The sequence below is a fragment of the Ceratotherium simum genome, chromosome 2 (assembly GCF_057802395.1).
Source record: "Ceratotherium simum simum isolate JZ-2026a chromosome 2, ASM5780239v1, whole genome shotgun sequence".
Taxonomy (NCBI): Eukaryota; Metazoa; Chordata; class Mammalia; order Perissodactyla; family Rhinocerotidae; genus Ceratotherium; species Ceratotherium simum.
In genome coordinates this window covers 66,180,464-66,324,642 of record NC_141901.1, presented here as the reverse complement: position 1 = coordinate 66,324,642, position 144,179 = coordinate 66,180,464, and the positions used below count along the sequence as shown (strand labels likewise).

At 38.6% G+C, this 144,179-nt stretch overlaps 1 protein-coding gene across 2 annotated transcripts; it reads right to left on the bottom strand.

The window, feature by feature from the left end:
* Nucleotides 1–27,294: 27,294 nt before the first annotated feature.
* Nucleotides 27,295–137,474, bottom strand: PLPPR5 (phospholipid phosphatase related 5). Of its 2 annotated transcripts, none has more exons than XM_004420794.3 (6): nt 137,186–137,474; nt 97,713–97,845; nt 94,031–94,281; nt 61,028–61,204; nt 51,995–52,129; nt 27,295–27,982 (listed from the first exon to the last, which is right to left on the bottom strand). In XM_004420794.3, exons 1-6 carry the CDS (start codon nt 137,420–137,422, stop codon nt 27,950–27,952), a joined length of 966 nt encoding a protein of 321 aa, XP_004420851.1. In that variant the 5' UTR covers nt 137,423–137,474; the 3' UTR covers nt 27,295–27,949. The 2 variants fall into 2 exon arrangements, with proteins under 2 accessions (XP_004420851.1, XP_004420852.1); XM_004420795.2 differs by having other exon boundaries at nt 52,010–52,129.
* Between the last annotated feature and the right edge of the window lie 6,705 nt (nt 137,475–144,179).

The following is a 144,179-nucleotide window of genomic DNA, read 5'->3' as shown; positions in this document are numbered from 1 at the left end:
AATCCTCCAACAAATGTATACAGAAGGTACTTAATAAAAGAAGATACAAGACTATTTTACAGCTTGTGTACACTTAAGCATTTTTTGAGCACTTGCATTGTGCACAGTTTTATGATATGTGAACTCCAAAGAAAGTAGGTTTATTTACTATTTACAGAGTGGTGAGGTAGTCAAGTGCTGATATAAATACAACTGAAGAACTTAAGCAACTCATAGTGGAACATTAAAATCAAGATAGCCTGTAACTTGGATATGCAAGACTTAACTAGAAAGATGTTGTATTGGTTTGCTAGGGCTTAAACAACTGGGTGACTTAAATAATAGAAATTTATTGTCTCACACTTCTGGAGTCTATAAATCTGAGATTAAGGTGTCAGCAGGGTTGGTTCCTTCTGAGGGTTATGAGAGAGAATCTGTTCCATGCCTCTCACCTGGCTTCTGGTGGTTGGCAGGCAATCTTTGATATTCCTTGGCTTATAGAAACATCACCTTGGTCTCTGCCTTCATCTTCACATGGTGTTGTTCCCATGATTTCCCCTTTTTATAAAGACTACAATCCTAATTCCCCCTTTTTATAAAGACTACGGTCATACTGGATTGGAGCCCACTCTAATGACCTCATTTTAACTTGATTACCATTCTAAACACCCTGTCTCCAAGTAAGGTCACATCCTAGGGTATTAGAGGTTAGGACGTCAACATATGAATTTTGGGGGGACACGATTCAAACCATAATAGGTATTTACGCATTCACTTAATGTATACATAACTGCTAAACATCTGCTGGGTGCCAGGCACTGTTTTAGGTGGTGGGGGAGTAAGCAATGAACAAAACAGATAAGGTCCCTGCTCTAACAGCATATTGTCTTTCTGCTGTCCACTGCATCCCACTGGACTCCTTATGAATTTTCTTGATAAATTATTTTAATATTTAATCCCACATTTTAAACAACTAAAAGAGTATCCATATCTCCCATTTTCCAAACCCTATACAATAAATAAACACTTCAGCTACATTTAATAAATAAATTTATTCCACCTAGTGGTAAAGTTTGGATGTTAGAAAAGCTATTGATTTTGTTTTTAGATCCTCAGCATGACCCTTAATGAATTAATTCTAGTTGTTTATTCAGTAACATAAAGTTAACACAATATTGTAAGAAAATTAATTGTTACTTGACATAACATTACTTTGCATTAGTTTTGTATTTCTTTTTATTATTATTATTTTTTTATTGAGGTAACATTGGTTTATAACATTATACAAATTTCAGGTGTACATCATTATGTTTCGACTTCTGTATAGACTACATCGCATTCACCATCAAAAGTCTAGTTGCCGTCTGTCACCGTACACATGTGCACCTTCACCCCTCTTGCCCTCCCCCCAGCCCCTTTCCACCCGGTAACCACCAATCTATTCTCTGTATCTAAGTGTTATTGTTTGTTGTTGTTTTTCTATCTTCCACAAATGAGTGAAATCATATAGTATTTGGCTTTCTCAGTCTGACTTATTTCAATTAGCATAATACCCTCAAGATCCATCCATATTGTCACAAATGGCAAGATTTCATCTTTTCCATGGCTCAGTAGTATTCCACTGTATATATATACCGTATCTTCTTTATCCATTCATCCATTGATGACCACTGTGGCTGTTACTAAGTCTTGGCTATTGTGAATAATGCTGCAATGAACATATGGGTGCATATATCTTTTCAAATTCTTGTTTTTGTGTTCTTTGGATAAATACCCAAAAGAGGAATAGCTGGATCATATGGTAGTTCTATTTTTAATTTTTTGAGGCATCTCCATACTGTTTTCCATAGTGGCTGCACCAGGTTACATTCCCACCAGCAATGTAAGAGAGTTCCCTTTTCTCCACAGCCTCTCCAACACTTGTTACTTCTTGTCTTGTTAAACGTTCCTTTTGGATGTGAGGTGATATCTCATTGTGGTTTTGACTTGCATTTCCCTAATAATTAGTAACGTTGAATGTCTTTTCCTATGCCTGTTGGCCATCTGTATATCTTCTTTGGAAAAATATCTGTTCAGAGCCTCTGCCTATTTTTCAATTGGGTTGTTTGTTTTTTTGTTGTTGAGTTGTATGTGTTCTTTATATATTTTGGATATTAACCCCTATCAGATATACAATTTGCAAATATCTTCTCCCAATTGGTAGGTAGTCTTTTTGTTTTGTTGGTTTCCTTTACTGTACAGAAGCTCTTTGGTTTTATGTAGTCCCATTTGTTAATTTTTTTTGTTGTTTTCCCTGCCTGAGGAGACATGGTATTCAAAAAGATACTGCTAAGACTGATGTCAAAGAGTGCACTTATGTTTTCTTCTAGGAGTTTTACAGTTTCAGCTTTTACATTCAAGTGTTTAATCCATTTTGAGTTAATTTTTGTGTATGGCATAAGATAGTGGTCTAATTTTATTCTTTTGAGTGTGGCTGTCCAGTTTTCCCAACACTCTTGAATGAAGAGGTTTTCTTTTTTCCATTGTATGTTCTTAGCTCCTTTGTCAAAAATTAGCTGTCCATAAATGTGTGGGTTTATTTCTGGGCTCTCGATTCTGTTCCATTGGTCTGTGAGTCTGTTTATCTCCCAGTTTCATGCTGTTTTGATTACCACAGCTTTGTAGTATACTTAGAAATCAGGGGGTGTGATGCCTCCATCTTTGTTCTTTTTTCTCAGTATTGCTTTGGCTATTTGGGATCTTTTGTTGTTCCAAATAAATGTTAGGATTCTTTGTACTATTTCCATGAAAAATTCAGTTAGGACTTTGATAGGGATTGCATTTAATATGTAGATTGCTTTAGGAAGTATGGACATTTTAACTATGTTAATTCTTCCAATCCATGAGCATGGGATATCTTTCCATTTCTTTGTATCTTTTTGATCTATTTCAACAATGTTTTATAGTTTTCAATGTACAGATCTTTCACATTCTTGGTTAAATTTGTTCCTAGATATTTTATTCTTTTTGTTGCGATTATAAATGGGATTGTATTTTTGATTTCTCTTTCTGCTATTTCTTTGTTAGTGTATAGAAACACAACTGAATTTTGTACGTTGATTTTGTACTTTGTAGATTTACTGTATTTATTATTTCTAATAGTTTTTTGGTGGATTCTTTAGGGTTTTCTATATATAAAATCGTGTCATCTGCAAATAGTGACAGTTTTACTTCTTCCTTTCCAACATGGATCCCTTTTATTTCTTTTTCTTACCTAATTGCTCTGGCTAGAACTTCCAATACCATGTTGAGTAAGAGTGGTGAAAGTTGGCCTCCTTGTCCTGTTCCTGTTCTTAGAGGGATAACTTTCAGTTTTTCACCAGAGTATGATGTTAGCTATAGGTTTGTCATATGTGGGCTTTGTTATATTGAGGTACTTTAATTCTATGGTCATTTTATTCAGAGTTTTTATCATAAATGGAATTTTGCATCTCTAAACTATTAAAATGCTTTATATACTCTAGGCCTGATACTTCTGGAGTTAAGCAATTTGCAAAATGGTACACTAAGGACCTTTTAAAATGTTCTTACCACATCTGCTCTTTTCAGTGCAGGGAAACTGGCAGGGTTCAGGGAAGGAGATTTTCACGGACAAGAGCTAATAAGAATTGATGCACAGTCTGAAGAGATAAGTGTGTTTCAGGAGTTCTTGTAGAAGGAATCAGGAAACAGTCCTTCAAGATATGAAGTACACAAATTAACGCTTTGATGATGGCAGAAAGGTCTGCCAATTTCTTGAGAAAAGCAAAAAGCATCTTTCTATTCAGATGGCCTCCTAGACCAGTAAGACTCAGCACTGTATTGTCAGCATTTGGCTAGCATCTGTTGAATAGTAGGTGTGCTACCCAGTGTGGGGGGCGGAGGCAGTTCTGCTGTGTTAAAATATTCTTGGAAACCTGTTCCCAGTCCACTTTATTTCTTCTTCCAGGAACATCTTCCCCCAACCCCCAACTCCCATTTGCAGGCTAATTTTCTCAGCTACAGTTGACAAATTTGAGTTACACTCTCCCTGATGTCCCCGATTCCACATTAGTGTCCCCTGTTCTCTGCTCCCCTGCCACAATATTTGCCCTATCACAGCCCCCACAGCTGTAAGGGTAAATGGTAACCTACCCGTTTGTCTCAGCCACTACACAGTGAACATCTTGAGGATAGGGATTGCATCTTTTTCACTGTTGCAGACCTGATGCCTGGAACACAGAGATGCTCAACATATATTTGTCAAAAGAATAAGTTAGAATGATAGACATTTCACTCCGGTTACTTTTCTAAGAACACATTTTCTTTATACTAGAAAAGTACAGTATACAATGAAGAAACATGTGTATATACAGTGTTTATAATTACATAAGGGATTTTCCATCACTGGTTTGTCATTTATAGTTGGATGCCATTTGAGAAGTCAACCTTGCTGAGACTTAGGCTCTTCATGAATAAAATAAAAATGATAGTCTCACCCACCACACAGGGGTGTGTCATGAGGATCACCTGAGACATATATACAAAGCGTTTTGTAAAAGGCTCTAAAATTTGTTACTATCACTCAAAAAATAAAAAATCAGTGCCATAAGTCAGACTGCATAAAATTCATTTACAGAAAAACCAGGTACCCCAAGATCCCAAAATTTGCTTTATTGCCAAAAACGTTCTTGGTGAATTTTGCTCTATATCATCATCACCAAATATTTATGGAGCTTCCTTGCGTCAAAAAACATTTATTTTGGGTGAAAGTGCAGGAGGTTTGGCATCGTCAAATGCACTTCTTGGATGATTAGAGTCATTTGGATCTCTTCATTTTACAGATTGCAACCTTTGGAGTGCCTTTGTTCAGAATGGAAACTTGGTGTGTTTTAACAAGGCTCAGGGAGGATTTTGTAAGACAAAGTGGTGAAATCAATCACTGTTTTTACTTCTTTTTGGTTTTTTTCCCTCTATGGAGTGCTATTAGTTTACTGTTTTAGTTCCCATTGCTGCTGTAACAAATTACCACACATTTAGTGGCTTAAAACAACACTTCATTCTCTTACAAATCTGGAGGTCAGAAGTGTTGCAATCAGGGAGTTGCTAGGGCTGTGTTTCTTCTGGAGTCTTCACTGGGGAATCAATTTCCTTGCCTTTTTCAGCTTCTAATGGCTGTCTACGTTCCTTGGACCGTGGTCTCCTCCTTGCGTCGCTTCAAACTCTTACTTCCATTGTCACATCTCCTTCATTTCATTTGATTCTCTTCCACCTCATAAGGACCCTTGTGATTACACTGGGCACACTTAGATAATCCAGGATAATCTCCCCATTTCAAGATTCTTAATTTAATCACATCTGCTCTCCTTTTTGTCATGTAAGGTAACAAATTCATAGGTTCTGGGGATTTGGACCTCTTTGTCCTAATGGACATTTTTGGGAGGCCATTATTCTGTCTACCACAATATAATCTCACAAAATGATATTATAAGTGATTAATTACAGGTTGTATGATGTATCTTGATTAGGTTGTATTAGATAGATTTAGTTGCTAAGTAACAAATAACTTTAAAATTTGTGGCTTAAAATAACAGTAAACATTTATTATCTCACACAGTTTCTGTGGGTCAAGGATTCAGTAGTGGCTTAGCTGGGGGGATTCTGGGTCAGGTTCTCTCACGAGGTTTTAGTCAAGATGTCATCTGGGCTGAAGTCATCTGAAGGTTTCACTGCGCTGCAGGATCTGCTTCCAAGATGAATCACTCACATGGGTGACAAGTTGGTGCTGGCTGTTGGAGAGAGGCTTTGGGTCTTCACCAAATGAACCTCTACACAGGCTTTTTGAGTGTTCTCATGACGTGGCAGCTGACTTCCCCTGGAGAGAGTAATCCAAGAAGGAGCAAGGTGACAACCACAACATTTTATGAACTACCCTTGGAAGTCACACACTGTAAGTTCCACAGTATCCAATTGGCCACCCAAGCCAGCCATGAATTCAGTGTGGTAGGGAACTACCCAAGGGCAGGAATACCAGGAGGGAAGAATCTTTGGTGGCCATCTTGTAGCTTGGCTACCACATAGGTGTATACAAGTGAGTGTTCTTTTGGTGTGATTGAATGTTAACCATTTATGAGATTGAAGGAGCTATTGCTGTTGAAATGATCTCTATAAAATCAGCTATATAGTCTCCTAAGATGAATCAACAAAAGGCAATTATGAGTATTTTCTCAGATATGAATAAGAGGTCAATCACATAGCAGAATCAACATTGGACCTCCAATATTCTAACTTGAAATTCAATGATCTTATCTCTAAGCCAAGCCATATTAGAAAAAATTCACTGTATGGTCCACTAAAAGTTATTTCACTTTATTTCATCAGATAAATGTTAGGAATTGATTCCTGACTGTAGTCTAATAATCTAGTAAGTTAACCTCTAAGAATAGTTTCCCTCTGCTGCTTAAACCAACTGAAAAAGAAGAAATCTGTTCAGAATTATGAGAGAGATGCGCATCTGGCCATTGATAATTTTTCTTCTTTAACACAATCTTCTGACATTTTCCCAGCTTGGAGGGTTCACCTTTCAGAACTCTCTCTGGTTGCTTTCAGGATCCACCACATCCCACTTAGTGTTACAGAGTATTGACAAATTGCACACTTCATTTTTATATTTAGTGTTTTCTGACAGTGTAGTTCTCCTGCCTTCTGCTTCTAACAGTAGCCAAAAGTGCTTTAAATTATCCCATCATCTCTTGCTTATCCTCTCCCTCCAAAAGACAGAGAGAGGGAGAAAGGGGGAGGGCAAGGGGAGGAAGAGAGAGAGAGAAAAAAACAGAGATAGAGAACCTCAGTCTCACCACATGGAAACTAATTTTGTCATCAACAGGTGTGAGACCTTCAGAGTTGTCAGCAGTTTGAAGGTTGGTTGAGACTGCCAGAGATGCAGCAGTAACACTTTCTTATGGCACCAAAGGAAGTGTCAAGATAGAGCAGACACTTCAGCAGCCAGAAAAGCAGATTTAGCAACAGCCATTCTTTCCTGGCCTATTTCTAGAGATCAAGATTGTTCTGTCATTAAGAACAAATTTGAAACCAGATTCTCCGCTGAGGATAATCGCTTTCCTGTGAGTCTCTTTTGGGGTGGCTGTCTTCCCTCCTGCGCTTGTAGTACGTCAAGTACTAGACGTGAGGCAGGAATCCTCCTTTCTCCTATTGTCCCTTCTTGACCATTCTCTTTCCTTTCTAAGATAACAGATTACACCTAGATACAGCCCATCTACCAACCCATCTGCCAACCAACATCCTCTTATTCCTTGAAGATGTTAGATCCTGCCTTACTGTGACTCTCTCCAACACTACTCCTGTCATAACAGTGGGTGATTTCAATATTCACTTAGGTTATTTTTCCAAACCCCTAAAGTCTCAGTTTCTTTAACTGCTTTCCTCCACTGACTTTTTCCAGACACTCATTCCTTCTGACAGTACCAATACTGAAATCCTTCTATCATCTCAAATCCAAGCATCCTAGTCTCTGAACAGCATCGCTTAGCCTTTCTGCTCACTCATATTATTGTTCTGACTGCTGTTTCAACTCCCTTTCAGAGCTAAAATCCATTGACATTACCAGCTTTTTATTCTTATGTCCTCCTTTCTTTCCTTAAATTCCCTCGTTAATCATTATAATCATTTCCTTGAATACACGTTTACCTTTCTTTTATTTACTTTGCAAACTCCCAATCTTGGTTAGATCTAAATCTCTGCCTACCTTATGCCTGTATGTGCTTGGGTGAAAATGTCTGGAGAAAAACAAGCAACCATGATGACTGGTCTCCCTGAAGTTCACAATCAGTTACTTTAATTGGGCTCTTAATGGTGCTCCACAGTAATACTGTATCTCCTTATCCATTCATTTCCCCATTCTCCCAAACCACTACTTCATACCTCCTCTTCTCTCCTCACACTTCTAATCTCCAACACCTTCCTCACCTTCGTGATGAAGCAATCAGAAGGGAATTTCTCAAGTTCTTGTCATTTCTATATACTCTGTATTCCCTTGTGTTACAGTAGAAGAATTGCCTATGCTCTGAGGTAAGGCCAACCTTTCTCTTTTGTGCTAGATTCCATCACCTTTTGCCCATTCAAGGATGTGTCTTCAACCAATTCTCTCCTTTTAGGTCCAAGTTGATAGTAATTTTCTCTCTATTAGATTTTCTTCATTTGGATATGAAAACTCTATCATTTCTTCCGTCTTAAAGAATCTTCTCTTGACCTCACTTCCCACTTCAGCTGCTATCCTATTTCTTTTCTTCTCTTAGAACAGCCCTACTAAAAATAGTTGTCTCTGCACACTGTTTCACTCTGTTTTCCCTTGGATTCACTATAGTCAGCCTTTCACCCCCACTATTCCGCCACTACTAGTCTTTTCCAGTTCATCAGTTGACTTACATGTCCTAAATCAAAGGTCAATTCACAGTTCTCATCTTACTTGACCTACAGGTAGAAGGTGACAGATTTGATCATTCTCTCCTCCCTGAAACTCTTTCGTGTGGCTTCCAGAGCATCATACACTTGGTTTTCCTGCCACCTTGTTGGCCACTCCTCAGTTTCCTTTGATGATGCCTTCTTTCTCATCTCCCTGGCCACTTGGTATTGGCATGCCTCAGGAATAAGTCTTACCTATTAGTGATCTCAGTATGTGAGAATATAGTATTGAATGTATTTCAGGTATAAATTATACATATACAGTGATGTGTTGCTTAACGACAGGGATACATTCTGAGAAATGTGTCATTAGGTGATTTCATCGTTGTGTGAACATCATAGAGTGTACTTATAAAATTAGACGGTATAGTCTACTACAAACCTAGGCTATAAGGTACTAATCTTATGAGACCACCCTCATATGTGCAGTCTGTCCTTGACAGAAACATCATTATGCGGTGCATGACTGTATATCCTAGTTCCAACCTCTCCCTTGAATAACAGACTCATATATCCAACTGTCTATTGGACATCTCTTAAATGGATAATAGGCATCTGAAACTACTATCTGTGATGAAAACTCAGGTCATGCTATTTCCCCTGAAAACCTGTTTCTCTTTCCATCTTCCTCATTTCAGTTAATGACAGTTCTCTCACTGGGTTGTATAAGAATTAAATATTCACCTGTAAAAGTCTGCATGAGTGTGGAACTTCTTGGCAGAAAATTTATCCTGGGGGAAGGAATAGGCAGACATGCTTCACCCAGTAACAAATGGCTCCTTCATAAGAGAGGAGAGAGGTTTCTGAGCACAGAGTGGGGGTATGCCAAATTTATTCCCGTATCCAATTCATGTCTTCCTACTGTGAAATAGGTGAAATTATGTTGGTGTTGGGCAATCGGAACAGGGTGAACTGGAAGTAAAAAGTTAAAAGTGTTATTTACTTTCACTTACAACTTTTTAAGATGTTGGAACACAAGAAAAAGTTCTTTTGGGTCCATATGAGAAAGTACAAATCTAACAGGTCTGGAGAGTCCTTAAGTGACAACACACCTGGCATGAGATGGCAATCTCCAGAGAAGAAGTAGCCAAATCGAGTGGATGAGATAGTTCTTGGTGGCTGTGGCACTCCATAGCAGAGGTTGCCGTAGTACCTGGAAAACACGTGGTGTCCAGAGGGAGTGATGGTACTCAACTGATGGCTGGTGATGCCAGAGCCACCTAAGGAGCAGTATGGTACCAAGAAGATGTGGTAGTACGTGGCAGGAGTGGCAGTCATCAGCATTACTGCCTTGATGTTGTAGCCAGACTATCTTGGCAAAAGAGGGAAGCGGCGGGGGGCGGGGAGACAGATGTGATATAGTGTGATAGATTAACTTACTGTTATCATTTCCAGAGAAACTCAGGAGTTGGACAGCAAGGAACTGGGAATCTGAACGTAGGGGTAAGAGACAGGAAAATGTGTGTGTAATGCCTAATGCTGTGCCAGACATATAATAGATGTCCATATAGAGTAGCCAGATAAAATACAAGATGCAAAGTTAACTTTGAATTTCAGATAAACAATGAATAATTTTGCTGTATCAATAAATAGTTTTTCTGTGTAAGTATGTCCAAAATATTGTATAGGGCATACATATATTAAAAATTATTCACTGTTTGTCAAATTCAAAGCTAGCTGGGCACCTGTATTTAAGTTTGCTAAATCTGGCAACCTTATGCCCATGAAACTCCATTTGTCTTTATGATGCGTTACAGCTTGAATAATTGCCCCTTCCTATTTAGAAGCCATTTTCTGTGTAGCTAACTTCCCAGCAGGCATATTGTAGTTGGGTTTAAAATTATTTACTTAAAACACAGTGCCACCTAGCTGGGATTTTCCATTTAACTATTTCATACCCATTACATGTAAGATTTCTATCCAAGCAGTCACATTCTGCCCTGTGTTGCCATACAACAATTTGCAAGATTCCGTATATTTCATTACCTATTGGGAAGAACCCCTTGTATCTAATGGGCATTTTTTCTTGATGCTTTTTTCCCTCTAATCAGCCAGCATCTCTTAAACATGTAAGATATACTCAGGCTGAGAGCTTTGTTTTGAAGGAATGAGACAAGAATCACTAAGTTTTGAGGTAGAGGAAGTCGTTAGAAGAAAATAAAGAATTTTGGCAGGGGAGGAACTGTGGTGAAGGAGAAGCTAGAAGGGGCATGTGGAAGGAAACTTGAGACTTAATTTAGTCTCCTTCATAATTTCATCTGAGTTCAGCCCTGGCCGTGGCTCAGGATACACTGGCTCTCACACACTCCGGTTCTAGAATTAAATTCTTCCATCCCAGAGCAGACATAATGTCATTAGAGTAAATCATGATTCTCCCAGATTCTTGCTCCTCTGGTGGTGGGAAAGATAGATCCATTTGATTGCGAGCCATAAGTAAATTGCTCCCCCCATCCACTCTGGGTTGCTGAATTAAAGCTGATTCTGAAGCTGCATCCAGGCTCAGTGAGAATGGATTCGGTGGTGGGTTAGCAATGTTTGCCATGAAAAATGTGGGATCAAGTTTGGCAAAATGGACCAAGAGTGATTTATCATGATGCTACCTTTAGGGGTGTCTTAACCTATATGTTTAGGACAAGAATAACAAGAGCCTGGCAAGTTCCCAGGCCAATGTCCCAGGACACTTGGTAGATCTTAGAGTAGCTTATCACATGGAGAGAAGCAAATGGGATTGAGTTGGCAGCCCAGGGCTGGTAGGGGCTGTGTTCAAATTTGGCTCCCTCTATAGCTGTGAGAAGAACCCGAGTCTACGCGTCGACGAGCAAGTTCTTAGGGCTTGCAGAGAGGTTAGCCTAACCATTATTTTCAGTGTGGGTGGATGGGCATCACACAAATAGAGTCCTATTTAGGCTCTGCTAGAAATGGAAGCCTCAAAGGGACCTAGATGACAGATATGGCACATTTTCCCTCAATTCGCCCATCAGCATTCATGGCAGGCATTGCTAATCGATCACTGGATTTTCCCACTAGAAGCTTGGACGCAGCAGCTTCACAATCAGTCTTAACTGAGTAACCCAGGCAGCAATTACTAATATTAATTGGAAACTAGTTTGACATTTCTAGTCTGAGATCAGACTCTGAGCTAGCACAATTTCACACCAAGTTCAAAAGAGTGAGGGTAAAAACCCAACTCTGGGACTAAAACAAAGATTGGAGAAGAGTGAAGTTCAAGAACAAGGGTACAAGAAGTTAGGCGCTGGCCGTCTGCTGAGCTTCATGACTCCGCTCTCAGTGTGTCTCTGAGACCCTTAAAGATGGAACACTTTGAACAAAGTGCCTAAAAATCGAGACATTCTTGGTTAAAGAGAATGTCCTTTTTGGTTAAAGAGGACTTTATATGGTATTTTGAGTTCCTTGATTTCGGATTAGTTAATCACTTACTACTAAAAAGGTCTTCCTCCGTCCAGGTGGGGTATTAGTTGAGGACCAAAAACAAGAAAAAAAGAGTCTGAATAACTTTTGTACAAATGTGCATTGTGTTTGAATGGTTTTCAAAATTTCTGCCATATAAATTGAGTTTTTTCTTAGACTATTTTATTTCCTGGTTATTGTATATATCTTATTTACATCACAGAGTTTATTTAATATCCTCTGCTTTTTACAGTCATCAGCAAGATTTTAAAGCAGATATTGATTAATATGATGTAAATGCCAAGGCCTTTTTTATCTTATCCTCTCCATCCTCCAATCCCCTCCCCATGTCCCTGTACACCTTTCTGACTCGTTTTCACAAATGCTGACTATATTGACTCTGTAGAATGTGCTTCTTACACTAATGAGACCTGATTGCTTAAAACAGGCACAACATTGATTCAAAACGGGCCCCCTTTTTGATTTACTTTGTCTGGCTCTGTCTTCTCCTAGCCTAGGGTTTTGGATAGTGGCGGAGAGCAGAGAATCTAACTTGGGTTTGAGTTTCAGCTTTGTGGTTTATTACATGTGTCACCTAGAGTAAATTATTAAACGTAAATGTTCCTTTCCTTATATGTAAAATGGGGGGTAATTAATATTAATAATAAAGGTGATTTGTAGGGATCGTATGGGTTTATACATGCACAATACTGGCACATAGTGAGTGATCAATCAATGTTAGCCATTTTGTTGTTATTATCTTCTCTATCCCCCCCTCAAAGATAGCATAACCTTTTTTAATCCCCCCATCTATATTCTCTGCTCCATTCCGTTCCCTAGAACCAATCCGGATCTAGACAAGAGATATTTAAGTAGATTCAACTGGGACTTTTAGAAGTAGCCATCCATTCCTTTTTCCGTCTCTCTTTCCCTCCTCCCTCCCTTCCTTCCTTCCCCCCCGCCCCCACCTTTTGTTCCTCTCCCTCCCTTCTTTCTTTTCTTCCTTACGAAAACATTATATTAAGGGCCTATTACGAACTATTACTGTCATAGACATTGAGGATAAAATGATAATAAAAAGTTGTCTTCTCTTATGACAATCCAATGAATTAATACTTCTGAAGTGCTTTAGAATAGCCTGGCACATAAGTGCTCGGTAAGTGTTTGTTAAATAAACCTGTGTTTCTGCTTCATTCCCAATGTCTGATCTTAATCTTATATTTCCACTTGTAATCAGATCCTTATCTTGTTCCTCATGATTTCATGCCTGTTGTGATGACAAGCCTATTAAATACTCTGATCATTTCAGGACTGAGGTTTGCCTTGTATTTTTCTTGGGGGAAGGGCAAGGGGAAGGAGAAGGCTGTCAGAAGCTCAGCCCCAATACCCCACCTAGCTCAGTGCTTTCTGAACCACGGCCCTGCTGGTAGATTCATTCAATGGCAACTGCCTGTTTGGATCTGCACTAGCAGCTACTCTTGGATCCTGTTCTGTGCCTCTTCAATCAGTGTTGCTCCACATTGGGCTCTTCTGAAACAGATTAACCTACTGGATTACCTCTTGTTTTCTATTTCCCTGTTCTTCTGGGGTATTGTATTCTTACCTACCAGACTGGCCTTCCATCTTGGACCAGCAGTGGCCACCATGCCTGCTCCCCCCAACCCCCATACCTCAGTCAGATTATCCCATTGCAACCACTCAGTAAGCCCTGCTCCTTTAAAGAAGCATGAAGCTTATTTCCCTTGAATATGCCTCTTGTTTTCATCAAATATCTCTAGCTCTTAATTGATATGTAAACTAATATTCATAGAGAGGCTGCCAAGTAGATGTTAGGCATATTTACGAATAACTAGTAACAGGCAATAGATGAAGTCAAGGATGTGGACTTCATCTTTATCTTCTGTCTGTGACTTTCAGGTAGTTCAGCAAAGAAGATGCACTGACCTCTGAGAACGGTGTTTTTTTTTTTTCAGTAAGCATTTTTTTTAGTAAACTTTATTTCAGAATATTTAGAGTTACAGAAAAGTTGTGAAGATGGCACAAGCGAGTTCCTATATACCCGCAGCCAGTTTCCACTATTGTTAACTTCTTACAGTAGTATGGCACATTTTTCACAGTTAATGAACCAATAGTGATGCATTATTAACTAAAATACTTACTTTATTCTGATTTTATTAGTTTTTACTTAATGTTCTTGTTCTGTTCCAGATGCCCTCCAGGACACCATATTGCATTTACTTGTCATATCTCCTTAGACTCCTCTCGGCTGTGACCATTTTCCAGACTTGGCTTGTTTTTGATGTTCTTGATAGTTTTGAGGGGTACTGATCAGGTATTTTGTAGAATGTCTCTCAATGGAGATTTGTTTGGTATTTTTCTCATGATTAGACTGGGTTTATGGATTTTGTGAAGACCACAGAGGTCAAGTGTCATTCTCATCACATCATATCAAGGGTACATACTATAAACATGATTTATGACTATTGATATTAATTTTGATCACCTGGCTGAGATAGTAATTGTCAAGTTTCTTCACTGTAAAACCACTCTTTTTCCTCTCTTTCCATACTGTTCTCTTTGGATGGCAGTCACCAAGCTCAGTCCCCTCTTGTAAGGAGTGGGGAGTTATGCTCCATCTCCCTGAGAGTGAAGTATCTACCTAAATTATTTATACTTACACTGCACAGATTTGTCTATTCTCTCCCATTTATTTATTCAATCATTTATTTATATCAGTATGGGATCACTGGTATTTATGTTATACTTTGGGTTATAATCCAATACTACTTTATTTTGTTGCTCAAATTGTTCCAGCTTTGGCCATTGGGAGCTCTTTTAGTCAGTCCCTATGTTCCTTCAACATGGCCCCATCATTCTGTGTGCGTGTGCGAGGGGAGGGGGTGTATGGATGGGTGTATTTTACCACTTCCTTTCTTTCTGGCACTACAAGATGTCTTAGGCTCGTCTTACATATTTCCTGCCCCAGTCCTAGAATCAGCCATTTCTCCCAGGAGCCCTGGTTCCTCTTACTGGAGAACAGTATTGAAACCAAGATACAGGCACTGAGTTTGCTTGTTGCTACTGGGGTGTCATTGCTTCTAGGACATTCTCTTTAGCTACTAGAAAGCCATAAGGGAGGTTGAGGTTAATCTAAGCAGTGGCAATGAAGAAACGGATGCGTTATATGCCAGTTGGCAGGAGAGTGAACAGAAAGTAAGAAACTGGCAGTAACAAGAAAAAAATAGTAGAGGGGGAGTAGTAGCTTGAAGTGGAGCCTGGATGGTCACCAAAAGATCCTGGGCATGTCTGTGGGTACAGGCAAGGATCCAATGACAATGGAGAAATTCAAGACATAGGACAAGGGCAGACAATTGATTAAGGAAGCTAGATTATTTTATCTGAAAAATATCCATAAGGTGGCATTATTTTGTTATGTTTTCATTAATATTCTCCAGGAAAACACAACAAATTAAAAGTGTCAAAAGCAATTACTCATAAGCTTGAATAATTGTTTCTACCTTCATTTTTTTTTCAACTTGAAGAAATTTTTCAAATATATGTGATGATAATATTTATATGTTACATTTTAGCTTCTCAAGGCACTGTTATGTTATGTCTCTCATTTTACTCTCAAAACCATCCCATGAGGTAGGAGAAATATTATTTACCTCCATTTTACAAATAAATAAGTTGATGAATAGAATTTAAGTGGCTAGCTCAAGGTCATCGTTTTAGCAGTGGAAATAAGAGGAAAAGTTGGGTGTCTTTACTGTCAAGCTTCATTCTTCCCACTGCCTACCCCAGGGTTTCGCAACCTGGGTACTAATGACATTTTGGGCCAAATAATTGTTTTGGGAGCTGTCTTGTGGCTGTGTTGTACATTCCAGGATGTTTAGCTACGTCCCTGGCCTCTAGCCACTGGATGCCAGTAACACACTCCCATTCCCCAAGTTGTGACAATGTCTAGACATTGCCAAATGTCCCCTGGGGGACAAAAATGACTCCCTGTTAGAGAACTACTGGCCTTAGTCTGTAATCTGCTTTTAGTAATGAAGGTACAGATACTTCCTCCCGAAACTTCAGCAATTAGGATATCAAATATCTAAGATTTAAAATCTACATTTTGTTGTAATGTATTAGAAATAAGTTCTGGCTGATTATGTCATTCACCAAATTTCAGGATTTATTTGTTTAAGATATAGGACATCATTTACAATAGTAATTTAATATAGAAATCGCAAAAATGCTAATTTGAGGATTATAAATTAGGATAGGATAAGGTTCAGTCAGATTAGAGCACATAGATATTAGATTTCAGTCAATATCAAATCCATTGAGTGGGGAGGCATTGTTCTCTGTGGTCCTTTAAATTATACTTTTGAATCCATTACATAAACACACTGTGGAAGTACTTAAACATTTGGTAAAGATAATGAAATGACTGAAATACATTTTTTAATTACTACGAATTTGCACATTCTAGATTTTACTTTCCCACATTCTTTTTAATCTTATGCATTTACATATATGATTTTTACATCATAGTAATTATAGGGTATAATTTACATCCTTTTTAAACTTAAAATTATATCATAAACATTTTTCCTGTTGCTACATAATTGCATAATTTTCATTTTAATGACTACATAATATTCTATATAGTTGATAAGCCCTAATCCATTTAACCATTCCCCTACTGCTATAAATTCAGGTTGTTTTTGATATCCCAAATAACACTGCAAGAATCATCTTTGTGATTATTAAATTATATTACTTTTGGAAACAGATTCATAGGAATGAAATTACTGAGTCAGGGTTATGAGCATTTTAGTGGATTGTGAAATGTATTGCCAAATTGCTTTCCAAAGGGATTTACACTGCCAGCAGAAATATATGCTTGTATCAGTTATATTACATCCTTGCCAGAATTGGGCATTTTAATCTTTTTTCTATGTTTTACAATTTAATATTCACAAAATTCACTTTGAGTCTTCTGTTGTTGATGCTAATGATCTAGGGTGTTGGGGGAAAGAAAAGAAACATTTATTGGGTGCCTACACTTGCTATGCACCATGCTAGGAAATTTGTACTCATTGCCTAAAATATCGGCCCTACTTCTGCCTCCCCACTCCAGTCTCTCAATATCCTCACCCTGCTTCACTTTTCTCATAACACTTATAAGATTCTGAAATTATATTACACATTGTTGTTGTTGTTTTTAGTGCCATGGAGTCTATTTCAACTCCTAGCAACCCTGTGTACAGCAGAGTGGAACCCTGCCTGATCTTTTTGCACCATCCTCTCACCTTCCAGTGCTATATCAGCTCTGTTGCTATTCATAGGGTTTTCATGGCCAATTTTTTCAGAAGTGGGTGGCCAGGTCCTTCTTCCTAGTCTGTCTTAGTCTGAAAGATTCTGCTGAAACCTGTCCACCATGTATGACCCCGCTGGTATTTGAAATACTGGTGGCATAGCTTTCAGCATCACTGCAAAATGCAGCCACCACAGTATGACAATGACAGATGGGTGGTGTGGTTCCCTGACTGGGAAATGAATCTTTGTCGTGACAGTGAGAGAGCTGAATCTTGATCACTCCACCACCAGGGCTGGCATTACACATTTATATTCTTCTTTATTTTACTAACCCCTCCAATAAAATGAAAACTTGCTAAGGCAGGGGTTTTGTCTTGTGTGTTGCCCTCTGGGATAGTACTTGGCACACAGTAGAGCCGGGATAAACATTGTTGAATGGAAATATGAAGGATTTAATTAATTAATCTCAATTTATGATTATATCAATTCTGACTGATGGCCATTGGGACTGTTCACAGATATTTGGTGCTGTCTCTTCCTTTCTGGATACTTCCCCACTCTGTCACATTCAAGCATGGTCGATTTGCTTTGGCCAATGAAAGGTGAGCAGAAGTGATGTGTGTCTCTTTGGGGTAGACTATTTAAGAGCCAGGCACACTCACCACTGGTCTCTTTCCCCTCTGCCACAGTTAACGCCTATGTTTCAAATATCATCTCCTTTGCCAGCCTGCGTCTCAATTTAGGATGGCTGTTAAATAGATCAGAGCCTCCAAGTGACCCTTAATGGAATGTTGTGTGAACCAGAAACGAACAGTGATTACTTTGGGTTGAGATTTGAAGGTTGACCGTTACTGTAGTAAAATCTACTGTGACCTGACTGACACAGAGATTAATAGGTTTAAATAGCGTGGTCTAAATCACAGAACTGGCAGTGGAGAAGCCAAGATTCAAAACTGGTTCTGTCTGTGGCTTTTCCACTATTCCAGAGTACAATAGGCAGTAAATAGGTGTATTAGTTTGTGAGGGCTGTGTACTACAAACTAGGTGGCATAAATAACAGAAATTGATTGTTTCACAGTTCTAGGGGCTGGAGATCTGAAATCAAGGTGTCAGCAGCATTGGTTCCCCCTGAAGGCTGTAAGGGAGAATTTGTTCCATGCCTCTCACCCAGTTTCTCTCAGTGTGCTGGCAATTTCTGGAGTTCCCTGGCATATAAAAACATCACTCGATCTCTGCCTTCATCTTCACATGGCATTCTCCCTGTGTGTGTCTGTGTCCAAATTTCTCCTTTCTTTAAAGACATCAATCATATTGTATTGGGGGCCCACACTACTCCAGTATGACCTCATCATAACTAATTATATATGCAACTACTATATTTCCAAATAAGGTCCCACTCTGAGATACTTGGGGTTAAGGCTTCAACATATTAATTTTAAGGGGACACAATTCAATCCATAACAATAGAAAAAGAAGTGCTTGCTTGGTCTATTACCCAAAATAAAATTATATATGTGTATGTATGTGTATATATATATACAAATTTAAAAATAAATACCGTGAGTTTATATCAGGGTATGAACAGTGTATAACAACAATTTTGTGACTACATCTAGACTAACCTGAGTAGAAGAGAACTTAGGTTACTATTGCTTCTATTATTTTTATAACGTTCCTGGAAATCTAGTGAAATAGAAAGAGCCAGCAATGATGAAAAAAAAAAAAGGGAGTTGAAGAATAGCAATGTTATCTTTTTAAAATATATATTGTTAAAGTGAACAGTGTTAAAGTGAACAGAGTCTCAATTGATGGTGGCCCAGCTGGTATGTCCATATGTCTTTAGCATTTCAAGATTAGGACCAAGTATTCAGAATAAGTATAAAGGCGTCTGAAATGGTATGGATATGATCCCAGATGCTGTCACCATACGTCTTATGAATTTCCCATTTAAAAAATTCCAGGTCTGTATCATTTGGCTTATCTGGTATAATATACAGTTGATCTCCCTTAATACAAAGTACTGAATCACAAATAAAGCTAGCTAGCTAAGAGAGCCGGAAATTTTCATAGCATTGAAGTTTCACATTCAATCATTGCAATTTAGGATCTCAAAGGTTTAAATTTCATTTATAACAAAACTATGTTAACATTGAACCATATGCTAAAAGCATTCATTAAGAGAGCAAGCATAATTATTTGACGTCTATTTGAGTTCTTGCAGATTATGCCTTAAGATAACATCCGGATATCTCATGTTACACTTTTTTACGTTTAGTAGCGAGAAAAAAAATACCCTACTTCAAGATATACTTATCCACAACAAATATATAATCATGGCCCCATTTGTGAAGGTCAGATGACTTTAATTTGAACCACGGAGGGCCATATGAAATCAGTAGCACAGCAAGTAAGTCAGAGTAACAGCAGTGAAAACATCTACCACAAAGCCCACGCATTTTATTTCATTAGAGAGGAGGAGAGTCTACTTCAGCCTAATTGACTTAATTTTACATATAATAACACCATGGTTATCTGTATTCCACTGGCATCCTTTAGTTCTTCTGTAGGACATAACTGTAGGAGATGAAATTTTAAGGCAGTGGATAGCTGTTATGGACTAAATTATATCCCCCCGAAATGCATATGTTAAAGCCTTAATCTCCAATGTGACTGTATTAGGAGATGGGGCCTTTGGGGAGATAATTAAGGTTAAATGAGGTCATAAGAGCGGACTCCAATCCAGTAGAACTGGTGTCTTTGTGAGAAGATGAAGAGAGACACTAGAGCTCTCTCTTTCCCTGCATGTGCACAAAGGAGAGGTCGTGTGAAGACGCAGTGAGAAGGCAGCTGTCTGCAACCCAAGGAGAGAGCCCTCACTGGACACTAGTCCTTCTGGCACCTTGATCTTGGACTTCCAGGCTCCAGAACTGCAAAGAAATCAATTTCTATGATTTAAGCCACCCAACCTGAGGTATTCTGTCCTGTTAGCCTGAGGTGACAATATAATAGCAGACTGGAAGCAGGTGAGATTTCAAGACAAGAAATAATAATAACAGCAGAGGGCAGAGAAAGCCATAAGAAGGTAAATAGGAAAAAAAAAATCAAACAATCATAGCTTCTGAAATTCTTTAAATCAAGGGAACAAACTCTCCTATATAGCTTTCTATAACTCCCAAGAGCTTCACTTTGTTAGAGCACCAAAAAATGATTCATGTTCAAAAGGCTGAATGGGTTAAATTATGTACATTTATGTACTAAGCCAGAATGTGCACAATATAATTTAGAAAGATTACCTAAAGTATCAAGCTCAAGTTATTTGGAAAAAATTACTTTTCCTGATCTCCCTTCTACTCCTTCTAATGAGTAGTCTGAATAGCTGAGATATCACTCTAATACAAATATATGTCTATCCATTGGTAAGACCAGTATTTCTTAACTTGGTCATAGAAAAAATAAGTCACTGAGTAATCACAATAAAAAGAGATCTAATTATGAAAAATTACGAGACTATAAAGTTCTTATGTTATGTATCAATATAAATTATAGATAACATTTCTTTTAAAAAGAAAGCTTTTATATATTATATGTATATTAGGAATTTTATATATATATACAGATGTCTATCTATATATATGTTTATATATATATCTCTATGTAGGTCTCTATACAGCTCTCTCTTTCTCTCTCTCTATATAGACATGCCTATATATACATATGCATATACATATACATATAGGCAGGCAGTCTTTACTTTGTACAGTAGTGTCAGACCATAAAAATAACAATGCAGGGCTGGCCTGGTGGTGTAGCAGTTAAGTTTGCACACTCCGCTTTGGCAGCCAGGGCTTCATTCATTTGGATCCTGGGTGCAGACCTATGCACCGCTCATCAAGCCATGCTGAGGCGGCATCCCACATAGAAGAATTAGAAGGACCTACAACTAGGATATACAACTATGTACTGGGGCTTTGGGGAGAAAAAGGGGAAAAAAAGAAGAAGATTTGTAACAGGTGTTAGCTCAGGGCCAATCTTCCTCAAGAAAAAAAGTTTGAACGTGATAAACTTAGTGGCATTGGGATTGATAATTAAAAAAAAAAAAAAAACCATGCAAACTGAATCTATGCAGAGATCTTAACAAGCAATGGGAAAAATGATAATTAATCTGCTACCCTTAATTTTTTTTTGTCAAAACATGAAAAACTCTCTTACTGCCAATTTTACACGTATAGGGAAATTTTTAAAGATTTTATTTATTTATTTTTTCCCCCCAAATCCCCAGTAGATAGTTGTATGTCATAGCTGCACATCCTTCTAAGGGAAATTTTTAAAATAGCAAAACTAACATTTATTCAGTACACTGTAATATAAGACACTAGAAACATTGAGAATTAATAATTTATTTCTTTGTAAAAAATTTATCAAGAGCAATTTGAACAGTGCTTGCTGCCTTCTTCCTGTCAGATAGCTTACGATGTGGAGTATTTTTTTCTATGCCTTGGCTAGTTGTCATACTCCTTTCTAAGTTTGGATCAGCTTATTTTATTTTTGCACTTTTGATGTGAAATATCTCCAAGAGTTCCTTTAATGTGAAGTTTTTTGTCCAAATCACTTCTTCTGGGACATCTTCATCTTTTCCATCAATGCCTCTTTACTCATTTTTGTCCAACAGCTCACTTTCACTAAATCATTCTGACTGCATTTCTAGAGCCTCTCAGAGGGTGATGACAGTGTCAACATTCTCGTGGTCAGCTAAGTTTTCTATAACTCCATTTATGTTTGATTTAAATTTCCTTTTCAGCCTTATCACCTTTTCTTCTTTGCTGCACTCCCATCTTTATTGGCCAGTTCTGTCTTTCAATTACACATTTTTGTAAAATGTCACATGGGTTTATCACTGGGAGTCAAGGAATCAACACAACTGCATGCTTTGCTGTCTGTGTGTGAATGGATTAACAAATGTGCAGTGACCACTGGCAGACCCTAAAAAAGCAACATTATTGGTCATTGATGATAATGCACATGTATTGTGTTATTCACAAAGTGCTTTGTGAACTGAAGAGCTAGCAGTAACATTTGTACTTTCTGCAATTACTCACAGTTATCATACCACGGTCACTAAAATCTGAACCCTGTTGTTGCAGGAGTGGTTTATTTAACTAAACCATCTTAGTCAGTTCGGGCTGCTATAATAGAATATCATCAAGTAAATGGCTTAAACACCAAATATTTATTTCTCACAGTTCCAGAGGCTGCAAAGTCCAAGATCAAGGTGATGGTAGTATGGTGTCTGATGAGAATTGTCTTCCTGGTTTGCAGACAGCCTTCTTCTCTTGTATCTTCACATGGTGGAGAGCAGAGAGAGAGGAAGCAAGCGCTCTTGCGTCTCTTCTTAGAAGGGCACTAACACGAAGACTCTACTCTTGTGATCTAATTACCTCCCATAGTCCCCATCCCACAATCACACTGGGGTTCAGACTTCAACCTATGAATTTTGGGGAGACACAAATATTCAGTCCATAGCACCATAGTAATTGAAATTTGTGAAAATCAGAACTGCACAAAGCAAGCACACACATAACACATGCACACACACACACACACACACACACACACACACAATGTATCATAACCTGGTCTCATAATTCAGTTATTCTTTTTCCTTTTTCAAGTTTTATTTATTTGCTTCAATCTCTTTCCTATTCTTTCTGCTCAGATGTTTTTTCTCCTTTTCTCTCTCTTTCTCTTTTAACTTGCAACTTTATGTCCTCTTCCTTTATTTTTCCCTATAGGAGAAGACCTACGCAGGCTTTCTGGAAAACCCTAGAAAAGCTTCAGCAAGCTCCCCACTGCTCTCAGTTAAGTACTGGGTGGATAATTCTCTAGCCAGTTTATCACAAAGGTATTTTTGGGGCATAGTTGGTGATTGGTGGGTGCCACCCTTGCTCAGATACAATGAGCATGCTTTCTATTTGTGGGTTTCTCATACTTATGAGAATGAATCCATACTCAACAAAGTGAGGAACTAAATTCAGAGGGCACTGCTTGAACATTTTTAAAGTTTAGCTGCAGGAAAATTTATGATAGATTGAATGCACAAATGGCCTTTGTTTTCTACCCATCTTTGTGTCCACTCCTTTGTAACATGACTTTGTAGCTCCCTGCTCACTCCTTGAATCTGGGCTGGCCTTGAGACTTGCCTTGGACAGTTGAATGAGATCAAAGTGACAATGTGCCAGTGCCTTGCATGCTTCTGCTCTATCTTGGCCCACTATGGGTAGGAACTTAGCTACCTTAGGTTGAGACACCATGTAGAGAAAAGTTCAGTTGTCCCAAGCAAAGCCATCCTAAATAAACCTACAGTCAGAAAACCCCCATATATGTGAGAATGTCCAGCCAAGATCAGCAGAGCTTCCAACCTGCTCATGGATGCATGAATGAGCCCAGCTCAGGTTAGAAAAATGGCTCAGCTGATCCGTAGACTAGTGCAACATAGTAAATGTGCATTATTATAGCATTTAGGGCTTTTTAAATTCAGTTAGTCAAATTATACAATGTTGTTTATGGAGGCAATGCTTTTTTATTAACCTTAGCTGTTGCTGAAATCTATAAAAATGTCCTTTTCTTAGTCCTGAGAGTAGGTGTGGTTAACTCCAAGCCAATTTTCCCACTTTAAACAGACCTCTTAGGGGACCATCAATGTCAGGGCTGCTGAACTGTCCAATCTGGAAGGATAGGGACTGTGTCTGTCTCTCTAATCACTGCTTAGTCAGCATGTTGCAAAGTATGTGCTGTACAGAATCACTCCATAAATGTTTATTGAATGAATGAAGGCTGAAAGACCTTCTTGAGCAGGAGCAATACCTCTAGGAAAACTTGATTAATACTCAAAAGGTCTCAATATTTTGGAAAGGTTTTCCTTATTTTTTTTAATATCAACTTAAAAATACAGCCTTTTTTTCCTCCTGAGAAGAAAAAATTTTCCCTTTTTCTACAAGTGATAGGGTTTCAGTGCAAAATGAAAATGGAAACGCTTTTAGAAATGCAATAATATGAAGATAAACAGGCCAGATGATGGTGTCTGTCAGGATCACCATTATTAAGAAGAGTATCTTTGAGACACGAACTTTGGAGGTGGCTTTGTCCACTCATCTATATTTTCTTATCTGGAGGTCCTTGTGAGCAAGGCCACAGATTTGAAAACGGCAGCCTGAGTTTAGAATTTAGATCCTATAACCCATCCATGGCTCACAAAGCTTGGGGTGGGGAGAGCAGACATTTTTTTTATTAAACCTCGATGATGTCCTGAGGCTCTATCAGACTAAGAACCAGCTATAATCTAAAGTGAAGGGGACAGGAAAGAAAAAAAGAATTTGAATACTTTATTTTCTTTTTTTTAGAAGAGAATCATTCACTTAAAATCTGGCAGAAATTTCCTTAATTGACATTTTTAAAGAATCATAACTTACAAACTTCATTAGAAAGCCCATTGCTGGTAAATTGAGAGAACGTCAACATTTCCAAGGAGTAAATAGAACCATTTGGTATATGTCCAGGGCAACTTTTTAAAGTATGCAATCAAAATGTAATAAACAGTGTCCGAGAGGCAGGAACATCTATTCTTTAGCACCTTGCTCGTACAAAGGAGGCAGATTCTGTAGCAGATAGTATACCTGCTCAGTATCCCAGATAGTTTCCCGGTGTTTGTGATTTGCAAATAAGGAGGTTGATAGATCCCAAGATGGCCCATGTAATACAGAAGATCACTTAGCTGCCCAAAGAACTAGTCTAACCTGAACCATTGTGATTCACTTCCAGTCTCCAGTCACTCTGACAATCTAACTTCCATCCATGCTTAACAAGCATTCTTTATTCCTCTACCCCCAAGAAAGGACTAACACATGGGGGAAAAAAAATCAAACCTAATTTTTTAAATTTAATTTTTAAAATTTTATTTGAAAAATACAATACACAGCAGAGAATTATTTCCTCCTCTACTGTTCTTTCACAAAGGAAACTGCATGGTCAATGTAACTGAGATATTTGGCTAGGATAGATCCTGAGAAAAGAGAGGCCCAGTTAAAAGTGGAATAGACAAAGTCTGCCAAAGAAGGTTCACCTCTCTTTTAACATAAAAGAGCCTTTTAAATAATCTTAGGAATCAGATAAAACATGTGCAGAATTTCTGCCATGCAAACAGAGACTACCGAAATTGTCAGGCTGACCAATTTATACTGACTTGGGCCCCCAGTAAGTAGGATAAAAAGATGTTTTTATCAGCAAGATGTGTTTGCTTGCTTTTACTAGACTATATATGTACATATTTACAAATTAACATTTTCTTAAATGTGTTTTCCGTTATTCTTAGTTACAGTATCATTGTTAAGGGCTCTTTGCTGGCTTTTTGCCTTATGCATGGGTATCTTTTTATTCTCCTGAAATTCCTTCATGGCAGGATCATTCATTGCACAATCTTGGGCCCATGGTGTTTAAATATTAGAGATGACCTTACTCTGATCCTGGAGTAAATGTGGGTTTTTGAGGAATTTATAACTCCTGCATTCGACTAGGTTTAGCAAGGTGCAAAGATACAACATTTACATGTGAATATATAGCTAAGGCTTCCAAGAGGAAAAACATTCCAATTGGCTCCTTGGAAAACTGATGCTAGAACGGACTGAACTGATCTAATTCTGGAAGTCTTACTGGTAATTCTTCCTCCTACAACATTAGGATCATCCCTTTCACTTCCATTCCCAATAAGTGAATTCCCCATTACTGTTATTGCATAAACAGTCTTTAAAGAGGGTCAAGGCAGTCCAAGCTTTTTCATGTTCTACATTTCCACCAGAATTGAATTTGGTATAGAAGTCTAAAATTGGTGGAAATATGGATTATCTGGGTTTGACCCTACTAGAAGTGTTTTTACTTCTACAGCAATGGAAAAGAGCAAGTGACATCTATTTTGGGAGTAATGGCCAAGTCTTTGGTTATAGTTATTTGCTGATATCTATTGAAATTACAGAGAAAAATAAAAGTTTATTTTCTTTAGTACTGGCAAGGTTAGGAAGATTCATTTTAGTCAAGTAACTACTGCTCATATAAGACAAAGCTACTCAGGGTAGCTTTAAAGATTGCAAAGTTATGGTTGAGGAGTACATATTATTGTTTTCTCATAGTCCAGTTCATCTTCCTCATATTATCATGAATCTCATCCTTAATTCCACATGCTCCTTGCAAGGTGTGTCCCTTGGGGCCTCTCCTGAGGGCTGGGGGCTGGGGCATGGGGATGAGGGTGGCTGGAAAGCCATGTGATTTAGATTTCAACTTTACAAAAGACCACACATCTAGACTCTTGATGCTATTATTAAATAGGATTATAAATTGGTTACTATATAGTTGTATATTTGAAAAGTGTTCATTCTTAAAACATAAGCATTTAAAATACAGAATAGCTTTTGTAATTCTATTTTGGCATTTCTTCATTTTTTAAAACATAGGTAGTTGTCCAGGACTCTACTGACCTCTGAAAGGCCTCAATGCATCCAAAATGACACGGCAGCTGTGGCATATTTGAAAGGAAGTTTGGGGTCAGGAAACCTGAATTTAAGTTTTAACTGCCTCTAACCAGTTGGGTGGAATTGGGCACCTTATTGACCCTGCCTTGGCTTCATTTTTCTCATCTAGAAAACTAAAGTCATAGTCTTTATGTTACCCAGGGTTATTGTGAGGATTAAATGAAATAATAAATGAAAATATAGTTTGTAAAGTAAAAAGTGCTACACAAATGCAAAGTGAAATATGTTAACCACATTTCCAGCATTTATATAATGTAAATTATGTGTCAGGGTATGGTTCTTTCCTATTTAGATTATGTGGATTCTTGACTAGTAAAAAACCTAAGAATGGAGGCTTTGATCACTCTTAAGACACTGTTATCAATGGAACATTGCTCAATAAATAGGTATCACTGCTGGATTTAGTCATTTAAACTATCCTAAACATAGCCTGCATTCAAAAACTACAAGTCAACAATTAAATCACAATTTTCAGGAACAAAAGTCCAAATAAATAATTTTTAATTATGATACATTACTTATTACAGTAAAAATTGGCATTTTCCCCTTCAAAAGCAGAAGCACCAGTCTTAGAATGTATAGTATGAATGGTATTTTAAGTGAAATATAGCATAATATTATGTGCAAACATTATTTTAGTATAGAACATACTTTCTAAAAGTAAAGTAATTTCACACACTGAAATCTGTTAGAATGGAAATAATGTCATGCTGAATAATAAAATAAAAACCCCCATGACTTTCAAAGTCCACTTCAAATGAAATATGATATACTGCTGAATAGATATATGAAAAATTAAAAAGCTTAACTGGCCCGAAATAGAGGGATTTCTTATACAAATATGACTCATGTAGAGGTTTCTTTTCACATAGTCTCATTGATTCTGTGAGAAATTAAAGTGAGTGTTTTATTTAAGAATTAATTTGTTCCTTCGGTCATTGCATTTCTATTGAACACCTACTTTGTGCGAGGCTTTGTTGTAGGTGCTGGGGATACGGAGAAGAAAGACACAGTCCTGCCCTTGAGGAGCTCACAGTCTAGTGGGGGAAACAGATAAGTTGACACTGATTTTAAAATTATAAAAATTATTAGACAACTTTATAAACTTCTTCTGTAATCAAACAAACTTTGGGTGTTATGAATGGATGGTGAAAAGGGACGATGTCCAATGCAGTGAAAACCCATCTGCTTCAATATCATGTGACTTCTGCGAAGGCGGTGATGTGGTTCTGCAAGAAGAAAGAGGAATTACCAAGTCAGAGTCTTGGGGAAATTGGCTTTGTAAAATATTTAGTGCTTTTACAAATAATCATCAGCCTAATATAAAACTGGAGCCTGGTATGTTTAAGATGCAAAAACACTGAGTGTTACTAAAATAAGTTCTATGTATTATTAATAAATTCAGGTGGTAATTATATATTTTATTCAATATTCTTAATTAACCAAATAGATTAAAATGTTATACGTACGTGCTTTATTCAAAATTAACACTGAAATTTGGAGAGATAAAATTGGTAATGTCAGACACGTTAATAATCTGTTCAGTGTTAATGGAATTTTAATGCTGCGTGTTGGAGTTTCAGATTAATTGCTCCCTGTGAGACAGATGGCATAGAAAGAGGTGGTGAAATACTCAGACTGAAATGGCATTTGCTAGTTGACAAAGATCTACTTAAACACTTTATTTTTGATGCATGAATCCAGACTACAGACTGCAATCCTCGTCATTTACCTCAACCATAGAATTCTTTACAGAGCCATTTTTTTTAAAGCAACAGAATTATGTACAAAGAAACACTGTGGAATGGCTAATATTTAAATGGATTCAGACATGCAACAGGACATATCATGGCTGCTGAAATACTGTAGTGGAAAATTGATGTGACATAATTAATCATGCCACATACAGAGTTACGTCAAGATCTAACATAAACGACAGTCCCAACAAATAACAGCAGCATTACAGAGGCTTTTTACCATCATATTACCTGTTTTGAATGTTTTTCATAGTAGTTTTTGTATTGACTCTTTATAAGTCAAAGACATAATAGATAGAATTTCAGGTAATGAATGCATGTCATGAGAGTTCTTCCATGTACATACAGCTCTTTTCAAGTTAAAGTGTTTTAACTATTTAAAACATTTTAAAAATGTGTGTGAAGAAATTCAAATTTATTTAGGCATATTAATTACAATTAAAAGGATATCACTGACTCCTGCTTAAGGCATTATTTTCTGGGTTTGACCCACTTAAACCTAGAGAAAAACAATATCCAGAAGAATCAGTAGTGAGCAGAGCATGCTTTTTCACTAACTCCTGTTAAGACCTTATAAACTTTAATTTTCCATTAAAAAAAATGCATGATGAAAATGTTGGAGAATTCAGCAGCTCAGCTCTGTCTTCTTGAGTTTACCTTACAAAAGCACAAGCATGACTTTAGGATAAAAAAAGACTTGTCAGAGTTACATAATGCACTATGATTGAATAAAAGCCATAAGCATTGTGGAAACAGTAGAGCATAGTTTTATTTCCAGTGGCCCCATGGGGACTTGAAATCTGTGAAGTGAGAAAATACAATTTGATATACAGTGTTTCAGTACAAAACAGGAGTGTCACACCTCTGGACAGGACCTAGCACACAGTAATTACTGAAAAATGTGTTGAGATATAAATTGAAGATTAATCAGTGGCAACTGGTGGGTAGGAAAAGCATGAAGAAGTGACAGTAGAAAGAAAGGAAAGGAGATAAGAAGAGAAAATGGATGGTGTTCTGAAGGCCATTGGCCTAGGTGTCAGTGTTCTCTTGACCTACATAATGAAGTGTCCACAAGGCTCACTAAATTTGCTGAAGATGATCCTAAGTGAAGGGGACAACCATCACCTTGGAAGGTAGAATGGAAACATTAAAAGATCTTAAGCAGAGAAAGTATCAGAAACAAATCATTGATAATCAACGCAAGGGAGGACAGAAGCAGAGGAAAAATCAAGTGACAAGTGCAAGCTGGAGAGAGTGACAAAGAATGTGCAATGACTGTAGGGCGACCATATAAATTATCATCTAAACCTGGACATACTGAGGGGAAAAAGGATGCTAATAATATAGAGGCAACAGGTTGAAATTGGGACTGTCCCAAATAGAGACATAGGGTCACCTTAGAAATAAGGCGTTGAATGTATAACTGTTAAGTGTGTTGTTGTTGTCTAGGAAATACTGGATTCAGTTTTGGCATTTAAAAATCACGTTTTGGTGGCTAATAGATCTTTCTTTCACTGCCCATAAATTCCAAACAATATTACCATTTTCATTATGCTAAGTCATTACCAAGTTAAACTACAAGGGTTACAGTTTGTTTCCAGACTGACTACATTTTTAGATCCCATGACTCTAGGGAAACTCCTGCTTTTTTCTGATTAGCACCCTTTCAGTTTCACATCACACTTAAGCTTTAACCTCTGAGATGATTTTCCTATTTGACTGGAATTAGAAGGATCCTGCTCAGGGCTTATCATTTAAAGGTGGTCGTTAGCAGAGAGATAAACAGATGAAAATAAAACACTGAAGTGACTGTGCATAGGGAAGAGAAAATTAAGAGGAAATTTAATAATGGGTTCTAAGTACATGAAAGCAGTATATAGAGAGCACAGGAGCCATCTGTTCATTAGTTTCACTATCTAAGAGCAAATGAGCCCATACCATAGAATGAGGGAGATGGATTATTTATTTCAGTAGTATTTAAAAAATAAGATTAATTTCTCTTCTAGCATACGGGTGGTTTTCCCTGCAGGAATCTAGAGAAAGGACAAGCTAATTACTTAAAGTCCTTACCATCTATAAGCCCCTATGATTCTATACTATAAAAATTACATTAGCAAGATATGTAAATGCATAATTTGAAATACACAAATGGCATAATTCTTAAGCAGGAAGTTACGATAGTGCTCACTTCCCCATCAGCATTTTTCTCAGTAATATAAAAAACCAGAATTACATTTCATATTTTCACATCACCTGTCTGGAGGAATGGACTCCCTATGACAAAGTAGGTGACAAAGGGTTTCTCCTTTTAATCTGGCTGAATTCTTAGTCTGCAATACTAAATCATATTAGTAGATGATAGCGCAAACACACAGGAGGCAAACCAAAAACTCATGCATAAAAGTTTAATTCAGAGTCACAAGAAGAAAGCAGTCATGTAATTTATCAGTGCAATTACTGGTGCCTTCCGCAATTACATACACAGAGGCTTCTAGTGGAGATGACAGAGCTTGAGCCCAAAGAGTTGAAGACTAGAATATGCCTCATCCATTAGAAAGTGTCCATCAAGGCCACAGCAAATCAGTGAGCAAAATACTGAATCCAGTCCTTGAGTGCAGAGGTCCCATGGAAAAACAAACATTTGCTTCTCAAAAGTAGTTTTGGATTCTTAAATCTGGTAAATTCTAAAGTTTATCTAGCCAATTTTTGAAGCTCTAAGTTCTACGTGAAAATCTCTATTTTACTGTTTATTCTATACCTCCATTTGTAGAAATTATATTCTGTAATTCAAAAAAGTTATTTAAAACAAAACTGTCATTTATTTATGACATGAATATTTGGTGGTGACTTGCCACCTGACAAGATATGCCACTCACCATTTCCCTTTGCAAAAAATAGGGGAATAGGCAAAAAGAGCACTTCAGATAGGAACATAAAAAAAAGTCATAATCATTTAGGGCTATTTGGTTAAGGAATGCTAAATTCCCGTTAATGAGTGAAAAAATAGTGAAAAAATAAAATATATTTGAAACATAAAAGAACTAACAACAACAACAACAATCTAATACCCAGATTTTTGAATGTAATAGAAACCTGCACAGAAGGACACATTTTCTGTATTTGCCTTAGCTTTGCAACCCAACTCCAACACCAGTGCGCTCTAGCGCACATACGTTTATTGCCTTAATTGAAGGTGTTCACAGTGGCTTATTCCCACTATCCAGCTGAAGAGCCTTGCAAGACAGTCTTTAAAAGACCTTCCCTGTGAATTTTCTTCTTGACCATTCTCAATACATTGGATTTGAGACACCTGCAAAATATGTTTTATATATTATTTAAATGTTTATTTAAATACTGACTTATTTACTTGGACAAAATATTAGTTTACTTAAAGTTCTATGTTGTTATATTGTTAGACCAAATGCTGAGGTTAAACATCGTTCCAGTTTTCTATCTTTCAAGATGATTATAAACAGCTTCTGTGTTTTAATAGATGGTTGTCAGCAATCAGCTTAGGTTTTAAACCTAAACATAAAATGAAATCTGTGCATACAATGTCTTTAATTCAACTATTTTTGTCTTCGGCTCTATTTGAAAGGAAGCTGTGTGGTACAGTGGACTTTGCAGTCAAGTTGTGTGAATGTCAGGTGTTTGAAGGTGGGCTTCATGACAACTGAAATTTTCACGAGCAATTTAAACTTTCAGAGACCCAGCTTTCTCATCTGTGAAATGGAAATAATACCTATTTGAATGGATTTTTATTAAGATTAAATGAGATTATATGCACAAGGGTCCTTGTTTCTACTCAAACATATCATTATAGTTGTCTATAAAAGCCAGAGAAACAAGATAAAAAGTAAAAGAAAAAAGAGAAAGTAAAAGACAGAAAGAAAAAAGATTTTTTAAATAATTGGTTGGAATTTCACAGTACTATCATCTACAATTCTAAGACCCAAACAAACTTTTTTTTTGTTTTTTTGTGAGGAAGATCAGCCCTGAGCTAACATCCATGCTAATCCTCCTCTTTTCGCTGAGGAAGACCGGCTCTGAGCTAACATCTATTGCCAATCCTCCTCCTTTTCTTCCCCCCAAAGCCCCAGTAGATAGTTGTACGTCATAGCTGCCATCCTTCTAGTTGCTGTATGTGGGACACGGCCTCAGCATGGCCGGAGAAGCGGTGCGTCGGTGCACACCGGGGATCCGAACCCGGGCCACCAGCAGCGGAGCATGCGCACCCAACCGCTAAGCCACAGGGCCAGCCCCCCAAACAAACTTTAAAACCCAATGTTTCTTATAAGATTAGTGTGAGCACATCTGGTGACAAAAATCAAGCCTAAACTGCTGTGAGGCAATTTATACTCGATGTTGTGCTGCAGAAATATCCATCTTTGATTGGATGTGCTGCTCAAGACTCTGCTTGTATAACAGAATGCACAGTATTTTTCCCTAAAACATGAAATATTTTGAAACCTGAAAAACATCTAGCACTAAGGATTTAGAATTAGGAATCATGGCCCTATAATAATCAACAATTCTGATGCTATATAGACGCAGCCTATATTTATCAGGGGAAGGTAGATGGATGTCATACCCCCAAATATTGGTCCTGTTTATTTTTCTGTTTGCATCCTTCCTTCCTTCATTCACGGTGTCCTTTGAGGAGGGCAAAGTGGGCAGGAGAAGAGAGGAGGAGGAAAAGCAGCAATGTATGCAGTGTGGGCTCTAGGACTCCACTTTGTCATATTATGTTCTCCTCCTGGTAGGTTATGAAGTTGATTTTTAATAAAGAGAAGTAATGTTAGGTCCGTCTACAAAGAAATTATTAGAGACCTTCAAACTTGAGGCTGTGAAACTGACTGTAAAATTCATGTTAAGCAATTTCTTGTTTTAAGAAGTGGGGGATATGAAGACATAAAAGCTAAAATGTGATAGAATCAGAATTCTCTTGGGAATGAGACTTTTTTGGAACCATTTCTTTCTTTACAGTGGTTCTGTTTCAGTTTAGAGTTTTATATTAGCTCAGAGTTTTGCTTCTATTCAGGAATTTCTTTTTTGTGCTATTTGGAGAAAGGGGCTAAAAGCTACTTTCTGAGAGAACCATTTCTCCCTAGAGAAAGGAGAAATCTCTAGGCGGCTTTCTCTGATAAGCTAATTAAACCAGAGGCAGGCCCAGCTTTTACTGGAGCATTAGCTATAGATCTTATGAAGCACTGCCAAGTCCTGAGCAGCCAAAGAAGCTTAAGGCTTTCCACACTGAATCCTTAGAAGCATGGGTTCTCAACCTTGGCCTCATGGGGGAGTCACCTGGGAGCTTTAAGAAAATACTGATGCAACCCCAGAGACGTGGATTTAATTGGTCTGAGGCTTGGCTTGGTCAGTGGGATTTTTAAAGGCTCTCCAGATGATTCTAATGTGAAGCCAATATTGAAAATTACTGTTTCAGAAGCTCTGCAGGCCCAGCTGGATCCAGGCCAACTGCTGGCTCCTTATCCAAATCACCTGAGGTGGCTGAAACACTACAGACCCCCCCAGGCCCAAGCCCAGGCCTGCTGGATCAGAATCTCTGGGCATGCATCCCAGAAATATACCCCTTGTGCAAGTGCTGCAAGTGATAAATTCCCTTTTACACCAGTCTAAGAAGAACTGCCTAACGGTGTAGAGAAGTGACTGGGTAGCAATGTAAGCATTGTCAGGTATATCAAATCAATTCTTTCTTTAAAATGCTATCATTTCTCTGATAAAAAAAAAAAAAAGCATTGCCTTAAAGAAGCAGTAATCCTGAATAATTCTCAAAGAAAAAAATTTTGTATTCGAAAATGTCTGGAAACAACTGCACATTGTTTTCCTTGCTTAGAGCTTCAGAGTGCATACAGGTGTTGAGAAGATCGGTAGCAAGGACTTGTGTCTCACTTGAACTCAATGTTTCCCAAGGCACTGACATGAAACTGCATGTCAGTCTATTACTACTAGTGTGTGCGTGCTGCTGACTGGATGTGCATATCCATGTACTCTATCCAAGTTTCTTAACCTCCCTAACTCTAATGACCTGTCCACCACACTTTTAGCCTATATTCACAATATTCTCAACCATCAACCATGTTAGAAATGTAAAATCCCCATTAATCTCCTGTCCTACCTCCTTCATACCACAACGTTTCTTTGGCCATTTTGGAAATTTTCCAACCACTAGTTTGTCCATATGTTTCAGTCTCTCTTGCTCCTTCACAATTCTGTTTCTTTTACACTCATTCCGGACCCCACCTGAACACTCTTTAATGGCTTCTTCAAGTCTCTCGCCTCTGTGCTCTTACCTCATCCGCCGAACAGAATCTTTGTGCATACTGGTTCCTCTGTCTGGAACATTCTTGTCTCCTCCTCACCTGGCTAACAGTCCTTCAGATCTCCCCTCAGAGGATGTTGCAAGCATTGCTAAGTTTGGATAGGTTCCCCTTTATGTGCTCCTCTAGCATAGCCATCATCACCCTGTTCTGTATTTGCTCATAAGACTATCTATCTCCCCACTAGACTGTATGCTCATGTGTCCTGGGAAATGTACCATAGTAATAACACCATAGTGTTTATTTGATATTTGTTACGTGTTTCATATATTACAAATCTAATTACAAATAAAATTTTACTATACATAACAAAAGATGATAAAAAAGGTAACTCATCCATAAGTTGTACCCAGGCCTTGTTTTATACTGGTATTTTAATCTGTCTAACAAATTGGCTTCTTATTTATTTCATTTATCTTTTTAAAATGCTTTAAATTTGCTAAATAAGCAGCCCAATGCTACTTGACCGAGAAGAACCAGAGGATGTGTGAAATGGATCAAGTGCATGATCAATTCTTGTATAACCAGAAATCGATTAACACTCCTCATTTAAAAACTTGCCTATTTTCACAAAAAGGTAAAAGTCAGTAAAAATCTGGATAAGCCACATCAAGATTCATTTCAGAACCATTCGGAAGCATACGGGCCATTAGCCATGACACAGATACTTTGGAAAAGTTTTGTAAAGGTAAATATACATTTACCATAGAACCCAGAAATCCCATAGAAAAATATATATTCACCCAAAAACCTGTACATGAATTTTTATACAAGCTTTATTCATAATTGCAAAAAACTGGAAACACTCCAAATGTCCTTCCATTGGTGAATGAATTAAAAAAACTGTGGTATATCCATACAACAGAATACTACTCAGCAATAAAAAGGAAAAAAAAAAAAAACCTACTGATGCAGATAATAACATGAATGAACCTCAAATGCATTATGCTAAGTGAAAGAAGTCAGACTCAAAAGGCTACATATGAGTAGTGAGTCCATTTATACAGCATCCTGGGAAAGGCAAAACTATAGGAATGGAAAACAGATTAGTGGTTGCCAGGGACTAGGGGTTGAAGGAAGTGTTGACCACAAAGGAGAAGGAGGAAACTTTTTAGGGTGATAGAAATGTTTTATAACTTGGTTATGGTGTTGATTACATGGTGGTGTGCACTTGTCAAAACTCATAAAACTGCTTAGAAAACAGGAATTCTACAGGATGTAAATTATGCCTTTAATAAACCCCAATTAAAAGAAAAATTAAACCCATTAGCCACGACATGAATTAAGTCTAAACGCGAAGTGGTATCTAGATATTGGTTTCTCAGTTGTTGAATTATTGTTTCAATATTTGACTGTTTCAGTCACAAAAGAAAAATATAAAATAAAAGTATAGGAAGATATTCAAAAGATACAAATTAAAATGAGGTACATCATTTTTTTTTTTTTACCTACAAGATTGGCAAAGATTATTAAGAACGATATTCTCGGGCCAGGCCTGGTGGCCTGGTGGTTAAGTTTGGCATGCTCCGCTTTGGCGGCCTGGGTTTGGTTCCCAGGCATGGACCTACACCACTCATCTGTCAGCAGCCATGCTGTGGGGGTGGCTCACAAACAAAAAGAGGAAGATTGGCAGCGGATGGTAGCTCAGGGTGAACTTTCCTCAGCAAAAAAAAGAACAATATTCCAAAACTCTTCATTGTTAGAAAGGACATAAAGATACGAGTCAAACCAAGACCCTCAAGAGTACTCATCCTCTTTTTTCAGCATTTCCACTTCAATGAATGTATCTTAAATAAATTATTAATTGAACTTACAAAGATATCTATTTTAGAGATATTTATCCTAGTATTGTTTATAAATGTGGGAAATTGAAAGTGGAAGCAATCCTCTACGCCTAGCAAAGGTAATGGTTAATTTATATAGATTAGAACTTTCTCAATGTCATTGTATAATATTGTATAGCTTAGTGATTATGAGTTTGAGCTCTAAAGTGATAAATATGGAACATATTTGGAAATGGTCAATATGGCTCTGTAGTCTTGTTTAAGAACACAGACCAATGTGTGACTTTGGGCAAGTTATTTAGCTGCTTTCTGTCTCTTTCTCTGTAGAATAGAAATAGTAAGACACACTCAAATGATTTCTATAAACACTAAAGTGATACTTTATGTGTGAAGTTCTTTGCATACTTCCAGACACATATTAAGCTCTCATTGAAGATTATCTTTTACTGTTATGCTTTATACAATTATTATATTTATTGATCTGTAACCATATCTATAATATACTGTTATGTGAGCAAAAGTGGGCACAGAAAAGACCATCCTGGGAGAACTTGTACTATACACAAACCCAAACATACACTCGTGGGGTCTTTGAGGCTATTTTAAGAAAATGTTTCTAGTGATTATTCTGGTGGGATATGGATACTTCTGATTTATTTTTGCTTTGCTTACTTGGATTTTCAAATGTTAAACAATATACACAGATTACTTGTTGCTTCTTAGTGGAAACAACAAAAAAACGGTCATTGTTTCATAAGATTGTGAATGGGTTCATTGTTTATTTTCCTAGTTTTAGTCAAATAAAATTTTCTATACAAAAAATGTTCATAGCGTGGTGGTGCTCCTGATTGATTTTGAAGGCCTCAATCATGTCTCTAGGACAGCCCACCATATAGGAACAAATCTGAGAGAAGAGGGGGATGAATGGTGAGAGCAGTTTCTCACGTATAACTAATTATGAGTGCATTGAGAATGATTTTTTAATCCATCATTGTTTTATTCTCTCCTAAACTAACAACTGTAGGAATCATATAATTTAAAGATGCAGTCATCAACTCTATATTTATTCACACAAATGAGATGAGAAAGCTTGTTTATATTCAAAAGTAATTTACTGAAAAGATGCTTTATACAAGGCCTGTTAGATAACTGAAAAAAAAAATCTAGCTTTTATTCTTTGTGTAATATATTATGATTTATAAATAGTGTGGCAAATGAATAGTCAATATATGGGAGCACAAATAGGAAAAATGACATATGGCAAAATAATAACAGAATGTGCTAGTTTTTCTAACCTAAAATGCTGATGCTTCTTGGAATTTTTAAGCTTCCATTTTCAATTGACCCTTTTTTAAGTAAAATGAAATTTAACAAATGAGAACAGAGTACATCATGTAAACAATGATTTACTTCAAATATTTTTCATAAGTGCTCAAAGCTTAAATTGAGGAAAAATGCCTAAGATACGAATATATTTAGTTCCACTAATTATTCCAATATCTGATCACTAATAAAGTTGTTTTGACAAGGTCCTATATAACATTTATATTACAGTTCAGTGGCTCTGTAAAACAAAGATTTGCATTATTGAAAAGCAACTGAATCTTAAATATATTGCCATAGTTATTCATGCACAACATTCTGCAACCTCAAAGGAATTTATTACAGAGAGCACAGTAACGTATAATCATATTTGTCTTGGCAAGAAACCACAGGATTGTTTTGCTGTGCTTTGACACTAATGTATGCAACATTTTATACTATAATATTTTCTGCCACATGTGCTATGTGTGACATAGACAATCTGTATAAACTTTTAAATCCATGAAATATATCTATACGGGTATCGTAGTTTGAGATAAAATGAAAATCCTATTCAGGGACTCATTATTGTTGCAGGAGAGAATTAACTTGTGTTGACCACCTACTATGTGCCAAGAAGCTTATTTGTGATCTGTTAATTCCAACAATTAACCTACAGGGGAACCATTACTGTACCCATTTTTCAGGTATTATATCAATATTTCCTCAGTAAGGAGGAGTAATTTGTCTAATCTCACTTAGTTATTATGTAGCCAAACCAGGCTTCAAACCCAGGATTTCCAGCTGTAAAAGCCTGGTTCTCCATCCATCTCCCACCCCATCTCTGCCTCAATTTCAACTCAGGCTTCGCCTTGACCCCTGTGATTTTATGATCTTCAAAACAGTCAATGTAAAGGTCAATGCATATGCTTCCCTGGGTCATTGTGAGTTCCTTTATAACTTCCCTATCCACATAATTTTCCTTTGTAGTTGCCATGGGAATTAAACATAGTAATTTGCATCTGTAATAGTACACACTCATTATGACATTTCTAGAAGTTTGGAACTGTCATCATTGCTTACCATTTTAATTCAGATGATGTTTCTGTCAATCAGGGTGTGCTTTTACACCATGAGCTTCTTGGGTGCTACAGGTTGGTGAAAAGCCCCTTACTGGAAGTACGAAACTATAATCTTGTCAGTTATTCCTATCATTACCTTCCCTTTTTGTTGGCAAGAGGAAATTCTCTTTGCTTCAATTGATTAGATCACATAAACTTAAGAAAAAATAATGCCTAGGTTTATATGGAAAAACATTATTTTCTCAAAAAGCATTTTTTATATCCAGCTATAATCACTAAGTTAACTCAAAGTTATCCCAAATTAGCCGTAAGTGGTTCTAGTGGCCTGTTCTAACTGCCTTAATAAAACTGTGTAGGTATAAATTCCTTTTAGATCTACTGGAAATATTCCATTTTCTATCAAATCCCATCCATCTTTATATTTACTTTTAAATATTTTTGTTCCCTTGCCAGATAAATTGTCCCTTTCCTTAGATTTTCAGTATGAAATCAGTTAAAATTGACAATGCATATGCATGAATTATTTGCATGTGCTTACCTATGCAAATCTGAATGTCAGCATTCTGCTTTAGAGTGAGAAGGGGCAGGGGGCAAGAGAGAAGGAGAGGACAAAAGCACTCAGTGCTTGGCTGCTGTGGTGAATGCAGCTTGACCCATGAGGATCCATGAAGGAACATCAACACACTCCTTATCCATTAGTTACACACAAGAGAAATCTCTGAAGAGAGGACAGGAAAATGCCATAGATGAAAGGTCAGCATCTTTCTTGAGGTGAGGGTGGGGAGATAGTTTTCTTAGTGACACCCTGGCTGGCAGTTAGCCCTTTCCTACTGTAAATCATTGAGATAGTTAAATAACACCTGCGATAGACTGAATGCTTGTATCCCCTAAAATTAATATTGAAACCTAACCCCCAATGTGATGGCATTTGGAGCTGAGGCTTTTGGGAGATGATTAGGTCATGAGGGTGAAGCCCTCATGAAGGGGATTAAAGCCCTTATAAAAGAGACCACAGAGGGGCCAGCCCCATGGCATAGCGGTTAAGTGCTTGTGCTCCACTTCGGCAGCCCAGGGTTTGCAGGTTCGCTTGTCAGGCCAGCTGTGCTGGCGTCCCATATAAAGTAGAAGATGGGCACAGATGTTAGCACAGGGCCGGTCTTTCTCAGCAAAAAGAGGAGGATTGGCATCGGATGTTAGCTCAGGGCTGATCTTCCTCACACACACACAAAAAAGAGAGAGACCACAGAGAGTTCCTTCACCCCTTCTGCCATGTGAGGACCCAGAAGGCAGGCCCTCACCAGACACTGAATCAGCCAGAGCCTTGATCTTGGACTTCATAGCCTCCAGAATTATGAGAAACAAATTTCTGTTGTTTATAAGTCACCCAGTCTATAGTACCTCATTACAGCAGCCCAAACAGACTAAGACAACTCCTCTGATCAGAATCAGCACTTGACTAAAAACAGACTTTGCCAAATGATTGTCTAGTGGGTCAGAATGCATGACATGGCTGTATTGACATCTCGTCAGCATCATCTTTATCATTTATCTGGATTTTTATAATAGCCTCCAAGATGGGTTTTTGTTTTGTTTTGTTTGGCTGCAGTGTGGCTCTCCTTCAATTTACTCTCCATTCTAAACATGCCATTTCCTTCCTTAAACTCCTTAATGGCTCCCCGTGGTGTACTGGGTAAAGAACCAACTCCTTAAGTGTCACATGAAAGACCCTTCATGAATTTTCATCAAAAGTGATAGAGACTTTGAAAAGATAAACAAAATTGACAAAACCAAGAAAAAAGGGGAGAGGGCTCAAATACATAAAATCAGAAATGAAAGAGGAGATGTTACAACTGATACCACAAAAATACAATGGATCATAAGAGACTACCATGAAAAATTATATGCCAACAAATTGGACAACTTAGAAGAAATAAAAAAATTTCTAGAAATATACAACCTTCCAAGACTGAATCATGAAGAAATAGAAAATCTGAACAAATTGATTACTAGTAAAGAGACTGAATCAGTAATCAAAAAAACTCCCAAGAAACAAAAGTCCAAGACCAGATAGCTTCACTGGTGAATTCTACCAAACATTCAAAGAAGAATTAATACCAATTCTCCTCAAACTCCTCCAAAAAATAGAAGAGGAGGGAACATTTCTGAATTCATTTTACAAGGCCAGCATTACCCTGATACCAAAACAAGACAGGGATGCCACAGGAAAAGAAAATTACAGGCCAATATCTCTAATGAACATAGATGCAAAAATGCTCAACAAAATATTAGCAAACTGAACTAAACAATACATTAAAAAAAATCATACACCATGATCAAGTGGGATTTATTTAAGGGCTACAAGGATGGTTCAACATATACAAACTAATCAATGTGATATATCACATTAACAATGAACAAAAATCATATTATCATCTCAACAGATGCAGAGAAGGCATTTGACAAAATTCAACAAATATTTATGATAAAAACTCTCAACAAAGTAGAACATACCTCAACATAATAAAGGCCGTATATGACAAGCCCACAGCTAACATTATGCACAATGATGAAAACCAAAAACTTTTCCTCTAAGATCAGGAAAAAACAAGGATGCCCACTCTCCCCATTTTTATTCAACATAGTATTGGAAGTCCTAGCCAGAGCAATTAGGCAAGAAAAAGAAATAAAAGGCATCCAAATTGGAAAGGAAGAAGTAAAACTGTCACTATTTGCAGATGACATGATAGTGTACATAAAAAACCCTAAAGACTTCACCAAAAACCTGTTAGAATTAATAAATAACTTCGGTAAAGTTGCAAGATACAAAATCAATATACAAAAATCTGTTGCATTTCTATACACTAATAATGAACTATCAGAAAGAGAAATTAAGAAAATAATCCCATTTACAATTGCATCAAAAAGAATAAAATATGTGGGATTAAATTCAATCAAGGAGGTCAAAGATCTGTACACTGAAACTATAAGACATTGATGAAAGAAATTGAAGAAGACAGAAATAAACAGAAAGATATTCTGTGCTCATGGATTGGAAGAATTAATATTGTTAAAATGTCCACACTACTCAAAGCAATCCAATGCAATCCTTATCAAAATTCCAATGTCATTTTTCACAAAAATAGAACAAACCATCCTAAAATTTGTGTGGAACCAAAAAATACCATGAACAGCCAAAGCAATCTTGAGAAAGAACAAAGCTGGAGGTATCACGTTCCCTGATTTCAAACTATATTACAAAGCTATAGTAATCAAAACAGTATGGTATTGGCATAAAAACAGACACATAGATCAATGGAACAGAAGAGAGCCCAGAAATAAACCCATATATATATGGTCAATTAATTTATGCCAAAGGAGCCAAGAATATACAATGAGGAAAAGGCAGTCTGTTCCACAGGAAAAACTGTGTTGGAAAAACCATACAGCCACATGCAAAAGAATGAAACTGGACAACTATCTAACACCTAACACAAAAATTAACTCAAAATGGATTAAAGACCTGAATGTAAGACATGAAACCATAAAACTCTTAGAAGAAAACATAGGCAGTAAGCTCCCTGATATTGGTCTTGGCAATAATTTTTTTAATTTGACTCCAAAAGCAAAGGTAACAGAAGCAAAAATAAACAAGTTAGACTACATAAAACTAAAAAGCTTATGCACAGCAAAGGAAATCATCAACAAAATAAAAAGGCAACCTACTTAATGAGAGCGAATATTTGCAAATCATATATCTGATAAGGGGTTAATATCCAAAATATATAAAGAACTCATACAACTCAATAGCAAAAAAACAATCCAATTAACAAATGGGGAGAAGACCTCACTAGACATTTTTCCAAAGAATACCTACAGATAGCCAACAAGTACATGAAAAGATGCTCAACATCAATAATCATCAGGGAAATGCAAATCAAAACCACAATGAGGTAAGACCTCACACCTGTTAGAATGGCTATTATCAAAAAGAGAAGACATAACAAGTGTTGTGGATGAATGTTGAGGATGTGGAGAAAAGGGAACCCTTGTGCACTGTTGGTGGGAATGTAAATTGACACAGCCGCTATGAAAAACAGTATGGAGCTTCCTCAAAAAATTAAAAATAGAACTACCATATGATCCAGCAATTCCACTTCTGGGTATTTGTCTGAAGAAAATGAAAACACTAACTCAAAAAGATATATGCACCCTTATGTTCACTGCAGCATTATTTACATTAGCCAAGATACAGAACAACTTAAGTGTCCATTGATGGATGAATGGATTAAGAAAATGTGATATATATATATACCATATATGTATGTGTATATACACATACACACACACACACACACACACACACACACACACAATGCAAGATTATTCAGCCATAAAAAAGAAGGAAATCTTGCCATTTGCAACAGCATGGATAGACTTTGAGGACATTATGCTAAGCAAAATAAGGCAGACAAACAAAGACAAATATAGTATGACCTCACTTATATGTGGAATCTAAAATAAAAAAATATTCATCAGTGCAGAGAACAGGTTGGTAGTTGCTAGAGTAATATAATTCATGAATTTTTGCATATCTCATATTTTATAGTTATCTTACTACTTCAATGACTTTTTGGGTGGGAACAGAATTCTTATGTCACAAACTTTTTCCTTGAAAACACTGAAGACATAACTCCATTCTACTCTGATGTCTAACGTTAGGGAGGGAGAAGTCTGAGGCCAGCATGCAGTCAGTCTTGGGTAGGTAACCTACTTTTTCTGCCTAGGTGTGTGTATTAGTTTCCACTATATATACTGTATTATAACCTCAAAAGCTCAGTGGCTTCCAACAACAAATACATTTTTCCCCCTCATACTACATGTTGGTGGTCGAGTTCTACGGATCTGCTCCAGGGTACAGGCTGGGCGCTTTTCTGCTTCCCATGTCTTCCCATTCTGGGGCCCAGGCTGAGGGAGCAGCCCCTATCTGGAACACAGCCTTTTTCTGGAAAAAGGCTCAGGAGCAATAGAGTTGGCAAAAACTCTACAAGTTTCTGATTGATGGGGTATAAATCGGGTTCATTCACATGTTATTGACCAAGTCCAAAATAACTGAAGCAGGAAAGATACTCTGCCTAAGAAAGGGGGTAGTTAATTGGGAGCAATAATACCATCTACTGCAGTATTTATAGGACTCGTTTTCAGTATCGAATTTCAAAAATTTCACTGAGAAGTATCTAAGTTTGGTATATATTTTTGTATCTGGTTAACCTTTGTAGCTTAAAGGCATTTATTTGAAAGCCTCCTTAAAGTATATCTCTCAATATCCCTGTAGCTCCATTTGTCCTCTTCTTCAGGATCGACAGTGATTCATATGTTAGATTTCTGGTACGTCCTCCATATCTATTATCTTTTCTCAGATCAATTTTGTTCTTTTACTACACATGCTGAAACTTGTCCCTAATATAGCTGATTTGACTTTCTCCACTGTAGATTTCGTTCTTTATGGTTTCTAGCATTGGTTTTAATCCTGCCATAACATTATTTGTTTTCTTACATTAGTTTCCCTTTGTGCCATTGTGCCAGCTATCTTTCATCTCTCATTTCACATATTTTCTTTAATTTCCTTGACAGTGGAAAGGAGATGCTATCTATAATAAATTAATTAAATTTCTTAATCTTCTTTTTTCAAAAACATATTCTAACTCTTGAAATATGTTTATCTTTCTTATCTGTGTCATGAAATTATTTTAAAGGATTTAAGTAATTGTCCTGATTATTTATACTTGAGCCAGAATAGATTTAGCTCAGTTTACTTTCCTAAAAGGAGTGGGAGAAGATTCATCAAAGATCCCTTAATTGTTTCCATGAATAAGGGAATCCTCCCCTTAGATCTTGAGATGAAAAGCTGCAGGATGTAGTTTTATAACATCATTTTGATGATTTACCGGCTTGAATGGAGTGGAAGAAGAAGCTGAGGCCACGGGCATTTCCAGGCAGATCACTTTGTTTCTATATAGTTTCATTCCCAAGGTTGTTGAAACATGAGAAGGACTGCTATTCTGTTCAGCCTTACCTCTACTCCAGGTAGATGGTGCAGTCCTTGAAGGCAGCTTTTTCTTTTTGAATGAAGGTAACTCCTCATCCCACTTTGTCGTACCCATTCAGTTGAGGAAAATGTTCTCTCATCTGGCATGAACCCATATTAATAAGAAACTTGATCAGAAGAAAGCTTCTTGCCTGAAGGCTTTCTTTTGGCGTGTATTTGCCTATTTGCTAATCTTTCAAAATGGTGTTGGTCCATGGTGCTGAATTGTGCTCTAAATACAATCAACTCCTCATTCTCTTAGAGGTTGCTCCTGTCTCTTACCCTCACTTTTTGAAATATTGGAGTATTACTGGGATCTTATAGGATTTGAGTCACTTCTACAACATTGAACTTTCTTATTGGCAAAGAAAAAGTTTAATTGTCCTTTAGTGACATCTTTCATACTGGATCTATTTATAGTATATCTAGTAGAAATGCCTACAATTTTACTCTATCTAGTTTTTACTCTTAGTGACACAGCTATCAAGATATTAATTCCTACTTTACTCTTGCTAATATAGGAAACTAAAAGTAATGAATATGTAAATGTTTCATCTCCACTTCCTAGAAGGAGAGTCAGACTTTTGTTTATTGGACTCCCAAGAGTAAGTAATAATGTCTTCATGTATTTGGAGACATTCTGAAGCACCACTGGAAGCCTTTGTTTGAGATGCGTGGGCCCTTGAAGTCCGGAGCCAAAAAAGGATAAGTATGAAAGAAAGGGGTGGTGTGACCTATGAAGATAGTTGGCTCTCTAGGGCCTTGGGTGGGTAGGAGCTTTGTGGATCCTATAAATGAGAGGCACCTGCACGGCCCCCCATGTGCAGGGCTTCAGGGCTGACAGGACCTGAAATGAGGATGGCTGCAGGTGTGCCAAGGAAAGCTGGACCCTGGGCATGAAGGCATGAAGGCGTGGGAGCTACAACCAAGGTCTCCATTCCCACCGTGGCAGAGAAAAATAAACCGCTTTCAGAAGGATCAGGTGAGTCACAAGGAAGGAGCACAGGGATTTAAATGACTCTGGAGGAATTTTTACACGGTACTTTGGTCAATCTGAGCATATGGGTCGTCAATATGAGGAAGCATAAGCAGGACCTCAGGAGCTCCTTAGAGAGAAGTTGGAGAAAACTGAATAATTTTTAAAAATTATAATTATTTTAATTGTACAATTCTTCATGAATATAGCCTCGTTATAGGAATAAAAAGAAAGAGAGAAAGAGAGAAGGAAAGAAAGAAAAAAAGAGAGGGAGGGAGGAAAGAAATGGAGGAAAGAAGGAAAGAAATGGAGGAAAGGAAAGAAGGAAGGAAGGAGGGAAAGAAGGAAGGAAGGAGGGAAGGAAGGAGGGAAGAAAAGGAATCAGGTCCACTATCTTAGTTTAAGCATCGCTCTCAGGTTGGTGTCTGTAGTTTTTCTCTCTTTCTTTCATCTACGTACTCTTTTCTATTCTACTAGAGAGAAATATCTTTTGTGGTATTTTGCATAACTGGCTTTATTATACACACACACATTTTATATATATCAAGTTAAAAAAACTTTACAATATGTATTCAAAAACTTTCCACATATTGATTTACCTCATCCATTTTTTTTTTTTGTAAATTTTTTGTTTATTGCAGTAACATTGGTTTATAACATTGTAAAAATTTCAGGTGTGCATCATTGTACTTCTATTTCTGCATAGATTACATCATGTTCACCACCCAAATACTAATTACAACCCATCACCACACATATGTACCGAATTATCCCTTTCACCCTCCTCCCTCCCCCCTTCCCCTCTGGTAACCACCAATCCAATCTCTGTCCCTATGTGTTTGTTTATTGTTGTTATTATCTACTACTTAATGAAGGAAATCATACGGTATTTGACCTTCTCTCTCTGACTTATTTCACTTTGCATTATACTCTCAATGTCCATCCACGTTGTCACAAATGGCTGGATTTCATCGTTTCTTATGGCTGAGTAGTATTCCATTGTGTATATATACCACATCTTCTTTATCCATTCATCCCTTGATGGGCACTTAGGTTGCTTCCAAGTCTTGGCTATTGTGAATAACGCTGCAATGAACACAGGGGTGCATGTACCTTTGCAAATTGGTGTTTTCAAGTTCTTTGGATAAATACCCAACAGTGGAATAGCTGGATCATATGGTAGTTCTATCCTTGATTTTTTGAGGAATCTCCATACTGTTTTCCATAGTGGCTGCACCAGTTTGCACTCCCACCAGCAGTGTATGAGAGTTCCCTTCTCTCCACATCCTCTCCAACACATGTTGTTTCCTGTCTTGTTAATTATAGCCATTCTGACGGGCGTGAGGTGATATCTCATTGTAGTTTTGATTTGCAGTTCCCTGATAGTTAGTGATTTTAAACATCTTTTCATGTGTCTGTTGGCCATCTGTATATCTTCTTTGGAGAAATGTCTGTTCAGGTCTTTTGCCCATTTTTTAATTGGGTTGTTAGTTTTGTTGTTGTTGAGATGCATGAGTTCTTTATATATTTTGGAGATTAAGCCCTTATCAGATGTGTGGTTTGCAAATATCTTCTCCCAATTGTTAGGTTGTCTTTTCGTTTTGTTGATGGTTTCCTTTGCTGTGCAGAAGCTTTTTAGTTTGATGTAGTCCCATTTGTTTATTTTTTCTATTGTTTCTCTTGCCCGGTCAGATGTGGTGTTTGAAAAGATGTTGCTAAGACCGATGTCGAAGAGCGTACTGCCTATGTTTTCTTCTAGAAGTTTCATAGTTTCAGGTCTTACATTCAAGTCTTTAATCCATTTGGAGTAAATTTTTGTGTATGGTGTAAGGTAAGGGTCTACTTTCATTTTTTTGCATGTGGCTATCCATTTTAACTGCTAAATAGTAATAATAATTATAATTAGCAACAATTAAGGGCTTCATAGGCACCAGACGCTGTTCTAAGTGCTTCACTATTAGCTTATTGAATTCTTGTAACGACCGTTTTGTGAGTGAGAGAACTGAGTCACAGAGCATTTAAGTAAGTTGCCCCAGGGCAAAACTGTGCAAAATTCCCTGCCGGTCTACCTCCAAAACCTGTGAGCAGACACCACACTATAATGTACTGGATTCCATTGTAGAAATGTACAATTAATTTAATAATTCGCTACTGACATACATTTAGACTTTTCATGATTTGATATTACAAACTGCTGTAATGAAGTTACTGGTAACTTAAATATTTAGTGGACATTGGGATATGATGGGCCAGTTTTCACACAGATGATTAATTCTTTTCATAAAACCAAATGTAATGAATGTTCAGATTTACTTAGCTTCTAGAAACATCACGGCTTTCCCTCATAAACTATGGTAATTAACTATATGACAAACTCCCTATAATTAAGGGATAAATTGCTGACATAAAAATAAAGAATGCTTGCATGCTATAATTACTCTGTAGCTTACAGTTTATCAAACATGTAGTTTGAACATGAGGTTATGCAAGTACATAACTTCTAAAAGAAACCCTTTGCCTTCTCCACACAAAACTAACAACCAGAAAATGATAGCTTGGCATAATTATGCTAAAACTACTGGCCATACCTGCAGACCAAGCCTTAAGCAGGCACCCTCCCTCTCCTCAGAGGACCAGCTTTAAGGGTCTAACATCAGTCTCCAACTATCAATTATTGAGATCAAACTACCAGGAAGAGTTTTGCGTTTACTTGTTTCCCATTGTGAACTACGATATATTGTGAAATATATTGTGAAAAACAATATATTTACTCCAAATACTCCATATCACAAAAAGAAGAAAAAGCTATTGTGGGCTTCCCTTAAGTGGCGGCCTTCCTCCCTTTCTGGCTGATGAGCACATGTACATGTCCTCTCAGCAGCAGAGCTCCAAAGGGAAGCCTGAGATGTATTCCCAGCACCTGGACTCGTGATCTTCCTGTGGCCTGTGTGAGTGCAGGGAGCAGACCATGCACTGTGCAGACAGCGTTCTGCCTGGAAACAGGAATGAAAAGATTGGAGACGAAAATTGCAGCTCAGCAAGGTATGTGCCAATGTACTCTGGAGGGTAAACGGGAGAATCGAATCAGACTCAAATTGTCTTTATTCTCTAACTACCGGAGTGGAAACAAAGCCCATGAATTTGTCATAAACAAAAAAAAAATGAATGAATGAAAGAAAGAAGTTAATAAACACTGATCTCTTGCAATCTATAGATTCTAATAGAATATTTTTTGTTTTCATCATCTAATATTTTAAAACTCACTGTAAATAAAAATGAATTAGCATAAAATCAACAAAATTTTTTAATCATTTAATATATAAAATGATATAATGGTATATAAGAACATTTGTTAACGCTAGGAGGCTACTAAAGAACCTTTATGCAAATAAGTATGTTAAAAAGCAGAAGACTGAGTATTGTTCTAGTTAATTTCAGAGGTATATAAAATGAAGACTAATTGTTTCCCTGTTTTCTTCAAAATATGTTTAAGATCTCTTCTTAAGTTCTACAGTTTTCTATCTTTATTTTTTAAGTTAAATAAGATCTAATTTTGTACAAATTATTCATTTTTAAAAAATATATTTTATGATATAGGCATGTATCTTGAAATATTACATTGTATAATTTTTCTTTGTTATCAATGATGTGGACTTGTGAAAACTGCTCATCCACTTGGAAGTTCAGTTTTATTAGCTGTACAATGAGGAAATTTTAATAGGGCATCAGCTAAACCACTGTAGAAAAGAGATTAAAATAATCCAATGGCTCAAAGAGGAAAGCAGTTTATTTGTTTCTCAGAACCATCTAGAATGTGTATGTGGACTGCTCCGTGAGCTCATCCAGGAATCCAGGCTGTCAAGTTGGATCAGTCATCTTAAAAAATTAAAGATTACTCCAGTCATTACCTTTTCCATTTGGCGAGAAGGGGTAGAATATGTCCAGGACAAGAATCTTCAAAGAGATGAATCAGAGGTTGCACCTACCCCTCCTGTTTACATTGCATTGGTCTCAACTTAGTTGTCTGGTCACATCTATCTGCAATGGAAGCTGGGAAATATAGACTATCGCGTGGCAGTCATGAGTGTAGCTAAAATTGGATTGGGGAATTCAGTTACTATAAGGAAGAAGGGGAGAAGGGATACTGATGAACTATTAGCAGTCTTTGCCACTATCATGATAGCCAACAATCTAAAAATTGTTGTAAGGAATGAAATTATACTCATAGAGTACACAAGTGCTTTTGTGGAATATACATAAGGAATCAGCGTAGTAGTTGACACATACTGAATGATCATTAAATAGTAGTTGTTGTTGCTATCATTATTATTATTATTATCATCATCATCATCTAGTACTTCTATCCTCACCTAAATGCTTGAATTCCCTCTACAGAATCATGGATAAGTGATTATTTAGCTATTCTTGAATCTCTATAGTAAAAGGAAATTTCATTGCTCTTAAGGCAGCCCTTCCATTTTCAGAAAGTTTTTACTTCTTTCCAGACATTATTTATCTTCTTACACTTTCTTTGCTTTCACCCTAATTGTGATCCCTGAGGCCCTGCAGAACAAATCGCATCCCTTTGCCATACAACAGTCCTTCTGATATTTATGGGAAGCTATTGCTTCTTCAGTGAGTTTTCTTTTTCTCTAGACTAATCATTTTTTGCTCTTCCAAAGTCCTTGACTTTGAGTCCACTCACCATCCTAGACACATTCATTCACTCATTTAACAAATACTTATTGAGTGCTGACTGTTCTATTTTATCAACGTCCACCTTAATAACTCACAAAGGGCAGTACACAGTATTCACGTTGGTCTGAGCAGAGCAAACCATCAGTCCCATCATTCAAGATATCACTCTCCCTAAGTGGGATCATATTAACTCTTGGCAGCTGTGTCATGCTATTGACATACGCTGAATGTAGCCTACTACACTTTCTGAGCCTTTTTCGTTTGTGGAGTTAATCTAGATAAACTCTACCCTCATGAACTTTTTTTAATCCAAATATAAATCATTTCCTTTATTTCTAGCTAGTTGTTAATTGTATCTTATTGTAGTCTCTCAAGAACTTTTATTCTTTCGTCCAATGTATTAATTAACCCTCACAAATTCATACCATCCAAACCCCCGATTAGTATGTAATTGAATTCTTCATCCAAGATATTGATCAAAATGTGGATGCGGTCAGGGCTGGGCAGGAGCCATTAGTAACCCTCCGAGTAATCATTTAACTGGCTACAAATGTGCATAACTGCATCATCATTTAAGAAATATTACTCTCCCTAGTTCACAAAAGTCTCAGGAAAAGTATTCCTTAAATATTTGGCTTCTGTGTTCACTGCCATGCCCTGTGAGGCCTTGACCTGCCATTCAAAGTGCTACCTGGTCTGGCTCCATTCAGCCCAACCTGACCCTTAGTGCCTCCCTGATTAGGAGAGCACGATATTTTCCTGCTGCCAGATATTTATATATTCAGATTCAGCAAATACTTACTGAGCCCTGATTATATGCCAGGCATTATACTAAGCAATTTCTCCTATAAATAGAGCATGGAAGAAATGGAATATATTTTATGAAAAAATGCATATATTCTCAAGTAAAACTATCTTATTATTTTGCTTACGTGTGAGACCACTGCACAACGTTCCTTATCTAGAAGCCACGACAAAGTACAGGACATATTTCATGTACAGCTACTCATCTTTTAGCATGAGGGATTCGAAGAAATATTTTAAATGTGATATACATTTTTCTAAGATGATGTCTTCAGTGACAAAATTCTTGCTAAATATCACATTAGACTATGAGCTTGCTTCAGGAAATCAGAAATGACTGTGCACGTTCTCTCGGAAATAATTATTCATTTGCTCTAGATAACAATCACATTTTAGAATTTAAATTATGAATCACCTGTATAGATGTTACCTTTTCCAAAGGACTTTCTACTCGAGGAATGCTGATCATTGGCATCTGTGCCAGATTATCCATGTGTATATGCTCATTTTCTGGTTGTCTTCCTTTGAAATTATTTACCACACACACGACCTAAAATTTCAGAAAAAAATTACAGTTTAAAGCAAAGCCAAGGTCCCTATGACCGTGACCCTTTTGAGTAGCTTAATAAATCTAATCATAATAATAAATGATTAAAATTACTTAAATATTACATGCATATAACTTTAAATCCAGATTTATCTTACATAAATTTGAATAGTTACTCCAGTGCAAATGTGTTCAAGAAAATTCAACAATTAATATGTAGCTCAGTTAATAATGACAATTTTATTATTCTAAAATTTCCATTAAATTAGGTTATAGTCAATGCTCAAATCAATCCAAAAATAGCATCATATCCTTATAAAAATTCAAAGCAAGTTAACTTTTCCCTAATATGGCGAACCTACAGCTTAATTTGAATGCTAATTATTTCCTATTGCTTCAAGATCGTAACATTCATAATAAACCTTCTACAATTGGCACTCCCTAATTTAGCAGCATCCCTTTAATTAACCTGGTTTATTGTCTATTATTGTAGCCCATATATGCTTGTTATTTTTCCAACAATAGCTTACTGGGATACTACTGAAAGAGAAGACCTTTTACGAAAAAGGAATTGACCCTTGTTTCAACTGATTATATCTCATAGGTGACATAATTTGAATTAAACCAGAGGTTGTCATACTCTAGTGTGCATAAAAATAAGGCTCTGGCACTGTTAAAAATGCACATTCCTAAGTCCTTCCCTAAAGACTGATTTTGTAGGTGAAGGGTGAGGCCTAGGAACTGACACTTTTAAAATGCGTTCCAGAAGATCCTGATGCAGGTGGATCATCTTTAAGAAAATGGTGAAGTAAACAACACAGGAAAATTACTTGCTATTATTTGCTTATACTAACTAGGGGGTAAGTATGCTTGAGCCTTCTTTTTCTGGGTTTTATATTCTATTATCATATCAAAAGACAGAACTCAGGGGCCGGCCCCATGGCTTAGCGGTTAAGTGCCCGCGCTCCGCTACTGGCGGCCCGGGTTCGGATCCCGGGTGTGCACCGAGGCACCGCTTCTCTGGCCATGGTGAGGCCACGTCCCACATACAGCAACTAGAAGGATGTGCAACTATGACATACAACTATCTACTGGGGCTTTGGGGGAAAAAAAAAGGAGGAGGATTGGCAATAGATGTTAGCTCAGAGCCGGTCTTCCTCAGCAAAAAGAGGAGGATTAGCATGGATGTTAGCTCAGGGCTGATCTTCCTCACCAAAAAAAAACAAAAAAAACAAAAAAACAGAACTCATTTGCAGTTAATACCTAACATTCACTTTTTAAATAAATGCTTAATATATAATTACACATTTACACAAATGCTCCATTGGAAAGCCTTTTCTTTGGTAGGGCTCATTACTGAATATTTTCAAAGGCCAATTAGATCTTGGTTAGTCTCCAGTTTTTAACAAAATTTACAAATCTACAAAATAATAACACATACCGTGTGGCTTTATCTCCAAAAAAAATATTTCCTTGCAAATTGTTATATATTTATTATCCTTCCACTTCCTTGAGGAATTATAGATCAGAAGCGTAGATAAAAGCCTGATAATTTGATACCTTAACTTTATCACTGACATCAAGATCTTTAAAAGTAAGGGATTCTAACAGCTTGGAGACAGGTACTTGATAAACCAACTATCAAATGATGACCCTACAGAGGACTAACAGATAGTGATTGCCCTAGAGCAAGGGGCAGCAAATTTTGTCTGTAAAGGGCAGATAAGAAATATTTTTGGCTTTGCAGGCATACAATCTCTACAGCAGCTACTCAACTCTGACTCTTGGTGTGAAAGCAGCCACAGACAATTCATAAAAGAATAGGCATGTCAGTGTCCCAATATAACTTTTTTTACAAGGGCTGTAGTTTTCCAACTGATCGCTGCCTGGAGTACACAGGATAAAATCAAGAATTTTAGCTAACAACAACAAAACCAACAAGCAGTTTCACACCCGCTTCATGAAATATACACATACATGTCCCTTTTCATTAATATTATAAATTAATGGAAAATTGGAGAGATGAAAAAAATTACTACAAATTCTTCTGAAGAACACTTTGTTGAAATGAAATAACTGTTATTTATTATGACTATGTTATAACATGTGTAACTCACGAGATGAAGGAAAGTTCATTTAGAGTTAATATGTCCTTCTGAAATTAGTATAATTGTTTTTTATATTATTCAGGTGTGGAGAACTCTTTGAAAGGTTGTATCAACTATCTCTTTGCCCTCATTGAGGGTCAGAACACCACCATCGAAACAGCTGAGAATTGACATGTGAAATATTTAAATGCCTGACACATAGTAGATATTCATTAAATGGCATCTATTAGCATAATGATTATTCATCAGCTGTTATTATTTAAATTATAAGGAAGGAAATTACCAAATCTTTCTTAGAATGGTATTCAAATATTTAATAAGTCTTGTCTGCTAACATTCAGTATGGAATTGATTTCCTATTAGTAAAATGCTCATAGAAAAAAGCAAGAGACCTGGTTTTGGATCCTGAGGCTGTATGTTCTTGGACAGTACTCTGGGTCTCAGTTTTCTCAATTCAAAAGTGAAGAGGTTGCAACAGATCACCAAGTTAGCTCCATTTCTTTGGTAGGCAAAGGTATGATAAATTCAACAAATGTTCAACATGAAATCCAACTTCCGCCCATCTCCTAACCCCACTGCAAAACCTGATCTTTTTCCAGACCCCTCACGGAAAGGCAACATCCCCGCACCCCCACTCCCCTAACGCAGTTACACAAGGCTGAAAACAGGCATTTATCCTTTATACCTCCTGTATTCAACCAGTCATTCAATTTGTCCAATTTTCCTCCCTAAATTTTTTTGTGTGTGTGTGAGGAAGATCAGCCCTGAGCTAACATCCATGCTAATCCTCCTCTTTTTGCTGAGGAAGACCGGCTCTGAGCTAACATCTATTGCCAATCCTCCTCCTTTTTTTTTGGTCCCCCAAAGCCCCAGTAGATAGTTGTATGTCATAGTTGCACATCCTTCTAGTTGCTGTATGTGGGATGCGGCCTCAGCATGGCTGGAGAAGTGGTGCGACGGTGCACACCCAGGATCCGAACCTGTGCCACCAGCGCGCACTTAACCGCTAAGCCGTGGGGCCAGCCCCCACCTCCCTAAATATTTTGATTTCTTATATCTGCTTTGTTCTATCTACACCATCAACACCAAAGACTAAGCAATCACCACCACTCGCCTGGATTCCTGCATAGCTTTCTAAAGTCTCCCTAAATCCAATCTTGACCCCCTCCAATCCATTTTGTGCAATGATGTGAGAATGATCTTTCTGGAATGCAAACTGGATCATGTGATCCTTCTTAAAACCATTTCGTGGCCTGGCTTCCCATTTCTCTTACAGTGTAAACTCTGGCCCACCTCTGCGGTCTTCCTTCTCGCAGTTTTCCAAACAGCTTCAGTTCTCCTTCACGTCCTTCTGTTTGGAATACTCATTTTCACTGTCTTTGGACACCATATCTTACCCATTTGTGGTATCTCAGCTCAGTATCACTTCCTCACCAGACTTCCTTGACCCTAGGTTTTTGTTTGTTTGTTTGCTCACATGGAACTGTGATTCTTTTCATCAAAGCGCCCTATCTCTGTATGAAATTATACATCCGTTAAAGTAATACTTTGGTTGATGTGAGTCTCTTCCAAGGTTGTGAGCTCCATGAAAGCAGAGACACTGTCTCTTTTTTGCTCACTGTTGTATTCTCAGTGACACAGTAATTGAATAGATTAGTGAATGAGCATGCATTCAGGCCAAAAATTCTCAACTTCTCTGATTTAAAGTGACTTTCCTTTGAAACATTCTGTTTTTACATTAGTAGCTTTCATGTGTATAATTCTACCCTCTCCTACAAAAATGACATTAATAAGTCACCACTACACATGTTTTTGTTTTCTTTTTCCAGTAGTGACAATAAATTAATCTGATCCATTTGTGATCATTTTTCCCTCTTCCCTTGGGGTAAATAAAACATCTTTGCTGTATGCGGTTAAGCGCACAGGCTTTGAGGTCACACAGACTGGGGCCTTAATCCTAAGCTGTCTTATTTACTTACTTTGTGAGCCTGGGCAAGCTAGTTACTATAACTAGACCTGTTTCTTTCATCTGCAAAATGAGGACACTAATAACTACATCTTTATGTCTTATTGTGAAGATTATTTGAGTTAATATAGTAAAGAGTACTTGAATAACTCACTGTTATTACTATGATATGTTATTATGATATATATTAGATGATATATGTTTTTACACATAATAACATGACAGGGTATTGCTGTGGCTCAGTAAACTTGAATATTTCACCTGACACTGTAAAATACATCTTTTTTGGAAGTGCTTTGAGGCAAACATTTGTATAAAAATATTATTCAACCTACAAGTATTGTTCAACTAGTATTTGTGTTTTCCTAAGCATAAGGATTCTGTTTTCTAACATTAAAGAAAATGCACATGGGATAAGAGTGACAGACTTAGTATAGAATGTGATTCCTTGTTAGTTGTAACAGGATAGACTGTGAGTGCAGTGGAAATTCAGGAAAAAAGGGGGAACCAGGTAATCATGGAACCTTCCTGGGGAAGCTGGGGCTTATCTGAGAAAATCTCAAGTGCCTGAAAAAGGATTTGAATACAGTCGTCAAAGGTGAGGATCATGATACCCAGAGCCTTCTCTGTACCACACTCGACTGCACTTATTATAGATGTGATTTCACTTAACCTTCAAAAGAGCTCTGGGAAGTAAATAAAATAGTTCATTCATTCATTCATCAAATATTTCCTGAGAACCTCCTATGTACCAGAGCCTGTACCGGGTACTGGGAATATGAGGTGAAGAAAACAAATAAAATGTTCTCCATAAGGAGTTTATAGTCTAGTGGCTTGACAGCAAAAAAAACAAAAACAAAAATATTATATGTGGTATATTAAAAGTTGAAACATACTTTGGAAAAAAGTAAATAGGGAATGAGGAAGAAGTCCTTGGGGGCAGGGTAGCCATTTTAAATATGGTTCAGGGAAGCCTCATTATTTGAGGAATAATGAGGGGCTAAGTGACTTGTTCAAGGTCACATATCAAGCAAGTAGCAAAAGTAGGGTTCAGCTGAGCCATCAGTTTGTCTGATTCCCACACCCCTGTTTTGCTCTCTAAAATATACAGAGAAAAGGACATTTCACCCTGAGGCATATGTGTAGGCTGGACAGAGCCTGTTTGTGAGAGAGGAAGAAAACTGACTGGATTCAAAGTACGGGGTTTCCACTGCAAAGAGGGAAGCATAAACTCAGCTAGGAAGAGTGCAGACAGATTACTGGGGATCCCAGAAGTCCAATGGAAGCGCCTGGATTTTTTTTTTTTTTAGGTGAAGAAGATCGGCCCTGAGCTAACATCTGCCAATCCTCCTCTTTTTTTGCTGAGGAAGACTGGCCGTGGGCTAACATCCATGCCCATCTTCCTCCACTTTATATGGGACGCCGCCACAGCATGGCATGTGGTGCATCGATGTGCACCCGGGATCCGCACCGGTGAATCCCGGGCTGCCGCAGTGGAGCACGCGCACTTAACTGCTTGCGCCACCGGGCTGGCCCCAGAAGCGCCTGGATTTAGTGCAGCAGGAAAGAGGCTTTTGTTTTTGGTTTTTGTTTGGTCATTAGCAATGAATTATGTTATGACGTGTACACAAGCAGAATGGGAGGTCTCTGGAGGAGAGTCTGAAGTGAGGAGGCAGCTAGGAACCTATAGATATAATAAAAGTAAGAAGCGTTGATTTCTAAATTGAGAGGTTATCATCAGAATGGCAAAGAAAAAAGGCATGGAAGAAATATTGTTATAGTGGAAACGAGCTGGGAATAGATGAATCATCAGGTGTGGGGGATGAACGAGGAGAATGAGTCAAAGGCAAATGCCAGACACTGGGTGACTGGGGGCTGTGGATGCCTTTACCCGAGACGCAGAGGCTTGGAGTAGGTTAGTGTTCATTTTATTTAGGAATCATCTTAGAGTTCTGCACACACTGCAAGATAATTGGAAACACCCCAGGATATTGCCAGCCAGAGCTGTAGTCGCTGCTCAAAATAAATGTTCTACTTAGTTGCCCAAATGGGAAACCCAGGAATCATCATAGATTGCTCCCTCTCCTTCGCCTCCATCATCTCCAGTGTCCCATCAAGCTCCAAACCATTCCCCTGCCTAAATACCTCCCGGATATGGATATCCTCCCTTCTCTCTGTGCCCACTGAGGCCCAATTTGTGCCATCTTGTTTCCCTGGCTCTGCATAACTTGTCTCCTCTGTCCTCACCTGGAGTTATACCTTCACAGCACAAATTGTATTAGAGTAAAAGGGACTGAAAGGAAACAAACTATCATTTATGGAACTTCTTTCAGTCATTCATGGGGCTACTCATTGAACATACACTATTTTGTTTAACCTTTATAAATCCTCATAAGCTTTAAGGAGGCTGTTATTAGCCTCATTTAAAGAGGAAGAACCTGAGGCTCAGAAAGGTTAGATAAATTGCTTAACAGCATGAATTAAGCACATAGAGAAGCTGAGATTCAACCAGCTTCAACTCACTTGAACCCTAGATTTTTTAAAAAGCCTAGATTATTCTAACATACAAGGCCATTTGGGATATTCCTCCTGTGTGCTTTTCCATTCCCCACCTCTTGTCACTCATGCTAGATGACTGGTACCATTCTAGGATGCCACGTTCTCTCATGCACATGCTGTGTCCTGGGCCTAGAATATACCAAAGACTCCATATGAGTTTATTTTATGAAGCATTTCATAGCCCCTGTGTGCTATGCTCTTTGTCCCTTCTTCCTTATACCCAGCCTAGACCTACCTGCTTTCCAAATTTTTCAAGTTTATGTGTCTCTTCCCCTTTCTGATTGCCCCTAATCCCAACATAGTTGTTCTCTTAAGTATACAAATCTCTATCATTACATTTAACCCTGTATAAAGCTCTTTGCGCCTATCTTGTCCCACCCAACTGTGATCTATTTAAGTACATGGACTGTATCTTTTTCACATATTTATTCCCAGCACCAAGCACAGTGCCTGGATTATAATAGGGGCTCAGTAAATGTTTATTTTATGAAGAAAGAGAGGGAGGGAATGTTTGAGGGAATAACCTATTACTGTCTGACCCCCAAACCAGACTGTAACTCCCATAGGATCATGTTTATCTGAGCCTCCCTGCATCCCCAGTTCTTGGCACAGAGCCTGGTACCTGTAGGCACTCACACTCAGGAACAGTTGTGAATGAATGCATAAATGCTTATTTAGTTATTATATAGCTAAAGCATTATTTTACATGACCTTATCATAAGGTCTTTTTCCTGGGTGTGTGGAAATGTTTGAAGGACCATTATGGAATGTTCTGAATATGTGCAGTTGGAGGGTCTTGAGCCCAAGGAGGATCCATAGTCCAACTCATCATTCACCACATGGTTCTCAGATGAGGATGTGACTGGGAGGACACTACGGTTCTAGATTTGGCCTTGCAAGGTGTTAAAATGTTCACTGGAGTAAAGGAAAGGTGGCAACAGCCACAGGAAGAGAAGCAGAAAGCCTGATGAGATGCCAGTGGAGATATCCTGGACCCATGGAACTGAAACGCAGTTACATCTGACACTCGTGCTTTTAAATTTTGACTTTTAGAATGCTCTTTGCCTTGTTTATGATTATTTTCTTAGGATTTATGTAAGGCATTTTTGTTTTGTTTTGTTTTAAATGTCTCAACACGTTTCAACTGTGGTGAGTGAAAGCAAGGAAAAGGTTTTGGCCCAAGCCTGGGCCCCATTTTCATAAGGCTGTAGAATATCTCTGGGAGAGAGAAAGGGAATGATATGAGGGAAAAAAGCAGCACGGAGCGTAGACCAGGGATGAGGGTGTAGAGCAGGGATGAGGGCAGAGTCACCACTTTACCACAGGAGGTTCCGGAGGAAATAACTGATTTAAAATGCCTGGTACATAAACTGTGCTCAAATCTTTGGTAGCTGGAAAGGTTCATATAAGTTTTTGCTTACTGGTTATGAACTAGTGAAAGGAGGTTGCAGAAGGAAAGTGAAGCCTGAGAAGCAATTGAAATGTAATCAAAATGTAAATAAAATGTTTCTTATATTCTAGTATGTCCAGGCAAAAACAGGTTTTGATTTACAGTCTACACTTAGTCCATCTGGGTAAAATGTTATATATCCATACTTACAATGGACTGAGTAACTCTAAATCCAGACAAAAATATATTTTCCAACAACCAAAACCTATAGAAATATTCCAAGGAGATTTTATAATAGGAATAGAGATGGCATGCTTACTTCATTAGAAGTCACTACATATGCTCTTCACTACTTGATTTTGTGGCAAAATCTAATTTCAGATGGTATTGGCTTGGAAACTACCCACCAATTTTTAGTTATTGATGTGAACCAGTTCATCTCACACGTGAGGTCTACCTGTTAGGGAGCACTATGACTGGGTGGCTCCCGGAGAGTTCTGTGCTGAGGCACTAGGGTACTTTGAGATGCTCTAGATACTTCAGGATGCAAAGTGCCCTGAGGAAAGTTTAAAAATAGCCAAGCAACCCAGTCTTAAAATCTATCCGTGGAGGCCTAAGTGTTTTTAGTCCTGTTCCGTTTTATATGAAAATATTTTGTTCATTTTTAAAAATAGAATTTACATTTTTTTCCATCCCTAAACCTGACTTTAGGCAGAACAAATGAGGGAGGAGAAAAAAATGAATGACTTAAAATATATGTATATTATCATTTGATATACCACATGTAGATAAACCCAGTGATTCACACTTGTATTTTCTTACAGAGGTTATACAAGTTAATTTAAAATTCAATGATATCCAAATAAATTTGTACTTACCAGAAATACTGCTATAGATATTCCAACCAGAAACCCTGCTATCACGTCTGACCAATGATTTCGATATTCTGCTACTCTGTTGAGTCCAGTAAGAAAGGCCAAACACATTAAGCCCAAGCATAGAACGGGCTTAGCAAGTCTTGTTCCTTTGGCTTTGATTGTGTTGGTAATGTACATCTGAAATAACAAACAAAAAACATGACTTTTCATGAAGGTATTTCCTTGCTATATACCTTATATATGTATATGTACACATATATATTTATAGACATATGTATGTTTTATACGGTTCAATAATTAACTATATTTTATGAATTTTTTGAAGGAAGTTTCTTAGGAGTAGAATTTAAGCATAGTGATTATTTAACTTTGCTTGCCTGGTATTTACTAATGGCTAATTCTTATGCAATATTAATCATCTAGGAACGCTGAGCACAGACATCCCAAGTGACTATTTTTTTTAACTTTTAATCTACCTATTCCTGTTTCATATGAATTTACATTTTAGATCAATACTGTTAGAAGGAGAAAACTGATAAAGGAGTGTTTTTAATGTTTACATTTTTGTATGCCATATTGAGAGGATGCATACTTGATAAAATCACAACTTGTGAATATAGCTATAAAACATAAAATGTAGTAGATTTTCACTAAATAGACATTATTTTAAAAAAGGAATTTAAGGTTCAATGCAGTGCCAAGGTTTGCTTTTATGTTGTTACCTGAAATTGTGAGATTAACTAAATTTTATCAGCCAAAATTAGGACAACAAAAACACTTAATTACAAAGGAGAATTGTCAGCTCAAAACAAAACAAAACAATAAATAGATATCTACATTTTTAAAATCTTCACAGATGCTAATGAAGAACATATGGTGTCAATCAATTGCACTGAAGGAAATGTCTTTAAATTGTGAGCCACTATGCTCAAGAATAACCCGGTCCTTCCCCAATATGATTTATTCTATAGCTCAATTGCTTATAGTTTAAACCATGTGTTACTATATAAGCAAATCTGTTGACTGCAAGGGAAATGTGTCAGTTGTTATTTCAAGTCATTAGTAAAGTAATTATAAAAGAGATGGCTTTGACAGTACAAGTTTTTATGGTATTAATGTCAGTATCTGATACTGATAATATAACTCTGAAAAATACTTAGAAATGCATACAACCACTTGCCTATTGTCCTGAGCTGAAAAAAAATACATGTGCCTAAGAATTAAACCAAAACCAGTGCCTAAATTTTTAGTTCATAGTAGCCATTTTAGAGTGCTATGAAATTGAGTGATTATCTTCTCTGTTTTTCGTTTTTTTTTTTTTTTCTGGGCAAAGTTTGCAGCCCTGTTAGCTGCCAAAAGAGGCTGTATGAATATTTAAACAGCCTATGTGACACAAGCCTTCTATCTAGCCAAGTTCTAGCCCTTTGCAATCTATCTCAGATCTCAATACTCTACGGGAAAAAAAAAAAAACTGGATTGTCTCCATCTCGGGCCTTGACCTTCGGAGCTACATCTATGTATTCTAAGCCTGTGCTGGGAAGAGCTGAATAATTTCAGTTATGGAAGATAAGTATACATGAGAGGGAAAGAGAAAGAGAAAATGATGCTTTTGCCATTCTCAGAGAATGTGTTAAAGAGTTCTGCCCACACGAATAACAAGGCAAGGATATCACACCACTCCTGGTTTCCAGTGACGCATCTAATAGAGTAATTCCTTATTTGATGAGTGCATATGAATAGGGAGTGAAATTTGGGCTGCTTGTGAGAGTTTCTTTAACACAGTTAAAGGCTGATTAATGATACCTTACCTTTGCATTTCTTTACATCTGTCAGAACTCTAAAGATAGCCTATCCTTATTAAGACAATATAAATGTGGAATGATAACTGAGTAATATTAATACTGTTAATATTCATTATAGTTGTGATTTAATGAGTGATCACTGTTCAAGGCAACATTCTAAGCATTTTACCTTAATTATCTTATTAAATCCTAAAAATAACCATATAAGTCAGATATCATCATTACTTTCATTTTATAGACTTCATAAGCTTTATTGAATCAAGATACAGCTAATTATGAAGAATACACAACTTGACTATTGGGGGTGGCTGTTGAGAAAGGAGAGATGTAAATGGGGGAAAGCACTTAGGCACCTCAATCTTCCTTTCTTCTTTTTTCATTAATTTCTTACCTGGAGGAAATGGCCAATGGACCCAAGCTGAGTATCAGTGAATGCAAGAGAGTTGAAATTAAAAATGGGAGAAAGAAGGCCATCATGGTAGTATCATAGGGGTGAGGCCATATCTATACTTTGCTATTAGGGAGGAGTAGGAAGTACTGCAAATGTGATCCGTGTGGCAAATCTCACAGAGAATCCATATGGTTTAGAAAACGTTTGCCTTCCCCTTCATTCCCAGAGGCCACCTCAAATACAGCCCAGCCCCTACTTGGGCAAGTTGTGTAGGCCTGTGCTGATCTGTGAGCTTGGGCTACAACCCTCCAAAGTTTCTCTTGACTGTTGCGTTCATTTCTATGTTGCTCTAATGACTCGAGCATTGTTTATATGGACTCCAAAGACACAGTCTGGCCCCTATGCAAACTTGTAAAAAAGCTTCTATTTTAGAATAGCCTGAGATTTGGCTCTTCCTCCACCAGATCCCCAGTTAACGTCTAGACCCAGAATGGAAGAAAATTGAATTTTAAGGGTTATGGGAGAGGGGTAAAATTTGTTCAAATACATTCAAGTTGAAGGTGGATCATGGCAGTGCTTTATAGTGCCCAGATTTTTCTGGAGCATAATCAGTTGGCATGGATGTCACAAAAGAAAAAATTAGAGCGTTTTTGTTTATACTCGGCAACTCTTTGGTACGTTATGAATATAAGTGTCTTTTAACCAGTCTAATTGTGTTATCCTTACAGAAAGTCTATTATTCCTAATTTGCAGAAGAGGAAATTATGGCATAAGAATCTATTAAGCAAGCTGGATACAGAACAGGAATTGATTATTTATGCTTTCTTGGTTTTTAACTCACTTATGAAACCATCTAGGTAAACCAGATGCCAAAACGTAGCTAAAATAAAACATAAACAGAAGGGTATATAATTTGAGCAGGATGGTATCCTCTCAGTCCTCAAGGGTCAGTAGATGCTTACTCCCTCACAGGCCCACCCATTTAACCATTTTTACCAGTCCTCATTCATCCATTCCGTGAATATCTATTCAAAGATGCAGAAAGCCAAAGATGATCACTTCCTCCTTATTAACAGCCTTGTATATATTCTTCTACACTTTTCTCCTTGCTTACACAAATATATACAATAATTGACACACATATAAAGGGGTTTTTCTTGCTTGTTTACTTTTACTAAAATGTAATCACAATGCCCATATTATTCAGTAATGTGAATTAACCCACTTGTGAATAGAAACATCCATCTGTTGGGTAAGTTGAGAAAGAATCGTACATTTCCAAAACAATCCTATTATATAAATAAATAATAAGAAAAACCCACAAATATTTGTGTTTGTTAAGCATTTACTAAGCATTACTCTTCAGAGAGCAGACATCTAATGTTAGCTCCAGAAGTATGAATACGAGAGTTCCCAGCAAAGGGGAAATGACAAGAGAAAGGTGTCTAGACCCAGGGGACAGCAGCAGTAACCCTGCTATATGCTCTCCAAACTCCTGGTTCATCCTCTCAGAACACTTACCACAATGTATGGTTTTTATTAATTTTAGTTGTTTCCTTCACTAGAGTGAGGACATAGAAGCCAAATCTGAGCTCTGCACTGTAGCCCTGTGCTTAGCTAGCACTTTGCCTGACACCCAGTAAGCACTTAATAAAGACTTTCTAGACTAGACATACTAAATAAAAAAATGGATAAGTGAAAAATGAAAAGGTACAGGAGAGAGAGTATGGAGTATTTTCTTCGTAGCATTTGTCACTACCTAAAATCATGTTCTCCATTTCTATGTATATATGTTTATCCATTTCCTCCACTAGAATGCTCCATTAGAACAGAACCTCTGTCCACTCAATGTTCTACCTGAAATGCACAGAACACCTCTTACATAGTAGGCATTCAAAAATTATTGAATGAATGAATGCATGAACGGTATGCTTGGGGAAAAGTGAATATCTGAATTCTTTTACTGTTTGAAAGTACACATCACTATCTCAAATTGTCTTGCATATGGATTTGTTTACTTGCCATTGTCTTCCTCCTCCTTGTCTATCTCATACTTGTGGAGCAATACCCAGTGCAGGGTAGGCACCTGTGAAAGGAAGAATATTAGCCCCGTGAAGATGCCCATGCACTAATGCTAGGACCTTGGGAATATGTCACCTAATCATAAGTCCTTAAAAGTGGAGAACCTTTCCTGGCTGTAGTCAGAAAGAGATTTGAAGATGCTATGCTGCTGTCTTTGAAGATAGAGGAAAGGAACCACAAGCCAAGCAATTTAGAGAGCTTCTAGAAGCTGGAGAAGGCAAGGAATGAATTCTCCCCTAGAGCCTCCTGAAGGCATGCAGCTGGGCTGAAACCTTGATTTTAGCCTAGTGAGACCATGTTGGACTTCAGATCTATGGAACTTTATGGTAATGAATTTGGGTTGTTTTAAGCTACTAAGTTTGTGGCAATTTGTCATGGTCTCAAAAGAAAACTACTGCGTTCAAATAATATCTGCTTAATGTGTGAATGAATGAATGCAGCAGGATTCGTAAAAATGATCCACAGGAGGAGATAACTGAGGCACCGTGATAAGAGCATCTACTTTGGAACCAATAAGATCTGGGTTTCAGTCCTAGCTCTGCTACTTACTTAGGCAAGTTATTCAACCTGTCCAAGCCTTGGTCACCTTATGTTAAAATGCAAATGATAATAAAAATATTACCACACTGTTGGAAGGATTAAATGACATAATACAGGTAAAGTACCTAGCACAGAGTTTGGCCCCCAGTGAGTCCTCAGTAACTGCAGAGGTTAAGTTAGAGCCACGCTGGTAAACACAACAGGACCAGGATCTTGATGCTGAGGGCAGTGCTGGGTGAGTGGAGATCACTAGGATTATGGTGGCATCGTGGCCTCGCATATGGAGAACTTGGTTCCTTCTCTTGTTTTCATGCTTCTTTTACTTTTTCCTTATGCTATTTTGCCATTATTTTCTCCTTTTTAAGTCTCTGCCTAAAGACATCCACTAATTGTTTATTTGCAGGTGATTATCATGTACTTTCTTATCCTTTGCCTCTTCTTTCCTATAGACTAAATGGCCTCCATTCCGCCCATCAGTATGGAAATACTTCAGTGGCCAGATTTCTCAGCAATATGGACACCAGGGCTTTTGACACACTCTAGTCCTTCTCTCAAAATGTAGAGCCCACAATTAATCCCACCAGTGCACATATCCTCTGATCAGCCCAAAGTGCAGTTATAACTTTTCTGGATTGCACCGTAGAGTCTTACTCACTGATTTATATTTCAAAATCAGGTTAGGATTAGATTATCTCTAAACTGATTTTCAAGTTTTCATTATTTTGATTACCACAACCTAAAAAAGCAATAGGTTTGTTTGGTTTTTGTTTTTGTTTTTTAAATAACCACACAGAGCTATTGCTCATAGTTTGTGATCTACTAAATCCTGCATGACTTCCTCACATGGACTGATGCCCTAGTAAGTTCCCTTAACCTAGATTCCTGGAATTGTTTAAAAAAATCAGATTTCTTAATTGTTTTCGAAATAACATTCCACCCTGTCAAGACCATTTTGAACTTTGTTGTTGACATCTATCATATTAGTTCTCTTTCTCCCAGCTTCTAGTTAGCTCCATACAGATCACCCATAACAACAAGACAGTATCAAGAATAGGACCTCATGGCACTCCATTAGACATCTATTTGCAAATTGGTACAGAATAATTGAACAAATTTTGGGGGGTTGATTTATTAAACCAGGTGTTCAGTGTCCTGAAAGTCTTATTATTATATCCATGCATGTCCACATTCATAAATTTGCCAAAAAGCAATGTAAAGGTGTCTGATAGGGTATGGAACAGAATTGTGGTGGGAGGTAATGCAATGGTGGAAAGATCATGGACTTTGTACCAGACAGATTTGTGTTCACATAATTCAGACCTTTCAGAGCTGTGATGGTGAGGTATGATAAATGGTGGTATGTTGAAGTCATAAATTTTATATACTACAATCTAGATTGTACAAAGCATGCTGCAACTTTATTTTCCATAACTGATCTAAACTTCATCATGAGCATCCATCCCGCACTGAATAGGAACTGAATGGGGGAGGGAGGAACGTTGAATAAATGCTCAGTTGTTCTTAGTTTCCCACTCTTCCCTTTCCCTCAAAATGACACTGGGGTCCGGTTTAAGGCCTGCAGGACCGCATGGCTGAGGTGGGGAGGCAGCTTCAGAGCAGCCACAGGGCTGTCCTACAGAGTGGCCTCTCAGTCGTCGCTGGCCCCCACTGCCATGTGCTTCTCCCTAAGGGTCACTGGTGCCCTACTGACGACCACAGCTCATGTCCTTCGGGCTCCATGCTGACTTGGTCCATCTAGGCTCACACACGACAAAGATCCTCTGAATCTCCAGCACATCTTCCTTCTAGCCCCAGGTGGGCTGTCTGCCTTCTCTGGCTCTGTTGCAGGGTCCTCTGGCTCCCATCACACCGATCTTCTCTGCTGCCTGACCTACCCACCACAGGGGTGCACTGAGCTTGAGTTCTTCCGGTTTCAAGCCAGAAATGAGGTACAACCCCATCTACTTTCTGTTTTCCCTTCTACCTCTCAAGAGTTTCTATTATCTGGTGACCAACTTCATTCTCAGGGTTTCTAACCTCAGGGAGCTGATGAAATGCTCACATCTGCCATTCTGCCCTTTGTCTTCCTCCAGACCTCCCACTTCCTAGGCCCCGAAATGCTGCCCCACACTCCCCTCCCCTGGATTAATGGTACCATCCCTTTCATTATATCCTGTATTCTCCATTACTGGCTTACAATAAAATGCTCAGATCCTCAAATTTTGCTTTTGATATGTAAAGGAAGCTTTGGAATTTAGAAATTCCTGTTCTCTCTTGACAAAGAGAGATTTGACTATTGAAGCTAAACACTGTCTTCCTTTTCTGATTGGTATCAGCCCATCTCTTTTTTCCCAGCTTTGTTGAGTTATAATTGGCAAATAAAAATTGTACACACTTAAGATATTCAACTTGATGTTTTGATATATGTATACATTGTAATCACCACAATCAAGCTAATTAATATATCCATTACCTCACATAGTTATCATTTTGTGTGTACGTGTGGTGAGAACATTTAAGATCTACCTACCCTCTTAGCAAATTTCAAGTAGACAATACAGTATCATTAACTATAGTCACATTGCTGTACATTAGATCTGTGTGATAGGTATATAGAACATTATTGGAATATATAATGGAATATTATCCAGCCTTAAAAAAGAAGGAAATCCTGCCATTTGCGACAACACAGATAAACCTGAAGGACATTATGTTAAGTGAAATAGGCACGGAAAGACAGACACTGTATGATCTCACTTATATGTGGAATACAAAATAGTCAAGCTCATAGAAGCAGGGAGTGGTGATTGCCAGGAGCTGGGGGAGGGGGAAATGAGGAGATATTGACCCTTCTCTTATGGCCCACCCTTCCCTAAGGCACTGAATAAGAGATGAGAAATCCTAGAGCTGTGTTGTCCAATATGGTAGCCACTAACTAGTGTAGTTATTGAGCACTTGAAATGTGGCCAGTGGGACCAAGGGATAGAATTTTTGATTTTAGTTAATTTAAATTTCAAAACTAGTATTTGATTATCAGAAAACTTTTGGAACAAATTGGGTATGTGCATCTACTTTCTGCAATGTAAATTTTATGAAATCTAAATACAAATCAAATATTTCAAATGAAAATTTAGTATCTGAATTGAAATGTATTGCAAGTGTCAAATATATACTGGATTTCAAAAACTTTGCAAAAAAAGAAATGCAAAATGTCTCTAATAATTTTTATACTGATATATTAAAATGGTAATATTTTGGATATACTTGGTTAAATAAAATAAATTTTTTAAATTAATTTCACTTATTTTTTAAAAATGTGACTACTAGAAAATTAAAAATCATACATATGGTTCATTTTATAGTTCTATTGGACAATGCTGACCTAGACAAGAGCATCATGATTTAAGGAGAATGAAAAATATATCAGTTAATATTCAAAAAAGATTATACTCATTTCAGCATTTATTGCTATTTTACTATTTTCACTTATTATATTGGTTGAAGTTGGGTACTGAACCTAAAACCATTTTTTAGGACACTTGTGTTTCATCAGATAATTCATATCTATATCCGTTTATCTATATCTATCTTTAACATCTATTAATATATTACTGTTTCAAGTAGCACATAATGTTAATGAAATGATATTATGGAATTATTTTGAATTTTCAGAGATCATAAATTTAATCTATTTTTTTCAGGTTCTGGTTATCATAGTTACTTTTTTATATTTTACTTCATCAAAGTTAATCAATTGTTTTTTATTTTATTGATACCCCTTAGATACTTGGGAGATTCCATATTTCGTCACTGTGAACCAAGAGGAAAAGTTCAACTTTAGGAGTTTAGTATCTGGGTTAAAATGTCAATCTACCACTGATCAGTTTTGTGACCTTAGACAATTACTTAACTTCTCTTAGTTATACCATTTGTAAGATGAAAATGACAATATTAGTTTCTAGAATTTAGCATAGTAATCACATAAGGAGTGTAAATTTTATTATTGTCACATGGCACCATGAAGATTTTTGTTGGCTTCATGACTGGAATAAACCTAAAGGATTAAAACAATATATTTGGATTAAAGCTATACGTTTACTGGGAGAAATAATAAATTCAACTGCCTAACTTATGGGCATGGGGATGAAGGTCCTTAAACATATTGTATTTGAAAAATCAAGAGTAACCATCCATTTTCTTTACAACATACTTAATGGGTGTCTAACAAAAGATCACATAATCATGAACACAGAATTTATCATGCAGTTGATGTACTTGAATGGGCAACACTAGGAAGTCACAAATGTGATGCAAATAACAACAACCTCAGTGTTCAGGACCAGCTGTACATGCAGTTAAGATCAGAAGATGCTCAGTGACTCAGCTGCCCCCAGCACAATGGCCGATTGATGGTTTGGTGAATAACAGCCCCTTCATCACTGACACATTCACCTTATCCCTGAAGTGCAGCCGTGGCTGATTTTACATGGAGACCATTTCTGTCCAGTATGAGACAGAGAAATATATTGTGCACATGGCACCCCTGATAAATGTATTGTGCACATGGCACTTTGTCCATCAGCTGGAAGATCAAAAATATTTTTACCTGACATTTTGTCTGTCATCTATAAAATCGAGAACCACACATATTTACCATTTAACATTCATTTTCCATACACCAGATAAAAAGTCAGATAATGTCTAGATAAAGATAGGCTGCTGTCTTTTTTCTGATTGTGATACAAGGAAAAGAGAGCTATGTGACATATGAGGACTTACATGCAAGCAAAAGATATTTGATTCCTACGATTTTATGAACTCCATCATCTCTAAGATTTAAAATTCACTGACTAGAAATTAAGGAACTAAAATTAATACTATGTAAAAGACCAATCTGTAGATCTTTAAATACTACAAAAATGTGCACTAGACTCTTAGATGAATTTAGGAATTAGTTTTAGTTTAACTTATAGGCAAATGAAGAAAGTGGAACTGCGAAACCATTAAAATATACAAGTAAAAAATTTAAGTTTAATATCAGGGACAAGAAGTAAGTGATAAAAGGGTAAAAGCACATTTCAAATATTTCTGACTAATCCTCAAAAGTGTCTGAATTTGTAGTTAAATCTTAGGACTCATAATGTTTCTTAGACTTTCTTCAGTTAAGGAAAAAACCATAATTAATAAATATGTGGGGCCGGCACAGTGGCATAGTGGTTAAGTTCGTGTGCTCTATTTTGGCAGCCTGGGATTCGCAGGTTCGAATGCCAGGTGTGGACCGATGCACCGCTCATCAAGCCATGTGTAGCGGCGTCCTGTATACAAAATAGAGGAAGATGGGCACAGATGTTAGCTCAGAGCCAACCTTCTTCGGCAGAAAGAAGAGGATTGGCAATAGATGTTACCTCAGAGCCAATCTTCCTCACACACACACAAAATAAATAAATAAATAAATAAATATGTGACTATCCACATACACAATCTCTGTATGATATACACTATATAAAATATACCTATATATCATACAGAATTATACAAAATTTAAATAATAAGAACTGAATTCCAGATCTTGAGATACTGTCTTAACAGGAAAAGACTCATATCACACCTTAAAAAGATAAATGTAATATTGCAATAAGGAAAAGAAATGTGTACACAAGGCACACGTACACACACATAGAGTCTCATAGTTACTGTGCATATATATGAATAGATAGGATATACAGGTTTGCAATTAGCAACAAAGTACTTTATCAATTTCAGACTAATTTCAATAAGCATCATAAATATTAACTGCAGTGTGAGATTTCAAGGGATATCTCAAAATTCGAGAGTGTGCCAGATGATATCGCTGACCTCCTTCCTAACCCTCATCTGTGGCTAAGTCATGGGGGACGAGGAGTCTCAGGAGGCACCTTCTTTTCCCCTCTCATGGCTTGAGATTTCCCTCCCCCATCCCTCAATTTTCATTCAACTAAAAGTGCCTAGATTCATCCCCAATGTGCCCGCACCCAATTTCCAACTCTCACCTCACTCCTCCTCAAGAAGGAGGAAAGTGGAGAAGATGAACCCCTGTGGCTGGCCTCTCTTCTCCCACACCCACAAGCTTCTACCCCTCACCCCCAGATTGGGCTCAGGGCCATGAGTTGTCAGCTGTCCCAAGATACCCCTCTCTTTGGTGCCTGCCCTGCACCTCCAATCACATCCTCAGCCTCAGTCTCAGCTGTTGGGGGAGTGATCTCATTCTCATTTTGCCACCCAGCATTTTGTTCATAGTTATTATAAGACATCATTTTTGTATTGATGCAATATATATTTTTTTCTCCTCTGATAGCTGATGAGGGATAGAAATATCCTTCCCTCTTTGTCACCTCAGTGGCTACCATGGTGCCTGGCTCACTCTCAATAACTAATTAATCATAATAACAGTTAAGATCTACTGAATGCTCACTATGTGTCGAGGACTGTGCTAAGTGCTGTACATGAAGCAATCATATAATCCAAATAATCCCATGACATTGGAACTTAACAGTAGAGGTAAGTAAGATACAGAAAGTTTAAGTAACTTGCCCATGGACTTCTGGCTAATAGTGATGAAGCAGGGATCCGAACTCAAGCCATTTAACTACAAAGTCCACGCTCTGAGGATGATGCTGTATAAAGTAGAGAAGTCTCTACCTCAGTCTTGGAGGTGAGCTGGGCTCAGGGAGCTCCTCAAGCAGAGGTGAGAGCATGCACAGAGACACTGGAGGAACTGAAAATAACTCAGCGTGTCAGACTGAAGGCTCCGTGGGTGGGGCATGGGTGAGCGCTGGGAGGTACATGCAGAGAAAGGAGTGGCAGGAAATATGCCAGCGAGGTTAACAGGGGCCAGATTACCAAAGGCTTTGTGCGTCAAGTGAAGGAGTTTGGATTTTTATTTGAAGGAAAATGGAAAGCCTTTAAAGTGATGGGAGGAAACGACAGGAGCAGATTTGAGTTTTAAAATACGGCTGAAGTGGTTGCAGGTGTTGGAACGTCATGTCCTGAACTGGAGTAATGGCTGCAGTTATGAATAAACTGGGTAAATATTTAGGAAGTTGAATAGGTGAGACTTATTGGTTAATTGGATATGTGTGTAGTGTGTATGTGTGTGTACGTGTGCGTGTCTGAACTGAGTGGAGATGAGTGGGAGTGGAAAGTAAGGTGAGCAGGAGTAAGCCAGAACTTGTCCCAGGCCTCAGCAGCCAACAGAAGCTTCTAGTGAGGAAATTTATATTCCCACCTGGAGGGATAATCATGTTCACACATACACCAAAAATCAAAATGTTTACCTGTTTTCTCATGGAAACACTGTTCTCCATGGTAGCTCTATAGCACTACGAGTAATACATTTTAAGTATGTAATGGGTTAAATGGGGTTTTGAAGGCAGTCTCTCACTACTTCAGTGAAATCAGGAGGCACGGAAGTAGAAATCGGGAGGCATGAAAGTTTGACCGTACTCAGGGGATAAAGCCCACTGGGAACATGAGCAACAGGAGAGATTATTTCACAGGCACGTTTTCTGAACTATTTTGCTTTGCTGGGACTTGGAACTTGGGTGGCAATAGGACATAGCTGAGGAAGCAGAGGCGGGAATAGGCAAGAGCATGCTTGTAGATGGGTAGGATCTGGTGTCTGGCAAAGCATGCTATCCCCCAGGGCAAAATATGGCCGAGAAGGGAAGACAGGCAGACAAGGAAAGATGTCCTATACTACCACTGAAAACATACTACATGGCAGAAAAAGTTATTGATTAAAAGTTTAAAAATGAGGTGAAGCTTTATGAGAAGGAAAGAGATGTGGATGAAATTCATTCATTCATTCCCTTATTCATTTTCAATTAACATTTACTGTGCCTTTACTATGTCCTGGGCAATGTGCTTGGGCTAGGAATATAGAGATAGGGATCTCAAGGAACTCTTAATCTAAGAGAAAAGAGAGATGTAAAGAGATCATTATAATGCAAGTCAATAGTAAGAATAACTGAGGTGTGGGTACAGGAACACAAATCACAAAAAGAATTCACAAAAAAGAGAAATCATATTGATCAACAGTTTTTTTCTAGGCCCCAAGTATAAAATGGCATAAAAGACCCTTTCCTTTCCTCAAGAACAACTGAAGCAACAACCCAGACATGGGAGGAGGATCAGGCAAAGTTTCCTGTGGGAGCTTTTTTATAAGGTTGAAAGATAAGGAGTCAGGAGAAGAAAGAAGGAGGGGAAAAGAATTTAAGGCAGAGGGAAAGAGGGGACACCTTGTGCAAAGAGAGGGTTACAAATTCACTTACCTGAAGGGCAAGTCCCGTAACGTAAGTGAGCCCAGTTGACTAAGTAGAGAAAAAGCCAACAGCAACAGTGATTGAGATAAATGGCTTCAGCCTTGTGTTGAGAAGACAGTGAGCGAGAGGGACTGAGGCCAACAGACGAGAGCATGTGCCTTCTAGAGTGGGGAGCGTGCTCAGCTCCAGCCAGTTATTGTCGTTGGTGAATATAAGTCTGGGGCTACCATATAACCAATATTTTAAGAATAAGTAGACATATTGCTATGATAAGAAATTCTCCAATTTTCAAATCTTGGCAAGTAATTACAAATTTTTAAATGTGCTACCGACAAATATAGACACATCTGCTGCTGGTTGGATGAGGCGTACACCATTAGTTCATGTCACTAAAGGGGCAAGCAAGATTATGGAGAGTTCACAGGAGGGCAAGTAGTTAAATAACTCCCTACAGCATTCAGAATAAAGTTCCAACTTTTATTGATGTATAAGGCCCTTCCCAAAGTGACCTGTCCTTGTTTCTCCAGCTTCATCTTCCCATTCCCTGCCCAGGGTCTAGGCTCTAGCCATTCTACACTGCTTATAAAACCCCCCAGAGAGCCATGTTCTCTGTCATCCCATGTCTCTGACTCCTTGTGGTGGGTTAAATAGTGACCCCCAAAAAGATATGTCCAAGTCCTAATCCCTGGAACCTTTGTTAACTTATTTGGAAAAAGGGTGTTTGCAGATGTTATTAAGTTAAGAATCTTGAGATGAGACAAGTGTCCTTCTAAGAAGAGGAAGAGACCAGACAGATAAGAAAGGACAACACAGTAAAGGCCGTGGGAAGACGGAGGCAGAGGCTGCAGGCATGCTGCCACAAGCCAAGGCGTGTCTAGAGCCGCCAGAAGCCAGAAGATGCAAGGAAGGATTCTCCCCTAGAGGCCTCAGAGGGAGCACGGTCCTGATGACACCTTGATTTCAGATTTCTGGCCTCCAGAACTGTGAGAGAATATATTTCTGTAATTTTACGGCACCAAGTTTGTGGTAATTTATTATGGTAGCCGTGGGAAACTAATACTCTCCTCAACCACCCATCATCCTTGTCTGGCTCTCTCCTCTGGAAACATCACTTCTGTTTCTTGGAAACCTTCTGGCCACCCCACCATCATGTCCACCTCTAGGAAAGCACTTAGTACCCATTCTATTGGTATTATGGGGTACTTCTTTGCCAGTTATGGACTAAATTGTGCCTCTTCAAAATTCATATGTTGAAGCCGTAACCCCAATGTGACTGTAATTGGAAATAAGGCATTTAGGGAGATAATTAAGGTTAAATGAGGTCATAAGGGCTGGGCCCTAATTTGATAAGATTGGTGTCCCTATAAGAAGAGGAGGAGACACCAGAGAGCTCTCTCTCCATGAGAGCACAGAGGAAAGGTCATGCGAGGACACAGCGAGAAGGCTGCCACCCGCAACACAATGAGAGAGGCCTCACTAGACACCAACCGTGGCGGCACCTTGATCTGGTACTTCTAGCTTCCAGAACTGTGAGAAAATAAGTTTCTACTGTTTAAGCCACCCAGTAAGTGATATTTTGTTATGGTAGCCCTAGCAGGTTAATATACCCTTCCACCTCGCAGCCACATCTAAGTGTTAAGCATCTTGAGATCAGGGGCTGAGTGTCTTTATCTTTGAATCCTCAGAACATCATAGGTGCTCAATAAATGTTTGTTATTGATTAAAAAAATAATTGAATCAAGGGTTGGTCTGGTAGCATAGTAATTAAGTTTGTGTGCTCAGCTTTGGCGGCCTGGAGTTCACGAGTTCAGATCCTGGACGTGGACCTACACACTGCTCATCAAGCCATGCTGTGACGGTGTGCCACATACAAAATAGAGGAAGACTGGCATGGATGTTAGCTCAGGGACAATCCTCCTCAAGCAAAAAGAAGAAGATTGGAAACAGATGTTAGCTCAGGGCCAATCTTCCTCACCAAAAAAAATAAATAAATAATTGTTATTTTCAGTGTTTTGAAATTTTAAAAAATCTAGCAATTACAAGTTAGTTTAAATTTCTTCTTTAAAATCTGGTACAAGTGCTATAAATTAATATAAAAATATAGTGAATCAAGATTCTTTTATTTTGAGCCCTTTTAGACATTTCTTATCAGACACTAAGATAACTGATGACACTAAAAATTACTGAAAAAAACAGTCTAAATCTGTGAATTTAAAAGAAAAGATAAAGGTCACTGCTAAAGAAAAATCTTGGAAACTGTGTGACAACCAGGTCAATATAAGTCAATAGTGTGATGTGTCTGATAAAACAACCAAGCAGACAAAAAAATTAGAGACATAGGTTTATTAGCACTGGATTAGTTTCTGAAGCGTTTGTGTAAATATTAGATCTTTGCTATCCCTTAATCATTACATTTGTGAAGCACTTTATAGTCATACAATTATGGAATTTTAAAAGAAGGAGGTTTATAGAAAATCCAGATGCTTCTAAAGGGTATTGGATGAATTCTTAGGAGATTCACAGAGGGGCTTCTAGAGAATTTATGGGGAGAGAGGTGAGGAGGGAGGGTGGATTACATAATTACATGTTACCAGGACTGGTTACCTAATTTGCAGAGTCTGGTGCAAAATGAAAATGAGAGGCCCTTTATTCAAAAATCATTAAGAATGTCAAGATGGTGACAACAGAGCATAAAACTAAGCATGGGGCCCTCCTGAGCACAGGGCCCTGTGTGACAGCATAGGTTACACACTCATGAAAGCCGGCCCTGCATGTTGTGATTTCCATTTTAGAAAGTTACTTGGGAAACTACATGAAAAATGAATGGAATCACAATGGGCAAGAGGAGAGGCTATCAGGAAAATTTTATTGGTAATCCAGGTAAGTGATGACGAGGGCCTGAACCAAGTTTGTAGAAGTGGGAGTGGAGAGAAGTTTTATCATCCTAATGTGATACCTTCCATGACTATTCAACTTTACTATTTAATTTTCCCTATTCCAACTACATTTGTAAATAATCGTAAAGCTATAATCCTAACACCGTAGAGCTTCATGAATTAAAAGTAGCCAGTAAGAAAACTTTATGGAATAAGGAAAATCAATTATAGAATGAGTTAAAAGAACCTGTGATTCTACATTAAAAATGGCCCAGTTGAATTAGCGGATGTCATCATGAGTAAGTTAAACTTAATAGCAACAAATATATGAGCACACTGGGGCCATTAAGAAAACTTAAATATAAGAAATATGCCTGATTTATGTGTTGTGGCTTCCTTTCGTGGTCCTTACCTGGTGAGTGCACTGTGATTTCTGGCTCACTCTAAGAAGCCAACCATGCTAGAACACCACATTATGCCACTGCCATGTGAGCAGCAAAGGACCATGCTGTGAGTCAAAACTCCACTCCTGGGAAACTACAGAGATGTTCATCACCCAACATGAAGGGCCTGGGTTAAGAGACCTGGAATTCTGCACTGTCAGCAGCACTCCGGGTGTGCACTTAGTTTACTGGCTGCATTGAGAGGCAGTGGAAGGGAGGGTGTGGTTCAGAGAGTACACTTGGGAGGCATTGTGGATTCAGATCCTGGCTCTAGCATATCCCCACTGTGTGACTTTGGCCAAGTTATTAAATTTCTCTGAGCCTCAGTTTTCTCCTCTTTAATTTGGAAATTATAATAGGACCTATAGCATACACGTGTGAGGACTGAACAGAATAATCTATGTAAAGCACATAGCACAGTGCTGGCACACAGTACAGGATGTGACTTATTCACATTCAGCTGTTCACACCAATACGGTGTACCCTTTTCAGGGAAAATAAGAGTCAAAAGGGTCTTAAGTTTTAGGGATTTTTAGAGTGTACAAGGAGTATTCTGAAGTTGGCTGCTGGAGGGTCCAAAGGGGTGTTGGATAGGGAGCTGAGGACACACCGTGAGCAGCCATAGACTCAGCTAGGGGCAGGGACCCTACCAGCAGCATCTCTGTGAATCCGACTCAGCTGCCTCCATGTCCACAGGCAGTTACGGGTACTAGGATCATTTATGGGTGTGCACCAGGATCTCCCCACTCTCAGAATGCTTACAGATCCCCTTCAGGCATCGTCTTCAACTATGAGATTGATTAAAGATTTTCCCAGTTGAGGTTAGAGTGGTGAGGAGGCACAGTGGGAGGGCCTGGGGGGCCTTATATAAAGGCCAAGGTGTATCCTCATTACTTCTCTTGACTTTAATGAACTTGCCGTAGAAAATAGAAGTGATTGATTTATTTAAGAAAGTAGACCTATTTATTTAGAAGAATCGATCCAGTGCTTTGTGTAGGCACAGCCTCTAAGTCTGAGTACCACTTTCCGCATCACTATAGTTTGAGATTATAGATTTATTGGGGGCAAGACATCTATTTAAACCTCCTAGTTACAAATAATGAGCATTTAACATATGGTTGTAGTTGTTTGAATCAATCAACATACTTTTCTGTCTGTATTATACTCATGCTACTGCTGGCATTGTGGTGGCTGAAAAGAAATGGTCTCTAACCTCAGCGAATTTATAATCTTCTGGAGGCAGAAATACATAAATAATAAAAAGAAAAAAACAAGGCTAATCTTTACCCTTCTTATGTGCTGCATTACCAAGGCCTTCCCAGATAAGAACAAAAGGGTAGTGCACACGAAGGGTGGGGCAGTAGCTGTAGTCTGCCCCCAGTACAAACAATAAGGGGATGCAATAATAAAACCTACCAGATGTCTATCTGCTCTTTACAACTGCCAGGCAATTCTTAACAAGTGATAATATCCTCCCATACTCCAGAATCTTTTGTTGGTGTGGCAGATTGTATTCCTCAAAGATGGCTGTAACAGTCCCCTAATCCTTCGCTCCCTTGCAACTCCTCCATTAAGAAGTAAAGTCAATTCTCCTCCCTTTGAATCTGGGCAGCCTTGTGACTTGCTTGTAACCCACAAAATGCAGTAGATGTGAAACTATGAACTCATAAAAACTGATGAACTTCTGCTAGTTCACTGGAACACTCGTGCTTGGAGTCTTGTAACAAACCTGACCACCTGGGGCCGCCATACTATGAAGAAGCCAAGACATATGGAAAGGTCATGTGCAGGCACCTTTTGCAGGTAGTCCTAGTTTTCAAGTCCTCCCAGCCCAGATGCAGACATTTGAATGAACAATCTTTCAGATGACTCCGTGCCCCAGATATCAAGACACCCTTTGAGTCTTCCCAATTAAGGCCAGAAACATCATGGAGCAGAGATAAGACAGCCATGCTGTGTCTTTTTCAAATACCTGACCTACAGAATCTGCGAGCATAGTAAATTGTTTTATGCCACCAAGTTTGGGTGGTTTGCTACAGAGCAAGAGTAAGTGGAACATTGGTCTAAGTTGAAATCATTGCTGTAGTTACTGCTGAGTGTTAATAATATATGTTTCAAATCAGTACATTTTTATTACATAATCTCTAATAAATATTGTATTGTACATGGAAGTTAATTCAAAGAACTCCCAGCTATACATTTGACTTCCAACAGGCGGACTCAGCTACACACATTCATTGAGAGAGTAAATCTGTAAAGGTTGGGAGGCACTCAAGCATGCTTTGGCCATAGAGTGTTTTCAACTTCTATGGTGCTACATTTAAATAGCAGATTTGAGAATAAACAAAATACATAGCATAGTAATTGTAAAGATGAAGAAAGAGAATTTGAGTTATTTCAATTCTGCCAATCTCTGTGATTACCTGGAGTTTTTATGGTTAACAATGAAATAATGTAATGAAACAATGAAATATTTCATTACAATAAAATAATGTAAATGTAAAGTATGGTATTTTTGCTGGCTAAGGGCAAATTTTAGTTCATACATGAAATATTGTACCAAAATTTTATGTCTTTAAAATTAAAATATATTCTTACTTAGTTATTTACTGTAACACTGAAAAATGAATCAATAAAATATGATTATTACTGTTATTACCTAACTATTACTGAAGATAATTTTTCCATACGGAAGAAGAGATGCTAAGAAATGATCTGCTTTGGTGTCAAATACACTTGGTGCACCACTGAAGATGGGTAGATTAATTTCAATTAAAAAGATGAAACAAAACTTCAAAAAGGAAATATAACTTGATCTAGGTCACAAAGGTAAAGAGCATGTTCTTTTCATTACAGAGCATCTGAACCTCCTTAATGCAACTGGGAAATTCCCCACAGTATGCCTCCTATATGGGAAGCATATACTCTATTCCACCACCAAAGCTGAAAAAAGCTGGACATCGCCCTCCTCAAAGCCCTGGCAAACAGGCTGCTGGCACATGATCCACACTCAGTCAACCACATGCACCTGCAAGTGACGTAAGGAAGCAGAGAAAGAGAAACATCCATTTCACTGGCAGCCAAGGTGGCAGATATGCTGGTGCAGGCATCAAGAGATGGCAGCAGCAGTGGGGTCCAGTGTCCTGTGGTCACAGCATTATATCCTCACCCAGCCTTCCTGTGGTGTGATTCTGGATATGGTTCTGGCTGCTCAGGTTGTACCAGTTCCTGCTCATTCCTTGCATCTAGTTTTTCAGCTTATCCTTTTACCTTATTTTGTCTAAGTCAGCCAAACTCACTTTCTATTATTTATAGTAGAGAACTCTGACCAATACATAAAAGGTGAATACACTACTGAGCAGGCAAATATGCAGGTAGGAAGTACTGGAGATATAGTAAGTGGAAAGAATAGCAAAAGTAAAAGTATTGAAGTAGAAAAAATATTGTGGTTAATAACCAGCAATGGTCTAGTGTGAACTGAGTTCACACGAACTGAGAACTGAGCTCATGAAAGAGGGCATTATGAAGTAAGGGAGGTGTCTTAGCTCAAGGGCCCGTAACAAAATACCATAGACTAAGTGGCTTAAACAATAAACATTTATTTTCTCACAGTTCTGGCTGTGGGAAGTCTGAGATCAGGGGCCAGGATGGTCAGGTTCTAGTGAGAGGCCTCTTTCTGGTTTGTAGATGGCTGCCTTCTTGCTATGTCCTTTCATGGCTGAGAGAGAAGACAAGCTCTCTGGTGTCTCGTCTTAGAAGGGCACTAATTCCATCATGAGGACCCCATCTAAACCTGGACCACCATCATGACCTCATCTAAACCTAATTATATCCCAAAGGCCCCATCTCCAAATACCATCAATTGGAGATTAAGACTTGAACATATGATTTTGGTGGGATACAATTCAGTCCATAACAGAGGGGAAGACAAGTTTTAGTCAGGACCAACAGGGCCTTACATGCTACATATAGCAGTGTGACCCTTGAAGGGTTTGTGGGAGTAGGTTATGGAAAGCTTTCGAGCAAAGAGAGACTTACCTAAAACCCAGGCTTTTGGAGTGATACTCCAGGGGCAGAGCGTAGAATGAACAGGATGAGGAAAGAATTTTCTTAGGAAGCTTATTTGGGTGGCTCCTGCAATAGTCAAGGCAAGCAATACAAAGGAGCCGAAGTCAAGCAGTAGAAGTGTGGGGGGCAGGGTGGAGAAGAAGAGTCTGGATTTGAGAGATATTTCAAATGTGGAACCAACAAAATTAATCAGACATCTGGATTTGGGGGTGTGGAAGTGGGAGGAGTTAAGGGTGACTCAGATTTCAGGCTTGGGTAACTGGGAGGGGAGGAATGTCAATAATCAAATCAGAAGATACAAAAGCAGGAGCTAGTTTGGGGCAATGGCAAGATCATGATTTTGGTTTTTGAAATGCTGAGTTTAAGGAGCTGATGGAGCACGACAGAGATATGATCAAGTTAGGAATACAGGCTGGAGTTCAGGAGAGAGGTTAAGGCCAGTGAAGGAGTTCTGGGGGGGGTTTGCTTGAAAAGACATCGAAGTGGTAATGAATGAGATCACCCTTGGGAAGGATAACAGAGGGGAGAAAAGGAGGTCAAGACCAGAAACTTAGTAAACGCTGGTAGATGCTTTTCTGACATTGTAATAAAGCACTTAATGAGAGAGGAAGCAAATTTGGAGAATATAACGTTCTCAAAGTCTTAAAAAGAGAAAAGTTCAGATAGGAGGGGGTGATCCAGAGTCTCAATGTTGAGATGACCAGCAAGACAAGGATCAGAAGAGGCTTTTGATAACATCACTGGTGGATGAAGTCTGAGGAGTAGTTTCCGCAGAGTATGTGCAGGGAGGGGCAAAATCCACATTGTAACTATTTTATAAGGTGAGGAAGTATCAACTAGTCTTCTAGAAGTTTCTTTCAGAGATGGGATGGTAGCTCAAATTAATGGAAGGTTTTTGTGTGGTTGTTGGTCTTGTTTCTTAATAGTGGAGATTTTAGCATGTCTAAAGAAATCATATTTCCCTATATTGTATGTAAGCTAATAGCACACATCCCTATATATAGAAAGGTGCCTGATTAATAAGTGTGACAAAGGAAAGCAAGCAGTAAATATACTGTATGTAAAGTGCTTAGCACAGTAAGCACACAATAATAATAGTTATTATTTTTATATTCTAAATTTCTTTTATACTCCAAATTATTATAGAGAGATTTCTACTTGTTATTTGAAGTCCTTTGCTCCCCTTCCAAGATTTTCTTTAAATGGCATAAACAAACAAATGGCTCAAAGCAGACTGTGTTCATAGGTGAAGGTAACCTCTTTTGCAATCCAGTGAAGAGGTGCCAAGAAATCTCCTTGATTTGAACTATATCCTCAATTTAGGAGGAGTTTGATGTCTGAAATAACAATGCTATATTTTTTTCCTATATGTTAAGGCACTTAAAATGCAAATATATTTGACACAGGGAGGATCACAGAAGATAATAAATCACATTATTAACCCCTTGCTGTGCATTAGCTTATTAAATCCTCTCTGAGTTAGAACTAGATGAAAGCAGCGTGGCAGCCTCAGAGGTAAGTTGCCACGATCTCCCTGCAGGAAAGATGGAGCCATTCTGCTGCAACGACAGCAGTGAGCTGAGAGTCTCCACCTGTAGTGAGTTCAAGTTCTCTGCAGTGTTTGAGCAAAGGCTACAATCTTCCAGGCCAGCCCCCAACCAGTGATTGAGCACAGCAGGAGTACAAAGGCTTGGCCATTTATGCCCAATGTGGGGCCCTTCTAATGGGCAATTTCTGCTTAAGATAAGCTGAGACTTCGTCAGATCTGCATCACAGTCTGAGACTGTCCCTATCCAATCTTGCTTCTTCCCTCTATCTTTTGCAAGTACTGGCCCCCTCCAATCCGCCTACAAATCTCTTACACTCCTAAAATCTATCTCAGCTTCCACCTCTTGGAGGATCCTAACTAACAGAATTGGTACTAGGGGTGGTCTAAGAAAGCAGGTGGTAAGATGGGGTTGGGGACATGTTCTGGCTAGAAATTGAGGATCCCATCCTATGTGGTATGTGAGGCATAGCCAGTATACCAGGTAGCAATCCAATTGCTAAAACACACCAGTAGTGACTTGGGAGAATGTTCTGGTGGGGACAGGGTAACTAACTCATCCTGGTTTATACAAAACTTGCCTGATTGTAGCACTGAAAGTCTGAAGTCTGATAGTTGGTCACCCTAGGTGGGAGGAATACCCTAACCAGGTCAAGGATACAGGCAGTTGAGAAGTCCAGGGAAACAATGCCTAGAGGGATAATAGAATTAGCTGACTCTTATTAAGTTGTGTTGGTACCCTACAGAGGGAAAATAAAAAGCTGAGGGTAGGTTAACACACAAATGAATACTGAGCATGAAGGACAGAGGGTCTCTTTGCTACCTTACAAAGAGGCCCGTTATTATTATGCAGTATGAGAGCAGAAAAAGCCAAAGACCAAATTGATGACTTACTAGCTAAGAGTCAGGGGACCTTCAAAGATGACCAAATGCTTAGCTAAAGCAGGTCTGTTATGCCAAGGTCAGAACCCTGGTTAGGAAAATCTAAGACCTTGACATAAGGGATAGGGACATTTGGGCAGATGTGCCTGAAGATTTTGGTTCACGAAACTCCTCTAAACCCTCAGAGTCTTCAGGAGTGGCCTACTCCTACCTATTAAGTGCTAGCACCTCCCACCCTCACCCCACACATGCCAGGAGACCTTTCTGTGGGGGAATGAGAAGCCTTTCTTCCCCAATGCAACAGGGGTCCCCTCATGATCTGCCCCTACCTCTTCTCCCAGCTGCCAGACCAATAACTAGGGCTAAGTTGCCCGGGATCTGTTGAACTTGATAAGTGAGGAAAGAGACTCTACCCCAAAAGAGCTGCAAGAATTAGCATATACCAGCTGGAGCCAGGGGAGCCCTGTGCAGCCGGATTTTGAGGGTGCTTTATCAAGGAGGCTGAAACATAGCAGGATAAGGGAGTGTTTGTTGACCCAAGGACTCTCTCCCTGGGGATGTGGGATTTAACACTCTTGCAAGGCCCCAGGGAACAGTAAAAACTCCCTGCTAGGCTGGCTCCTAAAAGCCTAGAAAAAGTGATTGCTTTCTCTTAATGAAGCTGACAGGCCTGAGTTGCCTTGGCAGATGGTGGAGGAAGAAATTAAAAGGCTCAGAGAAGTGGGCATTGCTGGAATGGCCATATAATACGAGCCTCAAAGACCCACCAGAGGATTACTCACCATGGGAGGACCTTGTGGATGCACTGTCCATTGAGGCATCAGGAATGCCCTAGTGAGAGGAACACCAGCATGACGTAGAAGTTCAGCGGTGCTTCTCCTCTACAGGCCAAGATTGATGGCAGGAGAGGCTATCACAGAGCTAGGTTCCTTAACATCCATGTGGGTTATGGGGAGTCTGAAGAAAATGAAGCCAGATTCCAGCGCTTAACCATCAGAAGCAGGGAGTCGAGTGGGGGTGGGGTGTCTCAATTATCATAACAGTGCAGAAGGCATGAATGACAGCCAAGGGGACATGCCCAGCAGAAAGTTTTGGAGATAATTTATAGAAGGTGAGCCAATAGATAGGGCCAAATAGATGGGGAGACTACTTAATATATAATTACAAGAAAACAAGAAGGCAGAGCTGAGAATGAATGCCCCAACAAAAAGTTTTAATCTTTTGTGCAGTTACCAAAACTAAATGAAACTCACTGACTGAAAAGGCAACAGGTCCCCAGAGGGAAGAACCCTGCAACACTACAGAAAGTATATATTGTAATGATTTTCCCAGTCCTTCCCCAAAATGACCTATAACTATTTATTCAGGTGACTTTACATTGAGGAAAAGAGAATATCCAGATATTTTGAGGACTATTGGACATAGGGTCTAAGTGGACATTGAGACCTGGAGACCCGAATTGACCTCATCCTGGCCCCCTGTTAGAGCAGGGTCCTATGGGACTAGGGAATAAATCAGTCCAGGCCAAAGTCTGGCTCACAGCAGGTCTACTAGGTCTGTGAACACATCCAGTGGTCGTTTTCCCCTTGGCAGATGGACTATTGGGAGAATTCAATTGGAAGCTTATGAAACTACACCCTCCCACTCCCGACAAGATAGTAAATCAAAAACAATATTGTACTACGGAAGGGGGGGATGATGAATATTTAATGCTGCCCCTTAGTATCTCAAATGCAGGGGTGGTGGTTCTTATCATATCTCTGTTTAATGCACCCATCTGGACAGATCCTGGAGAAGGATTGTAGACCAATGAACCTTCAACCAAGTACTGACCACCGACTTGTCAAATGCATTCTTTTCTATTTCATTCAAGAAAGATGAGAAACAGTTCACATTCGCATGGAACAGGCAACTCCTTACATCACAGTCTATGTCAGTGCTATATTAACTCTCCTGCTCTTTGTCATATCATAGTCCAAAGTGATGTGGACATTTGGACATCTCACAGACCATCATATTGATCCTTTACAACAAAGACACCACGTTGATCAGGTAAGATAAACAAGAGGTGGTTAGCACACTGGAGGCCTTGGTAAGACACATGCATTCCGTCTTGGGAGATAAACCTTACAAGATTCAGGGGCCTGCAACATCAGTACAGTTTCTAGGGATCCATTGGTCAGGGGCATGCTAGACATCCCCTCCAAAGTAAAAGAAAAATTACAGCATCTTGTACCCCTACCACAAAGAAGGAAGCATAGTACCTTTAGATCACTTTGCGTTCTTGGGGAAACACACTCCACACCTATGAATACCACTCTGGCCCATACAGCAGGTGACATGAAAAGCGGTCAGCTTTGCATGGAGCCTGGAGCAGAAAGGGTTCTGCAACAAGTGTAGGCTGTGGGGCAAGCAGCCCTGCAACCTGGGCCACGTGCTCCAGCAGACCCTATGGTGCCTGAGGTGTCAGTGGTGGAAAACAGACAGTCTGGAGCTCTTCGTACGAGTCACAATGTCGGCTCCTGGAATTCAGGAGCAAGATCATGCTGTCTGCAGCAGAGAATGATGGGTCTTTTGAAAACAACTTGAGTGTGTTATTGGGCCTGGCAGAGATGGACTGTTTGACCCCAGGATATCAAATGACCACACATTCGGAGCTGCCCATTATAACCGGGGTTCTGTCAGACCCCATCAAAGTGAAAATGCCTACCATGGGGTCTAATCAGCATTAAGCACTGCCAATGCTAGTTAGGTAATTATGTAGCCAATTATTATACATGGTAAAGAAGTTCAAGATAACTGAGAAGTTGTCATTTTAAAAGCAATTAAAGTTTTTTAACATCCCAGAGATATGTAAAACATAAGATTAAAAATTAAGGGTCATAAGAATAAAATATGCATTCACTTAAAATAAAAGTACAATTAAAACTCAATAATGATGACTATATATATTACTTTTAGTATTTGAGCCACTTAGCCAACTGGAAAAGAGGACATGAGACAGGAACTTACGGAGTGCACACTTTTTCAACAACCTTCCTAATTCATATTGTGCAACACTGAATTAAAATCAACTCACTAGCTTTCTTCACCCTGTGTAAGGCACTGCACTCTGAAGATAACTCGAAATGTGGCTGCCTTCTCTTCACTGGGGCATATCTCAGGAGGTGGTGTATGTAAGAGACCAAATACTGGCTTTGGAGTCACAATGATCTGGGTCACATTCCTGGCTCTAATGAATACTAGCTGAATAACCTTGGGCAAGTTAATCAGCCTCTCAAATCCTCGGTTTTGTTACCTGTAAAATTAAGATAGCCATACTTTCATTCCAGCCACTGTGAAGAATGAGGCATATAAAGTACTTAGTATGATGCTAGACACATAGTTACTTTTCAATGAATGGAAGCTGGGGGATGGGGATTGAAATACAGCAGCAGAATGGAATACTAAAATTGGGCCCAGGGACTTGGCTGTGTTTAGCCATGGCATCTAAGTGAGCTGGTGAGGGTGTGAAAACCCTGAGGTGTACACCAGAGCACTGGCTCTGACTTTCCTATTTCTGTGCTCTAAGAGAAAATGCTTAGGGATTCCCCAGCTGCTCAAATCTATACTCACCTTGCCGTGGCTCGGGCTCTTCTCAGCTCATACAGTTTAAGCTCATTCCATCCCTCAGAAACTATGAATTTCATTTCATTTCATTTCATTTCATTTCATCTGACTCTGGTCTCATCAGCATAGGGCTCCCAATCTTAAGAAAACCAGCTGAACTCAAATCCTTATCATTTCACATCTGAGATTCTTTGACAATCTCCTTAAAATGTTGCCTTTACTTTTAGTTCCTTTCCTTTTTAATTCCCTCTTTACTCTCGATCAGACCATTTTTAAAATTCACAAGGAGTTTATATCAGTAGGTACAGGCCTGATGCATTCTAGGTATTCAATATCTATTCATGGAATTGAATTAAATAAAATCATTCTGAAGTGCTGCTTCTGTAATGTCATTTTTCAACCCCATATTGCTTATGAACTCAAGCATGAGCCTCAAGTTGGTTTACAAGGTCTTTCTGATTTATTTATTCTTGCTAATCCTTAAATCCCACAATTCTCCACATATACTCCCCATCTGAGGTTCCCTCCTCACTCATTCCTAATTGTATCGCCTGTTTCTTGCTCCTTGCGTTGCTCTCGCTATCCCCCTACCTGGAATGCCTCTTCTTTGCCTATTCAAATCATATTCATCTCCAAGACCCATCCCAAGTCCCACTTACTTCTGAAGCAGTCGCCCATGGTGCTTACAGCAATGATCTCTTCCCTCTTGGACAGAATGGCTCTCATTGTCAATACCAGATACACTAACAATCGTATTCCACCTAGAACTTTATTAGGTACTATCCTCAGGGCAAACTTATCTAGTAGGCATGATACCCAGGGCCCATGATACTTCTAGGGACCCATGAACCTGCTTTAATTTCTTTTAAAATGAGAAGGAAAAAATAAATACTTAGGTTGAAGGAAATATTTACTATATAATATTTATAAATTTGTTTTTACAGCAATGAGGTTATAAAATATAGATTTTTTTTAATGGCAGAAGGATCCCATGAAGGCACAAGTAAGTGCCTAGCGCCTACTAGTCATAATGCAGCCTGACTATCCTATATTGCCCGATAATAGTAAATTCTGTTTTCCTAATTAGAAGGCGCGAATGCTGCCAGCAATCCCAAAGTTGGAGTTTACTAATGTGTAAGAAACCCTAGACATATGAATGGAATTCTGTGACATATTTTTCAATATTTCAAAGAGCTTAATAGAATAGTATATTTACCCATAATAAGCCCACACGCACTAACTAAAATGTCAGTGCTCTTTGCTTTTGCAAAAGAACCATATTAAGTCAGTCGGCCACATTAGTGATCTCATGCTGCTTAGTGGCTCTGATACATTGTGGAAGACACAGGAATTTCTGTGATGTGACTGGAGAACCAGATACCATTATAAAGCCACATGTCAAATACCGAATACCCAAATATAAGCGTCACCGACAGAAGCCAAGTAAAATTAAGGTAAAGATGCAGAGTGTCAATGTGTCTGTAATCATTTACTTAAGTGCTTATTATCATCCCAACCGTTATAATAATTGTGTGTGTACAATTTCAAAATAGCATTATTATATTTTATTATTATAGACCACTGTTTAATATCTGGGCCTAAGTTGGGAAGGGAAAATATTAATATGTTAGATAGAGGATTTAAAAACATAGAGTTCTTGGAGGAGTGTGGGAGAAGAGGAGGAGGGTAAATTATAAAAGGGTTCCATGTAGTGAAAATATTGGAACCCAGTGGGTACACCACAGATGTCTTTTGTTCCTTCCCCAACCTCCTACCAATAACACTTAGCTGAAGGCTGACAGGAGACACGTCCATCAACTAATAATAGTGGTTGCAGCACCCGTGGTCACAGTAACAGAATTGCAGTCACATTATGAGTGGGGACTCAATAAATACTTTCTGATATATTATCTAGTAGACACAAATTTGCTCATTTGAAATCTAGAGCACACGGAACTTACACATTTCAGCATTAAATTACTCCTGGGCAGGGAAGATTTAGAGGAATGGCTTTCTAATGGCAGCCAGATCTCATCAGCCAGTGAAGACAAATAATGTGAAGGCAGCCCAGAGCTCTTCTCTTCACCACCCCAATCCTCCTCCAAACACATCACTGACCAGTCTCATGAAATCAAGGGCTGCGGGTAAACTGGCATGCATTCCCCAAATTCCTGTACCCGAGAACGAGGGTCTGTTTACGCCCCTATGTAGCAGTAGGTAAACAGTCACTAAAGGAGGGGCAAACAGACACCAGTGGACTGTGTTAATTTAACCCTTGTCTTGGCAGCCTGTAGCAGTAACTGCTGTACATGGGACCTTGTGAGCTTATTATAAAAGATGGCTTCGAGGAAAGGGAGAGTAGAATGATGCAAATGACTGGCCACCAACAGGGAGGAAGAGAGAGGGAAATGATATTTTAAAGCTTTTCACTAATATTCTGGGAAAAGACTGTAATACATTGTTTAATGTCCACAAATTCCTCCTATCCCAGTACGTTCCCCTCTCTACAGTCTGACTTTAATGTACGTCCCCCAACTACAGGCAGAGTCTATTTCTCCACCCTCACCAATCTGGGTCGGTCTTGTGATTTGGTTGGACCAATAGGATACAGTGATGGGGATGTAAATAAGTTTTGGAGTCTGAGCCTCAAGATGCCTTGCAGCGTGGGCCTCTGTTCACTGGAAGGCTGTTCTAAAACACTGTCAGGGAAGACGACCTGTGAGAAAGGACTCTTGAGGATGAGAGAGGTCCAGACCCCAGCCGACTGGTCAGCTGAATGTGACTCATGAGAGAATCAAGGATTGACTGACTACCAAGAAAACCACAGGTCAACCCACAGAATCCTAAGGATAATAAATTCTTGTTATTTTGAGGCTTAGGGTGGTTTGCTATGCAGCAACACGTAATGAAAACAGGCCAACCAATGTGGCTGACCCTTCCTTTTTTTTTTTTTCTCTTTTGCATTTTCAGAAAATCTAAGGTAGAACTGGAAGTAACCTAAAGAGATCATTTTATGTCTTTCTCCTTCAATGGTTTATGATGTTATCCAGAAAAGTCACCAAACATTATTTCTCATTCTCAATTTTGGAGTTCATTTGACTTTAATTGGAAAAAATTTTACCCATTTTATATAAAAAGAAATACCACAAAGCTAAATTTAAATATTATTCTAATTCAACTTAACACTGAATTATAAATTTAATGATTGAGGATTAAATAACCTTCAGAGTTTTTTCCTGGGGAACCAAAGCATTTGCAAAAATAGGCATAGGGATTTTTTTTCCCTGAAAGTTCTCAGTAAAGCAAAAGAGAACAACTCTGTGATCAAATTATCCCCAAAGCCTCAATTAAAGTCAAATGCTAAGGGAGAGTTCAAGTTCCTTAATTGTAATCCACAAAGAGAAGCATCAGAAAAATATTCCTCAGTTCTTATTTGCATACTTCATAATAGTGCTCATTTATTTTTATTTATGTGTTTATGTATGTTTATAATACCTACACCACATTAAACAAATATATCTCTCCCTAAATACAGCAATAAGCCTATTTCCACAAAGAACACTGAATATACGGCTGTTTTCCCCATTTACCTACTCATCAAAATTCTGCAAGCATTTCACGAGACTGTATTAGTTTGAAATACCCCAACACTTCTATTATCAAGTTTTTCCAAAGTGTCTCTAGTGAAGCTGGGAAGGAATATATTTGTATATAAGTTCAAATATAACAGCAAAACCTGACTGTAATGCCTACATTTGCAGCAGGAGTTATATTCAGAGTTGCCATAGCAGCCACCCACAGTCACACACACACACAAAAAGGGGTGGTAGAGAAGAAAGAAAAGCAGTTAGCAGAGAACAGAATCTATTGTTAAAAAGACAGAGGTACCCTTCAATGTAATTACAAGCAGGAGTCCTGACTTTTAGTCTGAACCACTGTTTAATGATAGAAGATTTCCGAATGGTGGAGTGTTATTAAATGTTTTTTTCTCTAAACATATCTACCATCTGAACCCTTGGCTTTAACCTTTATGGGTGCTGAGATTATGCAGGAGTAGGAGGAAATTCAGCTGACCATGCACATGTTAGGGCTAATATGATTTAGTGACTTCCTCTCTGGAATATTCAGAATGATTGCAGCCAGGAACATTTGTGGTTCTATGGATCTGGGCAAGTTATTTCACTTTCTGAGTGTCCTCATCTGTAAAATGGGCATGATAATAGTACATACTTCAGGAGTTGTTATGAGGATTCAATAAATTAGTATAAATACTCAATTATTACATAAATAATAATGATACAAAATTTTAATAATACACAAATAAGTATTAGTAATACATTAAATAGATTAGTAAAAGTGAAGAACTTAATGCTTGATACAGAGTAAATGCTCAATAAATTTTCGCTATAATAATAATAATAATTATTACTACAAACATGTCCAAGTCTTTATTACAGACCAGAACAGTATGGTTTATAATTCAGGAGTTGCTTAAATAAATGCTGCACGTAAGCTGCTAAAACAAATCAGGTAAGAAGTTGCTAAAACAAACGTCAGCAGACCAAGGGCAAGACAAGATACTAAGATTTTCCTGCACATAAAAGGATAATGCCTTCTCCCATAGCAATGCCTATAAACACCATTTTGGCAGAATAAAAAGACCAAGTATTTTACTATACTAGCAGATTCACCACCTTTGGCAAACCCTGGTTACACAGCAAAATCTATTGTCTATTAGTGCTAAGATAATCATGTAATAGTATTTGGGGTCCGAGAGTATTCTGGAATTTGTCTCAAGTCATTGGCTTGATCACATATGTATATGCAGATATATTTGCAAATCATACCCAGATACAAATATAAACATCAGATTTAGGTGTGATGACAGTGAATGAAAAGTATTTCATGACTTCCGATTCACTCAAGTTTTAAAACTTCATTTTAAGGCTGAATGCTACATATTCTAGGAGGGGTAGAACATGCAGTCAAGCAATTTAGTGAATAGGAAACAATATGCAAGGATGAGCAGATTTCACATCAAGTCTAGAAGTAACTTAGAATGTGAAGCAAAAAGCAAAGCTGATGGGCTAAAGAAATCAGGGGAAATTATAAGAAAAGAGATGGGGCACAGCAAGAGGGCAAGAAGGGAGTTGTAACTGACAAATTGTACAAAAATCAGAAGAGAGTAGAAGAGAAAATGGCTATGATAGGATTTGATTCTTAACTCTAAAAATTTTCTTCATGGGATTTTTTAAAAGTCCAGGCAGTGAAGGATACAATTAGCTTGGCTTAAAAACTTTAAAAATGTTAAAATGCATACACTTATGACCTCCAAAATTATCCCGCCATTGTAAATGTTACATACAATACTAATTGCGCTGTCTAAATTGTCCTTTATTTAGTAATCTTTAATTCCAATCTCAAATAGAGGTGCCACAGGGTATCACTGTATATTCTCTCTGCTTTTAGAGATTATCTGACGTGAGTGCATTAGGAACATTAGAAACATTTCCATAATCAAATAGTTCTTTGAGGGTAAAAATATCTCCAAGTTTTTTTTAGTCATTAAAAATGATTAAATTTCATTTCAAATTGGTCCTGAGATCTTTTGTCAATGAGCTGAAATTAGAAGGAAGTAGCTATTGGTACCATTGGAAAGGAGCACTCAAAAAGATATTTAAATTCTCAACTTCTTACTGGAGCTACGGAAAAGCCTACAGAGCACACTTTTGGAGTCCAACTCCATAGCTGCAAGGCAGATCCTGTTGAGAGAGGGAAAGGCTGATGACTCCAATGCGGGGGTCAAAGAGCTGCCTGCCAAGGCTGCCCTTCTTTCTACTCTTGCATATCAGTAATGCACTCAGCCGTGACCACTTACTTCCACAGAAAGATCCTAAGATAGCTGCACTTGGGGTCTGGCTCTTAGCCCTAAAATAATGGCAAATACTCAAGAATAAAGGAAAAAACATAACTTAAAAGGACATTTTGGTTAGTTCTACAAAATATTAAAACATTGGTTCAGATATTATGATGATATAGTTACTAATAACAAAAGAACTTTCTAGAAAGAGTGCTCCTTTCCCAACCCCTACCAGAGAATATTAGAGCTTGAGTAGGCAGCTAAGAGGCCTGGGTAGTTCTCTTAATTGCCCTATTACAAGTTTATGGGACTGCTACAGGACAAATTTGTTTCCATTAAGCCCTATTTAATATAAAGACAAACATATTCTCAAATAGAAATGCTAATGGCTATATTTTTTAATACAACCAACTACCTACACATAATCTCATGAGAGTCAACTGACTTAATTTTATTCACAGTACAAACAGCTATTATTAAAAACAAATTAAATGGCCTACAGAAAGCTGTTAATGCGACTTCCATTATGGCAAGGAGAAATAATTTCTGCATTGGGAGAATTCACAGAAAGACAGACTAAGACTGGCTTATAATCCTTACTTACTGTCAGATACATAGCTGCATAGACACTGAGAGCCGCTTCTTTGGATGGAAATGTTTTCCTTGCCCTCATGATGAGATCTGGGTTGCCCGTGCAGGCCTCTTCCCCGCTGATGAACTGTGTGTACTGCTGACATCCAAGCGCTGTATAGTTGGGCTTACACAGGGCAAGAAAATGGGGAGCCAGGTTCCCTGTGACTACTTGTCCAGCGTTTACAAAGATATCTGTAGCAAACAGTCCAAACGTATAAATCCCTGAGGAAGAAAACAAACTATTTTAACTCTTTGGTTTTTTGTGTTTTAGTTTACAATAAACCATCATGGAAATATTTTAGAAACTATAAAATAGTTCATACATACATACATATGGTTCCTTCCATTTCAGTCCTCTCTAGTTCCTCCCTTTGCTTTCTGGAGTGGTGGGAGTGTTAAATTATTTAACATATTGAGCTGTCTACCACTGGCTACATTTTTATGCATGATGGGTTTATAAGAAATAAGATAGAAGAAGAAAATATATTCTAAGGCTGTGTTTGAGTAATGAGATTTTTTAAATGGAGACACGTTTCCCTTGAGAGAGTTCAGTCTATCACTTTCTACTAATGTTAGCAATCTTTACTTTTACTTTTTCTCTATTTTTGAAAATACTTTTTTATCTGACTGACATAAAGCAAAGCAGTTTTCTCCCTTTGATTATGCCTCTTAAGCCCATTCAGACTAATATTAACTCTGCTGGAGGTGCCAATTAGCAGTAAAAGCCAATGCCACTAGTTTTCATTTAAATATCATGGAAAATCTTCATTAAAGCAGAATGTTTTTAGATTAATCTCTACCTTGCCTTCAGAAACACATTTTTAAAAGTCACATAAGAGCTAATAACTTAGTTTCACCTTATCTTTTATGGATTGAGTTTTAATTTATCAAATTTGGGGCAAGTTCGTAAATAATAAAGCCATTAAATTATAATTTTTCAATTACCTTCACAGTATTAAAATTTATTTGCTTTGGTTACCTGAAGGTATAAAATTAAGTACACAGATTTTTTTTTCCCTTTTGTAAGGAACATGCCAATTAACTCGAATACAAAAAACATTTTCTAATTTCAATATTATTGATCATTATTACCAAAACTTATCTTTCTACTTAGGTAAGGTAGGCAAAATAAATTCTTTGGCATCACTTTCAATTAAACTTACAGATACAACATTCAAGGATGTGGCACCAATGTAAAGAAATCCATTCTTTCATAATTTGGGGAAATAAAATCCATCACGACATTTTAAAATTATACCAAAATAATATTTCCCAAATAGTTGGTTCATTAAAAAGTCATATAATTCTATTATAATAATTCGATGCTTTTTTCCTGAGTCATATATTTCTGGATTGTTTGTTTTCTAAGACGTTACATAATTATTGGCTATTCTCTAGGAAACCACCAGAAAAATTGTGCAGGATCAAATAATTTTCCATCATTAGCTGCATGGCTGTCCTTTTAATTTTCAAAATATTATGTAAGATTATAAAAGGTTCATGCAGACAACCCTACACATAGCAAAACTCTGTGTATACACAAATGGCAATGAAACAAATAGTTCTCTCTTTATCTAAAATTTTAAAAGGAAACAATAACAAGCTTTTTTTCTAGATCCTACCCCTTTTCCATGAGTCATAGAAGAAAATGTTATCAAAAGCAGAAATTTGGGAGGGGTAGAGAAATGAAAGAGAATGGAACTCAATACAATGTTACTGTATACAACTTCCCCTTCCAAATCTCGTGGCCTAGCACGGGAACCAAAATGACAGGTCTTCATCTCTCTTCTCTTGAAATCCAAGCTAAAATGGGCTCACTTTATTTAACCAAACCATTCTTTTTATCTGGGGTAATAAGCTTTCCTGTTTAAAATAGAGAGAAATATTTGATAAGGATATGGAAATGTCTCTTGATACTTGTAAAGTTCCCAAATGTGTTTAAGTAAAATGTCAGTGCATCAGGCCCTAGGTCAATGTTGTAGCTGACTACAAAGATGCTTATTTTTTTTTTTTTTTTTAAAGATTTTATTTATTCAGTTTTTCCCCCCCAAAGCCCCAGTAGATAGTTGTATGTCATAGGTTCACATCCTTCTAGTTGCTGTACGTGGGACTCGGCCTCACGTTGGACGGAGAAGTGGTGCCTCGGGGCGCTCCCGGGATCCGAACCCGGGCCGCCAGCATCAGAGCGCGCACACTTAACCGCTAAGCCACGGAGCCGGCCCAAAGATGCTTATTAAAGTGAGACCCCATGAGTGTATCCTTCTGCTGACTTCCAGAATAAAGTTGTTATAAAGAGTGATGTCCTTTTATACAGTAATGCTTTGCTTGCAAGCTTCTCATTTTATGATAACAAACTAGAAACATCCAAATCATGATGAACAAGAAAACAAGAAACAAATCAAGCACTCTTAAATATTTTATAAAATCATCTAAGAAGAAACATGTAGAGACCTAAAAGCACACTTTACTTTGTGCCATACATTCTTTAGAAATATGTGTGCAAATGCAGAAAAATATTTTATTTAAGTAGGCATAGTATAATTTGCTTAACAGTATTGAGGAAAGTGTCGATTTCAACAAATACTTCTAGTTCTGAGTATTTTATTGCTTGTTTTGTTATTAAATGCCTCATACAAAGAGAAATAAGTCAAGAACACAGTACTGATGCATGTGAAAAAAATAACTTTTTAAAGTTTCATATAAAAGTTATTCCTTCAACAGCATAAATGAGGGCTTTGGAGATATATAACTTGATGGTAATAAAAAGAACAGTCTTACATATGAAGACCTTTCATCTTCAGAAAGATTTAAAGGCATGATGACATTGCATTAGTCTTTAAGTGCGTTTATATATAGATTAGGTGATCTATGCATAATATCTCCTAAGTCTTCATCTTGATCCCATCAATATGAGAAATATATTGAAGGGTGATAGTATCCTTAATCTTAATACTGATCAGAATTTGTCTTAAATGGTATTCAGTATATACAGACATGCTTTTTTATTCTGATAAATCCAGGAAATAATAATTTATATTAAATTTTATTGTGTCAGTTAAAAAAATTTGTCTTGGCCAAGTTTCTACTGAATTGGATGATTTTCAGCAATTAATCAATGTTCAAATGTATTAGTCCTAGAATTTGAGATTGAAAGTTAAAGTATCAGTAAATCTTGTCCTCTAATAAAATCACCAATACATTTTTGTTGACATTGAAAAACAGCTCAGAAGTAGTACACGGAGTGCTGCGTACGGTAATTAACAAATGCAACATTTCTTTTATTTGCCAAGCTATTTTGCTTGCCCTTCCTGATGTTCAACAACCTACCTACTATCATTTCTCCCTAAGCATTGTTTCTGAAATTTCATAAACACAGTAAATCATTTCTTTTAATTATGTAATTTTTAGTTTCTTAAAGAATATTAAATATCCCAGTGTGGTGTTCTTTTTTCCTTAAAATAATATAGAAATGACACCTTGAAATGGAGTCTTGCAACATGCAAGAGAAAGTAGTATGCAGCATTTATTTTTAAAACATTTCAAAGAAAATATAACCTAATATTTGCATACAGTTAAATGCTAGTCATTTTAAAGTTTAGCTTACACATAAACATTGTTTCAGCAACAATAGAAACAATCCAATGAACACATACCAAGAAATCGTACAGTTCGCCGCACCAGTGGGTTTATATAGCAACAGTCTCCAGTTAAAATAGTTTTCTCCTGGTTTTCAAAATCCCTTGTGGCTAGTTGTAGGCAAAACACAGCAGTTTCTCCAACTATTATCTGGCAAGGAAATAAAAGGTTAAAGCACATTAGATTTTAACCAGTATAAATGTAGAATATTTCTATTTTTAAAAAATGTAAAAAAGGAGCTCCTTTGAATGGTAACAATTTCAGTATAAAACTGAACCATACTTGCTTAACTGAATCCTTTTATTATAAATGTACCAACGCATATAACCCATATTTCTCTCAATTCAAGAGAGTATTAAACAAATAAATGATGAACGAAAATGGACTATAACATTTTTGTTTTCGAACAGACTTCATTAAAAAAAATGAAATATACAAAAGATCTTTGCTTTAAGGAAGCCCTCACTTATTTTTGGCGTGTAATTGAATTCCATATTTTATTTTTAAGTGATTGTATCTTGTTCAAATTTGACTCTGTCATAGAAATCAGAAAAATTCTCTGTGCAAATATTTCTGAAAGGATCTAATATAGACATACTAATTTAAAATTATATTAATACTTTTATAAGAAGAAAGAAAGAATCAATTCATACACATTTGGCCTTGAGGTTATCCTTTGCCAAAATGTCATTATTCTATTATGAGACATTATTAAGAATTGTAATCATTTATATATTCTTTATACTTTAGTATACATATATCATTTTCATATTCATAAAAAACCATATGAAACAGAGAATATATATATTTTATATATATATGTATAATATATATAATACCTCTTTTACAAGTGAAAAAAAACAAGACGAACTGAAATGAATTGCCCAAGGCCACAGAGCTAGTGAGGAGAAAAATTAGGTTCTAGTACAGATTCTTTACTCAACTAGGCTGATTTATTAAAGAACCGGCTATCTTCCATTCATATTTGTACCATTTGCAGTGCTTTCCTACAGGGTCCTTAAAATCACCCAGCAAGGCTTGGCGAGGTTAAATACTTTGCTCCCCACCAGGCCAGTCAGAAGCCGAACAGGAATTTCTGACTCAGCCTCAGATCTTTTGACCCTATTTATACCATGATCAACAGCACTGGAAATAACATCAAGAGAAAAGCAAATGGCACCAATAGTATGTCTCCTAACCTGTCATTGTTAAGGTTAGTTTTTAGTACATCTTGTCAAGATTAAATAACGTGCTATATAGGGAGTCCCTGACATCCCCTGGGGAAATGCTTTTGGGGTATTTATGAAAAGTAATATCTATGATTACAAGATATTCAAAATTATAAGCAGGAGGTAGAGAAGGAGGTCACGGGAGATTAGATGTTTGACCTAATTTACCTCAATATGAGCAACAGATTATAAGGCATCTCTTAATTTTTATCCTCCTTTCTACCTCCTTTTCCTCTTTTCTTAATATATCTCTTCTTTCAAGTAGGGCAGGGTTCAAGGTTAAACCAGAAGATGTTGAACTGAATTATATTAAGGGAGTCTAGTCTTGCCTATCTGGTAAGACTGGATTGAATTAGGGAAGGCTAGAGTTTATGGCCTTCCAACTCCTCCTGAAATTTTAACTTTGGTAAAGTAGAACAGGTATGTGATGAAACAGTTCATCCAGCTTAAAGAGGCATAAGAGGTATTTTCTATAGGTTTGTCAGCTGCCACCAGGCCCCTATGTGAAACTGACATAGACAAGCGGTGTGTTGACACCTTCTTATGTCCCTTTCTGAATCCTCTTTCATGCCCTACCTCCTCTCTGCCGCTGCTTGAAAGAAATTACTTTCTGAGTTTTCAGTTTCAACTTCTTCCAGGTATGTTTTGCCCTAGAATGCTCCAAATTCTAACAACCTGTCATCTACTCCACATCATGGGCTGACTGGCTCCCTGCCTGATTCTGCCCTCTCAGCTTTCTCTTCTTCACAGCAGGTACCAGGGAGTCTCCACTCCCAGGTTAGCTCCACCCCATAGTACACTGAACCCCCAACTCAGTCTGTTAACACACTAAATTCCCTAGAATGCAGTACCCAATAATTCTTACTGAATTCATGAACGAATTCCATCCTCAATAGAGCTCATCTTCAACAGATCAGAAGACTTACTCTGCCTCTGACCTTTTGCCTGACTCCTAATAACCAATTTCTTCTGCCTTGTTCATGTGATGAAGGCTCCACCCTAGTTCTTATAACCAGATCCTGTATGGTTAATCCCTGACTTGATAACTTGTTTAGTTACCAGGTTCCTACCAGACTGAGAGCTTTCTTGTCTGGGCCACTCTTTCCAGGGCTACTTTTCCCAATTTTCCTATTGCTAACTCTTGCTTGCCTGTATCTCAGCACATTACATGTTCCTGAATTTCCTGCATGTGTCTGGTTATTTTTTTGTGTGTCAAAAAAACACTATCTCAGTCAATTTCGTTTGGCTGCTACTAAAAGAAATCGACTGAAACTAGATTAAGCAAAACAGGAAATTTATTCTGGGGTTGGTGGGTTATCTCAGAATTTAAGGGGACAGGGCTCAGGATTAGGCTCAGGAATGGAAATTCCTCAGGAGTCCAGACAACTACTTTCTCAGTTTCATTCTCTTTCTCTGGAGTCACACTGTCTCTCATCTCGGCTCTTCTCTGAATGCCTGACTCATTCTTGTCTTTCTGCAAGCCAGCTCTCCTGTTCCCTAGCGTACATGATTGTCCCAACAGTCTCCAAGAGCCTTGTCTTGAACGCGTCAGCTCAGTTCAAGGAAAACTCAACTAATTAGATTCACTGAACCTCAATTCCAAATTCCTAGGAGGCTCAGCTTGGAATAGGTGTCTCCCTGATCCAACTAACCAAGGTTAAGAAGGAGTGTTATGGTGTATGGAAACTGCCTCTGTGCATACAGGGAGCAATTCTCAAAAAAAAAAAAAACAGGAGCTGCAGAGTGATAATCAGAAATTATGTGCCTCCTGAGGGAAACACACACTACCACCTATGAAGTATTCTTGCCAAAAAAATTCTAACGTGAATCTGATCAAGCCTCCAGAGACAGTCACCAATTTACAAAAGCGCAGAGGTCAGAAGCACCTGTTAGACTGCACCCTGGGATGCCATCAACAAAATCCAGACTGTGGCAAATTCTGCAGTACAAACAAATAAATTGCAAGAAAATAAAAAAGAAAAGAAAAAGAGATGGAGGGGGGAAATAGAGATTAAAAGAGACTTAAAAGATGTATCAACCAACTGCAATGTTAAAAAAGACAAAACCAGCTGGAAATTTGTACACTCAAGGTCTATAATTAATGACATTAAAAAATTACGGTTAATTTTTAAGGTATTATAATGGTAAAAAAAAAAAAAAGAGAGAGAGAGCTGCAGTGACCTTATGTCTACTTCAAACTCTCCTCCAATCCATCTTGCTGGACCTCCCCTATGCTAGTTCTTGCCCTAAACTAGCCCTTTCCACCACGTTCTCTGGATACCATGTTCTGTCTGCCTACTTGGACTTCATCTCATCCAATGTATGTGCCAGGGCCCTGGTGTCTGCTTTCCTCCACTGGGTATGTCTACTTCCCGCTCTACTTCTTCCTCCCTCACTGTAACACCTGTGGAACTCCTCGTCCAAATCATATTCTCTCTCAACTTCCCCCCATCCTAATTTCCTGAGTCAAAATTCTCATTGTTTATTGCTCTCAAATAAATTCAAATAATGAAAATAAAACAACTCTTATTATGATGAATGGTTAGATGCCTTCTGAGTTAAGGATGCAATGCGAGGCACTGATGTTTAAACAAGAGTTTATAACTAGTTGGGTGGATATATATAATATAACTAATTACAAAGAGAAGTAATTAATCATGGTACAAGGCTGCACACACTGAGTTGTATTTGATGGGTTTGGACAATAAATGCTAGTAAAACATTTAGGAAGAAGTGTCATTGAGTAACTGAGGGCATCTGCGGTGGCCATGAATATGCCACTAGGATCTCCTGCTGCAGGGAGGCTTCAGGACTGATGGCCCCAGCCGCTGCTCCTTTGGATCCATACTGAGTCCCCGCTAACACCACACTTCCTGCGGGCTCCTCCTAACCAATGATTAAGCATGGTGGGAGTACTCTGGGGAGCCTATTCATCTGAGATGTGGGCTATCTCTAACTGGCAATTTTGGTTTGAATACTCCTTATGAGCTTGGCCAAATCACTCTTGGAACTGTGCAGCACTCTGAGGTGCTTTCTACCCAATCCTTCTTCCTTCCCCCTCCCCCTCACAGGGGTCAGGCCTCCATCATAGTCTGAAGGCTCTCCCTGCCTTCTCTGGCTTAGCACTCCCAGCCTTTACTTTTACAAGTGTTTCCCCAATACATCTCGTGTATATCTAATCACCTTTGGTACTTGCTTCTAAGAGAACTCAAATTAATAGGGCATCAAAGAAAAGGCTGTGATCCTGACTACTCTTATAGGTAGGGTATTATTACATAGATATAGAGGATTTGGACACGGCCCTACCAGAAAGGCAGTTTTAGGAGAGGAGAGGAGGTAGGCTTTCTCCTGCTAGCTCTCAACTTGACCTGAACATAGGCTAAAGTAGATTGAGTTTGCCTTGGAGGCAGAGGATCTGGTCAGTGAATTACAGACCTAAATTCCATGTTCCCTCATGTTATTTTAGTTCTTTTTTATTGTCCTGTCAGAAGCCCTCCCTGGTGGACTTCATTCCTCCTAAGGTTTTACCAACCCCTGCTGCTCTAAGGAATCCTAAATCCTCTCCCCTGAATGCCAGATGCAGGTCTCCAACCACCTATTAAACAGCAACATCTCAACCTGCTCACATCTGCATACTGAAGTACTCAAAGCCTTCCCATCCAGAATGAAATTCCTTCTCCCACCCTAAACCTCCTGCTCTTGCATGTCATCATCTCAATTAACCCCCCATCCTCCACTTGGACACACAGGTTAAAACTCTCACACTCTTATACACCACGTTGACACCTCCATTTCTCTCATTTGCCTCTCTCCATCGGTTGCGAGATCCTGTTGCTTTTATGTCTTAATTATATTTCAGATACATCCATTTTTATCACTATTGCCATTTTAAAATTTAGTCTCTTATTACTTCTTTCTGCATTACAGCAGCCTCGGAATTCACCTCCGTGCTTCCATTTTCTCTGCTCTTCAAACCGTCTACTGCCAGCTTGATCTATTGAAAACAAATTGTGTGCAATCCAAATTTCCTATTTACAGTCTTCAGAGCCAGTGGAGTAATAGGAATTGTCATAAGAGATTGTTTACAGCTGAGCCTAAACCCATCTTTTCAAGCTTCTGCAACTGTTGCACAGCCTCCAGACATGCTATGTTCTAGTCACAGCTAAACATTTTCATTCCCCAACATACCAGGCATTTCCACACAGCCAGGCTTTTATACTTGGTCCATGGCTTAGTATAGCCTGGCAGGCTGGGCACAGTTCTGTGCTTGAGACATGATTTAAATATTGCTTATTCTATTATCACTTTATGTCTATTCCCGGTACAACCCATTCCTCCCTCTCTGTATTTCAATAGCACTTTGTACATTTATTATGTTACTTTCCACATGGTTTTATAAGTATCAGTAACATCTGTCTCCTCCACTCAATTGAGAGCTTCTCTGAGGCAGAGACTGTCTAATGTTTCTCTTTATACTTCCATATTAAAGCACAGTGACTGGCAATAAATGTGAATGGCTGCATGAATGAATGAAATCCAGTTCCATCTGCCCATTTTATAGATAAGAACACCTATCCAGAGAAGTAGAGGAGTTACAGGTCTGAGTCACACAGTTACCAGCACAGCCAGAATCTGAATCTAAGTTGAGAGTTATTTTGACCACAGCCTCTGCCTAGGAACTTGCAAGTTTTTCCTCCAAGTTTTCCAGGTTAAGCCACGTCAGCCCCCTGCTCCTCACTCACGCTCCTGAAGCTCAGGTGACACTCTGGTGTTCAGCCACCTTCCTAGCATTTCTAGTTTTAAAGGGAGGTGTTGGGACACAATTCACCTCATAAGGACTTTTGCAACTTCTGGGGCTCCAGGTATAAGAGAACTGAGTACAGAGAAAGACTTTCCTGATCTTTTTGACATACACGCCAGTCTTCCAACAAAGATTAAAAGAGCTTCACAAGACCCTTTCTAACTCTGCCATTATTTTTTTGAGATTCTGTTTTCAATGCCATTTCTTCATGTTTCCTCTGCACACCCTTGGTTCTTATATGGAATTGAGGACCTGGTGGTTTGGTCATTTTCCCACCATTATCAAGAAGGGGGTCTTAATCTGGTGTCACTGGCTGCCATTTTCATTTGATTCCCAAAGCAGCCCTTGGGTAAAGAGCATAATTGGTTTGCTTTCTCTCCTGGGTGTGGGAGAGGAGAAAACATGACAGTACAAGGGCACAGAAGCCAGAGATGGGGATGCTAAAAGCTTTGTCACTTGGTAGTGTTCTTTGATAAAATTTCCTTTCTTCTGTGAATTAATAAATGAAAGCTGTTTCCAGAGAGAGTTGAGGTGGTGAACAGTGTTAACTGAGATTGCCTGGAAGGGAGCATGGCCTCTCCTCCCGCCTGCCACAGGCTCCAGCTGTCTATGGAGAGGGAGAAAGGAGCAGAACTTCGGCAAGGACACCTGTGGCACCAGTGGGGAGAACCAACGGGCTTCCCGTGATCAGGTGTTCAGAGGGAGGACTCCTCCTCGACTCAGCAAAACCTCCCCATTCATTGGGACATAAAAGAGAAAGGGGGAAGAAGCGCTCTACTAGTAGAGAGTGTAGGCTGGCACAGTAAGTACATAGCTGTCAACTCGCACTTCATTTCTTTCTTCTGCCTCCAGCTCCCCTCAACTAGGCTCACTAACCTCATTTCACCCCCACTCCTCTGCCAAGGGAGGTGAAGCCCCTGCCTGTTCCCCAGTGCAACAGGAAGCCCTCAAGCAACCTCTGTGGAAGGCTGGAGTCAATCTGATCCAGAATATGATAAGGGCCCAGGAGCTAGTAGTCAAGGGCCCTCACTGCTTCACCTACCCAACCAGGGCTGTGTCTCAGCAACCATGCTGTTTCTTGAGTCACAGTCCCCTCCCATGCAAACTGATAGTCTACATCCTGGGAGGCAAGAGATGCACTCCTGAACCTCACCCAGCCTGATAAACAGAGGTCCTACATTCCACAGATCTCCCAAAACAGGAGTACTATGTTCCCTATTATATGCCATTCTCTCACTGAGTCACCGCACTATGCTTTCTTGAACTCAGTGTTGACGTTATGAAGCCCCTTGAACCCTGCCTTGCTTATCAAGCTGGTGCTACACATTCTCCCTTCCTAAATGACCCATCCATGTCTCCATCCCATCTTTGAGGATAGATTTGGTATCTGGTTCTGTTTCTTATCCATTACCCTGTTTGGCAGTGAGTAAAAAGCCCCATCTTGCTCATGAATACCAACCTAGAAAAACGCAAGTGTGAATCATAAATCCCCAAGTATAAATGTATAAATGTCTCTGTTATGAGCACATAACATCACTCTCATACCTCAACTCCCAGAGGCTGACCCTGTTATATTCTCTAATGAAAAAATACCAAAGTAAGTTTTTCTAAGAAGATAAAATCATTGTAGATTTTCATCAATGTCAAACTCCAAATAGCTTAAAGTTTTCATTTATATAAACCCAATTAGAAATTCCTCTCCCCTTCACCTGAAGGGGAGAAGGTAACTCAAAGATATCTATGCATCACTGGTTTGAAATTGATACAAGAAAACCATTTCAGATGTAACATAGCAGCAGAGGTCATGCACTCAGGGTGACAGTACTTGCCAAGTGTCTCACACACTTCAGACACATGTCAAATAATATCTGAAAAGAAACTTTGATCTGTAAAAGTATAGTCATGGGGTGCACTTAAATTTTAAAATGTAGGAGGGTATTGGGTTTATATTTAGGTTCCTATGAAACATATTGTGCATTCTTGGTTATTACACAGACACATATATGGAGAGAGCTCATTTCCCATCATCGACTTCACAGTAGCCAAAGAAAGTCTGAAGTTATATTACAAGGGAAAAAGCTGCACTGGGTACTATCTCGCGAACTTTGTGTCATGATACAGAGAAATTAAGGTTTCTTCTGTGTACATATGGATTTCAGCGCCCTTGCTAAGTAAGGCAGTTGCTAACTTCTCAGAACGTAGTTTCTGAGTGGAATCGAGGCTGGGAGAGAGGAGAATTAATTGGAGTGAAGAAGTAATATAGTTGGTAATGCAATGGTTGCAGTTAAACTATGGTTATGTCTTACTAGAACTGCATATATTTCACAACTTGACCACCAAAAACTTGTATTCTCACTTTCATACTACAAAGCTGCTGTGGGAAGTGGCTACCCAGCATGGAGCAATACGCCCTGCACACCTGCCTCTAGGTGACTTAAGCCAAAGGAATGTTAGGATAAATGATGTGTGTCAGTATCAGACCAAAGAGGTAAAAAGTCAGGTGTGTCTTCTCCATGTTCTCTTCCCTCATCTGCTGGCTGGAAGCAGAGAGATCTCTGGGCCCTGAAGTTTGTGGTGCCACAAGATGGAAGAAGTCCAGGTGCCCTCAGTCAGCGGCCCTGCACTGGACTATTACACAGTGAAAGATGAACTCTAATTTGTTAAGGCAGTGAAATGTGGGGGTTTATTTGTTACAGTAGCTGAAACTTACTGATTTCCCTGTTTTTAATAAAGAGGGAGCAAGTCTCAGGCTCAGAGTCTTCAGCAGAAAACAATAACTGGCTAGAATCGAAAAACATTGGTTTTCATTGTATTTATTTTGTGGTTACCTTCTACTTATCAAGTGATATTGGTATGCCGTTTATGGTAATAAGTTTTCTTTTACAATAATTTGTTAGTAAAGTGGATTGATTTAAAGAAAAAATGAATGATAGCTGAGATGGTATGCAGCCATGATAGAAATAATGAAGGTGATACCCTAAGAGGCAAATTTGGGAAACATTTAACATATGATAAAAACTAACTTAAAGCTTCTGCACAGCAAAAGGAACAATCAACAAAATGAAAAGGCAATCCATGGAATAGGAGAAAATATTTGCAAGTCATATATCTGATAAGGAGTTAATATCCAAAATATACAAAGAATTCATATAACTTAATAGCAAAAAAGCAAACAACCTGATTAAAAAAATGGGCAGAAGAACTGAATAGACAGTTTTCCAAAGAAGCCATACAAATAGCCAATAGTTACATGAAAGGATGCTCAACATTATGAATCCTCAGGTAAATGCAAATCTAAACCACACTGAGATATCACCTTACACCTGTTAGAGTAGCTATTATCAAAAAGACAAGAGATGATAAGTGTTGGCGAGGATGTGGAGAAAAGGGAACCTTTGTACACTGTTGGTGGGAATGCAAATTGGTATAGCCACTATGGAAAACACTATGGAAGTTCCTCAAAGAGATTAAAATAGAACTACTATATGATCCAGCAATCCCACTTCTGGGTATTTATCCAAAAGAATCAAAATCAGGATCTTGTAGCGATATCTGCACTCCCGTGTTCGCTGCAGCTTTATTCACAACAACCAAGACATGGAAACAACCTAAGTGTCTGTCTATGGATGAATGGATAATGAAGATACATATAATGGAATACTATGCAGCCACGAGAAAGAAAGAAATCCGGCTCTTTATAACTTGGACGAACCTTGAGGTAAATAAGTCAGACAGAAAAAGACAAATACTGTATGATCTCACTTATACGTGGAATCTAAAAGAGCCAAACTCATAGAAACAGAGAGTAGAGTGGTGGTTACCAGAGGCTGGTGGGGGGTGGGGGTGGGAATGGAGAGATATTGGTCAAAGGGCACAAACTTCCAGTTATAAGATTAACAAGTAGTTCTGGGGATCTAATGTACAGCCTGTGATTATAGCTAATAATACTCTATTATAAACTTGAATGTTGCTAAGAAAGTAGATCTTAAATGTTCTCACCACAAAAAAGAAATGGTAACCATGTGATGTGGTGCAAGTATTAGCTAACACTATGGTGGTAATAATTTTGCAATATACAAGTATATCAAATCAACACATTGTACAACTTAAATTTACACAATGTTATACGTCAATTATATCTCAATACAGCTGGGGAGAGAGATTTAAAAAAAGCTAACTTACATGGCGTTTGCTAGGTTTTAGTCACTGTTCAAGTGTTTTGCAAATATTTACCAATTTAATCTTCAAAACAGCCACACGAGGTAGGTATTGCTATTCAAATCCAATGACAGATGAAGAAAATAAGGCATAAAGGAAACTGCCTGGAGCAGAGTACAGAGTGGGGAACTAGCATCTGAACAACCTGAACCCCTGCTCTTCACCTTCATGTTACTAGACATGGTTAAGATTGTGGGCATGTGGCAACCAGGAGGCCCCAGTACCCTAGGGAGAGGACAGTTTTAGTGAAACAGTGAGTCAACAGGCAGCTTAGAAGGACATGAGGCCAAGAACTGGATTTTTTCCTTTGAGTTGATGTTTACAGTCTTTAAGACACAGCAAAGGTTAAGAAACACATGAAGCTGAGATCCCAACCACTGGGTGAGACAAGCTTATAAATCATTTTTTAAATGGGAAACCAGAGGAAAGGTATTTGTTTTGAAAGCGCTCTATGGGCAGTGGTTCTAAAACATGGTCCTCAGACCAGAAGCACCTGGGAAGAGGATGGAGATGCAAATTCTCGGGTCTCATCCTAGACCTACTGATTCAGAAACTTTGGGCATGGGGTCCAGCCATCTGTCTTTTAATAATCTCTCCAAGCTCTCTACAGGATGTTTCAAGGAGTCTAAAGCTCCTGATTACCACAGGCTTTAAATTTGTCAGGGATATTTTAAGAGATTTCTAGATATTTATTTGAACCAATAATTATTATGTACTTGTACTGCGCAAAGAGCTATTCTAGGCATTGTCGTGAAGGGTGGGATTATAGAAGCAGAGATTAAAGGAAACCTAAAGTAAAAAGAAACTCAGCGCTCTCACTTTCCAGATGTTTTACATGAGACTTGGAGAGACGAAGTGTCCTGACAAGCTGCTAGATGCTCAGCACCCTGCAGGTCACTCTCGTCCTCTGGCTCAGAGTCCACTGCACTTCTCACTATGGCTGAAATGCAGGAGTCCATTAAAGAAATTTAAAACTTACCTGCCAACACAAACACATATGCAAGTAACACGAGTGAATGAACAAAGAGATGAGATAGGAGTAAGTGCTGACTGAGGACTGAGTACGCAAGTGACCAAATGTGGCGTCACATTTTGGAACGCTCTCGCAGAAAGGGATCCAGTCTTCTTCAACCCCATCTAAGCAGTGTGTTCAATACTAACCCTCCAGGGCTTGAGGACCAGAGCCTATGGGATACGGAAGTACTGCCTGCAATGTTTGCTCCTCCGAGCACTAGAAAGGCATATTCATCTCCCCAAGGCAGCAGTACAGTGAGCATGAACTCTAGAACCTGATTGCGTGCGGCTGAGTCTTGGCTTTACCTCTTATTAGCTGGATGACCTTGGGCAAGTCATGTAACTCCTCTTTGCCTCAGTGTCCTCATCTAAAAAATGGAGTTGATAGGAATGACGCCATAATGGGCTGTTGGGAGGATTAAATGACTTAACTGTTGTAAAATTCCCAGAATAGGAGCTATCACAGAGTAAGCACTATGCAAATTTTAGCCATTATTAGATGCCCTTGAAGGTTTTGTCCAGCTCAGACCCATGATGGATTGGTGTTTGTAACAAGGGGATCTGGCATGCCTGGAATATGATCGTAGTTTGATAAGCTGGGATAGTGTGAAAGTTCTGACACTAATCTTTGAGTGCATGTGTGTGTGGAGGGGATGGAGGGTGGACAGCATGAGGATACAGGAAAGGGAAGCGTGGTTTGCCTAACAACAAGGCATACATTTACAAGCTATGAGTATTCCTTTTTTAATGACGAGAAGCTTGTGAAAACCATTAAAAAAATTCTTTCCTAGTTAAAATAAATGCTGCTAATTAAACTTTACATGATCTTCTTACTTTGCCCAACCATTCATATAAATGTAGTGAACATAAGCTATTAAAAAATGAATTATAAGAACACTGTAATACAAACTCATTTTGCATACTTGCAGTTTTTTTTTTTTTAATTTTAATATATAAGGTCAAATTTTCCATGGTCACAAATCTACTGTAGGCCAGTAATGTTATAATGCACCCGTCATTCCTCAAAAGAGCTAACTCATAATTAACAAAAACTAGTAAACAGATTATTAGCATGCTTTCCAGCTCTTCTAAAATACACATTTGAATTAATTCCCCATTTTTCATCAACAATAGAAAAGCAACATCATAAAAAAAATTAAATATTCTTTGGGACTTTGAGATGATGGAGTTTTTAGAAATGAGCCTTTGAAGCACAAGCAATAATTAAATGTTCCTATGTTAGTACTACTAAAATGATGTTCAGCACTATGTTAAGTGGTTGTTTTGTTTCGGCGGGGGGCGACGGTAGATCCTTGGTCAAAAAAAATCAGCTAAAAGCTACAAACTTTTAACCCTCCTGGAGATTCACAATGCATATTAGCACATCAAAATTTGTAATTTCTAGCTGTCCCATGATAGCATTACTTTATTGTCTTCATTTTATAGATGGACACTGACGCATAGAGAGATTACATGATTTACCTGAGATCATTCAGCTAAGTCATAAAGCCAGGACTCAACTCCATGCAGTAGTTTTGGAGTTCAACTTGACATTATAATGTTTTATTATTTTGCTTTATTTTAGGAAGGAAAGTCTGGCAGTTAAAGCTTTCTTGTCTGAACTTCAACATTTATGAGTGTAATTTCCTCCCAATTAGCTTTCCTGCATGAACCAAAAGCACGCCAGTCTGTTTAAGAAAACTGTTACCTTTACTGCTCAGTGCTTCCCAAACTTATCTGATCTTAGGAATCCATATTCTAGGGACAATGCTAAATATCTGGGTGAGCCTGTGTCCCAGAAACACTAGGGAGAGTAAGTAAAAGCACAAGTCTTCTTCCTTTTTAGAGGCGAGACATTCGTATTTAGTTAGGAAGGAGTAGCTAGTGTAGCTATTATATGATAACCGGGGAAAAGATTTAGGGCTCCTCAGAAAGAAAAAGTAAAGCTGAGAAAGGCTAACTTTATAAAGTGACGATGAACTCATTCATGAGTTCATGAGGAGAGAAGGAAGTTTAATATGAAAGAGAACAAATATTAATTCCCACAATGAGAGAAAATTAATACACTAAAAGGTGACACAGGTGAGAATAAAATGGCATTTAAGTAGTGTTTTAAGATGTATGTGCAGCAGAAAGTGGTCAGGGAAGGACAGTGGGATTTACCTGACCTCTCAGATCTATGGCTCAGAGAGAATAACAATCCTTACCTGTAGAACAGAAGAGCCATACTTTTCCCCACGGGACTTTCTTGGGGTGTCTGCTGGTCACTGAATCTGGGCAGAATTAGCAAGGGACCTGAGCCAGTGTTGTGGTTCTTTATTACTGTCTTGTAGCAGACAGTAATTCTACCTTTTTTTTTTTTTTCATATTTTTTTTTTTGCTAGCGCAGAAAATCTATGTTGCTCTATGGTTGAGATTTCTTCTGTACCGAAATATAGGTTTCTGCTGTACAACAGGACTGAGTTATCAGTGGTCACCCTCAGGTACCCTGCCCACATTAAGGGACGATGCATTCAACAGACTGAACTGTGACACTCTGAGTGACGCTCTCCTTTTCAGGAAAATAGGCTTTTGAGGTGACAGCTCCGCCTGGGAAAGCAGAAATAGTATTCCTTACAATTTCAAATCCATCATACAGGTCTCTCCCTGGAGGCCATCTTTTTCCGGTTTCCTGGGCCTTCATTTCTCTCATCTTTAAACAGACTGTCAGAACAAATGTCTTTTAAGGCCATTCATTTTTACTGAAAAAAATGACTAGACATCTGAAGGACTTTATTTTTAAAACACTTCCACAAGAAGAGTAAATGTTAATTACATAGGAAATCCTTATACGTTACCAAGCCATTAAAAATGTTTGATGAGAACACACAAAGAAAAGCATGATTGAAACCCAAAAATAAATGAATGAGATGAATCTTGGAACATAAACTCATTTGGCAGTCTGGTCTCATCTGTATTTGGTATAAGTGCAACTTTCCAGCTGACAGCTCACAGTGTATTAGGAAAAGGTATAATTATAATTTAAATGTGAAACCCTAACAGCTCTGATTCAGCGGAATTTATTAAGTAAGCCAATTTAAGAGTTTCCAAGATATAATGGAAATACATTTTAAAAAACTGATTATTTATAAACCCAAATGCCTTTAAGCTTATGATATATACATATTCATTTTACAAATTCAGATATATATTCCCTTCATTGTCATTTTAAAAAGTGGCATATAGCTCTTACCACGGATCAGGTACTATTCTAAACACTTTACATATATTAATATAATTTGGTCCTCACCACTATCCTATGAGGTAGGTATTATTATCCCTTTTTACAGATAAGGAAACTGAGGCACAAAGAGATTAAGTAATTATCTCAAGGTTTCGTAGCTGTTAATGACAGACCTGAGATTCAAACCTAGGCAGGCTGACTCCAATTTTAATATTATTTTCATCATCAAAGATTTTTGCAGGAATGGAGTCAAAGGACTTTATAAAATACATAGTAACCTACTCTATCACTCAATGTCAAATTTGACATTATAATATTTTATTATTTTGCTTTATTTTAGGAATAAAAGTCTAACAGTTAAAGCCTTTTCATCTGAACTTCTGCACTTATAATTTCCCCCAATTAGCTTTTCTGTATAAAGCACAAATATGAGAATCTGTTTTTTTTTTCAAAAAAAAGCTATATAATTTTGACTTATAGATAAGATGCTCTAAAAACAGTTAATTTTATTCAAAGTAAGAGTCAAGAATAGAGTCTGTATGGGTGGGCAGAATGCAGTGGGGCTGGGACTACTAATTTCTGCTGTGTCTCCCCAGCCTACTGCATCTTAATTTTAGAGTCAGCCTGTTACCCTGAAATGTCATTTTGAAGTATTGGTGATGGGGCAGTTTGGCGGGAGGTTCAAATAATATTAACCGGAAGTTCATTCTTTTTTTAACAAAAAGATAAAACTTTGAAGAAAAGTTATAGATTCATATTATTTCTCAAAAGAATAATGATTAGAGGCTGGCCTGGTGGCGTAGTGGTTAAGTGCACACACTCCGCTTCAGTAGCCCGGGGTTCGCAGGTTCGGATCTGGGCATGGACCTATGCACTGCTCATCAAGTCACGCTGTGGCAGTGTCCCACATGCAAAATAGAGGAGGATGGACATGGATGTTAGCTCAAGCCAATCTTCCAAGAGGAAGATTGCAACAGACATTAGCTCAGGGCCAATCTCCCTCACCAAAAAAAGAAAAAAAAGAAGAATGACTATATATTTATCTGCAAAAGTTGAAAAGCATAGTAGAAGCCTACAGAACTGATGTGAAAGCCTTTCTATTAATCTGAATTATTAAGGGGAAAAAAAGTACAACTTTGAAGTCTGCTATTTCTTCCATATATAACTTACTCAGTTTCTATGCTGTTTCCCTACCACCTCTCCCTGCAAGATTCAGAGCAGCCTTTACACGTATTTGAACATGCATGTAAAAAATTGTCCTCAGATAAGAATCCTTGACTTTTACACTTGGACGGAACTTAATCTTATCCAGCCCACTCATCCTTCAGAAAACTTGTTCAAATGTCTGTACTATACATAATCTAAGATTCAGCATCTCTATTGAGTCCTATTGCGGGCTGTCAAAATATTTAGAGTCATCACATCTCAGCAGTTAGCATGACTGTTGCTGAGAACATAAAATGCCGGCTCCAAGCCCTCTGGCACCAAGGTCCATAACTCTGAGCAGCAATATCCAATGAAGGTTTTAGAAGCAGTTTTCCTCCGTTCTGTCCTTTCTATTTCATTCAGAAACAAAATAAGTCTTTCTGATCCTTTTACTGCATGAAATATTTTCATGTTAATAGTGCTGGCTCCTTCTCGTGTTGACCCAAGGGGTGCTGGGCCCCCTAGGGTCTCCCCACTGGGACCATTCGTGTTGCAAACTGGTGAGAACACTTCAGAAGGTTGAACAAGCCTCTGTTTGCAGAGGACAGTACTAATTGCTGTGCAAAGAACAGAGCACTGCTCCAAATTCTCGGGCTTCTGCCTCTGACTTACCCACACAGGATCTTGGGAGGTGTTGGGCCTGAACAGACACTGAGTGGGAAGAGCGAGAGTCCCCTCATGGGCATGAGAGACGAGAATTCTCATTTAGCGTCTCTCTTTCCAAGCTCCCTTTGGTGCTACAGGATATCTCAAAATCATAATTTTTGGACCTATTGTTTATTACATTTCACAGTTGGCAAACATTTTGAGAAATCTGCAAGTCAGTATCAAAAGGTAAATTTGTAACAGATCATTGAAATCCTATGAATATTTGAGTCCTATGGATATATGACTCAATAAATATAGGACTGAAATACTCAGAAAAACATTCCCTCAAAAAGCAACAGGAAACAATTCTACCTAATGAGCAATTCTGAGCACAGTTTGCTGGCCAGCAGTTTTAGACGGCTATTAAAATCTCAATCAAGTTTTCTTTCAAAATCTTAATTACAATCTCTCCATATGAACTTAAGAAAAATAGTTTTGGAATGAACCTGTTATGTACAGTACTGATAATTTTAAAGGTTTATGTAGTATCAGTGTTTATAATTCATGACAGCATGAGAATATTCAAATGAATTATAATTCTTCATATCCTGAAATAAAACTAAAAGGCTATTGAATAAACATTGATTGAACCCAAATTTGCACATAGCAGACACTGTTGTTTGCCTAATCAATGTTAACTATCCCTATTCCTCACAAAGCCTTGATTTTATTCAGTTATCAACCTTCTCTTCTGGCCATGATCTGCAGGGGAGTCAGGGACATCTTCGGCCTCAAAGGATGAATGATTTCTCAAGTCCTGATGGCCACATCTGTGACGAATTTAGCCCTGGGCATGTGATGAAATTCTGCCCAAGGAAGGATGAGAAGACTTCTGCTAGGAATGAGTGCTTCAAAACAGGGGTCCTTGCTTTTAAAAAGAGACTCACAGAAGAAATATTCTTCTGTTAGACATCACCATGTTTGCACGTGATTTCTAGAATAAGAGCGGCCATTGTGCAATCCCGAGAGTAGCCAGCCAAGAGCAAAGCAGACACATATTACTGCAAAGTGGAAAATGAAGAGAAACCTGGATCTTTAATCTGTTGTTCAGATACTGAATTAGTCATTTTTGAGCCATTCTAACTTGGCACTCCCTGTTACGTGACATCATAAATTTTCTTTATTGTTTAAATGCTTAAGTCAGAGTTTTCTGGTGTTTACAGATGAATGCAATCTAATTGGTACAAAGAAGAGGGCCTTGAATTTGTGGAGTACTATGGAGGATAAAATAGAAAAATACACAAATAACTACCTGTAAATACGAATAATTACAATACCATGTTGGTAAGTGTAAAGATTGAAAGTAGGAAGGGAATACATGAAATTGGTGATGGAAGGGTGGGAAGCAAGAAAGAAAATCTCATGCAAGTTGATGTTTTTTATGTGGCATGAAAGGAAAGGGCTACGTTTACCACAAGCAAATTTAAACAGAGTGCAGACTGGGGAATAAGACTAACAGAAAGAACAGGAAAAAGGGCTTTACAGGTAGGGTGGCCATATAATTTATCATCCACACTACTACACTTTTGAGTGTGAAATAGGAGCTTAGCAATATTGATATCAAGATTAAACCAGGACTGACCCAGGCAAACCAGGACATACAGTTACCACAATTATAGGGCAAAAGGAGAATATAAATAAAGTCTCAGAGGAGGGAAAGTGTAGAATGGCGTTGAGAAACAGTAAGTGGCCCAATTTGGCTGGAATATGGACTAGATGGGGGTCCTAATGGGAGATTATCTTGGGACCGTAATGTAAATGCCTTGAGATCCAGGAGAGGAGTTGGTACTTAATTTTGTTCACAGTGGGAGGCTATGAAATTTCTGGGCAGGGAAGCGGTGTGATCAAACCCACACTTTAGGAAAATCAATCTGGAAGCAGGGGAGACTAGCGAGAGGGGTGAAAAGCCTGCTAAGTAGCTGTTGCAGGAATCCTTCCAGGCTCATAGCAGTGGGAAAGAGCGGGGCACATGCAAATCCTGAGGAGAGGCGAGCAGAGAGAAAGAAAGGCTTAAAGGTAAATTCTGAGATCACCTACAGTTGGCAAGTGGGAAACAAAAAGAGGGACAAACAGAAGACAAACAGCAGGAGTGTTGGCGAGATGGAAGAAAATGCTCATGTCATTTCGCTCCAGGAGAGGAGTGAATTTCAAGGGGGTGGTCCTTGATCAGCGGTGTTCAGTGCTGCAAAGAAGTGGAAGAAGTTAATGTCCAACCAAGAAGGTAGTTAGTGGTGACCTCCGAGAAAGGGTTTGACAGTGAGGAAAGCAGAAAACTTTTTCACAATGTCTTGGCCTTTCGGAGAACCTTGTTAGTTGAATCAATGAAGCAATTCCCCAAACAGTCAAACCTTAAATGACTTGATAGTGGGTTCAACTTAAATAAAGAAATCGATTCGGTGAGGAGGAGAAGGTGGGCCTCTGAAATGGATTATAGGTGTTTCATCCTACTTCGTTCTTAGCTCGGCACCACCCATCTCCCACCATCTTCACAACGCCAGGGTCACTTGAATATCTTTCCCCTATGTCCCCAAACTTTAAGCTCAGCTCCACCTGATCTTTGAAAACCCTGACCTTAGGCAGGAGAGATTTATATAGCTATAGGCCAAGCTCTGTGATTCAGTCTCAAGTCTCTGCTGCTAATTCAGGTTGAACATTCTGGCCTACATTTGATAATGAGATTTATGCATTGTTCCTGATGTGCAATTTCTACTTTGTGCCTGATTTCTGCTAGCAGATCCCTGTTCCTGAGTCCCTGCTTTGGTCACCTACTTAGCATCCCATCTCTCTAAGGATGAGACTGTTGGCTCCAGTCTGTCTTCCAGACACTGGAGTTCTCCTGCTTAACCCTATCTAGCGGCTAAGGCCCTGTTCTCTTACTCAGCAATAGGTTTTCCTAACACCCACCAGCTCCTAGATTCCTGGGAGCTGTGTTCTGCCTAATCCTAGAACATGCCACTACTCCCCACTGGGCCTCCCTGATGCAGACTGTCCTAGAATACCTGTCTTCTGTAACTTTTCATCCCATAGCCCATGTTCTCCTGCAGGACCAGATGCCCACAGGATCTTCAGGAAAATCTACCCTTCTGTGCCTTTACTGTGTCTATTCCTCAATTGTTTCCATGTCCCAGTTCTTCCTGACTTAATCTATTCCATTGGATTATAGAGTGGGTCTCTGCCTTACCTTGGTAATAGGTTGTGAATCCAATCTCATCTTTGCAAAGAGCATCCAGGCAAGTGGGAACACTTGTAAATTGGAACCAGAGGAAAACAGATTCTGCATTGTCCCCTTCCATTAACAAAAATCATGGCATGTGATTCGTGTACTTGGAGATGTACAGGAAGGAGTGAGAAGCATACAGATGTACATATGAACTGAAGGCTGCAGCAGTATATTTGTTGCCAATACTTGTAGTATGAATAAAGTTGTCAACAATGATATTTTGGTGATAACACTTGTATTAAAAGTATGAATATAGCCCACAAGTAATTCAAGATAGTAAAGTATTAACTTCTCCTAATATCTATCCAACCTGATCTGATGCCTCTGATATTTGAGCATAAAAATGGACATAAGCTTCTTCTGGCAGGGGTATTCACTTGGAAAAAGGGTTGGCTGGAACCCAGGGACATCCACATAATTAGCACCTTTAATAAAAGTGATGAAAGAGAGGAACACTTCCCCATTTCCATGACAGCTGGCCCGAGCTCTACCACACCAACAAAGAATAAATGATATGTCCTCTTGAGGGTGGTGATGAACTTCATATGTTAATGTTTGTAATTTTCTTACACAATTTCCCCACTACATGCTGAGATCTTTGAGGGCTCCCTTTTCATTATTTAATCTTCATGCTTAGCAAGTTGCCTGACATGTAATAGATAGTCACTAAGAGCTGTATGAATAAATGAATGAATATATATATATATCATATAGTATATACTATATACATGTATAGTAGATGGAGCTTTTGGAAAGTACCTGTAAATCAGTTTTATAAACCAGTAACCAAAGATAACAAATGACAATGAGATAGTAGAATAGCAAGAATGCTAACTCTTTAAAAATGTCCATGCATAATTCAATCAAAACTTTTGTCTATCGAAAGCAAAAGGAGAAAAGCAGAAACGAGTTTAGTCTACAATTGCTGTGTCAACCCTGAATTCCTGACTCTCTTATGTACCTTTGTAGCACCAGAACTTTGCTTAGTTCCTGGCACAGAGAAGACAATCAATGAATGTTTGCTAAAGAAAGAAAGGAAGGAAGAGAGGATAGGAGGAAAGAAGGGAGGGAGGAAAGGAGGGGGAGACAGAGGCAGGGAAGGAAGGAAGGAACGAAGAAAGGAAGGAAAGGATAGAGATACAAGAAAAATGAAAAGAGAGTTGGCTTGGTTGATTCAAAAACTAAATAGCTGCCATCTGAATGCATGGTGTTAGCAATGACAAATGTAGGATCTGACTGGGGCACTTGTGTACCTGACACCATAGCCATGCTTTGGTGGCAATGTTTCATCACCCCTCCATACACTCATATACAGACAATGTATATTGGCTCAGAATTCATACCTTTGCCAATACTTTAATATATTAAAAATATTTATTCATATCAGATATTCATTTGCAGGACAGCTTCCTCTTTTATGGTACTATGAGAATCCACAAGCCCTCATATTTACATTTTTATCATATCTATTTATCTGGGATCTCATATCAATTGAAAATAATTTGGGAAAAGGAGAAATGACAAAAGGAGACAGGAAAAGATAGTTAAATACAATTAGATCACAGATGATGCTCTGGAAGGGACCAACACCCAATTTTTCTTTCATCTCCATCCTATTTAATGTTTTTATTGGTTTAACTGTTTTCTCCTAATTCAAAACACTCATAAGACATAAATTCTTCTGATTGTTTATTTCAACTCAATATTGTCTTGATTCGCTAGTTGAATATGTTTATGTTTTTGGACCTACTTCACCTTACGTTATAAGTGCTACATTTTCAATTCATCTTCATTCTCTGCTATTTGATGGCCATATGAAATTTTTATCCCATCCTCTAAACCTCCTTTTCTCCATCAATGATGGTTCATTGTTGCATTTGGACTTGTTTCAATTACCCATAAATTACCACTCTCTTCACTTGTTCCTAACTCTCTTTCTTCTACAAACTCCCTATTACAATCAAATAGACTAAAAGGAAGAAGCGTGCTCCCTCTTTTCAAAAATACTCCTGGATTATCTCAATACATCCCTTGCATGTCACTGGAAGGTGGTGGAAAAGGAATGGATTTTGGAGCCAGGAAGACCTTCTGGTTTCCAATTACTTAACTTTATGCAAGTTACCTAACATTGTTTGAGTCTCAGTTTCTACTTCTGCAAAAGGGTGATGATAATACAAAATGATAGAACTGTTGTGAAAATTAATTCCCCCTCTCCCTCCAAAAATTAACATGTTCAAAAGCACTAGCTTCTATATAATGAGCACCTACTATAAGAAAACTGAGAATCAATGAGGTCAAGTAACTGGCCCCATATTACACTAATTAGTAGTAGATCCAGGATCCAAACCCAGGTATGTCTGATTCTAAATCAACCTTAATAAATATTAGTGCTCTTTCCGTTCCAAAGAAATCCAAACACACCTGTCCCTCACGGAAGCATTCTGTCTTTGACTGGCTAAAATGCCATGTTCTCAGAGAAGCTTTCTCTCTACCCTGAGTTCAAACTGATTATTTTCTTCACTGGGCTACCACAGCATTTCATTCAATATTCATTAATACACCCAACAATGACTGAGTGCCTCCCGAGTCCCAGGCCCTTTTCTGGTACTGGGACGAGTTTTCGAAATGGTAAGGTTATTTCTGCATGAGCCTGGATCCTTGACTGGCCTGTAAACTTCCTGAGGTCAGGAGGATCCTTCTCATTGATCTTCACACCAACTGCCTTTTTCTTTACTCACTGCCAAGTATTTCACAAACAAAGGTGTAACAGGGACAGGTTCTAATCTAAGCTCTGCCACTGTTTTGTCTGCAAGACTGTAAGTGAGTCTAATTTTTCTGAGCCTGGGTTTTATCCACTCTAAATGATTATAATACCCATGACGTGATTATTGTGAGCCATTCTGTGAGGGACAGAGCACTCTACAAATGTAAGGAGTCATGTTGTTGCTATTGTTGATGTCACATTATCATTATTTAATACATGAATGCCAGAAGGAACGTTCTGCAGATCACTTCTGCACTACAAGCTGTAAGGTCAGAAGTTTGGTTCCATATCTAGGCTTTCTTAATTCTATTACCTCACATCTGTTGTTGACACTCTGCTCAAAATCCATTTCTGAGCCCCTGATTGCTGCCTGCTGGAAAGGGGTTCTGATCTCGGCAGCTGGTGATCCTCATGTGGGCTGCCAAGTCCCCGCGCCCCCGACTGTGTGCCTGGGGCCTCATCTCACCACTTTGTTCTGTCCTTTGGCCCCTCTAGACTTGCCTATTCTGACCAGCCTGCCTGGTCTTACTCACATGTGCCTTCTGCACTTTACCACCTCTTTGCTTCCTCCGTACTGCCCTGCTCTGCCCTACTTCTCAGCGTCCCAGTTCCATGTGACTCTCTCTTTAGTAGCCCTGGATTAGCTCTGGTCTCTGATGACCAAGTGACCCTCTATTAGAGCTGCTTGCCAGAAGCCTGCATGCCCACAATCCAAACTGCCATCCTTGCCTTGGCCTTCTCCATCCCCAATGTACCACCAGCTCCCCCAGTCTCCGTAATCAAACCCACACCAGGCACCAGGGCTGCTCTAGATCCCTTTTCTTTCGGAAACAAACAAACACAAAAATCTGTGGTCTGCCTGACTCGCTCATCTCTTTTTTCCTATGCCTAGCTCTTCCAGGCTTGGTCAGCTCCTGTATTGCCAAAGCTGTGACTGCTTTAGCTCCTTATGGTTTGTTCTCGCCATGCCATTAACCTGACTGCTTTTGCATGCTTCCTTTGCAAGCTTGAATGTGTTTCTCTTTCAAATTTCTTTAACTTCTCCCTTCCAAGTGAATGAAGCCAAGACACTAGCACGTTCACACCATAAAATTTACGAAAATGCAATTAATCCAATCAAAACTTGTTTGTGTAAAAGCCTGTTTTACGTACCCTTTAAAGTCATTTCCCATGAATGGAAATCTTAATTAGATGACTAAATTTAGAAGGATAGAGCATCTTGCAAGAAAACCAAGCACAGTTAATCCTTAATACCATAAAGTGAAAAATCTGGGCTTCACCTACCAAGAATAGTACTGTTCGATTTCACATCAATTTCAACTGTGCTTTCTGAAAAAACTGCATTATGTCCTCCAATGTCTAGAGCAACATATAGATGCATATACTTCACTTCAATTTCCAATTGATAATAATGATATTAAAGACATTTATTACACAGGTGAGCACATCTGTTATGCAATTTAGGAAATGCAAGTCAAGATGACCTAATTATAGAAGCAAAACATAGCAAGAGTAACAAAAATATCCTTGCCAATTTAAATTTTCATTGTGCGTACCAACATGACCTTTCACAATTTGTACAAATATTGATCTTTTAGCATTGTTCATTTTGCAAATAACGATTTAAAATCATGTAGTATGTGTGTCATAGGAGTTACCTTATTAGTAATTATCTAATTAAAAGTTTATTCCAGGGGCCAGCCCGGTGGCATAGCCACTAATTTCACGTGTTCCACTTCAGCAGCCCAGGGTTCACCAGTTCGGATCCTGGGCACGGACCTACTCACCGCTCATCAAGCCTTACTGAGGCAGCGTCCCACATAGAAGAGCTACAACTCTACAACTATGATACGCAACTGTGTACTGGGGCTTTGGGGAGAAAAAGAAAAAGAGCAAGATTGGCAACAGATGTTAGCACAGGGCCAATCTTCAAAAAAAAATTTATTTCACAGTGGCATTTTTATTTTAAAGTAGGAAAACAGTACAGTACTCTGGAAGACAGTACTCTGGAAGACACTTGGCAGCCAAGACCCATGTGATGAATAGATTCCTAGATTCCTTCAAACTCTAAACAATATTCTCATGTTTTTCCTTTGGTTTACTAAATTAAAATCAGTCACTGAAACAGAATTACTTTGTAAGATAGGTAGATTTAGATGACCCATTTTGCAGATAGAGTAAGTGAGGCTACGAGGTTAGAATGTGTATCACAGGTTTACCTCATCAAGCTGGTAAGGGAATTTTGACTTCAATCTCTGAGTATTACTGTAATGTATTTTCTGCTAAACAGCCTTACATTCTGAACCTAATCAACTCTGTGCCATATACCTTCCCATTCCAGACATCCTTGGAGCTCCTTCAACCTATGAAGGTTTCTCCAGCCTAAATGACTTTGTATGCTCTTTGCTTTGAACACCCTTCCCTTACTTCCTTGACTAGCTAACATCACCTCCTCTCAGGAATCTTCTCTTTCATCACTCCTTCTTCTTTCTTCCTCACCCCATGCCCACTACAAAACTTTAATAGGATTTTTTTTTTTTTTTTGGTGAGGAAGATTAGCCCTGAGCTAACATTCGTTGCCAAGCCTCCTCTTTTTGCTGAGGAAGATTGGCTCTGGGCTGACATCTGTGCCCATCTTCCTCTACTTTATATGGGATGCATGATGGCATGGCTTGACAAGCAGTGCATCAGTCCACGCCTGGGATCCAAACCTGCAAACCCCGGGCCGCCTAAGCAGAGTGTGCAAACTTAACCACTACTCCACTGGGCCATCCCCAGCATTACTATATTTTAACTCTTCACTTACACTGGACTTTGAGATCCTTGAGAACAGGGATATTTTCTTCCATCTTTGAATATGCAGAACCCGTTACACATACAAAGCCTTGTCCAGGGAGAGAAAAGGTAAATGTTTTTCAGTGAAAAAATGAAAGAGTGAATTACTGAATACCAGATCATTGTGCTTTAATGTGATTGCTAGTAGGCTATTTCATTTCCATTCATTTGATAAGGTGAGGAGTTAATTTTCACTTGTTTGATATTTCACTCTAATTGGGAAATTCTGAATTTCAATGAAAAGTATCCATAAACAATAAAATCCTAATTTCATTTTCCTGGTTCCTCCTGAATTTAATTGAAGTTGTAAGTGATTTGCCTACCCAAGCAGCACTGAATCTTTCTTTACTCATTAATGTCATTCTCTAAAGTACCACTAATTTTTATCACTCTCTGAGGAAAGAAACTCTTCTTAAAAATAGTTCCGTGTATTGAGTCAAATGTTTCAACTCTTAATTTATGATTACTAATGAAAATGTACAGAGTATGATTCAGAGACCCTGAGTGACAATAAAATCATGACTCATCTCATTTAGAAACACTGCCAGCTATCTGAATCCTACATTAGACATCAAAAAAAGTTTTCTAACTTACCACATATACAAATTTCAGATGTAAAATGTATTGGTGGTTTGATCCACAAAATAGAAAGGAAGATGATGTGCTCTTTAAATCAACCAATTAGTTTGGGGGAAAAAAGTACTGAAATATAGAAAATGTCACACTTGATGAAGAAAGAGCATATGCTACAAAAACACTTAGGTGGTGACAATTTAAAGTTATAAATAAAAGTATGTACTAGGGACAATTAAAAATGGGGAAATGAAATAATGGTTACAGAGGCAAAATATGAAGATGTTAAAGATTTTTAAAACAAAATGATAGGTTTCAAATATTCTCCATTTGAAGTAAATAAGATTTATTTTGAACACATTCTATATAACTTTGAATAAACAAAAAAATTAAATGAGTGCACCTAGGAAAAATATTTGAAATCAAGGATGATTAGGAAATAAAGCAAAACATTAAAGACTTGGGTTTTGGAAAAATAATTTGGACTTTATAACCCAAGTATCTATGAGTGGGTAGTACACCTAAATATATTTTATCATAAAAGTAACATTTATCAAATGCCTAGGAAATTAATAATAGTCTTAAAGAAATAAGAGTACCCAAATAATTTTAATTCCTACTTCTTCTAATTCCTACTTCTTTAATTCCTAATTCTCTAATAAATAATTACTTATATCTACCAGTTGAAAGGCATTATATTAGGCCCTATGTGGTGAGCAAGAATTAAAGACATATGAAACATATTTGCTGGTCTATAGGAATTTATAATCTTTTGACAGCCAAAATATTTGTATGTAATTAACTATAATGCATAACTATGTAGCATACTACATTGTATACGTTACACACAATTGGAAGCATTTTAATAACCTGATTCCAAGATGGCAAATCCAACTAGAAGAGGTTGCCTAGAGTTTTGTCTTAATGATTGAAAGCCCATATCAGTCTCGTTTGGAGAGAAAATGCCACAGTCCCTTAGCAATGTCTGCTGTGGTCATGGGAGGGACAGTGTACATCATCGTGCTGCGCTTTTTGCCTAGTTGAAAAAAAGTTTAACCTACTCCCCTTACACATGAGATAATTGATCACAAAGCAGCTTTATACCAACCCCACGGCTAATGCACTAAGGAAAAAGAAAAAACAGTATGCAAAATTCCTGCTCTGTTTGCCACAAGTGAAAGTACACCTGAAATACATCATTCAGTGCTGGTGCCACACCTTAAAAATGCAGGCCATCTCGTGAAGTCAGATGTGGGCAGCCAGAATAGTAGAATGGACTCAAATCCATGCCCTGTGAAGATGAAGTACTCTGAGTTCAAGAAAGGAAGAGTCAGGGGCTGGCCCGGTGGCACAGCAGTTAAGTGCACACGCTCCACTACAGCAGCCCAGGGTTCGCAGGTTCGGATCCCAGGCGTGCACCGACGCACCACTTGTCAAGCCATGCTGTGGCAGCATCCCATATAAAGTGGAAGAAGATGGGCATGGATGTTAGCCCAGGGCCAATCTCCCTCAGCAAAAAGGAGGAGGATTGGCATTGGATGTTAGTTCAGGGCTGATCTTCTTCACCAAAAAAAAAAAAAAAAAAGGAAGAGTCGGAGAACTGAAAAATAGCTTCATACCCTGGGAAACCATCTAGTTGTTCCATATGGCTTCAAAAGGTGACCGAGGCCAGTGAGCAGAAGATTCAGAGAGACAGATTTTATTCCATCATAAGGTAGAGTGTCCTAAAAGTGAGACTTGTTTTATACACAGAATGGGCTGCCCAGGGAGCCATGAGTCAGTCTACTCCAGGTGGAGTTCAACCCCTTCCAAACCAGATATCTAGTGATACAGAGGCCGGAAAGCTACTTGACTGTTTCAAGGTCTCAAAGTCAGTAAGCAGCAGAGCAAGGAGGAAAGCTCAGGTCACCTGCTTGTCAGGCCAGTGAGTCACTGTCCCTTTTATTTATTTAATTTCAGATCAACATGAAACCTGCATATAAAAAGCTTATTACCAATCTTCTGCATTCAGCATGCACATAGAATAGTACATGTGATTGCTACTGTTTCCTTTAATTTGTCTTGCTTTCTCTCCAGCTCCCCATCCCACACCTGCAACTACTGGTCTCTTTTATGGAGAGTATATAAGATAAGGGGAAAGACTATTATTCAAAAAGGAGTTTATAGGAAAGCCAGATCACTGTTGACTAGAAGCTTCAAGGAAAGAGTTATGAAAGAGGTAGGATTGGAGTTGCCTAAACGAAAGGATGGGAAGTATTTAAACAGCTGGAAGAGAAGAGGAGGGAGCATAACATAAAGCAGAGCACAGCAGACAACTGCTTTCTCAAGTCACTGCTGTTTCACGGGAAATGGCACTCCGGGATTGGACCGAGAGTTTTCGCCATTGTTTTGAGAGTACCCCTAAGTCCCTTCAAAGAAAAGAAGACTTCAAAATATATAAATATACAAATGTCTATGCTTTTTCCTTGCATATATTTATGCCACTGAATAGTTCTTCCATGCCTCTAACTAGTTACCAAACTTAACATAATGACCATGCCTTGGGTGCAGCAGATATGCTATATGTCAATTATACATAGTGTTATCATTATATTATGTTGAAATCACCCTATAAGAATTTAAAATCTGTGCATCAAAAATGGGTAGGGCTTTGTCATATCCATTTGCAGAGAGTTTCAAATGTAGTTTTACTTCTTGTCTGAAAAGGTTTGATGTTAGAAACATGAAAGAAGGCATCCTATAACCAAATGATTAAAGAATTAAATGCTCTTTTCCCTGATATGCCACTTCTTCTTCACTCTCACAGATAAAGTGTTAACTATAAATACAGTATTCAGTAAAATGCTTTCAGTCAATGATATAAAGTCACAAGAAAAAAGCTATCATAATAATCATGTGTTCTTCATCTCTCTCCCAACTAATACTTGTAGGCAGAGTGATTCATTGCAGGTTGTCTTCACCGCTCCAGGAAATGACAAAAAATTCAGTCCTAGGGACAAGAACCATCCTTGTGTTAAAATCACATATGGAGCCATTATGTCACTTCCTTGCTGCTGGGTCATGGGCTAGTTGCCCAATCTTTCTGTGCCCCAGTGTCCTCATCTGTAAATTGAGATGACAGTAGAGCCTACCTCCAATGTTGTGAGGATTAAATTAGTTAATATGCGTAAAGTACTTACAACAAAGCCTGATATAGACCAAGTGCCCATTAACGTAAGCTATTTGTGTAACTTCTCATTAGTTGCATGGCCTTGGGCAAGTCGCTCAATCTCTCTAGCCATTCATTTGAAAATTAAGAGATGAAACTAAATGATCTCTAAGGCCTCTTTCATGACTAAAAAGTTCCAGTGACAAAGAAGCATGTTCTCCCTCCAATGGATTCACGCATCTTTTCCAAAAACGGAATGGCAGAAAGAGCCTGATAGCGTGGCTTGAATAAAGTGTCCACTGGATTCCTATATCTGTATTCTCAACTTAGCCCCAGGAAAAATGAAACGGGAACCCCAAGTAAGCATGTGATGAGGAGCCAGAGAGAAGAGGGAACAAAGGTCTCTTTGTGAAAGACCAAAAGGGTTGTCACGTAGTTTTGACTAAGTGTCTCCATTCATTTTAGTAACTGAGCAAACCCAACACTTGCAAAGGCACATGTGAAGGAAGATGTCATTGTCACCAATCCAAAGATATTGTTTTTTCTTTTAACTGGAAATGTCAGGAGTTCATTTTAAATTACAAGATGAGGTCCCAGGTGCACTATCTCTATCCAAGGCTGCTCAATTTTGGTGTCTGTGAGATCGTGGCATTCTGCTTTGATCAGATCTCTGGAAATACAAGATGCTTCTCAGTGCGAAAAGTGCTTCTGTGCACCCCAGTGTGAGAAAAAGCTAAATCTGAAATCTTGATAAAAAATAGAAAATTTCGGTTTCTGCTGGCACTACTGAAAGCACCCTAAAAAAAAAAGGGATCATCGCCCTAGAAACACAATATACAGTTTACTCAGCATAGGGGTTCTGGTTATAGCAACACAAATCCTGCTTCCCTTGGAGAGAAAACGCCACAAATTATTTTGGTAACACATAGTTATGTCAGGACTCAATTTTTACTTAACTGCTCTGTCATTTCATAAGTCTTTTATTTCCTGATACTGCTTTGAAAGCTTTGGAGAAAGGTGAGATCAGCTTTAATCCCGGTTTCGGGATTTGGGGCAAGCCAGGTAACCTCTTTCAGTCTTACTTTCGAGGTATGCTACACACGGAAGGTGCTCAACAAGTACTTGTTCAGGGAAAGACGGAATGAGGAAGGGAGGGAGGAAGTCCTGGGTAGTCACTAGCATTTCATCAGCAAGGTCCCACTGCTGCTACAAGTCTTTTTGCTATTTGTATGTTAATTAACAACTGATTTAATTAGCATTGTGGATATAAAAAATGAATTCTTTATTGATGAAAGTAGTGACTTTTGGTTTGTGTGATGAATGCTAAAAATGGACTTTTTATTGGTGAAATTAAAGATTTTCAAGCTATGTGGATTGACTAAAATAGTTTGGAAATACTTCCCACCCTTGAAATAAGACAGTTACTGAGACTCCAGTGAGGCCTATAACCTATAACCCAATGGCTTGTTCTCAGTGGATCTAGAGTCTAGCCATTGGCTTAGGAGGATTTTTGCTTAAAGCATGTCAGTCTGAGGACACAGAATCCCACAGTGGCTATGCTGAACATTTCATACAGGATTTCAAACACTTAAAAACACCTCAAAGGACAGAGAGCTGCAAATTCATTGAACTTATGGAACAGGGCATATGGACAATTTTGCCTGTTTTTTTTTTTTGTGAGGAAGATTAGCTCTGAGCTAACACTGTTGCCAATCCTCCTCTTACTGCTGAGGAAGACCAGCTCTGGGCTAACATCTATGACCATCTTCCTCCACTTTGTATGGGATGCCGATACAGCATGGCTTGACAAGTGGTCCACGCCCAGGATCCAAACCTGGGAACCCCAGGTCACCAAAGTTGAGCGTGTGAACTTAACCACTATGCCGCCGGGCTGGCCCCCAATTTTGCCTGTTTTAATGAACGGGTTTTTTTTTTGGTTTTTTGTTTGTTTGTTTTTTTGTGAGGGAGATCAGCCCTGAGCTAACATCCGTGCTAATCCTCCTCTTTTTGCTGAGGAAGACCGGCTCTGAGCTAACATCTACCGCCAATCCTCCTCCTTTTTTTTCTTCCCCAAAGCCCCAGTAGATAGTTGTACGTCACAGTTGCATATCCTTCTAGTTGCTGTATGTGGGACGTGGTCTCAGCGTGGCCGGAGAAGCGGTGCATGGGTGTGCACCCGGGATCCGAACCTGGGCCACCAGTAGCAGAGCGTGCTCACTTAAACACTAAGCCACGGGGCCAGCCCATAATGAACGGTTTTTAAATAACTGTGCGCTCAGAAGAATTTGGTCATTATAACTTCGTCACCACAAACTTCAGTTGGCGCCTGGATAACTTATCTATCAAAAATAACAAAATTGACTTGAGTCAGATTAGAATACCCCGACTTTGAGCTGCTCAAGTCTAGTGATGGAAACATGAATAAAGATAAATACAACAATAAAGCACAATATAAAGTTATTTTAATGCCACAATTTGTTAAAGAGGTGAAGGGATCATAGAGGAGAATGCAACTATTTCATCTGAGGGAATCCAAGAGATCTGCTCAGAAGAGTTAGTGCTAGGTCTGGAAAGATATAGCAGAGTGTTCCAGAAAGTTGGGCTTTTGGGGGGTGTAGGGAGCCTTATAGAGGCTAGAAGCAAGGGAGATAAAAACATATTCATACCACAAATCACAAATTTATTATACACCAAACATACACACACACACACACACACACACATATTTGCTTTCAGTCACACAGGTTTTCTCAGTGAGAAATGTACACCAAAAGACTGTCTTTAGAGTTTTAAATGCACCTGATCTGAAAAAAAAAATCTCTAGGAGTCTGTTTTTGCCAAAAAAAAAATGGTGATTTTACTGACAGTGATTCTCCAACTACATCTGTCATAATAAGACTAAAAAAGTAACCAGCCTGCTGAGTGAAAGCTGGCATTCTCAGAAATAGTTTAAATAGTACTGAATATAGAACTCCCTTCCACATATTTTAAAATATCTTCCATCAAAATGATATTCCTTATGATTTTCCCAAGTCTGTTAAAAGGATCCTCGTAACTGCAGGTTAAGATCATAATTCTGACATCAGAACTTGCCTTCTCTACCCATAAGGATGGGAATGTTGAGCTGGGAAAATCGAGTTCTATTGGCTATTCCACTGGTCTTAAGAACCAATGAAGTTTTGCCTTTGAACACAGATTTTAAATTCCCCTTTTCAGGTCTGGTTGTAACTGAGCCTATACATTAACAAGCATATGGATACTGTAAAGAGTACATTGGTATATCATCAACGTGGTTTAACTCTCCCCTGTCTTCTAGGAATGTCACCATTTATGCTGTGAATCAAATTAGTGGGCAACTGCATTGAACTTGAATCAGATCCTAGATGTGTCATTTACCAAATGGAGTGAATTGCTTAAGCTCCCTAGATGTGTTAGCGCATATGCCATCTGAAAGGGTTAATGTAAAGAGTGAATGGTTTACCTCATTCATTCAACAGAAATGATTAAGCACACTTGATGTCATTTTGCTGTGTACTATCAATAAATATTATTGGCATTTATTTTAAAAGAGCAGTTATGACTTAGTACTTAATGCAGGCTTATATTTAATTTTTGTAAGGTATCATGTTAAGTGTCATTATTTCAATCTTATAGAAGAAAACTGAGGCTTGGGGGTATAATTTCCTGCATGTTGTCTGAACTTGAAGGGCAGGGAATATGCCTGTCTCATTTTACAAGCCCAAGCAATAACACTGTATCTGGTACATAGGAGATGCATTATGATCATTCAAAACTTTTATAAACAATATCTTTTGGCACAGTGTAAATTTAAAAATTAATATGATACAATGCATACTTAACAGATAGTATCAACAGGGCTCCCTGGAAACATTATTTCTTCCAAATTACACAAATGAATGGGATGATTCTTTATAATAATCTTGATAATGCTCAGAGCTTAGTGGAATATTTTGGAAAACAGCATTGGGTATTAGAGTAGTATAGTCTGTAATAATTAGTTAGGAGACATTTCATACTGTTGGCTTTTTATTTTACTTATTTTTGCTATCCTTTCTACAGAAAAATCGGAAAAGAAGTATAAAAATCTTCCTCATTTTTCCACACCACAGAGTAAGTGCATTAGACTTGCAAAGCCATGCTGCCAAGGTCATAACCATCGCCAATGACCAGGTAGCCACCTAACCCAGGTAACCTGCTCACATTATGTTTTCCTCATATGAATGAAGTGATTTATTGCCTCCAAAGTGCATTCTCGTCGATTTCATTCTCACATAGCTCTGAAAGGTAGGAAGAAGTCAACATTTTTCAGATAAGGTAACTGGCTCAGAGAAGCCACATGGATAATGAGTGATGGGGGATGGAAGGGGAGAAGAGAAGAGGAGGGAGGAGACAAGGAGGGAAAAAAGGAGCAAGGGAGGGGGAGGAGAAGAGGCAGAGGGAGAGGGGGAGGGGGAGGAAGGGGAAAGAGAGGAAAAGCAAGCTGTCTTTTAGATTCCTGGGCCTTCGCTTTCCTCTCAGCCTCAGCATCTCCTTATCAGTATGCAAAGGGAAGGGGATAAACGGAAAAAGAGAGACAAAGAGGGATGCAGGGAGGGATGAGGGAGGGATGAGGAAGGGAGAATATGAATGAACGAATATAAATGAGAATATTTAAGTAAAGCCAGGTCCTAAGGGGCAGAAAGAGGAGTTTAAACAGATCCATAAACCCTCAAAGAGTAATTCTTAACTTTTAGGGAATCTTGGACATCTCTGACAATCCGATAAAGCTATGGAGGCTCCTACTAGAAAAATGCATGCTTACACCCATACAATATTTTATACACAATTTCAGTGCATTCACTGCACCCCCAAATCTAGTGCTGAATCCCATTTTAAGAAATAGACCTTAAAAGTAGAGGCCCCCTCAGCTCTCCATGCACTGTAGTTTGCAGATCTAGAACCAGAGGGTGGTTCCATAGAAATGCAGGTGCCTGCAGCACTGTGTCAGTGTGTGCTATGGAGATAAGAAACACGTTTCGGTTCAGGACAACAGAAATATCTCTAAATCCCTTCTGCTGCCACCCACCTCTCTACAACTTTTCAAGCTTAATAGGAAATAAAACCATTTCCTACACCACACATGGAAAACATTATCTGTACTGGAACACAAAGCTTTCCATCAAACCAGAAAAATGGAATTTGAGGATAAAAGATTTGAGAAAATTTTGACTCTTCTAGTATTGAATCACTATGACTAAAAATCTTTCAAGATCCATTTAATGTGTTAGGATAAAGGTATATAACAAAAGAACTAAATGCACTGGCTTTGACAACTCTGGCATTGTCATTGTGGGACTGGTCATCTAACATTTTTACATCCAAGTCTCCTTCATAAGTTTATGGTGAAGATTAATTATATTAATGGATTTAAATAATTTAATAAAAGTCTGACATATAATCTCACTAAACATAATATTTCTCATTTATAAAGTTTATGAGTTTATGGGTTTAATGATAGTACATATGTTTAAAGAAAGTACTACCACGTTGAGCATTAAATGAAGTAATACATTAAGTGTACCTTATACAGTGTCTGCTACATAGAGAGAGTAGCTAGCGTTAGCCCACTTGAAGAAATGGAGGCATAGTCAAAGGTAGGAATCATTGACTTAATTCCAAGAACAGAGTTCGGATTGAGTTTTACTATTCTTGCTATTAAGACTCCCCAATTTTTGTGGGTAAGTGGATTGAACTAGGTGGCCTCTGTCCATCTCCAATATTTTATCAGCCCTGAAATCCACTAACAAACAAAGGTATTTTACTACATGCTTTAAATAGTTTATTTTGATTAATCATCACAACCTTGGAAAGACTAATGGTAGCTAACATGTATATAGCTGGGCACTACTCTGATACATATGTTAAACCATTTCATACTCATAATAATCCTATGAGGCTAATAGTCAGATGATCTCCATTTTACAGTCAAAGAAACTGAGGCATAGAGAGACTAGCTCAAGTTCACATAGCTGGAAAGTGGCAGATCTGGGCTTCAAATCCAGGCAGACTGACTCCAGAGTCTGTGATCTTAACCTCTACATGTAGCGCCTCTCAAGAGGTAGGCATTTTTATCTCCAGTTTACGAATAAGGAAATTTTGCCCAAGGTCACACGGCTAGTAAGTGAAAGACACCATGATAAGAGTCCAGACTTGTCTAACACCCATGTCTGGGCTTTTTCTCCTGCACCACAGCCACAGGAGTGTGTTCCAGGAGTGAAGACACGAGGGGGGCCCCAAGGCAAGGTTTGAGGGAGAAAAGGTCTATAGGAAAGCTTTAGGTACTTTGATTCAATATGATGAGGTCAGGAGACAAAATGTCTTTCTGTTATCATTTACCTCTGCCACATTTAGAGGCGCAACACCCTTGGGATAGCAGCAGTAGCTACATCCCTCAGAGTCTCAGAGTCCAGAGGGAGTTTCCTGGGGATGCAGACAGAAAGAATCAGAGATGTTCCCTCAAACCTGCCCTGCCTGGTGCTAGTTTTCTGTCTTGGTTCTGGCTCTATGATGATGGATGGTCTAGCTTCCTCTCCTTCAAATCATCTGTGTTGCACAGACATCTAAGGAACAATAGCTGCTAGTGGCCACTGTACCCAAATTTGGGGAGCAGAAACCATTGCCATCACCAGTTCTTTCAATCAATGAAAGCCAAAGATCACTAATTAAATTTATATCTGTAAATACCATACATGGTACTTTGGCAAACGCTATGCATACAGGTCAAACGAAACAATACCTAAAGAGTTTATAAATCATGTCATCTTTGTAAATGAGCCCAAATTACAGGTGTTCTTGGAAAACACAATTAAAATAATAATATTTCACAACACAAAACAGACTTGGGAATGAAGAGTTTAAAATTATGTTATATAGATATTTTAATAATAGAAGAGCCATACACTGCTGTCCCCAAAATGTCCTAAAACACCACCCATCAGACAATGTCCCTATACAATTCCTAACAAAGCGAGAAAAACTCTCAGCCTGGCATTTCAAGTCTCGTTAATGAGACCCTAGTCGTCCTCTTCAGCCATATACCCACATGTTCCCCGCACAGCACTCTTCGAAACAAGATGAACCAATCACTATTTCAAGAGTACAGCCTGCATTTCCTGCTACCAACAGGTTGTTCACGTAGCTGCTTCTGTGACGTCCTGAGTCAAACTCCATTTCAGCCTCTCCTTCAAGTCACATCTCAAATGCCACCATTTTCTTCAGGAAGCCTTTCCTCACCCCTCCCAATAAAAATAATCCTATCTTCTGAATCACCAGAGGTCTTTGTGGTATATAGATACATATATATTTATATACATATATATGTATACATGACACTTTTATTATGACGATTTATATTATATGCGTTGGCATGTTTACCTAATTTCCCAAACTGGGCTGTAAACTCCTTAGGATCAGTGACCATGGTTTACTTCTGAAGTTCCCTTTATAACCCATACTCTGCCTGATATGGTGCTTACAACACAGGAATTCAATAAACATTTACTGAATTATTATTTTATTAATAACATTAATGATAATGGAGTATCAACTATGGGCCAAGGATGACATCTGCATATTATATCTCATTTACTATTCAAAATCTTATGACTTAGCAAATCAAAGCTTAATAAGCTTAAATAAGTTGTCCACGGTTACACAGCAAGTACAGTTCCCAACTGTTAACAGAGCAGCAGGAGGTACTTTGGATCTGAATCCAAATTTGTTAGACTCCAAACCTGGGTCCAAGTCAACACTATATAACAGTGACAAATTGAAAAGATATATTGCTTTTAAGTTTTAGATAAATAAATTTGGCAAGTCTGCAAGAAAACCACAGATTGTGATAGTGAGGAGAGCTACTTTTCAAAATTAATTTCAAGGATTATAAATGAGTTTTGAGGGTAAAAATATATATTATGAAGAATCTTTATCACTACAGTCCAAGAAATGTAAGAGATGGGGAAAGAGACTGTTTGGGGCATTTATTTAGAAGAATGATTTATGAGTAAACTGAATTTGTATATTGTAATAGAAAAGGCACAGGCTTGGGAGTTTGACACAGTGGCGGTAAAATTCTGGGTATACCATTTTTAGCCATGGTCCTTGGGCAAGTTACTTAATCTTTCTAAGCCTCAGTTTTCCCAAATGTTAGGTGACAATAATAATAATTGCTTTCATAGATAAGGCAAATATTTCATAGATAATGCAAATATTAGATGGGTATAAAGTATACAACTCAACAAATGATGAGCACTACTAATATTATTATTAATAATATTATTTTCACACACAGTGACTGTGCTAAGCCAGTGTTCTTGAGAGGAATGAAAAGGCAGAGCTGCCATTACTGTTCCCAAATTTTCACATGGTGAGAGTATATCATTTGGAAGAGCAGAAAGGGGAACAAAGGCCAGCAGCACAGCTATCCTCTAAAACCCAACACCTCTTCTCTTCACACCGACTCCCAAATTCCTTGTCTTGTAACTAAAGAACTGAAAGTCAAAATATGGAAATCCCATTGGATCCTCCCTTTCAAAATCTCTCAATTTATATTCTAGATGCCTATCCATCAGCCGTCTCTCGTCTACTTTCAGAGAACATATTCTTTGGAAGTAGAAGTACCATGTCATTTGGCATCAGTCCCATGGGCATACAAACACCATACCCACCATTTTTGTTTTCAGGTGTTTTTAGTTTATTATATGATTCCGAAATGTTAATTGGAGAGAATACCTCCTGGAAGGGCTGCTCTGAGAAGCATATGGGGCTATGACTAGTCAGTGCCCAGCACAGAGCAGGCACTCAGTAATGACTAAATAATTCCCTTTCCCGTCCCAGGTTCCCCCTAAGTGGAGAATAATCAAAATCTTTGGGCCAATATGTTCTTGTCTCTAACTGGCATCTGCCACCATGGATGGATGGTTAGGATCTGAAAAGTGCTATCTCATTTAAATAAGACAGAACAGAATGGTAATTACCAAAGGACGAGTTACAGACAGTATCGATTGTGGTTGTACCCAATCAGTGACCTGAAAGTGACAGGCTTTTTTCTTTCAAAAAAAAAAAAAATCTTTGAAAAATCCCTGAGCTATTCAATCTCCTGAAAAACATGTGCCTGGAAACCCAACAACTACAGAAAGCAAAAAGAGCCCCCAAAAAGACCAATTTTTTTCTCTTCCAGCTTTTCAAATGGAAGAGAGAGAACACAAACATGAAGCTGGATTTGGGGTTTCTGACACATTTTAGCAAATTACAGTTAAAAAAACAAAACAGAACATTTTCTGGTGCGAGGTCTAACACTTTCCAAGTCAGTATGCTGGAGGTGAATTTGAAGTCAACTATCCCAGCACCTTCGATAAACAAAGTTACTTTGAAGTTAGCAAGAAGTTCCTTGGTTTGTTCATGGAATTCCATTATGTGTGTTAGGAACTTGTCATTATTTTTTAAATTATTAAATCATTTCCCCTAAAGTCAAAGAAAACATGAATATTCCAACCTAACAGATATGACAGATGTTCTTAGCATTCACTACTGCAATTTACACATTCAACCACTGAAAAGAAAACTTCCCTTTCCCTTCCCTCTTCATTTTTTAATTTCCTTTTTGTCATCTCTTGAGAGAGAGAGAGAGAGAGAGAGAGAGAGAGAACCTGTACCACAGAGCGGGAATCTCCAATACTCTGACAACATTAAAGGAACCATAATGTTTTCTGAGGAAACACTACCCATTTCCTACCAATAACTTTGCACCATATACACATATGTAAATTATTATGTGATTATTATCCTAATAATTACATATGTATGTGTGTGTGTATATATGTGTGTATGTGTGTCCATATAAACAGACACAACCAGTCCATAAATCCAAAAGGTATTCTCAGGGATGCTGTAAGAGAAAAGGACTTAAGCTGCCCAGAGTGGAGCAACCTTTAAATAAATCTTGTAATTTAGGCACAGCTCCTGCTTTTCAGCAAGCGCTGTTGCTGGAGCCTTCTCATTTAGGAATTGTCACATATTTTTGTAGATATTTGTTCTCTGGTCAGCTTAGTTCCACTGGCACATTCATCTGAAAGGGAAAGAGGTGGTAACATAGGAAGACGCGGCCGGACTCGGGAAGCAGGAGCCCCTTCCACACCCCAGCAATTGATCCCCCTTTCCCTCTCGCCGGCCCCGCTGCTGCTCATCTTCCAGGCGCAATCTGAGAGGAGGCGGCCAGCGGAGCAAGGCCACGGAGTGGAAGAAGTAAAAATTCATCCCAAAGGCTCACCTCCTCCCCTGCCCTGACCCCTTTCCTCCCATCCTCCTCCCGTCACCCCACACTGCAGCCACCGCAGGGGGTGCGGGGGTGGCATGTGGGGAGAGACGGGGGCTTCCTTCGCACCCACCCCTGATGCGCCCTAGAAGAATGTCCTCTGGGGAAGGGGCTGCCCACAACTTGCAGGAACTTAGAAGGCAAAGGCTGCCGCGCCCCGACCCTCCGCGGGGCCTCAACCCCGAAGGCGAAGGGCGAAAGAAGGGATCGGAGGGGAGGGCGAGCACCCCCGGGCTTACCACGAGCACGGGGACCCCGGCGGCCAGCGAGTAGAGGAGCACCGGGGGCACGGCGCTGCTGTCCTCCGGGCCCGGGTAGGGCTTGCGGTAGGCGCTGTCGTGGCAGAAGAAGCCCTGCACGTTCACGGTGAACGTGTCCGTGTACTCGAAGTAGTACGCCAGCATCACCGTCCCTGCCATGATCACCATCTGGAAATAGAGCATGCTGCTGGTGAGCGCCGCGGGCAGCAGCGGCATGCACGCCTCCCCGGCCGGGCCGAGCCGAACGGGCGGCGGACGCGGCGGGCCCCCTCCCCGGTCCGCCGAGGCAGCCACCGGGGGCGCGGCGGCGGGGGCGGCGGGAGGACGAGGCGCGGGGGGCGGGATGGAGCCGCTGGAGGAGAAGGCGGAGGCAGGTCCCGGTTTCGAGGCGCCGGCAGGCTGCGGAGGAGGCGGCTACCCCCGGACGAACCCCCACTCCCCTCCCCGCCCCCTGCCCGCCGCAAGCGCCGCCCGCCCGGGCGCGGGGTCGCGCGGGAGGGCGGGGAGTCCCGGGCGACGGGCAGCGGCCGCAGCGCCCAGGCAGAAGACCATTCGAGATGCAGCGGCGCCGGGTCAAGCCCCCAGGCCGGCCCGGAGGAGGCGGCGTCGGCCGACGGGGCGGCGGCAGCCGGGACAGCGGCACCTGTACCCCTCGGAGGGCGGACGCAGTGGAGCTGGAGAAGCTCCTCGCGGGGGTAAAAACCAAAAAAAAAATGGGGAGGGGAGGCAGTAGAATAGGCGCTTCTAGAAACTCCCTTCTGAGGCAGCAGCCTGGCGGTTTAAGAAACCCGCACAACGCCTGGGAAAATGGTGTGTGGACGCGTCTTCGGAGCGCAAACCCCACCAAAGCGCAAAGTGCCCGATGCCGCGCCGCGAGTTTCAGCCGGCGCTTCCCTGGATTCCTGAACCCCGCTCAGGACACACGCCAAGCAGTGGTTTCCAGGCGCAATTAGAAAAATAATCTCAGAGGATTTTAGGTTTGGAGTTTCTTTGCCTCCCCTCCAGCTTCCTGGGGCTTCGTCTGTAAAAACGCAGTCATAGCTCGGTAGCTCGCGAAGCATCGTCTCTTGTACAGCGGCCCCTTCCTCGTCCATGTATTCTCCTCTTGCTCATCTTCTCAGTCTCCCTTTATTAGCTGCTTGTGAGACGAAGCATTGCAGATTCATGGGACCCAGCGGGACCAGCCACCAGGGAAGGGAAAAGGGCTATTTGCCTCATCTCGAGATTCCCCGAGTTCCCGGGAACGGCCGAGGTTCCCCAGGGGTCAAGGGAAAGGAGAGGGAGATCAACGCGGGCTCACACCACATATATACAAAACACACCCCTACATGGGCACACACGCGTGTGCGTGGGTATGTAGGTAGCTGTGGAAGTGCATATATATAAAGAGCCCATTTCGTGGTGCCTTGCCTGCAAGATTAGGCAGCAGATTGAGGGTGTGTGTTTGTGTGTTGGGGGGTGAGGTGCTTAGTGGAAGCTGACACTGCTCACCCTCCGCTCCAGACTGCTGGTAAGAAAGCACCTATACGAGGCAAGGGGGTGAAAATATTCCTAGAACCCTGCCCTCCTCATTAAAACGTGGAATTACCTTAGCAGGCTTCTAAAATGTTCATTCATTTTAATGGGCTGTAGCTTGATGGTTTTTAGAGGTGGGCCTTTATTATCAGGAAAAAGCAACACTGTTAGGCGAAAAAGACCTTTTCAATTTGAAAAGGGATTGGTAGCTTGGGGATGGAATAGTAATGACAGTGTGAATTTCTTTGATGTAGAATATCTTACCCTCCACGTTATTACAGACATCATTTAATAACTAATTACTTAGTGCTTACCGGATAGACAACACTGAACAACGAACAATGTATGTAATGAGCAATTTTGTGCAGTGGGAGTTAACTGTTCCTAAATGGACAAGAGTGCCTTACCATATTATGAAAATGTAACCACTACAAAGATACATGGTTTAATGCTCCATTCATAAATCATTCTAAGACTGTAAGGGTGTTTAAACTGCAACTCTGGTTCTAAATAGCAATCCCCCAAACCTTCCTACTTAATAGAATTTTTGGAAGAATGGTGTTACTTTTTAAACTAGTACCTACTTTACAAGGTTGAAATGAGGATTATTTACGCTCAGTTCATTATGCCTGGCACATAATGACACCTATGTCGTGTTTAAATTCTGTAAAATTAACTTCTAGTCATAAAAGTATCGAGCCTATCTTAACCCAGGTCATTGTAACATCCACCACTAGTCAATTCCTTCTCATTGTTTTGCTTACAAAATGACTCTGAGTGTATCCATATTTCTGTAGGTGTATACCTTTCTCTGTAGATTTGTGCACATTCTATGTTCTCTTTCAGATGCTATCCACCTCAGGAATACGATATTATTTTCTTTCAGAATTCTCAATATCCCCATCATTTGTCCAATGATGGTCAAATAGTGTTGACTGATTCATGGTTGACTAACGATCCAGTGCTGAAATTCAAAGTTAATACTGAACCTTAACTCACTCTATAAAGATACCAACATTAAATTCAAATTCCATGAATATTTGAGCAGATTGGTTATTCATAGAATTGGTGCTAGTTGGATGAAAGAGCATGAGCAATGTGCCCTTGGGCTGGTTACTTTACCTTCCTGAGTCTGAGTTTCTTTGGGGAAAAAATGAGCTAATTTTTCTTACCTCTGGCTTATTTTGACAATTAAATGAGAATATGTAAAGTATCTGGCCCAAAGAAGGTACTTATTTAGGATGTTTCTTCATTTTATTTTTTTATAAATCATTTAAGCTAATTTTTTTCCAAAATACATATTTTCAACTTCAAAGAATTCTTTAGAATCCTGCCTAAATTCTTAATTTAATTTAAATCTTAGGCATATCATTGTGCTTTCAAATGTATTATAGCAGTCCGTCAGTCTTAACAAAACACTGCCCTGCCCTTCAAACTCTCCCCATCTCAGCTCCTACCAAGGTGGATAATCTAGGTCAATAATGTGGCATTTATAACTTTTATTTTCTAACTTCCAGTGATTCATATTATATTTATATGTGCATGACTTAACAGCCACTCCATTCCACCATGCTTCTCCACCCATAAAACATGAACCATGATAAATACTGAGATAACTCTTGGGGGAATCATTTATCAGTTGCAATGCCTTCCATCTCCCCTCCTCAATATCATGTTCTAGTAAGAACTAGTAGGGTGCTAGACCAGCATGGGAAGATATAGTTCTTGTCTATATGGTTTACAACTTTTCTTCCACAGACAGAAGACAGACATACAAAAGGTCAGGGGGAGGGGACCTTTATGTTGGTAGTAAGTATAAAGACCAATGAATAGTCCTTAGGAAGCCAAGCATTGAATATGTGTGGATAGCTAGATAAGTGAATACATTCTTTTCCCTTAACTTTGAAAACCTAGGCTGCCTGCTAGAAGGGAACAGGAGATGTACCTGGCTCCTCAATCTTATCAATTGGCTTCTATACAGCAAATCTGTGAATATTGAGAGAACCAGGTTGAGATTTTCTGCTATGGCCCGAGGATTTGGTCCTCATTAATTTATAGACAGAATGTTTTTGCTAAGAGGCCTGAGCATTTCCAAGGACCAAAAGATACAGAATTGTAAACATTGGTTTCCATGTGTTTCAGGTAACTCAGAGGTAAACCGAGGCATTTTCCTGAACTATTCTCATTCCATGTGCAAAAACAGAGAAAAATAACATTACTTTCAGTGCACAGCTGAGATAGTGAGGTATGAAGGATTCAGAAGACTTTACGTAAGAAAAACTCTTCAAAAGAAGAATAGAATCCTCCTTTTTAAAAAAAACAACAAAAATCTGTATTCATAATGTTAAACCTGAGCTAGAGATGTCTAAGGGATTCACGAGTGTGAAAAGTTACATAACTTTGTACTAATGAGGAACTTTAAATATTAACATAAGATTGGTAGAAGATCTCATGGGAGTAGATTTGGAAAGAGATTGTTTTTTTTAGGCCAGGTAACAACTTTCAGAATAAGTAAAGGCATCTGGTAATTTGTTCTAGTAATTATTGGACTACAAAAGGCAATATCTTAACAGATCTTTATTGAACTGGATCTAGAGAATGAAGAAATACACTAGTTTACTATCTCCCAGACAATTCAATATAGAGAACACCCTGAAGTTGAATAAGAAATAAGATATAGGACTGGTTAACTCAAGAAATGTTGTGCTTGAACATGCTCATATAAATTCAAAGATACAACATCTTCAAAGGCAAACTAAAGAGGGCTCGGAACATTTGGAATTACCACTTTCAACCTCTTATTATTCACATCAGAGTGTACTGCGTCCTCGCAGAATGATCTTTGGTGCTTGATTTAGGAGGTAGCTACTTTCTCAAGCAAATAGGAAGAAAAACAGTATAGTAATTTGTATGTCTGTCTCTGAGGTTCCAGCTGTAACAGGATGTTTATCTCAAAGGCCAGATGCTTCTGACCTGGACAAGTGGTACTTATCTTCAGCTAAAACCACTAAGATATCTTTAAAGTGCCTTACTCTGAGACTGTATTTCAGCTTATTCTGTTTTTCTATATTTCCAATATTTTAAGTTTTCATTTTCAAAATAATTATCACAAAGCATATATTTTATTAGAGAACCTAGTTATTTTTACTGAAGGTACATTCATGAAATTGATGGACCAAGTGAAAGAGCCAAAATAATTTATGAAATATTAAGGCTGGGAAAGAATAGAAAAATTTAACTAATGTATTATCAATTGAACACTCCTATATTAATGTAAAATTTTTAAATTTAAATTAGCAGAAGTTAATTGGAACATGCTGATAATACTTATTATGTGGCCATGGCAATCACTTACCCTCTCTGACTCTTAGTTTGTTCATCTGTAAAATTGTGTTAATGAATCTTCACAAAGACATTGAAAGGCTTATATTTATAAAATGCCTCATAAATATTAAAACATTGGGCAAATCTGCATTAGAAAATATATATCATACTTAGGAGGAGAGAATGACTAATTTAATGGTTCCTGGGTATTCTCCCCAGTACTGAGTTCCAACTCATAAAGACTCAGATTAATCATTACCTGGACTGTTTCTACATCTGTGAATATTAGATTATTTATCATACGTCTCAATCATTGGGGAAAAAAACCACATTGTTTTGTTAAGTGTAAATCCATGGATCCATAGCATCAGGGGATGTTCCAAAATATGCAAATTCCCTGAGAATAAATTTAAATAGTTATTAAGGAAAAGAACATAGAAGAGTGTCGGTGAAGTGTGATGGTCAAGCCCAAGGACTGGGGACTCAACAGAACTGAGTTCATATCTTTGCTCTGTAGCTTCATAATTATGGGATCTTGGCCAAGTCATTCTAATTCCCCAGTTTCTATAGTATCATGAAATGAGGATAATGTTGCCTCTTCACTGAGATGTAGTACAGAGCCCAGGCCGTTCACAACAATAAATGATCATTACGGTTATTGTTACTCTTCTGTATAATTACTCCTGTCACTGTTGGATCAGCAAAACTTTCATTGATACATTTGGAAACGTGCCTGCATAAAATCCTGCTGAACTGTCTTTGTAACTTCATGTTATTTGAAGACACCTGAAAGTCATTATTTGTGCCATAATAAATGAGGACCATCCTAAACAAAAACACAAATCCTGCTAATACTTTGAGAAACAAAGTTTATTTAGCAGTGTTATGGAATACATGGGACAAACTATGCTGATGACAGCTGCAGGTTCTTTGTCAAAGATACAGATTGTGAATGCTAATCAACATTTGTTTGGTTGTCCTTGAATGTCCTAGGAAATGATTGAAACAAAGTTATAGCAGAAACTAGACACTCAAAATGGTTCCTTATGTTCATACATGGACCATAATCAACTATTAGCTTAGAATCAGACAATTTTCAGAATGCTATTTTAGTGAGGGCACAAAGGCTCCTGGCTTGATGAGTTTCTGCCCTAAATTTCATTAGACTTGAATGAATTATTAAATTACAGGGCTTTTTTTCCCCCTGAGGGTTTACAACTATAAGCAAGGAAAATGATTTTTTGGTCAAGGAAAGGAAATAATGTCTTAATTGCTGAATTGGAAGATAGTAGTGGAAAACATTGCTCTTAAAATGTAAGTATTTATACATTGTACCACTTTGAAGGAAAGTTGGGGAGAGTATTTGGAAGAGAAACGTATCACTATGCATATTGTTTTATTTACTCTTCTGATTATCCTCTTTGTTATTAAACCAGGTAAGATTAATCATTTTTCATTATATCAATCATATCATTATTATAATCAATGCTTCAGCATGTAATGATGTCTTCAATTTAATGTCATGGATAAGAATAAAATATTTTAGTTTGTTTTCCACTCACTGATGACTTCTTTAATACTTTTTTTGGCTCATATAGATGGCCAATAAAAATAGAAGAACATGAGTAGTAAAATCTTAATTAACTTCATAAAAGTCTCATAAAATAGGGTATCCTGGGGAGTTACTGCCTTTATTAATAGAAACCCTCCACACTTTTTGTCAGAACTCTTAAATTAGTAATCAAAGTGTGCTGACTATACTACATTTTTCTTTGATGATCTGACAGGGGTCATTATTTTGAAGCTCAGTTCTTACTGTTCATTACTGTAGTGGTACAAGATGTAGGAGATTGATTTTTATAAGTACTGATGGTGGGATAAACTCTTGATGTTTTGTGAAAAAAAAAAATGCCTGAAAAATGGTTTTGTTTTCTTGAAAACACTGCTATTGATTGAGTGACTACTATATGCCAGAAACGGGGAGATGTTTTACTCACATATCTCTGATCCTCACAACTACCCCCAGTTTACTGAAGAGATGTGACAGCCACAGTCTTAGTTTGCCTATCTTCCAAAAAGTGGTGTACAGAATACTGACACTAAAACTACCCCACTAAATTGAGACTTCCAGTGT

Coding starts and splice junctions, on each gene's coding strand:
- PLPPR5 (XM_004420794.3), bottom strand. CDS start 137,422: ATGCCGCTGCTGCCCGCGGCGCTCACCAGCAGCATGCTCTATTTCCAG. Junction 61,205..94,030: donor ATGCAGCTATGTATCTGACA/GTAAGTAAGGAT, acceptor TTGTTATTTCAG/ATGTACATTACCAACACAAT. Junction 52,130..61,027: donor TATCTATAGCAGTATTTCTG/GTAAGTACAAAT, acceptor CTGAAATTTTAG/GTCGTGTGTGTGGTAAATAA.